The sequence below is a fragment of the Phasianus colchicus genome, chromosome 9, assembly GCF_987193195.1.
Source record: "Phasianus colchicus chromosome 9, bPhaCol1.hap1.1, whole genome shotgun sequence".
In the NCBI taxonomy this organism is placed as follows: domain Eukaryota; kingdom Metazoa; phylum Chordata; class Aves; order Galliformes; family Phasianidae; genus Phasianus; species Phasianus colchicus.
The window spans coordinates 24128864-24267855 of record NC_143444.1 but is presented as its reverse complement, the minus strand read 5'-3'; the positions used below and the strand labels follow the sequence as shown (position 1 = coordinate 24267855).

The following is a 138992-nucleotide window of genomic DNA, read 5'->3' as shown; positions in this document are numbered from 1 at the left end:
AGGTGTGAAAAAGGCCATTGTTCAGCTCTTCTCAAGGCCATCTCCTCAGGCCAGGATGATCTTAGCATCCTTACCATGTTTACAACTTCCATTTTCTAGAACAGGTTGAATTCATTGGCATAAAAAACTCTTTATAGTGCATCAATCTTAATCCAATTTCAAAAGGCAAGGCCAGCAACTGTGTTAAAAGGATTAACTCTTATTAAATATAGTGTATTTGTGTAAGCCCTAAGGGAAGGACTCCACTTGCTCCTGTTCGCATGCGTGGAGGCAGTTGTACCAAGTGACATCCTAAGGACATAGCAGTAAGCTCAAGCATTACACTGCATCATATCACAGGAAAATGATTTTTGAAGTATGAAGCCATCCTTCCCACATCTCGGTGACTCCTTCCAGCCCATCTGCCATCCACTGCAGGGACACAAACTGCATGGTGAGGAGATTCACTGAGCAGTGTAGGGACAACTCTGTTAATTACACTAAAAAAAAAACCTGACTTGTTTGAAAGCCCTTCTCACCTACACCTCGTGGTGGAGGAAGTACATGGGAACAATCCTTGGTACCTATAAAATGATGGGGAATTTGAGCCTAGATAACAAACCTTGGCTTATTCATTCAAAGTGGGAGCAAAAGACAATATACACATTTGTAAATATTTTAACCTAGCTAACAACTGCTGCCAGGGAGTTTCCAAAATCAGAGCCCTGGAGAATGACCTTAGTTCTGATTTTAAAAAAAGATTGCAGTTTAAAGAGGAACTTGTCACCAGCTATTCCCTGTAATTAGTTTAATATGATCATCTCTCCATGATAACGAAAGATAGCATCAGAGCTGTACAGAGAGAAACTTTCAGTGGAAAATAAATCCTGACAGATTTCAACCAGATGGCTTTACCAGGCTGCAACATTGCAAGTGATTTTTGAAGCTCAAACATGAGTGCTTATTACTTAGGATCAGGCAATAGTTGGGAGAGGGATGCAAACAGTTCCAGCTGGGGTTTAAAGACAAATAAAACATATGGATTAAGACTTTGATTAAGGGGTAAAAGATTCTGTTGGTTTTTTGTTTGTTTGTTTGTTTTTGTTTTGTTTTGTTTTGTTTGTTTTTCCCAAATGCCTTTCATTGAGCAAGCAAAGCCCTGGGAGCAGAACACAACCCTCTTTGGACTCTTTGCCTCTACTGGTGGACTAGTAGCCCTGTGAGTGTCCCCATGGAGGACACAAGGAAGAGATGGGCAAAGGAGGGGATTTCTCTGATATGCAGCTAGGGCAAAGAAGCAGAGGGATATGTGGTCTCTATAATGATATCACTTTACCTCTGTCCATTGAAAGCTGGAGACCCATGAGGACAATGCTGTAGGGTTGCTGCAAAAATAGGATTGCCATTAGAAGCAGACTGGAGGTTTGGTGTCAGCAGCAAAAAAAAGGAGTATACACCTCTAGCTCTGGGACAGATCCTGGGTCATTTTTCAGGTCATTCCCCAGATGTTTGCTGTACACAACCACTGAGGGCTTAACAAGGCAGGTGAAAGCATACCAGCCCATCTGGACCAGTGGAGTGCTGAATTCTCTAGGACTCCCATGGTTAAGAGGAAAGCAGATCCTTTTCCCCTAGTTCAACCTCCATTTGATACAGACCTCTGACATTTCAGCCCATAAGGTGTCACAGCCCACAAGACAGGCAGCTGTGGCACCAGGACTGATTGCTGTTGATGAGGCATCCAACTACTTCCATTCCATGGGGGACTGCAGAAGCACATCTTGCTGATGACCACATTCTGACAACACATCTCCAGACCAGGCAAAGAAGAACAAGCCCTCCTGATCTAGCACCAAACTGGCAGGGTGATTGCATCCTCCCATCCCAACCACCTTGCAGGGGACAGCCTCAAACAGTGCCTGCAGCATCTGCACATCCAGACGTGGGAAGGAGGGATGCCACAGCAAACTATTTTTTCCCCTGCTTGAGTTCAAAGATACATTTCAGCTGTCTACTTACTGCTCCAGTCAGGTGAAAGCTCCAAGTGTCTGAAGGGGCTTTCTTGCTTCTCTTGGCATTATGGCCAAAATATCATTAAGACTCCTGTAGCTGGAACTGAGCTGTCAGTAAGAGAGAGAACTTGACTGAAGGCATTTTTGCAACCAAGGGATTTTAATTTTTCCTCCTTCCACTGCCTTATCCAAGAGAAAGAAATATAACAAAAAAACAAGACAGGGATTTTTCAGCTCAATTTATTTCTTCCAGCATTTGCTGCAGCAGAGATGTGTTTGGGTTTGCTGCTGGCTTGCTTTTTGCAGGGTTTTTATGATACATTCACATCAAATATTAAGAAAGGCAATAGGAAGTAGAAAGCCCTGCAGAAGAGAGCTGGATGCTCTGGGATCTGAAACCTGGGGCTGAAACTCTGTGTCCTGTCATTTTGTTTGGGTAAAAAATAGAAGCTGTATCACAGCAGTGGTAATACAGCGAACCCTGTAGATTTCAGCTGCATATATAGACAACAAAGGAGTGGAGCTTATAATCTCAAGAAGCCTGGTTTTCAGGCTATTAAAATGCTACATAGGTCCCATCCTGAGGTTTGATTAAATGTCAAAAGAGAAAGTCCTGTACCATCACTAGGCTTCTAGACCTGGAGATCTGAGAGTGGAGGGCACATGGGACTACTGACAAGGCTTTAGGCTTTGACAACTTCTGTTTCAGAAAACAGTGCCAGCTAAGAGCTCACATTGTGTATTGCTGCATCCCACTCCTTTTGCCAAAATGGGGACATAATGTAGGGTCGAATATAAATCTAGGGGCAAAATTCCTTTACTCCCAGTCACTGCTCTGCTTTTGAGACTGAACGAGATGCCCTCAGCCAAACAGATGCTTTACCCAAAGAAACATCCCTTTTTTTTTTTTTTTTTTTTTAGTAAAGATCAAACCCGTAAGACCAAGCCCCACTGCAAGTTCCCTGATGCTTGTTTGACTTCCTTAGCACAAAAGCAAATGAAGGCGCTTTCCCTATTGTCCAGCTCCAGTGGAAGAGCACTGAAAAGGCAAAGCACCAATGACCTGTGGAAACATTCCCAGGCTGCTCCGTTAGAGGGACAGAAAACATCCCATTACCTCCACAGCTCTGAGCTGAGCTCTCCTGAGCCCCCTGTGACCACTAAATTCCTACAGTCCTTTTGGGAAAGCCAAAGCCCATAGCCATATGACAATCACAGCTTGCCCAAAGGCCAACAGGGAGGGAATATATGTTGCAAAAATAATCCAATTATTGCATTCCATAAGCTTAATTCCAACTGATTCTATCTTCTGGAAAATACTATTGGGTGTTAGCTGTGACCTGGTGGCTCATCTCTGCTCTGCACATGGGCAACATCGCAATGAGATGAGATGGGATGGAATGCAATGGATGCAATGGAGTGTGATGGGGTGCAATGGGATGCATTGTATATGTTTGCTCCAAGGGAGATAATCTGATGTCGGAAGTGTTGAACAGAGCATCCTTCTCCTCCACTGGGGTTTCTCTTTTCCAAATTATCAGCAGGTGACACGAGATGCTGCAAAATCAGCCCATCACTGGATGTTCACCCTCTGTGTCAGCCAAACCAATGTCTGCCTCCAAAAAAACTCAGCCCTGTGCCATGACACGTTGTTACCAGTGGAAAATCATTGCTGTCCAGCTCTGCATAGGGAAAAAGCAGGACAGTCAAAGTCTCTTTGCAAAAGCCAGGTTGGGGGCATCCACCATGGGCCATCTCCATCACCTTCCCTTCCCCTCCACAGCAGCATGGCTGCTCTGAAGATCATCATGAAAAGATACCACCTCTTTTTGGGAGAAAGAAAAGAAAACAGCTTAGCCGCAGAGGGAAAGACGGCTACTATTTACTATTCAAATGAGGAGTCATTTCTGGGCACAGGTCAATGAGAAAGGGAAACTTTCAGGCTGAAAGGATATGAACTTTGGAGATTTTCGTTGAGAAATGATGTTTACCAATTTCATTCGCCATCGGCACGCAAACACACCCCGCCACGCCGGGCAGACATCAAAAGGGCCCTTTCTGTGAGGCTCAGCAGAGAAAAGCTGGTTGTCCTGGGGGAGCTTAGCAAAGATTATACACGTCTCTTTGGTCAAGGACAAAGCTCCCATGCTCAGGCACTTTGGGTTCTTGCTCCTCCTCGCAGATATGCAGTGGGTCAGGGGCATCTGATGGGCACCAACATGGCACCATATAGCAGGTAGAGCATCTTGGAGATCATCAGCTGGTTTGCTCAAAGGTGACGATGATCCTGGGAGCTGAGTCCGTGGGGATGCTCTGAGCGCATGGAGGCAGGATCACTCCCCATCTGACAGTGATCAGCCAACACGTGGCGAGAACATGTTGTGCTCAACAACAGGAACATATCCAGAGAACAGGAAAATATCCAAAGAATCTGCTTTTCTAAGGGCGCTGGGCATCAAAAGTGACACATTTCAGCAAGTTGCCACGTGAGGGGGAGTTCCCTCGCTTTATTTAACTTCTGCTTTTATGTTATGTCAACATATTCCCACAGCCACAGTTCTGTCCCATTCCCTGTTCATGCCACATGCATTATTTACTCATGTCCTTTGACGTCACAACACCAAAATCATTGTGGATAATTCTGAATTCCCAGAGAGACTTTCACCAAACCACATTGCAAAAAGGAATTCCCCTGGGAGCATGAATATATTTTTGTGCCTGAGGGAAGGCTTTGTGATCAGAAAAGGTCCCATTGGTGATCTGAGGTGGAACCAGAGCATGGAGCAGATCTTTCCCTATGGCCAAGGTGTGCAGAAGGGCAAAGCCATGGCAACGTCTCCTTTCTTCTGACATCAGCAAGGTGTTCAGACTGTATTGGATGTGATGAAAAGCTGGGTGTTATTTGACCTGCTGCTCTGGTGTATAGCAGGTGTAAAGACAAAACAATGCTACCATAACACCCTTAGTATTCCTGGAGGTGTTCTTTCCTCTTCCTCCAGATTGCTGAATGCCAGACCAGACACTGAAAGAAGCCCAAAAAGCCCTAAACTGAGAATTATAGAGACATAAACCAGAGAAAGAAATCAATGGGTTTCCCGCAGCACCCTTGCAGCTGTTCCCTGTTGCTCCCTGAGCCCAGCATTTTCCCACGTATGAAACCAAACAGCTCTAAGCTACATGCAGACCCCAAAACCCCAAGCCAAGTTTTAACTCTTTTCCACTCTCCTGCAGGGGGAAAAAAAAAAAGTAGAAAATGTCAAGATTTGCTTCAGCTTTGGAGTCAAAACAGTCTGACTGCTTAAGAGCTCAGTTACTGCTAGCTACTACATTACTCACACGCACCCTTAAATTAATAAGGAACTGTCTTTATTGCAGTCAAAGGGGCTCCAGATGTGAGCCACTTCCACAGCCTATTATCAGCATCATGTTTGTTTTTCGATATTGACTGCGTGTGTAATATAATCCTTGTTTATGATAATTGATTTTCCTTGGACTGCCTTCCTGGGAATAATATGCACACTTTTTAACTCTCTTTTTAAAGATCAAATGGCATTTAGGCCTGGTGATTTGAATCTGAGTTGGTCAGAGCATTTAATACAATAAGAGTGAGCTTAAAGGAAAGCAGTTAAACCCTGGATATTTTTCGTATTGCATAGCCTGAAAACCCTTGAATTGAGAGGGAAGTTTGCATCTATTTTCTTGTCGTCTATTTTAAAAGCTGTCAGAGTTGGTTAGTCTCTCTTAAAATTAGTCCTTTGGATCATCTTCTTACTAAAAACAAAATCTGAGATTTTTTTTTTTTTTAAAGCGATAGCGGATTAGGGCAAGAAGCTTTGTTTAGCTAAAGCGAGGGATTAGAGGAGATTTGCCCCCATAAAGTTGTGGTTTGATGGTGCTTTTATCCCTGGATGTTGCTAAAGCTGTGTTGCTTCAGGATTAGGAGCATACAAAGAGTCTCCTTGTGCTGTTTCACAGCCAAGAGAAAGACGGGGGGAGCGGGAGAGACAGGGGAACACATGCAGCAGAATTGGGAATTCCTTGGTCACACAGATCTAAAGTTTAAACCCCCTGACACAAACGTTGCTGGACATGTCATGCATGCAAGATGGCCAGACCTGGTGGGAACAGTGAACTGCAGAGTGCGTGCTGTGAGACAGCCTGAATGCCACCTCCCAGCCTCCCCACGAGCTTTCCTCCCAAAACGAGGAAAATTCAGCAACAGTTGACAAGAGGATCATAGAATGGCTTAGGTTGGAAAGGTTCTTACATCTAGAAGGATGGGGGGAATGTGAGGCTTGGGCAACAAGGAGGAAACTGGACTTGGGACACCAGATGTGCTGAATGGTGACCTTCAGCCTTTCCACCTCTGGGAGATGCTTCCACCTGGGCACATGCCCATAAAATATCTGTACTGCACCGTCCAGCACCAGGTCCTGGATCAGCTCTGCCATTAGTCTTAAGTGATAGAGAAGGAGCAGAAAAACCCCCTTGTAACAACATCCTTCCATGTCCACACCAAGCTCGGTGCTGTGCATCTTCAGTGCTTCTGAACTGGGCTACCCGAGCAAAGGCACATTTGCAGGCAGTCCTCCAAAAACCCGAGGTTTTATACGTATTCACAACACTTTAATCTGCTTCACTCTTCACATGGCTGCCTTGCAATCTGATCTCTCAATATGATCTAGTGCAATTTTATTTTTCTTGACTCATAAATATAGATTTTGCGACACTTAAAAAAAAAAATTGCACTATTCAAATTCAGAGAGAACTCCCGAATGAGACCCACCTCTCCTGTTCTTTTTAGGAGAAACAGTCAGCATTTCCCCCTGTGACAGCAACTCATGAACTGGGAAGCACAGATCACTGTAGACGTAGGAAGCTCCATAAAGCTGGCATCTCATTCCCACTGCTGGAGCAAGGATGGGGACAGGACCCTACTGAGCTGGCTGACCTTACAGTGACCACACAGATATTCCATCTCCCTGAGATTAATTCACTGGTTGAGCCCTATGGGCTGCAGCCACTGTGCTCAGCAGGCAGCGGGGCAGCGTGATTTAGGGACAAACCTCCTTAAAAAACAAGCATTTCTTCTCAAAACCTCTTTGCATCAGATGACCTTCAAAACAAATCAGAAGGTAAAATAAACGCATAAAACCAGGCAGGGTATTTGGCCTGACTGAACTCCATCAGGGCTGCGTCGCTGTAGGAATGCATTATCAGTTCCCAGCAATTTTTGATTTTTCCCCAGTGTGGGACTGCAGAAGTGGCCTTATTGAAAGGCCAGAATCTGCTTCTATTTCAACCAGTGACAGGTACATTTATATTAAGTTGATTCCCCCTTGAAATTACCCAAGTTTAAAGAATTATCTGTCTGCAAGGGAAAAATAATAAATAAATAAATAAATAAGAGAAAGAAAAACCATATTCCAGCAGTGGCTATTTGGGATTGGGTTGTTCTGGGTTTGGAAATTACCTATTTAAGTCAATAAATGGGTTAGGAGGGAGAGAAGGGAAGGAAGGTAGAGTTTGCGGTTCTTAATCATAGCTTCGCAGGGTTTAGCTGCTCTCCCACTGTTGAAAAATGTTTCAAAAAGCAAAATAAATTATCTTCTAGTTACTAAAGTATTGATTTTGCCTACATCCAATAATAAAGAGCAAGTCACCTGTAGGTAAAACTTTTGTAAAATATATTTGATACTATAATAGTCTGGAGATAGAGTTATATGCAGCTGAGAGAGGCAGAGGGATGGCAAATCATTTCTAATAAGGTTTTTACCTAACATATTTCATGTCAGATGCCTCCCAAACCCACACAGGGCTCATTTTCCTTTCCCCTCCTCTGTCCTCCATTGGGGAAGTGGGGTGGCACAGGGGTTGGCATCGTGGTGGGCTGGCACTCATGGAGGCATCCCCATGGTGGGGTCTAGGCTACAGTGGTCTCCGATAGGAGAAATTGGTTGGGAATGCTTCTTCTAGATGCTCAAAATGCAACACACAGATTAGAACCACAATCCCAGTAGCACTCGTGGAGGCAGCCACTGGGACGAATGCTGCGCTCTAGGAGGGAGAGATCACTTTCCCCAGCTCTCTCATGTCCTTGAAATTTCTCCTGCAGAAAACATGGCCAGCCCAGCTTTTTGCCTGGGAGATGGATTTTATCCCCCAGGAAACATATCTATCATTTTGCTCAGAGGTAGGTAGGAAATAAATGCAGTCATGCATTTGAGCATCCGTTACTGAAGGACCGAACTTAGTGCTAAATGATGTAAATCTAGATAAATACCATCGCTTTTGAATAAATTACTTTGGATGCACACCAAGGAAACTGCATCCAGCTATGCTGCCAGAATAAGCAGAGATCTCATTGATGGCCAAGAGACCAGGAAGTGGACTTTTTCCTGATAAGATGGGTGGGCAGATCCAGTTCTGTGCTGTGCTAGATAAGGGATGGGTCTGTAGTGACGATGGCAGAACCTTCCTTTGGCTTCAGAGATGTGAGATTGGGTCAGAAACTTCTTTGCTTTCATTACTGGTGGGTGCATGGCATAATTCCCAAAGGGAGCAAATCTTCTGACAACAAATGGCAATTGCCTACATGGCTGGGTATTGCAGAGAGAGCTTGGGCTTTCTCAGTTGGGATCAGTCTAAGACAGCAAGAGCTGACACTGTCCACACTGGACACACAGTGTGATGCTTGTAAAGCCCTAGGAGGTATTTTCCCCCTAAGTTAATCAATGGGAGACAGGCCCACCAGAGAACACTGCCCATTGCCCACCCCTTGAGTAGGGACAGAGCAGATTCCCTGGTTCTTCCTCCAGCAAAAGAGGATGGGTTCACCCTTCAGCCTCTGCTCAAGCTCCTCAGCTGTGGCTGAATAGTGGTGCATTTTCAGATTCTCAGCAGCTTACAGAGGTGAAGGGTCTGGAATGTTTTGGTATTACTCAAGTCCAATATGTGAAAAACACCTTCCTCGGAAGATCTCAAAATCAAGCAGCTAGAAAAGGTCTTTTTGGCAATGTGTGGTTGAAGGTTCCAATCTCCCATTCCCATATCTTCCCCCATACCACCCGGGGGAAGACCCATCATCAGAGGAGAAGGGAGGCGTTTCATACCCTACATCACCATAGCAGTGGAAACAAATCAGAACAGCCTACACTTCTCTTCTAGACTATATAAATATCATTTTAAATCAAAGAGCAGCCTGGGAATGAGGTGTGCCCATAGGAAGGACAACCCCAGCATCAAGGTGTGCCTGAGCATCACCTCCACTCCAATGCTGCCATCAGGCCTGGTCCAGCTCCTTGCCTTTCCCATCACCTCTCTGCTCACACCCCCTGCCCTGGGAGCTCTCCATCCTGCTTCATCCCAGTCTCAAGCAGAGCCTGGTCCGGCAGCAACCTCTGAGCACAGCTGGGATTCACAGAATAAATAAGTAAGCAGATCTGCCCATCACGACTATACTTTAAATTCCCTGCACGGGAGAGACTTCCCCTTTACATTCTCCCAGCTAACACTTTTACCGGGAACCAGAGGCTGAAAAAATTGATCTCTTTGGCTGTTTTCACCTAATACTCTTGGTAGATTTGATTCCTTACAGGTATTTTTTTTAAAATGGGCTAAACTAAGAAATGGTTTATGGTGGTTACAAACTGCAGTTCATAGCAAAAAGAAATTCCCATTGGATGAAGCCAACGAGGGAAAACAAAGCATCCATACTCCATAGAACCGTAGGGCTATATGGGGATAGTTGCTATCATAGTTAAGGAAGAGCAGAAGACTGAGAAGGATTCCCCATATCTGTGATATGCAGCTCACCATCCCAAAATTATAAAATATTATAAAATCACATCTTCTGCCATCCAGATACAAACATCCCACGCAAGGTCTAAGAGGGTAGAGATCTCCAGCTCTCATCCAGGAGATGAAAGGGCAGATGGAGCAGTGGAGGAGGTGGGAGAAGGGAAGCGGGAGAGGAGGTGTTCGGTTCCCTTTAAAGCAGGTACCTAAATCTGAGGATTTTTTTTTTAAACCCTCTTTAAGATGAAGGCTCTGCTAATAACATGTCCAGAAGATGGCTCCTGGCAAATTGCTTTGTTATTCTTGTCAAAAAAAAAAAAAAAAAAAAGTCCCTTGGAAGCAGTCAATTTTAAACCATATATCAAAATGATTAATTGCCCTTAAATGAGCAGATGTTGAAGTACCCTTGAATGGGGCTAACGCCTTTTTGGATTGCAAACATAATGTATTCATGGTCTTGGAAAAATATCATTAGGGCTATTAATTAGCTATAAGCACCAAAAGCTTTGGTGACTCCAAGGTGTTCAATTGGTTTTTGTTTTGTTTTGTGTTGTTTTCTTTTTTTTTTTTTCCTTCGTCTTTTAAAGACTTAAGGGGGAACAACTGGTTTTGCTAGATACGATTAGCAGGTATTTTGTAAAGCTGTGCATTGAGTGCTGTGATGGGGGGAAACTGTATGAGATTCTGACCTTTAAATATGGGTAGGGACAGCCCCAGTGTGTGCTGAGGCAAAAGGACTCGTGAAGGAGAGAGCACAAATGGAGTGGGGCAAAGGGAGAGAAGGGAGGGGATACAAGAAATGGCATTGCAGGAGGTTTGGGGGAATGCAGTTCTGCTCTCAGCCAACAGAAAATGTGCAAGCAGTGAAGGTTGGAGCCGGTTTGGGGAAAAGGTGCTCCACGTCCTCCTCATGTGGGGGAAAGGGAACTTTTATTGCATAGTCGACCCTGGAGGAAAAAATAATATAAATTCCTCTTCTTCCTAATCTTGCTTTCCTCCAAACCTCCGAGTGCAAAGGGAGAAATGTGGCAAGCTGTGGCTTGAGACTTTTTAGTAACAGAAAATCCTTAAATGTGAGCCTGTTTTGGTCTCTTTTCAAATGCTGCATCAAATATGTTTTCAATGAATTCACGGGGGGAAGAAAAAAAAAAAAGGAGGCAGGGGAGAGGAAAAAAAAACTTTTTAAATCTGTTTAAGTTTATAAACAAGATTAAAGAAACAATGTCAAGGGTCTTATGGAAATGGTGATAGTGCCCCTTTAAATAAGAGCAAGTGGAGATTTTCTATATCACTGTGCAGTTTAAATCTTTCTTGATGGACCGGACACTAGTCCTCCTTAAATCCTTCAGAAAGCTGCTTTAAGGAAAAAGGCTGCGAGGAATTTCTTCTCGCTTTAATTGCTTAAGAAACGGTTCCCACAATGAGCTGTGGCCTAGATTTGCCTCTCATTTAAGTTCTGATTTTTAAAAGTTCACAAGTTAATCCCCTTTCGGTCTCACACGAATGCGGTTGGCGTCGGGGACAAAGTCCTGGACAATGTCTGGGACATTTCAAACCTCCCAAAAGATGCCCCATACCTAAAAAATAAAACAAAACAACATAAAACCCGGTGAAGTGCTCTTGATTTAGTTAAGTAACTATCTTAAGACCTCGTTGCCACAATAATTCGAGGCGAGTATAAATCATCCTGCACTGTATTGCCGTAAATACAGTTTTTCTCCCTTGTTCATCCTCAGAGAATGGAGTTTTATTTCTCTTCATTCAATCTGAAATTAAACATCCCATCCCCAGCACACTTCGTCCCTGACACCCTTCATCCCTGCGCACTTCGCTGTCCGAATAGGTGGGAGACAATTCTCAAAAACAAAGAGGGAGAGGAGGAGGGAGTTAATGCATTGGCTGTTTAAAACATAACCAGCTGGGTTGTGATTTCAGTTGTTCTGAAGCAAACAGCCACGATTTGGGGGCAGACGCACGGCGATGTTCTTGCGTATCCCTACATATTTAGGGTGTGCAAGGAGAGGGGGGAAAAACACCCAACAAACGGACATTTCACATTTTCCCCAATATGTATGAGGAAAACACAATTACGCTCTGATCGTTCCATGAATTTTAGGGTTTTTTTCTTCCTAAAAAAGCCGTTTTCTGCTGTCTGTCCTGTGCTGCAGGTGAAGGCGCTCAATGCCTACACCCAAACCTGAAGTTCACCTCTCACTTCGGAAAAATATAATCAATGGCATTTCGGGGAGATGTGGGGGGACGTGTCCGGTCTCCACCGCCGGCCAGAATTATATCGTTGATGTCACGGCGATGGAAAGCGTCCTTTCTGCTGCCGAGCAAACAGCCCCTCCACCCCCACCCACCGAGTCGGGGTGGCAGATGTGTGCATTTCTACATTGCCTCTTCTTCCTCTCAGCAAAACTTCGGCGGAATAAAAAAATCACCTTTTTTTTTTTTTTTTTTTTTTTTTCTCCCTTCCTCCCCTCGCTTTTTTTTAATTATTTTTAATGATGATGATTTTACCGGCGGGGGTGGGAGCAGCCCTTTCTCACCCCGAGAAGCCGAGCTTTGCCATCGGACCGCTGCCGGCCGCGAGTCCTCGGAGCCCCGTGGGGAGCCCGGTTTGGGGGGGGGCAAAGGAGGGGATCGGAGCTTTGCGGGGCTGCGCTCCCCCCTGTCTCCCCGCCTTCGGAGAGTAAAGTCTTCCCCTTCGCACACAACCGTGCCGATTTCCCGATGTTTTGCTCGTATCGATACATTGGGGCTGGGGGTGTGTTTCGGGGGGGCTATTTATTCAGTCGGTTGTGCGGACGAACTGAGGACACGTTGGCGAGCTGTGCGGAGCGCACCGCTTACTTTTTTTCCGCGAAGATGCGCTGAATTAAATGCCGTTATTTCTTTGTCGGGTCTGTTTAAAGCCCGACGGTAGAGAGCTCAGAAAGATTTTGTGAAAACGGAGAGGAACTCTTATTAATTCTTAGGGAGGGGGGAAAGGTGGGAGAATTAAAACTAAGGAGTTTTCATCGAAGCAATTTCAAAATCTCCCGTGTTTAAGGCGAGACAACGGTGACATCGCGGTCGGAGGGGTCGGGATTTCTCGTGCCCGGGCTGCCAGCAGCAATTCGGGAACGGCCGAGGAGACCTCGATCCCTCCCAACTCCCTCCCGGCACACGGGGCGACCCTTCCCCATTAAATTCAACGGAGGATGCTTCGAAGTTTGGCGGCCGCTCGTGCCGGTTTTTGCATCCAGGGGCCGCGACTCGTGCCAGCCACAGGTCGGGGAGGAGGATCTGCTGCCGGCCGGGCTTTTGGGAGCCGGGGGGAGCTTCCAGGCGAGCGGCCGAATTTGGGGCAGCATCGCCCGCCCGCCCCTCGCTCACCCCCGGCTCAACTCGTTGTGGTTTGCGGGGTAGCGATGGCGCTGCTTGAAGATTCGGTGTATGGGCTGGGGGCGGGGGGGATCCCTGCGTAGAATCACCCCGAAACAGGCACCCCGTGAGCTTTGCGGGGTGATGCCCACGCAACACCAGCGACCGAGACTCCCGAAAAAAAACCGCCCTCGAAAAGCGATGACCGCAATAAAAGAGCCGAGTTTCTCCCGATCGGTTTGTAGGACAAAAGCGGGTGGTTATCAATTATCGGGGCTGGGGGAAAGGCAACGCGAGGGCTCCCCTCCTTCGTGGGGAGAAAGGGCTGGGAGAGATGGAAGAGATTTAAATGGATTTTCCCCACGCAAACCCCTCACCCCTCTCTTTGCCGGGACAATCGCTTGGTTCCGCATAACCTCTGCAGAAAGTATATATACGATAAAAATAAATACAAGAAAGTGGCACTCGGAGCCTCGGGTGCCTTGAGACAGACCGGTTCCCTCTTTTTTTTTTTTTTTTCTTTTTTTCTTTTTATGGTCAGAATTTGTACAAAATATCAAGCTCAAATTAAAAGGTCCTCTCCCCCCTTCTTATTCTTTCTTGTTCCCTTAATTCCTGTCTAAACGGTTTTGCTCTGGGAGAAGAAATCTTTTCTATAGGAGGGAGAGAGGAAAAAAAACCTTCAAGAAGAGAAGGGTATTATTGTTTTAATCCTCTTACCCGCAGTCATTTTAAAACAGGGTGTTTTGGAGCCTGAAATGGCGTCTTGTCTCCCAATCCCATCCTAAATCCTTCTGGGCTGGGAGAGAATCTAAAGGCAAGGAGCTGGCATCTATTAGCAATCTCTCTAAAGGCTTTAAACTGCTCTTTCTGCTGCGAAGGCATGGCAAAGCTGAAAAGCAAATAGAGCCACGGCTGCAGCTAGTGGGCTCTGCCAGATCCCAGCCCGGCCGCTTGGACGGGGGTACCTGCGGAGATCCCGCAGAGAGGGAAAGAAAAGGGGAAGGAAAGAAAAAAAAGGAAGGGAAAAGAGAAAGGAAGGGGGAGGGTGGGAGAAGAAAATAATAATAATAAATAATAATAATAAAACAAACAAGGAAAGAAAAAGAGGGGGTTCCTATTTTTATGTCCCGAAAAAATATTTAGGGTGTCCGTATAGATATACATAAAAAAAACAAAAATAAATCAGGGTGGTTTAATGGTTATTTCTTCCCTATTAAAGTGTCCCCCTCTCGCCTCCTCTCTCTTCGCTTTCCCTCTCCTTGCCCTCGCAGAGCCGCCCCCAGCCCTAGGGCTCCTCTCATTGTCCCCAGTTTCACCCGTCCCGTCTCAAAAAAGGGGTACGGGAGGGGACCGGGAGCAGCTCCGTGATTAACGCCGGGAGATTATCGGGGAGAGGAAAACTTCAGGGCGTGCTGTTAAACAGGGAGAGGGGAGGGGTGCACAGGTTCCCTCCCCTATGCCTTACGGACCCCATCAGCCCCCCACCCCCGGCTTCAGCCTTCCTCCCTCCAGCAGCATCCCGTCCGCTCCCAGAGATTTAATTAGGCGTTTACACCTCGGCTTGGAGTAAATGACTGGTAAGAAGTGCTGAGGAGGGGGGGGGGCTTAGAGGGGGAAAGGCAAGGGGTGGTGATGGGGGGGGGGGGGGGGGGGGATCTATCAGCAGCCCCGTTTTGATTGACAGGGTGGAGGACCATTGAAAATCCTGCTGGGTAGCTCCCGGGTCGTTCTGAAGCTCCTTTTAAAAATCCTTCTTCAATGCTGCCTCCCGGTAGATGGCAGCTCCGCCGGGTGCGGAGGCAGCGCGGAGGAAACGCGAGCGGATGGAGTAGGGCGGGCCGGGGCGCCGCGCCGCGCCCGCTCCCCACGCGTGTCCCCGCTCCCACTGCGGGCGGAGAGGCTTCGCCGCCGCCCCAGGTAAGATCCCAACAGCTACCCGAATGGGTTCCGTGGGGGGGAAGTAAGGAGAGTTTGAGGGTGGCTGGGTGGGATGGAGGGAAGTTCCTCCGTGGGAGAGTTCGGGAAGACCGCGAGAAGAGGAAGAGCAGCGCAAGTCCCATTGCTCGCGGTGCGCATTTTCTTTCTCTTTTTGTTTTCCTCTATTTGGAGCATATCGTGCTTTCTTAAAGAAGAAAAAAAAGAAAAAGAAAAAGAAAACAAACAACTCTGGGCGCTGGGCCGCGCTGCGGTCGGCGGTGCGCGTTTTGGCAGCTGGGGAATAACGGGTGGGGGGTGCGCATCCTTCGTTTGCCACGATACGGGGAGAGCAACTTTCTCCCATTTACGTAACGATGTTTGAATAAACGGCGCAGCCGCGGGGCCGGGAAAGCATCGGTGAGTGAGAGCGGGCCGGGACGGAGCGGTGCATCCCGGCGTGGGGTGCGGGGGCCGTGGGATTTCTTCCCGGTGCCGCTGAAGTTAAGCAAAGAAGGGGCAGCGTCGAAGCTCCGTAGCGCTACGATATGTTTCTATGGGAAATCACCCCCCCCCCCCCCCCCCCAAACCTCGCAAGGTTGGGCAAAAGGTTGGGCATTGGCCCCAAAGATCTGGGGGGAAGGGGGTCCTTTCCCCATTCTCACTCTTAGAGATACATAAATCCCAGCCCCGCGCTGTCAAGCTGGGTTGATGAATGAAGGGCTCCGCAGTCGAAACCTATTTACACCTCCATTACGGGGCTGACCAAACGGGGAGCAGCATGCATATTTTTACCGCCTGAGATCTCATACATCTCCGCCAGAGCCGCCCCTCGGGCCACGGGATAACGGCTCGGGGAGGGGGGGGGGGGGGGGCGGAAAGTCCGCGTTCGGAAATGCTGCGGGGACACCGGGACCGCGGCCACCGTGACAGGGACACGTAGAGGGCGAGGGGACCTCACCGGGGTGGGGGACCCGCCCGAGGATGGGTTGACACGGGCTCCTTCCTGCAGGCAAAACGATGCGCTCCAGGAAAAGCGCTCTGAGAAGTCCGTTTTTCGAAGGAGATGAGCTTTAACACCGAGGTTTGCCGCGACAGTCCTTTTTATTAATAATGTTATTATTACTTGGATTTTCCTTTTTTTCCTTTCCATGGAATCGCCCCGCCTGGAGCCCTGTGCCCCCCATCCCCTGAGCGTTCCTCCGCTGCCGTTCCCGTTGATTTCCAGGCAGACGCGCAGTTCGGAGGCATCCCTTCCAGCTTTAGAGCGACCCGGCTCAGCGCATCCCGGCCCAAATCCCCGTTATCCTCCGGGATCGTCTCGGTCTGAACCCGCCCGACAGCCCAAAGGGGGAAAATCCGCTTTATCCCTATGGGATGCGGGCCTTGCTCGGTCCACTTTCGAAAGGAAAAGTGCAGCCAAAGCGTGGGAGCGGGGTGGGCTCAGCCCCGCAGCTCTCATCCCGCTGTGGGGGGGCTCCGGCGGGTCGGGCTCCGACTGTGTTCAATGCCGGAGGGAGGAAAAAAAAAAATTAAGAAAAAAATAATAATAAAAAAAAGAAATCTTCCCCTCTCGGCCCCATCCCGTCCCCTCCGGCGGCCCCCTCCAGTTCCACTTGGTTAGCTCAAGTTTTCCATGTAAATGACAGTAATAAATATCTAATCATGTCCCGCAGCCATCGGCGGCTCGCCGAGCAGCCGGCATTAATGAGACATCTCGGGGACGTGGGGCATGGGGGTGGGGGAAGAAGAAAGAGAAGAAAATTAGCGAGGAGCAAAGTTTTTTCCGCTCTCTTTTAAACGGGTGTCAAACGCGAAGCTGCTCCGTAGGAGGGGGGGTTGCTGTGCTCCCCTCTTCCTCCGGAACCATCGCACCTGTGGGTCCCATCGGGACCCAACCCCGTCCCCTCCAATTAACTCTTTGCAATTAACCCACCCAGCCCCGGCCCCAACCCCTCGAGGCTGCGTGCACCCCTCCCAGCGACCCCCGGACAATGAATGGGGCTGCGGTGAGCGCTTCGTGTTGCTGGGGGGGGGGGGAGGAGGAAGGGGGAGTATGAGGAGGGGTTAAGGCTGAAATTAAACCGTGTGAGTTGGATTTGTTCTCCTAACGCTAAACAAATGGAGTGATTACCTTCTTTCCAAACGCATCAGTCATACTACATTAAGTAGCAGAGAGCTAATTATCCCAATTAGGAGGCTGATTTATAATTAATGGCTTGGACCAAGTGATAATTGGATGTTAATGGATAACAGTTTTGTCTGCAGTCGCCTCCCGCTTCCCCCAAATGCAGAGCTGGAGGGGCTTTTCTCTCCTCACACCTCTGCCCGGCAGCACAAAGCAAATGAGGGGGGAAATCAGCTCCCGCAGAGGCCATCCTCCGGGTCTCATTGAGCAGTGTCTGTAGGATGACCACTAGCATCCCTTTCCCCACCTTTTCGAGCCATTCCTGCCTCTTTTCATCCCTTTTCATCCCCGGGCAACTCGCTCAGACCGAGTTGTCCCATGTCCCTGTGTGGGACAGCCCTTTGGCTTTTGGATGGTGTTTCTAAGCTCAGTTTTTCCATTTGGGTACTTAACAGAGAGCAGAAAATTCCTGAAGGACTGCGAGCAGCTTCAACTCTGCAACCCCACAACTGATGAGAGGTTGCACTAAATTTCACCAGTGTATTCAATGCAAACATGTATCCAAAGTTGTTGAATGGAAGCAGGTAGAACGGCTTTCCAGCTTTTCCTGATAATTTAAAGATAACTCAATAGGCAACTGGGATGTTCTCTGTGTTGCTGCTTCTTCTACCTGCACCAAAGGAGCAGAGCAGCTCCTGCAGGTCAGGGAGAAGCAATGTAGTCATGAGTTGAGTGAACGCAGAGAGTTTTGATCCTTGAGCCGTGAATTTTCTCCTTTAAAAAGGAGTTCTGCTGAGAAAGAGGGCATCCTAAAGAAAGGAAGTGAGAAGGAGCAGGGCATCACTCCACTGTGTCATTCCCATTGCCTGCTCTGCAAAGCAGAGATGCTGCAGGAAGGGTGTGGAATGCAGCTCTCCGTGATGTGGTTATTACTGTGATAGGGCAATGCTTCAGCTTGAAGCAGCGTGTTCTAAGCCTGCAGGTACATTCGGTTGGAGAATTCTCAGGGGCATCCCAAACCCAGCTCATTGATGGATGTCAGCTGAGATTCGGCGCTGAGTTCCAGTGCCTGCATCAGAACAGAAACGCTTACAGCTTCATCTGACAAAAGCATTAAGTGCAAAACATTAAGAGCACGGAAAGCCCCAGTTTTCTAATTCTACAAAGCTACTGATAATTACCTTACTTTGGGGTAACACATTGAAACACATTTGCTGCAACACGTGGAAAATTCTGAAATGCAGCTATATATGTATCGGTATTAATTCACAGTGCAACAGGATTGCTCAAAATCCTTAGCCTTTTGCCTCCAGCCTGCGCCAGCCCAAAAGCTGCTGGGATTGATTATTTCTTATTTCTGTTGACTCCGCTGGGTTTGGGATCGGGCCCTTCTTTTATGAGTTCCAAAGCACAGCTATGGCCCGTGGGAAGGGAAAGGTCCCCAAAGGAGGGAGTGAGAATGGGGCTGAGCAGCACTTGCAGCCAGGGCTGTGGGTGGGCCACGGCACAGACGTGGTTTCCTCCTGGTAGCTGCTGCACTGCTCCTTAGGGAGAGATCGCAGCCAGAGCAAACACTGCTTGGGGGAACGCTGCCTTAATCCGCCCCGATGACAACTTGCAAAGTGTTTTATGGGAAGAGGGTGCTTGGGTGTTCAGCTGCTCTGCCCGTCCTATGGGTTCAGATCACCTGCTGGTGGCCAAAGCGCATCGCTTACCTTGGCAGCTGTGCTCAGCTCCATGTGTGCAGCCAAGAGCTTATGGGAAGGGATGAGTCACATCGGTGCTTTTAGGGGGACACATCTCCCTCCAACCCGTGCAAAGTCCTGGTGTGGAAGCAGAGGGTTTTTTTAGTAGAAGGAGGAATATCAGTGTTGTTATCCTTGTAAAGGATGAAAACTCAAAACATTTGCCTTATTTTTTGAAGGTATTAAAAATGCCCCAGAATTGTGTGACTCGCTGGAGGTGCCTTTCAGGATTATTATTATGATAGGATCATTGAGGTTGGAAAAGACCACTAAGATCATCTAGTCCAACCGCCAAACCATCACCACCACGAGCACCAAACCATATCCCTCATCATTTGACTTGTCTGTTATTTTGCCTTATAGCCAACCTTGCAGCTGGAAAAGCATCTAGAAAGTCATTTTTGTGCCAAGTGGGGCAAACTACAATGAAGCACAAACTTGCTGCATGTCACAAAGATGCACTGCCCATCTGCTCTCAGTTTAACACCCAGAATCTGGGGGTCAGTGGATGAGCAGTGATGTAGGTGCTTGTCCCTGTTCTCTGCCTGGAGGGAGAGCAGAGGGGACACAGTGTGTGTCCCTCACCCCATGATGGGTAGGAACCTCCAGGACATCGCATCCCCTGGTGCTGCCAGGAGTCTTGAAGGCACTTTGGGATCTCCCTCATTGTCAGGTTTGGAAAATCAACTTTACCAATTTTAAAGCAAATGAAATGGTGGCTCTTGAGCAAAACCATTTTCACGACAGTGAGAGGAAGAGCTGAGCCAGACAACCCACTTACAAATACAACGGAGCCAAAAACATGCTTGTTTTGGAAGGGGCAAGGGGGAAAGGACTTTTTTTTCCCTCATACAAACAGCCAAGTCAAACACTTCAAGCTGTTGGGTGAATTCAGCATCCTCAGGGTTATCCCACAGCTGGGCTCAGGGCAGGTTGGAGGCAGGGATGGGCTGAGAGGTGCGAGCGGTGCGGTCTGTTGGAGCCCAGCTCTGTGCAATGCTGACATCCACGGGCACAGCACAGGGCTGTGTGTGCTCCCATCCTCAGCACCGGGTGGGCTGCAGAGTTCATTTCTCACCGCAGTGCTCATCAGAAGAAATCTGCCTAAAAATGTGATTTCAATTTTTTTTATTATTATTATTTTTTTTTTCTGTTGATTGAGCTGGAAGCATTTCAAAATCCTGAAAGTAGAGGTGTTATTTACTCAGGAAAATGCTTTTGCTTCAACACAAATTACAGGATCTCTTATTGAATCCCTCCAAGGGAGCTGATCTGCAAACACTGTGAGCACCATGGTGATGCTTAGCGATCCCAATCTTGTCTCTGCGCTGCACATCACTGGGGTCCAACCTTTAAAAGCCATGCCTGACTCAAAAATAGGGATAGCGAAGGTGTTTCTTTTTTTATTTCATTTTGTTATATTTTATTTTTGACCGGGAGAGGCTGCCTTTCAAAGCACATTTTCGCAAAGCACAGACCCTGAAAATTCCTTAGCCGAGATCTGTCTAATCAATCACTTGGTGCTGATATCTGGGGAGGGGAGAAAGCGATTTCCCAAAAGCCTTAAATAAAAATCACAGTGACCAATGAGCGTTGCTGCTGCAGCCAGGCTTGGCTCTCAGCTGCTCACATCTCAATGTCCTGTGAGCCCTAAAACTTCCCCATCCCAGCAAGATGTTCTCAGTCTTGGCTTTGAAAACCTACAAACCCAATAACTCCAGTTTTGCTTTCGTTGGGCTGTGACTTGTCCAGACAGACCAGATGTAATTAAGATCTCACTCTGCACTTAGAATTAACGGTGTTTCAATCCAAGAATTTGAACAGATGTAAAAATATCACCAGTCCTTTAGAAATGGGGAATCTTGATTTTTTTTTTTTTTCTATTTTTTGGGAGCTGTTCTCACTTCTTTGATTTCAGCCCTTTGGAAGGGTGGTTTTATGGTGCATGTTGGTCTCAGACTTGACGTTTGAATGGGAAAATATGATGTGTTGCAGTACTGGAAATTATTTATATTTCATCCCCTACAAAGGTGAGATTACTGAATGTCTGAGGGAACGACCTCATGTGAGGCACAAAACTGATTTATAGCACGCTGGTTATTATCTTACATGATTTTGGACCTTTATACAAAGATTTAGGGATATAAAAAAAAACAAGATTGAAGAAAACCTCTTGCAAGGACCATTTGTTCAGAACCTCGTAGGCATGTAACTCATTTAGCACCAAGTACATATAAAACATCTGTCCGCCTATGGATGGAGCCTCTTTCCCTGTGCTGTCAGATACGCAGGGGCAGAGATTTGTTATCCATCTTGCTGATTTGAAGTGTTTCTGAGTAAGGACTCAGAGCGTGAAATCATAAAGCAGAGCAGCCCTTGGGGGGGGGGGGGGAATATTTTGTCGTGACTTCGGTTTTGATGAGGCTTATTGCCAGCAGTAATAATGGGGACACTGTCAGCACAAACTGTTTTCTGTTCTCCCCTGTTAATAGTGACCAGATTCCCGTGCTTGGCAAAGAGAATGCAAGCAGGAATTCGTATCGACTGAGCAGATTTGCCGGGCTGCAGGACTGCAACTTTGCTTTTATATGGCAAGGTTGCTCCCATATTGCTGTCACCTACAGGACCCCAAATGCCAATAACAAGGCGTAGGTCCCCTGTAAGCACTATATCTTTTTTTTTTTCTTTTTTTTTTCTTGTTTTATTTTCCCCAGTGTTTTTCCCATTCCCAAGCAGCGTCTTGCTTCCTGGCACAGACCTGATGCAGCTCAGAGCTCTTCCAAACCTCACACACATCCCTGGCTCTTCTCTTTGAACAGTGGTGTTGAAACCCACTTCCACCAATGAGCTGTCAAAATCCAGATGTCACTTGTGTAGCACAGTTTATTACTTTCTATATAAAGAAGCCCTTGCACACTCCAGTGCTCCCCAATTTTTGGGAAGAGGTAATGAAATGAGAGCACCCCACAGTGCCCACCAGCTAAATGAGGGCTCCAGTGTCCTATTCCTGACCCCTCTAAGAAAAGTTTTGCCTTCCTTATCATAGAGTCATAGAATCATTGGAGTTGGAAGGAACCCTTTAAGGTCATCCTGTCCAACTCCCCTGCAATGATCAAGGACACCCACAGCTCCATCAGGTGCTCAGAGCCCTGACCTTGGGTGTCTCCAGGGATGGGGCATCCACCACCTCGCTGGGCAACCTGTGCCTCATAGGTTTTATTGCCCCATTCTTCATGAAGGCATCTGAGGATCCCATGCAGGTCTGTCAGCTTAGGAACCTAGAATTGCTTAGATTAAAAGGGACCCCAAAGATCATCCGGTTCCAACTCACCTGCTGTGGGGAGGTTTGAAGTTTAGTCCCAGTACTTTCTTGAGCTTGGGATGGATCAGTATCGGGAGGAGCCAATTGCAGAGAAAAGTGAAAATGGCCCGAAGCCCTGGCAAAGCATCTTACTCCCAACCTCAAATCTCTCCCACCCAATGTCATTTCCTTGAGAAGGGCAAATATCTCACCCCTGGCATTTTTCACTCTTGCCCAGGAAAACTGGCCAGAATGAACTGTAGAAGAAAATCCTTCCATGTAGACCCAGTTACGTTCATGTAGAGGAAGAAAGGAGTAGAAGTATTTATTCCAGGATAACACACAGAAGCAAAAGCACTGTACTGGCTCGGCATTACTCTCCTCTTACAGCCAAGCTGCCATGGATGTCCTCACTCAGCACAGCTCAGCATGGGGACGGCATTGACGCGAGCTCTGAGGCCAGCACCGTGACACTTGGGCTGCAGCAATCGATACGTTTCTGACCTAACAAGTTTTGTCAGTTGTGTATTTTTGTTGAATGCCTCACGTGCAGCTGGCGTGCAAAGCCAGAGACTGACTGGTGACATATTGATGGGGGAGTGAAGGGGTGAATGAGGAGAGCAGCAAGCAGAAAATATCCCTCAATCCAAATTCTTGAGTGAAATTAGTACAGCTCTAGGTCTTATTTATTATTATTATTATTATTATTTTTCCCCCTTTAAAGGGGGAAAATTTCTTTTCAACTCAATGCATACAGAAATACAGGCCAACAGGAATAGGAGTTTTCACCTGGAAAGCAAGTGGGTGGTTTTCTCCTCTTCATGTCTTGTTTCAGGACAGAATGATTTGCCTCTGTACAACCTTATGAATGGTTAAATAGGGGATCTGCAAGAATTTTATACAAATTGAGAAGCCAAAGTCAGATGACACCACTGTGTTTGACGATACTGACGTTCAGAGCCAAATTTCCCCCATATGCTACATTAAGTGCAAAAAATCACACCACTCATGCTATTATTTCATGGGAATTTGAGGCTTCTGGGGCTAATGTTGGGATGGGAATAGTGAGAGTGCTCAAGGATAGCAGAGTTCCCATCCCCAGTCATAAATTTGCACATTGCTTTGCATCAAATTAAGCAGCAGTAAAAGAGAAGTTTTTTTGGGACTGGTCTGGTGATGTTGGGCTTAAAAGGAGAGGAGCAGGGAGCTTCTCCTACAACATCAGGCAAAATGCAACATGCAGGTGGCTGCGCTCAGCCTCCTCCCAGGCCTTCCAACCACCCAGACACATAAAAGATGCATTTGCAGATTCTGGAAATTAAAACCATCTATACAGCCAGTGGGGAGGGATCAGCTTATTTGGTTGCTTAATGAAATATAAAGATTATTTTAACCAGTGTAAGCACTATTCGACAGCTTGTGAAACACAGCGGTGGCTTGATGAATGGCTTTCTCCATTAAAAAAAAATGCTGTATGATGTCTTTTAAATATTTAATTTATTGAGGTTGGAGTGTGCTTGGAGCTGACGGTTAAATGGGAGCTGTTTTCTATTTCAGTTAATGCTGCCTATGAGTTCAAATTGTATCACACACAAAGTGTATGATATAGAACCATAGAATCATTAAAGCCAGAAAAAAAAAATAATAATCTAAGATTATCTAGTTCAATTGTCCACATACCACCAGTGCTGCCCACTAAATCATGTTCCTTAGAACCGCATCTACATGTTCCTTGAACACCTCCAGGCACGGTGACTCAACCAACCTCCTTGGGCAGCCTGTGCCAGTGCATCACCACTCTTTCCTAAGTGTTCCCTAATATCCAACCTGAACGTCTCCTGGCACAACCCGAGGCCTTTCTTTCTTGTCCTATCACTCCTGCCTGGGGAGAAGAGGCTGACCCCCATCTCACCACAACCTCCTTTCTGTCAGTCTTCTATGGCTCAGATAACCTGCAATCTCCCTGGAGCAACGGTTCCAGTGGAAGCTGGAAGGCACACCACTGCAGTGCCCTCCAGCACTGATGATATGGGAAAATTCCCCTCCTGTTCTTTCTTCCCTTGAATGTACAATGGGATTAAGAATTAAAAAGGCATTTCTGTGAGCTGGGGAGTTAAAGCTACTTGGCTTCCCATGTATCTCCTGGCCAGACTGAGCCCCAGTGTGGATTCTGTAGAAGTATCTGTGTTGGGGATGTGCCACGAGCTCCAGTCTAACCTTCCTCCTCTCAGGTGATGGGATTTGTCTTCTGGTGGCCACAGGAAGGCCCTCAACTTAGAGAACAACCAAACGGTTCTGACATGGCTTAAGTCTTCCCTGAGCTCAATTAGCATAGGCCTGTTGCATCCTTGTGTTTAGGTCAGCATTTGTACCAAATATAGAATCACAGAGCCATTAAGATTGGAAAAGACCTCCAAAATCATCCAGTCCAACCATCAAAAAAACATCCATTGTTGCAATGACTCAGCTCAGAGCAGCTTTGGTTTTCTCTCCCATTGGAATGAATAAATCCTTGATAAGGTGAACCAATTGTTTTATTTTGGGGATTTTTTCTTTTTTTAAATGAGCTTGGGTTAAGCTTTTGAGTTGAATTATTTTGAAAATGAATTCAGAATTGCCTGGATTTGTTAATACAGGGCAGATCTGAATTTTTCCCCCTCTTTCCTCAGCTAGCTACAACATGCGTATCAGGATCCCTTAGATGCATTATTCAATAAATCATCTATTGATAATAAAATCGTCTGCCAGTACATTCAATAGGTTAAAGAGTCCTCAGTGCTGAAAAAGAGCACATAATTTTCCATCCTAACAGGATTGCTATTTACTGCATCACGCTCCTCCTAAAATGGCAGAAGTCAAGTTAGCTGCCACCAATGATCCAGTGATCAATGATCAGAACTGTTTTCTAAGAGGTTGCCTACACACCCTGCCTGCTTTCCTTCAGCTCACGCAGACGAGGCTTTTTCTCTCACTGCCCATTCATAACACTGACTTTCCAGATGATGACCTGTTGGTATAAATGGAATTTTTTGAAATTTTCTTTTGTGGCAAATGTTTCACAACTTCCTTTCTGACGGCTCATGAGCTACAGAAATGACATCCCAGAGGCCCTCCGTCATTCATAATGTGGGTGAACGTAGCATCACTCAGCTTTTGGGATCAATGTTAGCTCGGTTTTATAGATGGCACGTTAGGAAAAGCAGTTTGAAGTTTCATGCAGAGCCCACCATAGAAAAAAAAGCCATTTGTTTATTTTCAAATAATTCCTTTGCTGTTGAGCCATGAGTCTTCACTATTTATTGCAAACCTTAACTCCCTCTTTAGCAGTAACATTTTTGGCCCTATTAAGCTACAGCTTTATTTTCCTTTACACCACATGCTTTTTTTCTTTTTTCTTTTTCCTCCTATCACTTGGGTTTTGCTATGAAGAACCTTAAGGAAAATGGGTGGAAATAAATTACACGTGAGTAGGTACAGATAAAAAAACCTAGTTTGACATTTTAGCAAAGGGCCTGTGGAACAGCCCACTGTAGGCAACGAAAGAAAGAAACACTCAGCTGCTTCTGTGGTGGAGCTGGGTCGTTTCATTAAAGGCAATGATAATATCATTTCTTTTATTATGGTATGTATGTAACAATGGTTAAAAATCCCTTCTGCATATCATGTGTAGTATACATCAGATATTAATCTCTACGTTTGGTAGCCAGATTGGTGTCACTGCTGTTTTAGGAGCACCTGTCCCCAAACCTGCAGGCATTGCAAGGCTTGGGAATGAGTTTGAAATCAGCTCTTCCAAAGATCTGGCCGCTGTTTTGCAGGTTGATGTCGCCATGCAGCACTATGGGGTGAACGGATACTCCCTGCATGCCATGAACTCCCTGAGCGCCATGTACAACCTGCACCAGCAGGCAGCCCAGCAAGCACAGCACGCGCCCGACTACCGGCCCTCAGTGCATGCCCTCACCCTGGCGGAGAGACTGGCTGGTAAGAACAACCCACGGCTTTTGCCCTTCCTTGGGAAAAGCCCTCGATTCTTGCACCTTGCAGAACTCTTTCTCAGCAGGGAACGCAAACCCTTAGCTTGACCTGTTTTCCCATTTGATAGCGAGCCCCATTTAAAAGGGAGTGCAAAGTCCACACAGTATATTATGTTTCAGTAGAGGGGAACTGCTGAAAAATAATTGATAGAGACCTGAATATTTACTTGTACTATGATAAGGCAAACCCATCCGCTCTGCTTTTCAGCCTACCACAGGCACCCAAATCTGAGATCATCAAAGTCTTCTGCAGTTCAAATGGCCAACAGCAGCCAAATTAGCACTCTGGTCACGACTTGGATGTGGTGTGGCAGACCAGATCTGACAACAGGAGAGATGCAGAAGTATTGCAGTAGTATGCTGAAGCTAAAGTTGTCACTTTGCTGTGCAACTCTAGAGCCCTTTCCAGAATAGATCATCTTCCCTGACTGTGTGAAAATTGCTCATCTGCTTTAAGCAAGCTTTGTAGCTGTCTGATATATTGACAGAAAAAAAAAGGTGAATTTTCAGGACAGTCCACTCAAGTGAGTATGCCATGTAGGCAAGGTGGTGAAGGTCTTGGTCTGTATCAGTGAACCACTGGTTTTCTCAGCAGTTAATTTTCCTTACCCATCTGCTGAAGGAAATGCTAGTAGTGGCCGCCTTAAAATGATTCCTTGAGCCACTCACTGCAGCCTATGTGATCTCTGGGAGGCTATAGGGCAGAACTGGGAATCTCTGCCTAAAAAAAAGGGATTCAAAGTGGAGAGGAGGAGACTGATCCTGTCTCTATTAATCACCAGCTGCAAAGTGAGGACAAATGAGCACTTTGCTTGTCCTGGTCACCCGTTCTCTCCTGCCCCAACCATTCCAACACGTAGATGATAAGAGGGGAATGTGCCTTCCAGACCTTGGGTCTCAAGTTGCCCCTTTCAAGATGCAAGTATCTCATCAAAGATTTTTGTCATCACCTGTTATCTTTTACACTACAGCATGGAGGACTTAATGTTTTTACCTTAACTAGGGTAAAAGATGGAGATAAAAAGATGAAATAAAAAGCTCTTCTGGTGTTGTTGACTGGGAGATTCAATTGTCTTCCAACCTCTTATCTTTAAAATTAATATTCCACCTGGAAGCCTTTCTGAATTAAATCCCACAGCCTCCTTGTCTGCTTATCTTTGGTAGAAGAAACGCATTACATACCTATGAGCTGGCTCCTTTGCAGTTGCTTCACATTCTGTTACTTCTGAATATCTTTCAGTGCAGGGTTATAGATCTCATTTGCCTTCTAGGGACAGTCAGAATAAAGCAGCACAAAAGCAAACGACCTTAAGTCAGAAAACAGAGGTTTCTGATTGTAACTGCAAGGCCTCACCTGCCATTTATATTCTTCTTGCACGAAGCCTGAAAACATAGTTAAAACATTAAAATAATTGTTAGTTCTCATTGGAGTGGCCAAACTTAATGCATGAGCTGCTGCCTCTGGGGAGCTGGTTGGTCTAACTGCGCTCTAGAAATTCAGGAGCCTCCAGGTAGGGTGTTAAACCAGCGTCCTTTCTCCTGCTTTTTTCTTCTTGAAACACAATTGTTAGCTTTGTAAAACATTTAGGAGCAGCTTCAACTTCAGGTCATTGCCTCCAAAGTGGCAGCTTTTACCAGTTTTAATTACCCAAGAGCTTTGATACCTTGAACACAAAGGTCTCTTATACACACCCAGGGCCATATTGCATTTGGCCGAAGCCCTTTGCCCCAGTCAAGTCTTTTCCAGGTTGCCAAAACCACACTGCTTTGGCAATAACCCAGAAAGGCACTGCAAATGCTGACCTAGAATGAAACAGCTGGAAGCTGGGAAGAGGAATGCTCAAGCAGTGCAGGGCTGATTCGCTACGCTCGTTAGCTGACATATTTGGAACCCAGCTGTGTGGTTCTAGGGCTGGCCTGACAGCAGGTTTTCTTTTACTGTTTACATTCATGCCATGATACTCATGACAAAAGCACAAACAAACAACAGCGAGAGCCTTCATCTGGCTCCTCACATTGATAATGCTGATTTTTCTCCCTGGTAGGTTGTTTTCTAGTGTGTTTATCCCTCTCTTCTACTGGAAGTCACATTCTTAACTGAATTAAAAATGATACCAGACACCGCTAAAGCTCTTTCTGCATTTTCCTCTTTGAGAGCAAACCTCTTGCCAGACTATTTCATTCCAGCACTGCAGCACAACATGTCCCAACTTGAGAAATACAGGGATTTTTTTTTTTTTCGTTCTAAAATAACTTATTTTCGTTGATTTGAGATCTTTCTACTCCCACCAACTGTTGTGCAATAGTAACGCCTGTGGTAAAATAATAAGCCCTTAAACGTGGGCCTCAGATTTCCCCCAGCCTGAATTTCTTCTCTGCCCTCAATTCTGTGAGCACAGTTTGCAACTTCAAACCCTCTTAGCAGCTCCTCCACCAAGATGGGCTCAGCACATGAGCTCTGGGCTTGCAGTCAGCAGGGCTGGGTTGGGTTCCTGGCTGCCTTTTCTACCCCAGATGCTGGAGTATGTCCATGCTCAGTAAAGCACGTGCTTTCAAGCTAAACACAAAAGCACATGAGCTTAAGTGCTTTCCTGAACTGGAGCCCAGGACAGCTTTCTAGTGTCATGCCTTGAAGACTACAGTGAGCAACACACAAGACACTACAGAATAGCGAGCTCAGCCTGGTTTCTGGGAAGGTGGATATCTTCTAGAGCAGCTACAGCCAACAAAACAGGCTTTGGAAAGCTGTGTTTGAGCTGTATGGACTTTTCCCACTGATCAACACACCATGTCATGGCAGCATTGAAGCTGATCAAAGCTCTGCCCATGGCTTCAAGGAGAACATGACACACAATGTTGGATTCCTCTCCCAGTTGCCACAGGGAATCCACACACCTTATTTTCAATTGTGTTTCTTAATGAAAGAGCCTTAAGAGGTCTAGGCCACATTGAGGGTTGTGTATCTTCATGTTCCACCTCACTGACACTGGTTTATTTCAAACAAATTTAGATCAGGAGTCTCAATAGTTCCCACAGCTGTGATAGAAGTAGGTTTCTGCTCCAGAAGAAGCTTTCTAGTCCCAGGTTTCACCTCCTCAGACACCTCAACTAACCAGCAAAAAGCATGCATGGGTTTTAATAGATCTAGAGCCCATGAAAACACCACTGTGTTGGCTCATCTTCTGTTAGCAAGTGCTTCATTCAACTGTCAGCATACAAATTCCAATAATTAAATTGGCCACTTTTCTTGTCTTCCAACGGCTGTACATTTCAAGACATCATTTTGGAGGCACGTTATGGATCCCAGCACCGCAAACAAAGGCGAAGTCGCACGGCCTTCACTGCCCAACAGCTGGAGGCACTGGAGAAGACCTTCCAGAAGACACACTATCCAGATGTAGTGATGAGAGAACGGCTGGCTATGTGCACAAATCTGCCTGAAGCCAGAGTCCAGGTACTGCTGTTATGTGGGTTTGTGAGTGGGGATGATTAAATGAATGTAACTGGGGTTGCAGAATTATAGAATTGTTTGAGCTCGAAGGAACATTTAAAGGCCATCTGGTCCAACTCCCCTGCAGTGAACAGAGACACCTATAGCTCCATCAGGTGCTCACAGCCCGGTCCAGTCTGACCTTGAGTATCTCCAGGGATGGAGCATCCACCACCTCTCTGGGCTACTTGTGCCAGTGCCTCACCACCCTAATTGTAAAACACTTTTTCCTTATATCCAATCTAATTCTCTCCTCGTTTAGTTTAAAACCATTTCCCCTTGCCCAGTCACAATGGAGCCGGAGGGTTGACGAGCTCTCTCAATCTTTCAGGATATTCCCAGTGTAACAAAACATTCTGTGGCAAATACAATTCTCAGAGAAGAGAGAGAAAAAACAACCAAATGAAAAAAGAGCCCCAACTCCTAAACCATTCAACTGAGGTCACAACATATGCTAAAGAAATTCTAAATCCAAGGCGTATTTTTTTAATTTAGGGTTGTCTGAAGCACACACTGGTTTTCATCTGTTCTTTCACATTTCTTTGGGGAAAATTTTAGAAACATCAACAGAAGTCTACTTATTTATTTATTTGTAAGGCTTTTCTGGCTTTCTCAGAGGAGCAGAAACCCAAGTAATTCCATCTGCTCTTTTCCACCAGTGTCAATAATTGTAACATCTCAGGCCAAGGTTTTATTTATTTATTTATTTTTAAGTACTAACAACTTGTGCAACTCGCTTCATAACCTGCTGGTGGGGTGGTTCTTGCAGTGACAAGACAAAATAGCAAGCTTCTCAGTGGGGATAAACAGTGGAAAAAATAATTATTTTATATAAATGTCAAGCTATTTTGACCTTCATGATTTCTGTTTCTTCATCTAACTGACCAAGAAAACCCACTAACAATATTTACAAATATACTTCTTCCAATCCAGGTCTACTGATTCTAGTTAAAGACACATGGATTCTCCCTCTCCTTCCCTAGATTCATTTCCAAGATACCAGTCTATACCTGTAATGACTGATGATTATAATGACTTACTTTGACTGTCTCCTCTGTAGTTTTGATGCACTCAGAATGACTTTAGCAATCACCATTTAGAGCACTTTTCAATGCAGTGTAATCAAACAAAACACAAGACACTCTGATTGGATGCAACAACCTGATCAGTTTAGACAAAAAGAAACAAAACAGTGAGGTGACTTAAAAAAAACCATAAAGACTGATGTTTTTAGATATATTTATTGTGCTACTCATAGAAACGCTGACAAAAGTTTAAGATACAACAGAGTGGAATGAGATTTGGGCACAGTGGTATTGCAGTATCTCATATATGGGGGTCTCCTGAAGATGCCCTGAATGATGCTGAATTTGGCATTATGTGTGATTTTCAACATTTTTCCCCTTTACCATTTGTGACATTGAAGGTTTGGTTCAAGAACCGAAGGGCCAAATTCCGGAAGAAGCAGCGTAGCCTTCAGAAGGAGCAGCTGCAGAAGCAGAAGGACTGTGAAGGCAGCCACAGTGAGGGGAAGACGGAACCACCAGTGCTGGAGACCCAGTCCACAATACCTGACACTGAGAAGACCCAGAGCCTCCCAAGTGAAGTGAGTACGGACCTCAACCTAACCCTGTCAGAGCAGTCAGCCAGCGAGTCAGCGCCCGAGGACCAGACTGACAGAGAGGAGGAGTTTAAGAGCACCTTGGATGAGGCTAAAGTGGACAAGAGCCCTGGTGCGGACAGCAAGGCTTTGAACTGCAAGAGAGCGAGCCCAAAAGCAGGTGAGGGGGAGAATCGTGGTGGTTATTGGGTTGGTTGTTTCCAAAGGGGATGCTGGTGGTTGGGTATATACCCTTATTCCCTATGGTTTGGGTGCTTGCATGTAGGCTGTCCAGACTTGTCTTCTTGTCCCCAGCGCTAAATGTGTCCCATGGAGGGCATGATATCTATTGAAGCAGAATGGCAGAAAGAACAAAGACCTTCTGCTCAGATTACAACTTGGGGAGAACAGTGTCCATTAAGAGTGAGAAAGCCACAGCAAAGATGTCAACTCCATTTCTAGGAAATAAGATGCTTGGGCTGGACATGTGTTTTAGCCTTTCTGTGCTAACACAGCTCTTCTTGCTGCACAAGAGAAGACCTTGCTGCAGTCTGAACCCTACTGGGTGCAGACCAGCACCCACGTCCACCCTGCCAAAATAATCTCTGTTCCCTCTGTTTCCTGATGCAGAGTCTCCCATCAGCGCGACTGTGACTCCTTCATCCAGCAGTGGCCTGGCTCAAACTCACTCCTACTCCTCCTCACCCCTGAGCCTCTTCCGCCTGCAGGAGCAATTCCGCCAGCACATGGCAGCTACCAACAACTTGGTCCATTACTCCTCCTTCGAAATGGGGACACCGTCTGCCATGCCCTACTTGGGCATGAATGTCAACATGGCGCCTCTGAGCTCCCTGCACTGTCAGTCGTACTACCAATCGCTCTCCCACGCTCAGCAGGTCTGGTCCTCACCCATCCTGCAGGCCTCCAGCTCTCTTCCAAGCCTGAACAGTAAAACAACAAGTATTGAGAACCTAAGGCTCCGGGCAAAGCAGCATGCAGCATCCCTTGGGCTTGACACCCTACCCAATTGACTGCCAGATGGGCAACCATTGCCCATAAGAAGATGCACCAGAGGTTGGCATCAAACATGTCACTCCTGGAATCCCTTCCACCCTCATCTCTTCCTGGAGTAAGGTGCTCCCTACCAGGGAAAACTTTGCATTTACTAACGTCTTACTAGCAACACAATTGCATCAGACATTGCTACTGGCTTGGTCTTCTTTAAATATTTAAGGAGGAAGGGGGAGAAGATGTGTTTTTAGACAGATGAACTGTCCCTTTGGACTGCTGTGAGTTAAGCCTGTAACATTCAGAAAGAGCCCCCTCACCTCAACCCTGCGATAACGTGCCAACTGTGTTATATACACCCTCTTTTGTTGTCTTTGGGAAAACAAAGAGTCCTGCTTTGTCTTGTACATAGTTTACAATGTTGAAAGCATCCACCGCCCGTGTGTTACTGTCAGTGTTACAGAACTGTGGTCTCTTTTGCTTTTATTCCCCTTTCTCTCTCAGTTTTGGTAGCTAGTCCCAAAGTCACAAATCAGCCACGCTCCCAACCTCAGCTCGCAGCTAGTTGCTCTTCTTGGGTTCAGAGTCTTAATGGTGCTTAGAGCAAAGAAAAACCATTATGCAATTCACTGCTCCACTTCGCTCTTCTCTGCTAAAGCTGATATTGTAGCGGCCAGGAAATGATGCAACGGTGAATTTCCTGTTTAAGCACTTCCAAAAAGGCAAGCGTTTTTTCCTTTACTGTCTAATAGCACTTGTTCACAGACAGAGGACAAAATACTGGCCAAATGCTGCTGGCTGGGGAGAAAAAATGAAAGCCAAATTCACGTGATTACTTTTGACTTGATTGTTTCCTTTTTGGTCTTCAGTGAAGTGTAAACTCCCCTATTTACAAATTATGGGGTTTTCTTTTTGGAGAGCATTTTGGTCTAGCTTCAACAATAGAGAACAATAAAAACTTTGTATGAACTCCCACTGTGTTCATACACCATGAATTATATGGTTCCTTGACAAAACCACGATTAATGCAAGCTGTTCTTAGAAAAACGCTCCGATCACCAAATTCTACCCTCAAGCTGTGCAGCTTCAGACCCTGGTTAGCAAGTGAGAATGTAACAAGTGAAAAAAGCTGGAGGCCAAGCGAGGTGATAATCAGGGGCTTTCTATTCTCTGCAGCAAGGAGTAGATATACTCGCCAAAAGTACAACGTCCTCAAGTAACCAAAACTCACCAACTGCAAAGTGATTTCAGTCCACAGTTTTGGCCTTATTTCTCTGGAATGACCCTTCATTTTAGGAATCCACCCAGAGTGTTTTTCCTTCTTGAGAAGCAACCTCTCTGCCAACCCAAATGATTTTTTTTTTTTTTTCTCCAAACCAAATAAATCCTTTGAACTCACCACACCAAGCAGAAGGGAGGGAGGAAATCCAGATCTAATCTAATATTGCCTAGGACCAAAAATGCAGACTGGCTCTGTGGCAGGCGTTAGGTTGGAATCCAAAGGGTGTCAGCCAGGTCTGCCACTAACATGCAGCAGAGCTGGGCTAATTCACTGCAGGCCATCATCTGGTCCCTACTTGATTTAAAGAAGAAATGTAGTGGCAATGTGTGCATAGCCTACACACCCTCTTGCTCCTGCCTTACTTCATACTAATGCAGAAGCCGTGGGTTGAGTTACATCTTTAAACACGAGGGGGAAAGAGAAGGAGTGTTTTCAACTCCAATAATACATCTTAAAAAAGCAACTAAATCCTTAAACTGAGACATAAGAATAGCCAAATTTGGTGGGAAATGATGCTTTATCCCTCTTAAAATTGTTGCAAGAAAGGGAAGGGCAGCTCATGGACCATACAAACTTCCAAGGTAAATGGAACATCTTCCCTAAATAGTTCTGCTCTGCCAAATGCTTCATTCTGGGGCTTTGTTTCCTTCTTCAGCTTTCCTGACTTTGTCAGATCCCTGCAGAATTCTATGCTTTGCCAAAACCAAATGTATTTGTGGGACGTCAATTTTTGGCTGCCACTTTGAAAGAACTCCAATTAAATTAAAACCACCAAAGCACATTTACTGTCTCCAGAAAGATCCCTTGAACATCCCAGCTTTCACTTCGGTAGCACTGGGTGCCTGTCAACCAAACCAGGGACATCAGAGCAAAGCTTTCATTTTTGTCCTCCTCTTACTCCAAAAATCCATAAGCCCCCCTTTTTGTCACCGGGGCAGATGCAGCCTTTCCATGGGATCTCCCTGCTCATCTGCCTTCACCTGGTGTAGCCACATCACATTTCTTATGTTGAGATTATTCTGAATTGGGATTAAATTGCCTAATTAAAAATAACAGGAAAAAAAACAAAAACCAAAAACCACATACCATTGCCTCATATCTATATAAACCCACCAAAATATTTAATCCCAATTTTTTTTTTGCATTTTTATTTCCTTATGGCCAAAATTAACTAAAACTTCCAAAATGAGAGTAAGCTTACACATAATGCAAAAACTGATTTGGAAGCACAAAAAGCAAGAATCCAGGCTTCCAGTTTGTACAACTTCTGTAAAGAATTATCTGTCAAAACAGACCCTTTCCTGCAAATTGTTTTAATGCCTCTGGGAATTTGAAAAAAAAATATATATATATATATAAAGGAACTCCCCAACCAATTCAGGGCTATATATAGTATATAGTATGTACAGTGGAAAGACTGAGGGGAATGGTACTGTGTCATTCCTCTTCACATTTTAAAAGCCTGAAAATGTTACTGAGTGAAAAGGACAGATGCAAACCTCCCCAGACTGCTGATGGTGAAGGTGAGGTCTGCTTGTTCCCTGTCCTTTCCGAGCTATTCAGAAATCTGTTGATGGAGTCTCAGAAGCAGAACAGAAAGAGGATTCCCTCCCCTTGCTGTCCCTGCAGAGATCTGATCCACTTCCTTTCCTTGGTGAACCAGCCATGGCTTCAGCCCTTGCTTATTGAATTTGTAGGGGTTTTAGCTACGGTCCATTCAGTGTAGGGGCCCATGAGAAAACAAGTCATGATATTCAGGGTAAGAGTTTGCAGCAAAATTTCTCCTGCTCTGCAAGAGAAGTCTGATATGTGTTAATAAAATGAAAGAGGTATTTAAATGGCGCAGGAGAAATACTGGTAATGATGCTGGGAGGAAGAAAAGAACTGCTTTTTTTTCCCCTTTTTTACATTATTTTTCTTTTTACGTCAAACAAATGGAAATATCCTTTATGTTTTACCCTTTATCCTTTGTTCCTATATGGGAACAAAGAGCAACGCAAGTTTTTCCTCCACTTCCCCCATCAAAAATCATAATTCAATGTGCAGGTAATACAGAAATGCTCCCAAACGTAAAAATAACCCTCAACAAATGGACTGCTCCCTGCATCTCTTTTCACACTGAAGCATTTCGTAACAAGGAATTCTAGCAGCTCCAGGTCTCTGTTACCACTGCAGCCAGCCAAGGGCAGATGGACACAGAGGGAATTGTTTCTGTCCCGTGTGCCATGCATGGTATTTCCATTGGCACGACAACTTAGAGCAACTTCACGATACTTCTGAAGAGTTCACATGAAAAGGATTTTAAACAAACCTCTGTAGAGAGGAAATGTAAATTCAAATCTACCATATTCTATTAGTTTAATTACAGTAGCTATGAAACATAACTCAATTAGGCTTAAAAAAAATTCAATTACAGAAATTTCCTGCTGGTTTTTACAAGCTGTGTTGATTTTTCTATCCCTCCTTCCTTACTCCTCCATGTACCCCTTGCTGATTTTTTACAATCTGTCCCAGAGCAATGCAGTACACCTCCTGTGTTTACTATTGAGTGAAAAAGCTATTTCTCTAAGTAGATCTGCTTTTAATCCAAACTTACGATAGAAGTTAGGAAAAGATTGTTCAAAAAAAAAAAAAAAAAAAAAAAATCCAGCAAAGCATGAACAAACAAACAAAAAACTTGTGTGTGGATTCTCACCATGTCCCAAATCAGCCCAGTGATGATGAAACATCCTTTGCTTTCCAGACCTCTCAGATGCACTGTTTCATCCCCAGCTATGTAGACAGTGATGATCACGTTGTCCCTGGTTTCTAGAGCTGCTTCAGGAAGGGATATACAAGCCAAGCTGCCAATGTCACCTCTTTCATAAATGGATGCCTCTCTCTGATGAAGGTTCTGATTAATGCCAACACTGATTGTGCCACTGGGACCTGTAAGTTCAGATATGTCCCAAGTCATGAAATCTTTCTTGTTTCAGAAGAAGCTACCAAGAACTGCAGATGCCTTGTCACTGGAGGTGTTGAAGGTCAGGTTGGATGGGACTCTGGGCAGTCTCATCTGGTGCCTGCTTTAGTGGTTGGCAACCCTGGTCATGGCAGAGGGGTGGATTTAGATGATCTCTGAGGTTCCCTTCAACCCAACCCATTTTATGATTCTATGATTGTAAAGTAAGACACCAACACTGCTCTGAACTGCTCTGATGCTGCGGTGGAGCAATTGCACTGATCTCAAACAAAATTTAGCCCTGACATTAATTTGTAAAGAATAAAAGATCTGTCTTATATTAACAGAATCATATAATTTATTTTTATTTTTGGAGCAGTCTGGGCTCCAGGCTAAAAGCCTTCTGCAAAAGCTGAGAAAGACACAAACAAAACCCGTAGTGCATCTGCTGCCCTAAATGGCCAAAGCCTTTTAAAACTATTCTAGTTATTGAGCAGGTCTGTCTCACGCTGGAGAAATTTAGGTGTGTCTGTGCAAAAGAAAACTACTTTGTGGTTTCTGTTCTTTCTCATGCCAGGAGGCAATCAATCTTTTTCCAGCTTCTGACCCGAGGTATACAGTTAGCTCCAATGTGTAAACGTGTTTGTGTGTCAAACCTATCTTGCAAAGGAACAAAGGCTTCTAAAGGAAAACAAAGTGATATACTGTACAGATTGCTGTAAAATTGAGCTGTAGTGTAAGAACTTGTGCTTTAGAATTCACTATCGAGGAACTCAAACTTGTATCATATTTATTTATTCTGATAGGTAAAAGAAGAAGAAAAAGAGTTTATATTCATTTCAGAAAAGCTGCAGCATGATGCTATGTACCAATTGTGCCAGTCCTGCTTTCTGTAAAATTATTGCCTGTTTTCATACACCACTAATAAAAAGGGGAAAAAAATCAAGGAAAATTTATTTTGTGCATCCTTCATTGACAGCTACCCAAGAAGATTGGCATGGGTGCAAGCAGGTCAACCTGTCAGTGGTGGCTGCATGGGGTTTTTTAGGATGGGCCAGGCATTGGTGCCCATGTCAAGACCTGTGCTTCCCTGCCACATGTCCTTGCTGGTGGTGACGTGTGCCATCAGCCATCATTAGTGGAAGGCACTGAATGGCCAACCTCATTGGGATCAAGGAATCAGCATCTTGCTGTTAGAGTACACTGCCTCCAGCTGGGGTGGCAAATAAAAGTCCTCTTTGTCTGCAAGTCACAGATAGTACTGAAAGGTCAGGCACAAGGGGTCTGCTTGTCAGCCATCTTCCAGCACAAACCAGGAGACAAAATCATGTCTGATGGGGTGGTGGTTGGAGACACCTGACCAGAGACAGAGCTTGGTTTAAAGGTTAAATCTGACTGTTCTCAAATGGCTGGGGCTTTCCCTAACTTGGGCAATTTTCTATTATTTTAATGGAAGATTTGTTGCCTTTTCTAGGTCAAGAAAGCCAGGATGGGCTGTGCTTGACAAGATAGCATTCCTCCACATTGCTACTCTCTGATTTAGACAGAACATCATGGAGATGGAGAAGCTTCTGTTTGGGCAAGAACCTGGTGATGATGTTTTTCATCTTGGCTACAGATCTAATTTGATGCTTGATGGAGCTGATGGGGAAAAAAAGTTTTCTCCTGAAATTATTGAGATTTTACTGATCTGTTAATGAAGCTCTTGAAAAAGAAACCAATCAGAATGTCTTCTGCATAAACTTGACCAATATGAGTTCCTAGATTCTTTTCCCAACTGTAGAAACATGTTAGTGGAAAAAATGCAGTAGGGAAAAAATAATTGGGAAAGTAAAGCAAGTTCATTTGTAATAATGATTAATGACTTTTCTGATATTCTCAAGAAAAGTGATTTTCTCTTAGACCAGGCAGAGAGCCAGGAACAGTGGGAATATGAACACAGTCTGAGAACAACCTGCCTGCAATATTTTTAGTTGATTTCTTTGACCCATTTCTATCAGTGCCTTTGAGGACCATTTGATCACATGCACACAAAATGTCAGTCATCCACCATCGCCTTAGACTGCAACTATTTCTATTTGTGCCACAATGAGAGGATGGGTCACGTAGCTTTATTAATCACTAGATTTCCTTTTTCAGTGCTGCTGCAGGTTTGTTTTGAGTATTCAATACCCTTTGGGAAAGAGATTCCGGAAGCTTCAAGGCTGTCAAATATCACGCTCAGTATCTACAGGCATCCACCATGGTTCTATGCAATTACGAGTATGACTTAATTTTGCCTGTGGCACAAGGTCGACAAAGTTTATTCTGTCACCTGCTAAAAATGGAAGCCAAACTTCCAGGAAGTTCAAGGTGATATTTTGGCCCTAAGAGCCATGTCCGAAAGTTTGTTCCAGAAAAATACAATGTGAGGGGAAAAATAAGATTTGAAAGAGCTCCAGAGCTCAGTATTAACTGCACATGTGGCATTTTGATCCATTTCCATAAAGCATAACATAATATTTGCTAAAGAAGAAGGAGGAGGAAGGGGAAAAAAGACCACAGTTAATATTCTCCTTCGGATCCCCCATTTGCTGATTACTCTGCAAGCTGTGTAATTGGGTGTCTCTGGCAATATGATGAAATGTGCCACAAACATCAAAAAACGGTGCTGTATTAAATCTGCTTTTCATAATCTCTTCTCATTTCCCAGACCTGAGACATTTTATTCAATTTTTCCTGACTAAGTTGATATGTAAAGCCATATAAACATATCAATGCAAATAAATACATATATATTTTTCAAACACTCATCGAAATGCACTCATTACAAAGATTTGCATCAAGGGTCTCTCACGTTGTTATTACCCGAAGTAACTCATTTTTTTACTACTGCATTATTTTTAAGAACAGTTTATGGACCTACAGGCTACTTCTTTGTATTTCATTAATAACCTCAACTCTATCTATCATGTTTCAGCCTTATCTTACCTGATTAAAAAATCATTTCCCCATTTGCATTAAGGGCAAAAATCTATGCAAAGTCACCATAATGTTATTCAAGCCGTGGCAGAGCAGTGAAGATCCTATTACACACTGGGGCTGTCTCTGTTTTCAGAAGCTGCAAGTCCAGAAGGGACCATGCTGGTCTTTTATTCCAACCTCCTGCAAGGCACATGTCAGAGAAACCTATTTTGCCTTTGACAACGCAAATATTAAAAATGCCTAAGTGACTTAAATACCTGCAACTTTTGTCCGTCTATCACTTGAGGCTTTTGCATACATTTTACTTGGTGTCTTCAGGATTTGTAGGCTCTTTTCTGATGAAGGCTGGCTTTCTGTGCGACCTTGGGAAATTCTTCTGCTCCATTGCCCAGTTCTGTCCCACTGGCACTACAGAGAGCCCAGTGTCCCCAGGTGAACATGACCCTGTGAGGCTGAAGCCCAGCCTCCTGCCCATTGGACAACTCACTCTTTGCCTTGTGAAGTCAAAGGAGGAAAATACTTTAATTTCTCTACTGTCAGGATAGCATCCAAGTGAAATGCAGTAGGACTGTATCTTGGCTATCCTAGGCATGCCAGGTTGGATGCAGAGCATAGAAGGCATTTAGTTTTCTGGCTTCCACAGAGTTGAGACAAGACAAGCTCGTTTCCCAACTCCACTTCTCCTGGGAGCCACTTAAACTGATGGCTGTTCCTGCTGACCTTTGAGCCCCTTCCCACAGCAGCAGCTTCTCTACAGGGTTCCCTCTGTAATGCCTGCAAATCTTCCCAAGAAGCCCCAAACAGGGAATGCATGGACACAGGACAGCATTAATCCACCAACAGCCAAAGGCAGAGAGCATGCCCCATCCACCAGCAAGGTAGGGATTTCCTGCATTTTGGGCTTCTTTCAAACACATTCTCTTTGCATTAGAAAAGCAAAATATCAGTGTTGGATTGCACCATATCCACAAGAAAACACATGGGAGAACTGATAAACAGCGGTGTGAGGTTTTTTCAATAAAAACAGCAGAAGGTCCAATAAAAGATGACGTTGGTAAGATTTTTCATCTCCTTGGAGATCAAACTTCCTCCTTATGTTTTTCAGAGGGATCATAATGGAAAAACACATCATGGAATGACTGTTTTGCTCTAGGACATGACTGAGGAATCTGGGTATGTTTAAAACAGCCAGGATAAAACAATATAAATGAACACAAAGTATTCTGCAGTGGTGACACCATCTGTGCAAGGCTGATTTCCAGCCCACTACCCACCATGACTGCCCAGCTTGTCCACAGTCTGCAGACCTCAGAACCATTGGGTTGTGCCTTTGCACTGGAAACCACTGGGGTCAAACCTAAGGTCTCTGCAACACCTGCAAAACAAAGAATGAGCCATTTCATAAAGTGCGTTTTTACCTGAGGAACTCATTTCCACCAAACACCAGGAGGCTGCAAGTCCACAGAATATTGGGCATGGGGAAGTGCATGGGGAAGAGACAGGGCTGCAGCTATTTCTTATGAAAAGATGCTTCATCCAGCACACACGTGTTCAGTCAAACACAAAGAAGCCCAGATAAGGCACTGCTATTCCCCAGCTGATATTGGAGCCATGGTTTTTGCATAGTAAACCTAACTTTATGCCACAATTTCATCAGAACTACAACAGTAATGCTAATTTATCCAATCTTCCTGCCTTATGGAGTCAATTCATAGGTGACAAGAGCCACAAAGACTGAACGAATTGAGCCAATGGCCATCTCCATGACTTGAAGGCTCCAGCCTGGGTGGCTGCCAGGTACAGGAGACCATTTCTCCGAGGTCTCCATGAAAAGAAGCAGAGAGAAACAAAGCAATATAGGAGCCAGTTTAAAATCTCCATGCGGGTGTCCGCATCTATCCAGGGAAACATACAGGAAAAAGTGAAATCCACCGCATAAAACATTGCTGATGGATTTCCATGTGTACAGACTTCTTGTTCTTTAGTTAAAAAATGAACTTTCCTATCAGAAGATAAATCACTCTCCCGGTGGAAGTGGCTCAGCTCCCTTCAGCTTGTGATTGTTCAAGGTAAAAAACATCACTCAAAAGTTACATTCAGTTTTGCAAAAAAAAAAATAAAAGGTCTCAACTGACACCCACCCAACTTCCTCCATTCTCCAAGTAAAATTGGGAACTTTTATCCACCTAGTAAAACTCCTTGTAATTGCCCTGTGGAGACCACCAAAGATGAAACTCTTCTCCCTGGAGATTACCTGCTGCCGACGGACCCACCTGAGGAATTAAGGACACCTTTATTGAAAAGCAAAGCGTTCCGGCTCCCTGAACACTCACCCTGTTCCACCCCAGCCCTCTCTCCCAGATAAGCCACCTAGAATGTTTGCCCAAGCTCCCCGTAACAGATATTTTAAAGGAAGAAAAACCTCCTTCTGATCCACTCTGAAACATGAGATATCTCTCAGCCCTCAGTAACGCCTTAATTTCCTCTCCCTGCTCTTCATGCTGGAGACTATTGCTCAGGCAGGAATATTTCTGAAGTAAGACCCAAAAAAATGACATTTGTGGGGAACAGTGGAAGGGACAGCTGATGGAGCAGAGGGAGTAAATTAGTTTTTGGAGATACCCAGAGAGAAAAGAAAGGTGTCTGAGTTTTTGGTGTAGCTCCTCTTTGCACAGAGCTGCTCAAACTGGCTTAAACAGAGATGAGAGATATGCTTTTGATTTCAGCCACATTTCCCCAACTTTGTCTGTTTGCTTTGCCTCCACCTGTGCCTCTCAGACACCTTGAGATGTCTCACTGTCCCTTGAAAATGGCTAAGCCCACTGTTGACCTGAGAAGATGCCATCTTTGAAGCTTACCAGCACCTGCGTGGTCCATAGCATGCATGGTGGGATGGGCAACCACTGGTCAACGAGGGCTGAGCACTTCACTGAGCTGTGGATTCACACAGCTCCATCACACAGAAAGTTTTGCATAGGGAATATGGAAAGACTGATATCCCAAACGGTGAGCATGTTATCTAAATATTTCCTAGGTCCAAGCAGATTAGTACATTTTTCCCCATTTCAGCTCTTTTTTTTTTTTTAACTGAAAATATGTTTCAATCCAAATGTTTCATTTCAGCATTAAGCAGAACCTTGCCAGTAGACCAACTTTTTTCCCTTTTCCAACAGCATCTGAAAAAAAACCATCTCCATTCCTGCCAAAAAAAAAACACAAACAAAACCACAACAAACAAACCAACCCTCTATTTGCCTTCAATTAACAAAACATCGAAGCTAAGCCCTCAGAGCATGTTGCTGAATGAGGACCTCTGTTTGGCTACTTCGGTTGGCATTGCTTTTTGGCACATCTTGGAGGGGATGAGGGGTTATCTGGTGAACCTTCAGACAGTCAGAGACAACGAAAGTGGGCACAGCTCTCTTTTCTTAAGGATGAAGTGGAACACAGACCAGCCAGGATGCCTTGTACGTTGAAAAATTCCTGTGCTGTCACGCTTAACTAATAAATCGTTGAGCTATGTAAACAGGGCCAGGATGTTGGTTATTTATTTATTTGTGTGAAAAGAAAAGCGACTTGTCTGCAGGTTGCTTGCCAAATGCATGTCAAGCAGCAGGGAAAGAAAAATCAACAACAAAGCCAGTTTAAAGACAAAATATGAAGAACCCCAAATTGAGTGAAAATTGCTTTCTGACAGATATCACCTATTGCAAACGAGACAGAAATACAAGTAATCTTGTAAAATGAAAGCCAAGGACAGACTTGTACCTGCCTTAGATGAATAAGTATCCCATTATCTTGAAGAATGAGGGCCTCGGGCTGTGATTATGCCACTATTGTATTCTAAACAGCATGGTTTGTCAAATGGAATAAATCCTAGCAAAATCAAATAAAAAAGGGATCCAATTTGAAGCTCAGCACACAATTTATTATTTTGTTTAATGTCGCCCTCTCGATGTTACTGATTATTGGGCAAATAGCACCGTGTTTAAGCATGTGTTTAGTCTCCTGTACCCCTTACAAGCTCACAGCTGTCACCCTATCACCCTGTGCCAGCAAGAGTTCAGGCCAATATCATGGAAACAAACTCAATATTTGAGCTTCCTTCTGTTCAGATGACTCCTGAGGTTGCCTTTGAGTGATGCAGTGGCCAGCCTGTTGTAGCACACTGCCAGCACCAAACCAACTAGGAGGTAATAGCAGGCAGTTTTGTCATTAATTTATGAGGGGGAAGCAAATCTCCCACTGTTCTTATTCCATTTTATGGGTCCCAGTGATTGTTGAAATGGCTTCTCCTCTTTCAAATGTACCATCTCCTGTTTTATTATGTCTCAACCTGTGTTTAAAAGAGAAAGCAGGTGTAGAGTACCAAAGAGATTATACACATCATTGGGTGTTAGAAACACTTGATATTGCTTTAACTGCTTGAGTCACAGCATGGGACAGGACATGCTGGAATGTACTGGAATGAGTTGCCCAGAGAAGCTGTGGATGCCCCATCCCTGGAAGCATTCAAGCAGGGTTTGGACAACGTGGTCTAGCAGAAGGCAACACCACCCATAGTGGGACGTTGGGACCAGATGGTCTTGAATTGCCCTTCCAACCCAAACCATCCTATAATTTTGTGGTTCTGTAGAGCTGCCCTTGCACAAGATGGAATCACTGCTGTGACAGGGGGACTGTGAGTATGAAAGAGCCAAAACCATTTCTGCTTTGGATTTGGTTGGCTTCCAAAAGCTGTGTTGCTTTTTTTTTCATGGGCGGTTAAATCCCATGATGAGCTGCCCTAACATTCTCCTGTTACTCTGTAATTGCAGAGATGATGTGGTTCCCAATCTGACAGATTTGGATGAAGTTACTGCAACTTGTTGATATGGCTGTGAAGGTATTCTGAATTTCCCAGCTGTGAAACCAACCTAATGACTTTGCCTTCAACTTGCATAACCTGCTCGTCACACTTTCATATTAACTGTTGAGTTACATTACGAAATAACAACAGCAGAAATGGAGAAGGAATATGTGAGTGACATACAGGGATGCAGACAGAGAACCTTTTATCCAAATAGCTCTTGTGATTCTGCCCCTACTTCTCATGCATCTTCCCTTCTACTCCCATGTCCCTATCTCCTTGTGCTCACCTTGCATGAGGAGCAATCTTTCACATTCTAATGCTTTAAATGACTGAGGATTATTGAAAGCATAACTTTTAGATGTGAAAATACCACCGTTTGTCATCCCCTTGGAGTAGGAGCTCTAATGGCACATTGTGCTCACACAATGAGGGCTGATCAGCATAGGGAGCAATGTGACAAAGTCAAGGAACAGCAGCAAAGAATGATGGATTTAAAGAGTCAAAATAAAAGTGGGCACATTTTATTTAGGTAGAGTTCCAACTGAAATCAATAAGAACTACACAATGTAGCCTGGTAGTTTGACTTGAAAGCATTATTTGTTAGCAGCTATGAAAAATGGAAGAATTTTTAAAATCTAATTTATTTTACATCATTTTGTGTGGGCTGTTTAACTTCATTGAACCTCTTTGCTTTTGGACATGGCAACGTGGTTCATTCTCTGTTTCACATCACTGCCAGCTGGGAACATCAAAGAAGTTATTCTCAAATCCCTAAAATAACCAGAGAGATTTTGTCATTTAGATAAAGGACATTTTGACTTCAGTATTCAGCTGTCAAATATCTGTAAAACACAAGGGAGAAACTCATTTAAAAGCCAAGATGGCCCCACATTCACAGGACTTCAGGAGTGGAGTTTAAGCACCTTTGTTCTTCATCTCCCTCACTGCCCAAACGTTGGGAACTCAGGGGAAGAAAACCAGCAAGAGCAACTACTGATGCTTCTTCTGAGCACTTTGTAAATCACTTTGGCAAAAGTTTTACTGACACTTTCAAGCAAGGAAGAATGGTGGGAGAAGAAATGCAACAACATAACAACTCATTATAGAATAGTTACCTGTAGTCATGACATAAAAAAAAATGATTGGTTCTTTTCCTAAGCTGCTTTGATCAGCCCAGAAATGATATTACCTGCACAACTTCCTTTTCCAACATAACCCAGAAGCAATGGCAGGGTTTCCTGCTGCATTGTGCAGAACAGGTGAAAAACATTCCACACCCATGCAGTCTAAGTATATTACCCAAACAAAACCCTTGTTTGGAGTCCAAATATCTTATCATAACCTTTTCTTTTAATCGTGTTTCTTGTGGAACACGCATATTAGAGGGAACAACACGGGCCCAGCTGTTGTGTTTCAGTTTGGAAAAATTTTACCACCTTCAAAATTTTCTTTATTATCATAGAACCATTAAGGTTGGAAAAGGCTACAAGAATCACCCAGCCCAACCACGAGTCCATGCATCACTCAGTGCCACAAAAGTGCAATTAGGGCTTTAGCTTTTAAAAAGAGTGTGAGCAACTCACAGGTGGTAACTTCAAAAGCCCTCAGCTTTCTGTAATGAGCAGAGGAGAGTTTCCCAGGTGAATTTAATACCATTTGATCCTACAGCCCAGGCAAGCTCAGTCTGCTTGCAATTTTTTTTGTTTCGTGTGAAAATGCCTTCAAAATTTGCCCAAATTTCTTCTCTTTTAGAAGCATTTTTTGTTCTGTTGATTCTCAAACTATATATTTTTTTCTTCCTTATTTCCACAGTCTTTTGCTTTGTTGGAACTTCTCCTTCCTCACGTCTGGAAGATCAAGCATCTAGCCCTAAATATTTCTGATTAAATTCCCACCGGGATGACAATCCCACCTTAAAAAAAAAAAAAAAGAGAGAGAGAGAGGAAAAAAAACAATTGAATGCCCAACAAAAGCCATGAAATCACACGGCAAATACATAAATAAAGCAAAAGCTCTCATATATAGTTACCTTAAAATCTGCTGGGCACTTCACTGCTACCCGCCATGGCTTTATTCCATTTTTCCATCCCCTTACAGATGGGCTGCCTGCTCACAGCCATCCCCTGACCCCTCTCCCAGCTCTTGTGCTGTGGGGTGACGCTCCCAAGCGCCCATCTCCCCATTCAGGGCGACGATTGTGCTCTCACCACTGCACTGAAAGCCCCGTGCAGAGGGGAGGGAAAGAGGGGAGAAGAATCCAAAGGAGCTCTGGCACCCCGGCCCGATAAGAAACTTTAGCCCTATTCAGCGGCTGACAACCGCTTGTAGAATATGATCTTAATCCTGTTTCTAACATTCTTTTGCCGTTCGGCCTCCTTATTCCAGGCTGTATTCTTCTAACCGCCGCTTTAGCAAATCCCCCAAATAGAATTACTGGGGGAGATAAACATCAAAGGGAATTCAAGAAATCTACAGTAGGTTCACACAGTAGGGGAAAGAGGGGCAGGTGGGGGTCAGTGGAAAGGGCTGCCTTTCCCCTTGCCCTCCATCCCTTTCTGGTTGCATTCCTAAAGGCTGCCTCGCTATCTCCACAGAGCGGCCCCACAAACCTGCCTGTAGTACTTATTTTCATTCTTCTTGAGGTTTTCGTTGTTGTTGTTGTTGCTGTTTTTTGTGGTTGTTACTGTTGTTTTGTTTTTCCTTGGGAGGATGAGAGCCCCATTGTGCAAAGTGTTCTGCATAGCCAGAGAGGTAGCAGATGCCCCATCCTTGGAGATATTCAAGGTCAGGCTGGACAGTGCTCTAAGCAACGTTTTTGGGGCTGTAGGTGTCCCTGTTCATTGCAGGAAAGTTGGACTGGTTGGCCTTAAAGAGTTCCTTCCAACTCAAACAATTCTTTGATTCTATGATTACATGTAAAAAGGACTCCCCAACAGGAAGGAGACAGGGAAGGTGGAGGTGGGAGAAGGACAGAACAAGAAGAGCATTGTGAGACTGCCTAGTGGCTCCCAGGAGATAAAAATCAGATCATCTATAAAAGAACAGAGACCTAAACCCAGAGCTCCCATCACCCACATGAAAAGATGAATTTTCAACTAAGAAATGGGGCAACTTCAACCCCTTCTGTTGTATCCAGTGCCCTATTACATGTGGTTTGGAAAAAAAGCTTCTTTATTATGGCTTTCCTGTTTGTCAAAGGAGGCTGAAAATCTTTGTACATTCATTAATGCCTTAGATTCACAGCTCATCAACCCCAAGCCTCAGGAATCCAGCTGGATCACAACGTATTGTCACCCATGATCTGGTTATGCACCATGGTAGAGACTTTCCAGCTCTTCTTTCATCCAAGTGCATGTCAAAACTTGTTTTGGTCAATGCAGAAAACCTCTGAATGCAGGGCACTGATGAAGAGGGCCACCTTATAACAGTTGTTTTACTTCCTTTTAACACATGTTGTGGTTTTGGCATCTCACCTCTCCAGAGAAAGGCACGTGGAGAGAAAAGGCATTCCACGTATTCATCATGTCCTACAACAAGAGGGGGGGAATCACAAAAGAGTGTGCCATTTTCAGCCTACACAACTTCTGTCACACATTTTCAGCATAACTGCTTGATTTAAGCCATATGATAACCATGAGTCACTTTTACAACCCTGACAGCATCCCCTGACATAGGGATGCATCATCCCTCTATTCATCTCTGGTTAGATCTGAAATGGGAAAGCATCTCTGATTTTGAATGCTTTTTCAAGGAATATGTGTATTAAGTGGAGAGAATCCAGAGAAAAATAATGTGTATAATAAGGAAACATTATCCATAAAGAAAAATTACAAATATTGCTGTTGTGTTATCTGTAAAGAGAAAAGCATATGGAGCTTCAGACACATACCTCTTCCATCTATGTGAAGAGCATGCTGTTAAAGAGCAGGAACGAAAAACCAGAACACATCCCATGCTAAGGAATTTATTCTTCAAATTTTGCAATCAGAGTTTGTTTGTGGAGGTTTTTATGCCCTGTGAGAAGTTCCTAGGTCTCATATCTGTTTGGAATACGCCATGTTATTTGATACGTTGGGAATAGCTATTTACTTCTCGCACTTTGTGTGGCCTGAAGACTCAGATATTACTAGACTGTTCCCAAATCTCTGTTTCCAGCTTCATAATCTGGTCTGTCACCCAGCACATCACAAGCCAAAGGACTTCAGTGAATTAATTCCCCCTTGAAACAGGGAATCTATTCTCCCCTTTAAGCCTGCCAACAAGAATGAACTTTCCCCACCTCACCTTCAGCAAACTGTTACTGTGGTTAATTACTCTCCTAGTCCATGTTAATCTCTCTATGAGATCCTGTCTCATCCTAAGGCTCATACCTCCTTCTCGAGTTGCTTGAGATTTCATCCTTGATTGCTGATGGCATCCATTGTCCTTCCTGATTATAAAAAGCTCAGCTAGATCAGTTGCACAGGGAGGCTTAAGTGTTTCCAAGACCATAATGAAAATTCTTTTCTGTAGAAACTGTGACCCAGACATGAAACCTAGCCCTCAGTGGGAGACTTCTAATTTCATAGGAGACAAAAGCCAAGCACATTAAAAAAAACTTGTCACTGGTTTGGAGAATGGGGATTTATCATTCAGGTGCGAAGTACTCCATCACCCTTCACTCACTACTTCATTTAGGGCTGTGAATCTGTTGTTGTTCTTGGAATTTATTTCAAATTAGCAGAATGGGTTTGGGAACACTTTGTGTCTGCCCTGTCTGGATGATGGGACAACCAAAAAGGTGGTCAGCTTTCAAGATCCAAGGCTCTTTTCTCGTCTCATTCTGTCAGTGTTTATTTTGACTTGAGGCCCAATTTGGGGAAGATCTGGGAGATAGAAAGGCCACATGGTACAAGGTGCACTTGTCTCCAGGGATGAGGTCACAGCAGCCATTCAGATCATGGCTCACCCCACACACCTCTATTTCTGTCCAGGGAAAACTAAGCCTCAACGTGCCTTTCCTGGTTGCATCTATCTGAAATAACATTGTCTTTTTATCCAGAAATGTTACTCCTCAAGCTTCACTGCCAGGGACTCCACCAAACTGGGTGGTCACCACACATCACCCATTCGAGATGGGGCTTCTAGGCAGTGAGCTCCTGGGAAGGACACATTCTGTCAATAGACACGGCATGTTCAGACACCTCAGTCATTAACTCCATTTGCCATTTTTCAGTTGGAAGCTGCATCGACCAGAGACCTCATGTCCAAGGAGCACCTCCATGCTTGGCTTGGTTTCAGGATGTACGAGCCCAGCACCAAAACATATGTAACACAGGAAAGAGTAAAATATCCAGGTATAAATTGCTGTTTGATTTCATCCACAACAGCGTTATCTCTGACTTCTGTACAAAAATGTTTCCATGGGGTCTGAGCCTATGGATTACAGTGGTCTCTAGAAGTCCTTAACCTCATGGTCCTGGTGTGTACAAAGATTTATGTCTTTGTTGTATGCACTTATAGCTAGTCTACCGAGGTTGGTGTAACATCAGGAAGCCCCGAAAATACAAACAGAATAAAAAACACAATATTGTTGAGGAGGAGCTTAATAAAGACCAGAAGAACCCTGAGAAGCAGCATGACAGTACAGTCCCCACAGCAACCACACAGCTTTCTGTTTAAGAGTCACAACATACCTTTTTTTCCATGAATTTACAGAATGACCTTTCTGTTATTATCAAATAAGGCAAAAAAGACTGCACAGTGTTCAATGTGCTATAGAAACGGGTCACAAATTTGGGCATCCAATTGGTCCGACACGATGGATGCTTCTGTATGGCCAGGCTTAGGACTCATTCTACATGTTTGGGCTCTGGCTACACCACACTCATGTCTGGATGAGTCCCAGGATCCCACCACATGCCTGCTCCCCTTAATTCAGAGCCTGGATTTCCAAACAGGATGGTCAGAAGCAGGAGCTGAGGGCTGCAAAGCACCCGTGTGCTACACAATGTGATCAGAGCTGCAAGGATGTCCTTGCACTGGGAGGCTTCCAGCCTTTCTCCACATCACACCGTTGCAAAATCAGCTTCTGGGAGGACTCTGCTTCTCATTTATTTCTCCTGGTCCTGTCCATGCTTCCCTCATTAACCCTGCCAAATTTCAGACAGTTCTTAAAACAGTTCCAATTAACTGGCTTTTCAATCAGTTTGATCAAAAATGCTCTTGCTAGAAGTGAGGCACACCCGTGTAATCAGGAATTTCCTGCAGGACAGCCACTTTCTGAAAAAAAAGTTTAGATTTTCTTTTGGAAAACAATCAGCTCAAAAAACAGAACTATGTGTCCCCGTAGCCAACATTTTCCTTTTTATTTCTTCCAGAATTCAGAGCAGATTCTTCTCCTCCCCCAAAAATTTCATTCTCGTCGAAATATTTCATGGAGAAAAAGCAAACCAAAAGCACTCTGCCCTGGCTCGGAGTTCAAACACATGGGGATTTTCACACAGCCCAGACCTGGGGCATGGAAACACTCTGGCTTCTTGGCAAAGCTGGTTCACCCAAGTAGCTCAAAGGCACACCTCCAACCAGCTTAACACCAGGCAGGCTAACCCACTTCTAATGATTTCCTATATAGATCTGCTAAAGCTTCCCTTTCCAACAAATATTTATTTTTTATTAGCAGCAACTATCTGAGGGACAAACTTCCAGTGCAGGAGGTTTCTCCCTTTCCCCCCTTGGTGAACCTCTAGATGTCCAAGTTATGATTTTCTGCGCATCATGTTTTCCCCTTTCTCACCAAGAAGCAGCCCAGAGGATGGCTGTGATTTACTCGAGCAACAGCAGCACACACAGCATTTCTTCACCCGACCAGACTGCTGCAAGAGGTTCGAGCTTGGCTGCATCCCTCCCTGCTCCTAACGCTGGGAGATTAGATAGGGAAGCCAGATAGCCTGGCTTTGGAAGCAAGCAAACGAACAACTCTAAATACCTCCCCAGACCCAGTGACCGTAAGTCCTTGGTGGTGGCTGGTCCTTGTGGGATAATGCCAGGAATAGGCATATTAAGCACATGAATGTCAAGTCCTAATTCATCTCTTTAATGTTGTACAGTAGCAGGACTGTACCCCCCTGCTGTGGTGTAATTTCACGCTGAGGAGTCTGATGGGGCTTCCTGCAGACTGATCCTTTATGGATCAGAAAACTCACTTTTCCTTTGTGTTAGAGAGCCCGGAGATTATCTTATTAACCACCTCCATGCCAGCTCAGATTAAACACCAGCCTCTGTCTCTTCTGAGGACTCCTGTTTGTGTGTCTTTTCCACTCCTACTGGTTCACACTGCAGAGGTGAAGAGCACTAAAAAAACAACCTTCCATCAGCATGTTTCATACTTACATAGCAGATGGGCTACTCTGCATTTTCTTGGCTCAAATGCGACAGTGACCTTGCTTGAACACTATACCAAGTGTAAGCAGCTTGGGGCACTCACACTGGGGCTTCTGTATCCCATTTTCAGCCCTTAGGTGATCTGCAGAGCCATCAGGCAACTCAGTGGGAAGGCTGGCTCAGACGGTGTCATGGGACAGCAGGGACCAGTCAGGACATCCCTGTCCCTCCAATGGTATCAGGCAGTGCACGTGGGTCTGGAAGGTGGCAGAAACCCTAATGTGTTCTCAGGGACTTCTCAGATGGGGGATTTTCCAATTGGAGGAGACAAAAGCCCTCTGCTTTCACCTCCCTGAGTGATGCCAGAGGGCCACCCTGTAGACACGTCCCAGCGTATAACAGGGGATGATAGTCTATAATCTCATTTTCTGGGCTGGCTGCCCTTCTGGTGCCCCTCATGCTCCATGTAAATCATCTGAAGTCTGGTTTCTTTGGTTCGCAGAGCCATTCTTCCATCGTCTGCTTCTGACAGGTTCCTGGCCGAGCAGGGAACTTGTCAGCAGAGACAGTCCCTGTCCCAGAACAGTGCTACCAATCATATAACGGCTTAGGTAGAGGGGTCCTTGCAGATCATCTAGTTCCAACTCCCCTGCCATGGGCTGGGTTGCCAACCACTAGATTGGTCCTTTGATTCGATCCTTTATGGCCACAGTGCTGCAGAGATGGCAGGACTATCATCCACACACTGTTTTGGCAGAATGTGAGCTCCCTTCCAGCTGTGCTCAGTGGATTTCAATTATTTGGGGGTGAGGATATTGTTCATATCCGTTCACATCGTGTCGAGCCACAGACCCAGTGGCAAGTTTCAGCCTTCTTGCAGCTCATGAAAAATAACCTGCTTTTTATCTGCAGCAAATAGCATCGCCTGGGTCTTATCATGGCAAATTCTCTAATGGCTCTCCAAGCATTAAACAGCCCTCACCTGTCTATAGGGCTGTGCTAATCTCTTCCCAGCTGCTATCCTGCTGGAGCAGGGGCTGGTTTTAAGAATTCGGTCAATAATAAGGGCGGTTGGGTTTTCTTTTCTAATGCAGGGAAAATAGTGAGAGATTTCTTGGTTTAATTGTAGCATTATTCTCATTCTGATTTCATTTTACACAGGAGGAAACAAGCACCTCTATTCTACCCCAGGTTCACTTTAGGGGACAGCAGCCAGAAATCTTTTCTCAAATTCTCCAGGAAGAAGTGGACTATTTCTTTTTTTTCTGCAGACAACCTACTTAAGAAATCCTGTGGGGCAAACGTGCAACTCAAACCTTTTCTTTCTGCATTTACTGCCTGACATCGCTCTCCTCTGCCCGCATGAGCCGGTTCAGGTCAGGGTTGGAACTGGGGCTCTTCTGCCCTTTCCAGCCAAGGATCTGAAGGTGACAGGGGAGGCAAAGTCCCCTATTCTACCCAGCGCTGTGGGTTTCCCTGAGTCTCAGCTTGGAAGAAGGACCCTCTCCAATCCTCGAGCCGTCAGATCCCACAGCAGAAGGGAGGCTGTTTGTTTAGACCTATGTGGGTTAGGCAGCTCAGACTTTATTCTTGCACTTTGATAGGTTCCTAAATGAAAATCCAATAATATTTTAAGCAGAACGAGTTCCCATGAAAGTCATTTCTAAATCGCTCGGCTCATCCTACCTGTCGGCTGGATCCTCCATCCCCACTGCGCTAAGCTGGGTGTAACAGCACTGCTCCCAGCCCTACTCCCCTGTGCTGAATCCGGCCTCACCAGGGCAGCACCAGCTCCACTGCTTTAATGAACATGTAAATAGATGGGAGGCTTCTGGGCAGGGTGACCCTCCCGTCAGGAAGTTCTCCAAAGCAGCTCGGAGAAATAATACTTTATTCCTGGCCGTGCAAATAACTGATAGGGACTGGCTAAGAAGGGTTCATGCAAATACTCCCGAATTAAGCTCCGTCTGAAGTGAGAAAGGGAAGATGATAAACACACCCGGCTTTAAAACTGCAAAATATGCTTTGCAGGCATGAAACCGGAGCAGTAACAAAACTATCTGACATCATATTAAACAGCAAAGCATTTCTTATTCTCAGGGCTGCAGTTACCTAAAACCAGAGTCCCATTAAAGAGTCCTAACTATTATTTACATTTCTAAATCTTAAAACCATTAACAAAAGCCACTTAATTCAATTACTTTCCCTGGGCGCCGATGCTATTACATTATTGTCACGAAGCTGAGTTTCTCTCTTTTCTTAATTCATTCCTCTTTTCTCTGCAGTGAGTGCCTCCCCCTCCTCCCAGTCTCCCTCTCCCCAATGTCATTGTGTAGAACTAATGGGGTAAACTGAAATGGTATCTGTCCTCATTGACAGGTTTATGAGAATTTAATAAAGCGTGGCGCGGATAAAATGAGATATTACAAGGCCACACAAAGCTGATTGACTTCTCCACGTCAGCATTTTTATTTGGTTATTTATTTATTTCTTCTCAACGCAGGGGTGATCTCACCAGTCCAGAGGAGATGAAGGGAAAGGACAATGCGGAGGAACATGAAGGACCGATTGATCGATCAACTTCTTCATTGTGAAGGTGGGCCTTGCTGCTCTGCACCTTGCTGGTTGCTGGGAAGATGATCCCTCCAACACTCCCTGTGTCTGCATACCTGTGACTTCTTCCTCCTATTGGGGGTCCACAGTGCTTCACCATCAGCGGTGTGAACCAGGCCTCCGGTTGTGCTGGCATCAATGCTCAGCCTGGATGGGGCAGAGAGGTGCCGTGTGAGTTGTGTGTCTGTATAGGGGTGATATCTGGGGTGTTAAAATGTTCCCTCTGCACACACCTGGTGGGTCCACCCCACGCCCAGATCACCCAGAGCCAATTGGTGCAAGATAATCACAGCCCATAACTGGACTTGGAGGGTCCCCAAGAAGGAGGATGTCACCAACCCGTTCCAGCAAGGCACGGGGCTGCCCTGCACCTCAGCTTCCCCTCCTGCTCTATGACCATCCTATCTGTGTAATGTGAACTGCAGAACACTCGCACGTCTGCACAATCAAATCTCCCCTTCAGGATTCTGGGGAAATCAATGTGATTTTTTAAGTGTGTTTGCTCTCATCCCATGGCACGCAGGGAGAGCTGGAAATCCAGCCAGTGCAGTAACTGGCTGGTTGTCTCCCTCTTCTGGCCTGTTCAGAAAGCAGAGCTCAGAAGAAAAAAAGAAAAAAAAAAAGGAAGGAAAATTAAAAAAAAGAAAAATGTGGAGTTTGTGTTTTCCATGCAAGGAAAACCATGATACTGGTGACCAAGGGATCAGCGCAGCCACACTCAGAGATGCACCAGGACCACGCTCACCACTTAGGACCCCACTTAAATTTTGATCCCAAACTATGGAACAATTCATTTGGAAGAAGGCTGTCAGGATTAAATGCAAGGCTGCTCCTGCTAGACTCAAAACTAGGTTTCACAGGGGAACAATCTTATCCATTTCTTTCTTTCTGCATTACGCAGTCAGATGGGTGGCAGAGATACCTTAGCTGACACTGCACTGGATTCAAGGCATGGACCTGTGCACAACAGTAAATCCTCATAGCCACGGTGCTCAGGTCTCTGAGAGCACATCTGAGGGCAGAACCAAGCCCTGCGGAGATGCCGTGCCTAGCAAAAATTTCCAGGTTTGGATGGAGCAAGAGCAAATCTTCCATCATTTTATATGGGCACTTCAAATCGCCTGAAATCAAAGCGTTTCTCCCTCAAAGCTTGGGCTGCCCCATCAACACATAACTCAGAAAAGAGCCTTTTGCTTCATTCAGCGCTCCTTGCAAATCGAGGGCACAAAGCAAGTTTTTAGAAAGCAAAAGACTCGTGAGAGGCCGATTTCCACCGGGCCAGCAGCTCAATCCTGCTCTCTGGTGGCTCACATCCGAAAGGCCAACTGCATCCAGCAGAGCTATCTTCCTAAGCACCGCATTTCCCCATGGGCTGGAGGGGAGTTTGTGCTCTCTTTTCTTTATTAATTTACCTTAAAATATAGTTCATAAAGAGATGGAGACCATTAATGGTTTTGAGATTTGCCACTTGCCTTGCAACCCATCCAACAGCCTTTCCCGGGGTCTATGCATCCCCCAGTATTGTGTCTCCTTGCTCAATCATAGAATATCCCTTATCACCACCATCGGGATCCCAGAGCTGGACAACCACTGCTTGTGGTCCCAGGAATGGTTTCATTAATTCAACACACCGTGAGACAGTGGATTCAATAGGAGGAGAGGGAATGGCCTCAAGTTACACCAGGGGAGGTTCAGGTTGGATATTAGGAAAACTAGTGGTGATGCAGTGGCACAGCTGCCCAGGGAGGTGGTGGAGTCACTGTCCCTGGAGGTGTTCAATAAATGTGGAGACGTGGCATAGAGGGACACGGTTTAGCGGGCAGCATTGGTGGTAGGATGGTTGTACTGGATTATCTTAGAGGTCTTTTTCAACCTTAATGATTCTATGATTCTGTGATCTCATGAAGCCAAGTCTCATCCCGTGCTGCTCAAAGGAGCATTTGACCGTTTTCTCCATGTTGCCTTCAACCTGTCCAGTCTTCAACACAGTGGTGACCCCTTATGCTTTATTCTGTAACGTGCACTAAAGAAGGGGCCAAACTTTCCTGCTCTGGCTCTGCTCCCGTCCCTGAATCATGAGAAGTGCTCAGCACATAAATGTCTGTAAATCTGTGGCAGTATATCCGCAATAGCCCGGTATCTCCTGCTCTCCTCCTCCCTCCGAGCTGCTGGAGTAATTACAGTGTACCAGTGCCAGCACCAAGAATTTCTGCTGATGAATGCACTCAATCTAAACACAGTTTTATGTATCATTAATTCCTTTAGCATTCAAAAAAATAACTTTTTTGATGGCAGATAATACTGTAATCACTCACAATTGCCAACACAATTATCTTCATTCAGCTGTGTAAAGCAACTACTGGAGTAATTTTAGATGCTTAAATATTTTTCTCTCTCTCTCCTCTTTTTTTTTTTTCTCTCTTTAGTTTTTAATGTTCACATGCTCACATGCAAAGCTGTTTGGATTTGAGTTGTTGTAACATGGGCACTGCTAGAAATGAGTCCTCACTCCTTCATTTATGTAGGGAGGAGGTTTTCAGAGCCTGACCCCAGTGCTTTCAAGGTGCACTGTTTGCATAAGTGGTTTTAAACAAACCCAGAGATCTCCCAGAGAATTATTAAGGTTGGAAAGACCACTAAGATTATCTAGTACAACTGTCAAAGAACATCCCTGATCCTGGGGACCTCACCTCTGGGATCTGTTCAGCTTTTCCTTCCTTCCCACCAAGGGACCATGCGATAGCAGCACCATACCTGATACAGCACAGCTGACTGAACATGAGAACCACTTCCCAATATCCCATGTCCCTTTCTAGCCAAAAAGCACCATAATTTAGCATAGCAAATGAATGCATCTGCACCTATTTGTTGTGTTTCTCACCTGAAAGTCACCCAGGCTGGGAATAAGGAGACAAGGGAAAATATCTTGCACATTATGTCATCCATAATGCTGATGGGAATACTATGAACAATCCTTTTGTTCTCCCGAGTTGATGAGCTAACTAAGTAGTGAGCCAGCTAATGATCCCCATCCTGCCCCCTGTGTGTAAGAAGCAAGTGCCCAAGGAGCAAAAGATCATCTTCTACTGGTAGAGATGTCTTCTACAGGTAGAGCTATCTACAAAGTGAATGCTAAGGGTGTCACCAAGTGGGTCATTTGGTTGAAACATGCAATTTACTTACTGAGAGGAGAAATGAAGAAGACAGATCACTGTAAATGTAACTTGGATCTGACTGCAGAAGGCCAGGCCCTGGGAAGGGGGATTGGCAGTGGTGGCAGGTGGTTAACTGCTGGGAGCAACCTGAAAGCAATAGGATGAAACAGGAGAATGGTAGTGTGTGTGTTCCTGGTGACAGACAACTATTGCTCATTGCTTCTTCAGGCAAAAAGAGCAGTAAGTGCAATCAGCCAAGGACAGCAAACAGGAGATGTTGCTTCCTGTAGTGTGTGGATACGCTGTGAATGCCAGAGCTGGATTGCTTCACCCAAGAAACATCTATCTGCACATGCACACAGCTATTCGTCACTAAAACTTGAGAAGCCAGACATCTCCAGACGCCAGGAGATGGCGTTGGGAAACATTCCTGTGTGCTTACCATGCCCTTGCGGTCTGCTCTCAGCTGTCAGACCCAACCGGTCCTGCCAACAGTGTGTGCAGTGCATTTCTGTCCCTCCCACAGTAAACACAGCTTTATGGCACCACTGGGGCTTGGTGACCCCCAAGGCAATGTGGGAGATGCAGGGGCATATTAGGATCTATCCTAATATCTGTCATCCCAAAGTTTGAGCTTTGGTAATGTGTATGGACATAAAAGCAGGACCTTGCCACTCTGCTGCCTTCGGTCTGCATGGGAGTGCAGTGCCCTGGGGAGCTCACCCTGCTCTGTGATCATCTGAGCCCCACTGTCTGAAAGGACAGAGAGGAGAAAAGGAAAAGAATGAGAGAAAAAAACACAAGGTCTAGGAAACAAAGGCTATTCTCGCATGTAATATGCTTGACCCAGATAAACAAGGAGCTGCTTGTCCTCAGACAGAGAGCAAGAAGCTGTAAGCAATGAGTTAAAAGAGCGAAACATTCCCAAGGCTGAATATTACCGTCAGTAAAGCCAGTGCCAGGACTCTCTGTGCATGGAGCTGCATTTCAGCCCAGGGCAGTTGTGCCAGGGCAGCCCTGACAGCCGGAAGGCTGAGGGAAAGCAGGTGGCCTGAACCACAACAGCAGGAAGCCAGGGCTGGGGATGTGGAACACTCCATGGTGTTTTGTAGCTCAGTTCTGCATCTGTCAGGGCTGGCTTAGGCACAGTGGGTCCTGCTGGGAGGCAGAAGATAGTCCAAACCCTTCCCAGCAGGTTTTCCAAACTGAAATATTTGGGCACTTTTGCAAACATTGTGTGGTTGGTTTTTTTTTTTGTTTGTTTTTTTTTGTGTGTGTGTGTTTGTTTTTTTTTTAAGACAGACCGAAGGAAGGCCAGTGAGAAGGCAGAGGTGTTGGAGCTCCCCTCAAACCCAAGCACAGGGCCTCAGTAAGGCGCTGCTTTCCACTGGAGGATGCAGCAACGAGCAAAACGCAGCACCAAGCCGTGCTGTGCTTGCCCTGAAGCAGACGGCTGGCACGTTAACTGCTATTTTCCCCCCCTCTTTTCCTCTCACTGGGCCCCCCCTGCTCTCTCGGTGTGCTCAGTCAAGGTTACAGCCAGACAGCTGATAACTCGCAGCGAGGCGGTTACGCACACATCCTCCCCAGCACAAAGCAAGAGCAGCACACGTTATCAACAGAAGAACCGCGGGGCTCTATCCGGAGCGCTCACCGCTGCCCAACCCTACGCCCAAGCAGCGAAGAGGTTAACTCGCTCCGCAGGGCCCAGCCCGCCCTGCCAGGCGGTCCTCCCCGGGTTTTCCTCCCTCCTCCCCACCTCCGCGGGCAGCCGGAGGCCGGCGGGGCGGGGAGCGGCATGCGGGCTGCCGTGCCTTCGTTGCCCGCCGTGCTGTGCGGCTCGGCCGGGCTGCTGCTGCTGCTCCTGCGATGGCGACGTTGGAGGGGACTCTGGAGGAAGGTGAAGGAGGCTCGGGAGAGGCAGGAGAGAGGCTTGGAGCAGATGGACAAGGCTGTGCGCGCCTTTCGGCAGCAGGTGGGTGCAGGAAGCTGCGTTCTCCCCACCCCTAGCAAGGTTCGGATGAGTTCCCCTGACCCCACGTGTGCTGAGGACGGGGAGAGCACAGGGCTTCCTTCCCTCGGGCTGATGAGCAGCAATGCCTGCAGTTTCTGGGCAGGTGTTTGGGAGGGAGGATCGTGGGTCCTCATCTGCAGTGATTCTTTTCTTTTAAATGCTGTGTGCCCGCACCCCGCAGGGATGTGGCCGGAGCCCCGCTTGACGAGCGTGGTGTGGTGGGAGGGAAGGGCTGTCCGCATCGTGGGGGATGAGTGCGGGTGTCAGCAAAAAGCAGCTCGCAGCAGCAAGAGAAGGAAAATCCCAGCGCCACGTTTGAAAGCGCTATTTCTGCCTCCTGGCCTCATCCGCCATGGTTTTACGCTCAGCCCCCTGCTCGTTGAGGAGCCGTAGGAAATGGGAGAGGCCGTATTTTCTAGCAGAGGCCAAAGTACGGCGGCACGGCACGACCCAAGGACAGCTGGCAGGCTGTGGGGGCTGCTCGCCACAAACCCGGCTGCACGCCGTGCTCTGCGGTCACATCCTGCTGCCCAGCTTGTGGTTCAGAGCCCGGCGTGAGTCTGGTGCTCATCCCTGCTAGGGAGATTTCTGCTGGCCCCAGATGAACTCCCTGCAATCAGCCAATTTATGAGCTCCCTTGGTGATGCCAGCAGCTCTGGCACTGTGCTGTTTTCATTCTTTGCTAAGCAATATCTAAGAATGTGGCCAGTTTCCCCCACAGTTCAGCCAATCACGTGTTACAGAGCATCTCCCCCAGGGCCCAGCTGAGACCTGTCTGAACACAACAGAGCCGAGGAAGACCAAAGACTGAGCCAGTCTGGCTTGGAAGACAGGGCTGCAGAAAGTTTGGGTTTCTGCTGATCCTGTGGGTTTCATTCCATTACCAGGAGCAAATATTATGTCTGATAAGCACTGAGCAGCGTTTATTTCTAGGATGGATATACAGCGGGTGCCAGGGGAAGAGGAGGACCCTATCAGCTAACCCTAACCATGTCCAACCTTTCCCGTAGCATCCCTCGGTGAACTTGGTCTCCATCCTCTCTCTGTCTTTGCCCGAGCTCTCCAAGAAAATCCAGGATGGTTCCCTCCCTCCGGAACATGTCTTCTATGCCTACGTGGGAAAGGTGAGGGCTGGGTGCCTGGTGTCATGGCCTTGGGCTTGGTTTGGAGCAATGAGGAGTGGCAAGCACCACCTTGCACCTGCATAGCCCACAACTTTGCAAGGGCAAGTGTTGGGGTTTGGCACGAAAGCTTCTTGGCAAGGAATAAAAAGGGCTTCCTGATGCCAGCTGGGGAGGTGGGGAAGCAGGAAGAGGCAAGTGTGCTTTTAAGAATGTGGTTGTCCAACACTGCAGGCTGTGTCTCACGTGTGGGCTTTGTCTCCTTTCCCAAGGCCCTCCAGATTGCTAGAGAAACAAACTGCATCACGGAGTACATGCAGGAAAGCGAGACCCAGCTCCAGCACACAAAGCCTGGGGAGAAGAAGGGTTTGCTCTATGGGGTGCCTGTCAGCATCAAGGACTCCATCAACTGCCAGGTACCACCAACATGATGTGACCGAGGTTTGAAATTGAGTGGTGGGGGGAGGTTTAACCTCAGCCTTCTGTCATAACTGATGCAGAATACCCTTGCTGTGGTGGATTTGCTGCCCATCTCCCACACAGGCCAATGGAGAAGGCTGGTTGGTTACACCACACAATGTGTATTGGTGGATGGTGTGTGCACATGCTTTTAGATTCAGATAAAAATACAGGGCGTGGGGGAAAGTGCAATCCTGCATTTGGAAACCTGGTTGTACTCTGCTCCCAGGGCCATGACTCCATGTTGGGGTTTGTGAAAAACATCGATAAGCCCGTGGCAGAGGACAGCGTGCTGGTGCAGGTGCTCAAGAGACAAGGGGCAATTCCATTTGTGAAAACCAATGTTCCCCAGTCCCTCATCAGGTACATGAGCAGCCCTGGGGCTGGGTTTCTATCAAGTCTTTTTCTCATTTTGCACTTCTTTTTAAATAATGACCCCATCACAGAATGGCTTGGGTTGGGTTGGAAGTGACCTCAGAGATCATCTAGTTTCAACCCCACTGCTGTGGGCAGGGTTGCCAACCACCAGATCAAGCACTAGACCCTTGGTGTCTCTACACTGTAAAGACACTCAGAATGAAAATTCATTCTAGCTTTACATGAAACAAAGACACAGGAGAGCAGGAGAAGAGGAGAAAAAATGCTGCCCTTCTTTCCTGTGCTGGGTGTTTTGAAATCTTTTTTTTTTTTTCCTTTTCTTTTAATCTAATTAACCCCTCAGCAGCAGGCCTGGTAGGGCCAGTGCAAATGTATGTATGGAAGAGGAGGCTCATTAGTTAGTTAACCTTAAATTATCCTGTCCCCAAACCTGCTGTTGTGTCTGCCAAGACTGCTCACAATGTTATTGATGTGGGGTGAGGTCAGGTTTACTGTCCTGCTTATGTCCCTCTGCCCTGCCAAGTGACCTCTGGTAGTGCATTTCTGGGGACAGCTTGTCACATCCCACCCATAAGGGGAGGAAAGGAGTGACCAGGTTCTGTATCAGCAGTTGTCTGTGCTCCCCTCATGTACACACTCTCTGTCTCTCCAGTTATGATTGTGATAACTTAATCTTCGGTCAGACGTGCAACCCTCTCCTCTACACCAGAACTCCTGGAGGCTCCTCCGGTGGAGAAGGGGCACTCATAGGAGGAGGTGGGTCCATCCTGGGCTTTGGCACAGACTTAGGAGGGAGCCTGCGTTTCCCTGCTGCCTTCTGTGGGATCTGTGCGCTCAAACCCACCGGGAACAGACTCAGGTACTGCAAGAAATCATAGAGTCATAGAATGGCATGGGTTGGAAGGTACCTTAAACATTATCAAGTTCCAAACCCCATACTGCAGGCAACATTGCCAGTTACAAGCTGTAATCTCTCATGGTGACGCCCACCACCACCTGTTTTGTTGTGCTGGGATGCTCCTGCTTCTGTGGGCAAGAGGAAATGTGGGAGGTACCAGGAAGGGCTCACTTTTCCCTCCTGCCCAGAGGGAAGCACCAATTCCTCCACTATAGAGGCAGTGGAAGATTCTGCACCCGCATGCTAAGAGTATATAATTGCTGCTGATGGGTCAGATATCAACCATTCTGGCCTAGATTGGGTGTTACTTGGGCTTCCCCTTCAGCCAACCTCAGCATCTGCAAAGGGAGGGCAGTGTGTTCCTTCCTCTGAAAACTCAGTGGTTGTCTTTTGTTTCTCTTTGCAGCAAAAAAGGAGTCATTTCTGGTATCTTTGGGCAGAAGTCAGGTAGGAACTGGCAGTTGCCCTGCAGGGAGGGGAGAAAGGCAGGGTTGGGAAGGACTTTGAGCTAGGGTTAGCTTCTCCTATGTTTTCAAAGAGAAAAGCAGGTTCCTTTTCAGGGACTCTTTCAGAGAGCCACCTGCATGCCCAACTCTGGAGAAGCATGCTGGAATATGCATGAGTTACGTGTTACACAAACCCAGATACATCCTCTAACCCTCGAGCTTGCTGTGATGTCTGTCACAGTTTTGTGGGAGGTGGGGTTAGTGGTTGGAAGGATGTCTTTGGTTGTGATCCATCAAGATTTTGTTCTACTTTGTAAGCTGTACAATGGAGAGATATTGTTGGATAACAACTCTGGATCTGTAGCCATGGGGCTGTTGGTGGGAAGGGACCTATAGGCATTCCTAGTCCTGTTTATAAAAGGAACTGCTGCTAACGCAATACTAAGTCAGAATGATGCCAAGAGGGGGACGTGTCCCTTGAAAGACCCTCTGCCCTAAATGCTTTCTCCTGGTTTCCCTTAGTGACCGCAGCTGTGGGGCCGATGGCAAAAGACGTGGAGAGCTTGGCACTGTGCATGCGAGCACTGCTGTGTGAGGACATGTTCAACCTGGACAGCACTGTTCCTCCCCTTCCCTTCAATGAAGAGGTAAGGGACCTGGCAGGAGTGTGAGAGGAGCTGTTGTTTCTTAAGCAAAGTGCCAGTGGCGTGCCGACCTGCGATGTAATGTGGTTTGGTATGATGGTGAGATAAGTGCCCTGCTCTGCATCGTGTGTGTTCTGTTGGCTTCTGACAGTCTTTCAACTAGAGCTTTACCTTGTTCTGCAGGTGTATTCCAGTACACGGCCCCTCCGCATAGGCTATTATGAAACAGATTTCTTCACCATGCCAAGCCCTGCCATGAGACGTGCTGTTCGGGAGACAAAGCAGCTCTTGGAGGAGGCTGGCCACACGGTAGGGTGTTGCATGAACCCAGCAGTTGTGCTTCAGCTGTGCTTCCTTCTGGCTTCAGGACCCAGAAGTGACCATAAAGCACATTTGTCAGGGAAGGGGCCTTCAATCCGTTCAGCTTCCCACAACATTTCAGGTTGGATATTAGGAAGAATTTCACCTCAGAAAGAGTGGTGATGCATTGGAAAAAGCTGCCAGGGGAATTGGTGGAGTCACTGCCCCTGGAGGTGTTTAAGGAAAGAGTGGATATTGTACTTAGGGACATGGCTATTGTGCAGTATTGGTAGTAGGTGGACTGTTGGACTAGATGGAGGTCTATCCCAATCTTAATGATTCTGGGACTCTAAGAACATTCATAAATAAACCCATTTCACCTCTTCTGTGCCTTCGGCAGGCAGTTCCACAGGTGTTCTGCATGAAGCATGCTTGGAAAGCCACAGACTGGTTTTGTATCTGGAAACCAGGACCCATAGGGAAAATAAAGGGGTATATGCAGATGGCAGCTCATCTGTAGCCAAGCAGTCCTTGCGCTCTCTGTCCTTTGCTCCTGGTTTTGGAGGGTTCTTTGTGCTCTGAGGTGGTTGGATATCAAATGGCTGAGCCCTTCCTGGAAGGATGTCAGAAGGGCTTGGGCTTTTGTTAGCCTTAGATGGCTCCTCCTGTGCAGCTTGTTTGTGCTTGTACCACTGACACCTCATCCATTGTCCTTCCAGCTGGTGCCCTTTGAACTTACAAACGTGGACTATTCGGTTTATAACTTCTGCTTCAGGGGAATGTTTGCAGATGGAGGTGTCACCTTTCTCAAGAATTTGTGAGTATAACCCAGAGTGGCTTGTGTGGTTGGTGCCTGTCTATGGAAGTCCTCCCTGCGGGCCTGGCTAGCATCTGAACGTGGACAGCAGATCTACTGGATGTGGACAGAGGCTGATCTGCGGAGGGATTTACTGGGCAGCTTATATTCAAGAGATTAAGGTGAACTTTGGCTCTGTTTAAGATTGCTACCAGCCATGGCAGATCAAAGGAAACTGGGTGCAGAGCCTATAAAACCCATGGGAAACAGGGGAGCCCAGAGGAAATAAGAAAATGTTCTTGTCACTTAGATATGCTATTTAGAAGAGTTGGTCGTGTGCAAGTTGATCTGCTGTAATTGCTTTCTAATGCTGTTCAGCTAAACACTCTTTTTCTCTTTCAGTGAAGGGGAGCTGGAGAAAGGCAACTTGGGGGTATTCTTCTGGTTGGCGAAGTCACCAAACTGGATAAAAACTCTGCTGTCCTGGATTACCAAACCCTTTGTAAGGTGCACTACTTCCTAGCTTAGATGAAGTCAAGCAATAGGTGTCTCCTATTGCAGTAAGACTTTACCAAAGGGAAATCTCCAGGCTTTGCATCCTGGCTGTGCTTAGACACATCTCCTCCAAACTGGAGTGACTTATTTCTGTCCCCTCTCCCCATTTTGGGGAAAAGCCACGAGTCCTGCCTGAGCACTACATCAGTGGCTTGCATTTGTGATGGAGATGGATGAGAGGACAGAGCTGGGATTAATGTAAGCTATTTTCTTTACTACGTTCTCTTTGTCAGGTGCCTCGATTGTCAAATGTCATAAGAAGTTTGAGAGCAAAGTGAGTAAATGCCGAACATGAGGGTTTGGGTTTCTCTTCTGGAGAGCAGCAATGTTTGCTATGTTAGGGATACTTCCCCAGCTGCATGCATCTGAGAAAATATGAGGCAGAAAATACAAGGGAGGGAGCAAATTGAGAGCTGTTTATATCAATGTCATAACTAGAACTGCAGAGTTTTGCCAACTGTTTTAGTGCTGAGGATGGAAATAAGGGCGGGCACTTGCAGCCTCTTGCTTATGAACTGGATGAAGTTTGCAGGAGTGAAATGTGCTGACTGCTTTGGTACTGGTTAATGCATCTGTCATGCAATGAGGGGAAAGCTAAAGCTTTGCCAAAGTCCTTCCTTGGCTGCAGCTCCAGGAGCAGAGCTAACCAGTGCCCATCTGCTTTTTGATGCTTTTCTCTGTCCACAAAGCTGCTCTGTGCAGTACTTCTCGGTAACTTGCATTGGTTTTGCTTCCTTTTTCAGCACGGTGGAAGAGCTCTGGAGTCTTCATCATGAAATTGAGGTAAAGCATAAGTATCCCAACCTTTCAGCTTGCCTGGGCCACATTGAGTGAAAAGGATTTGTCTTGAGCCACATACAAAGTATATAATAGAGTTAAGCTATAGAACTAACAAACTTTAAAAATATTATTTGCAATTAAAATATAAAAAAGAGCAGCAAAAATGTAAAACTAGTGGGATATTTGACTTAAGTTTTGTGGAGCTAGTGCATCAGGCTGGTTCAGTGGAAGTGGCTGCAGTTCTTAGTGAGCTGTCAAGGTTTTTGTCAGAGATTTTTGATGAACTACAAGAAATTCAAATATTCAGTCAAATATGACGATTTTTTTGGAAGCCTTGAAACCTCAAATAGAAAAATATTCTCACATTTTTTGCTGTTCACAGGGTTGGGTTTAGCCACTGTAACAAAATGCATGCGATTATTTGCGGTAACTTGAGCTGGCCATAATTTAAGTTTCATATTGAACACTGTTATGGTTTGAAACGTAGCACAGATAAGTTGATTTTCACCAGGAAGACAGATGTGTAACTCATTTAAATGAGCAGTGACATCCCCCAAAAATGCTAACTCTGTGAGCCATTTTGATCTTCATATTCTGGCACAGATTTTTCTTTTGACTCCATGAAGGATTTGATTTCATTTCACAAATCATAAAATCTGTTTAGCACTTTACCCCAGCTTAGCCACCTTCCTTCAGAAAAGCGAATGATGTCTGCATAAAAAGCATCCATACCTCTAAGGAACAACTGGAGTAGCAATGAGCCAGTCCCTTGGACTTGATGAAGTTACAGCTTTGATGACATTATCCATCTTCAAAGTTTTTGCACATAGATTTTGTTGATGTGTGATGCAATGACATTTCATCACATGTGAGTTGCTGGCAGCAATTGCATGATCTCTTATTAATTTTAGAAGTCTCTTTTTTACCAACCATTGCTTATGAGTAGCTATGCCAGATCTGTTGACAAAGGTTAAAGAAAATCGCTTTAATGTATTTTTTTCTGCCTCATCCAAATCAAGAGATCTATTGTGTCTTCTACAGGCACCAAAGAAGCCATTTTCTCAGTGACATTATTCATTACCAGTAACTCCTATGAAAATGGCACATCAAGCCATACCTGTAGCATCAGTACTTTCATCTGTCACCAAAGCTTACAATTTGACATAAGCAGCTTTACTTCCCAAATTTCTTTCAACAGACTTTCCTATTTTTTTCCGGTTCTTTCATCCATAGTTTTTCTTTTTTTGGGTTCTGTTTTCTTTTGAGATGCCATGAGATAGGTTGAAATATTATTATTGGTAATCACTGTTACACTCTCCAAGTGGTACAAGGGCACATAACATGTAACACACACAGGTTTCAATGTGACTGAGTGTGTGTGATGGTGAGGTTAGCACTGCACTACACCCTTCCCTCGTCCTGGTTTCAGCTGAGGCAGCACGTTGCTGTTTGGTTGTTGCTGTGTGATGGGTATACTGGGCTTGGCTTCTCAGTAGAGAAGAGCTGCCATGGCTCCCAAAGAGCCACTTGATTTTAATATTGGGCCTGATGTAGTTCACCCCACAGTTGATGGAGCCCAACAGGGAGCCCAGCAGAGCCTCAACCATGGGACAGTGCATCCACCCCACTGACCACCAATGTGTTTGCCCCTCAGGAGTCTTGCCACCAGTTCATTGCCCAGTGGAAAAAGCTGAATCTGGATGTGATGCTTTGTCCCATGCTGGGCCCAGCTCTGCTTATCGGCTACCCAGCAAAGCTCTCAGGTAGGACTGCCTGGTTGACCTTAAGCCATAGCCTCCCTGCTGGTGTAAATGGGAAGCATTCTTCCTCCTCCCCACGCTTTCCATGGCACTGGGCAACAGTGGGAAGAGCTCAGCACTTGGGTAGCTGGGCTTCTGGACAACCACCCTGGTGTGTGCAGGAACCAAGGGGCAGGCTTCTGTCCTGCAGCCACTGAGTTCCCAGCACAGATGCCTGTTAGTTGGAAGTGTTGTTGGGCATTCACATGTGCTGTAGTCACACAGAGCGGGTGAAGGTTTTTCCTATTGCTGTGAGCTCCCTTTTTCCCACAGTGGCAGTCAGCTACACCATGCTCTTCAACTCCTTGGACTTCCCTGTTGGTGTCGTCCCCGTCACGCTGGTGACGGATGAGGATGAGAAGGAGCTAAAGAATTACCAAGGCTATTTCCAAGACTGGTGGGACCGGACCCTGGCAATGGTGAGTTGTGCCAAGTCTCCTGGGAGGTACAGTGTCCCCATCTCATCTCTGCCATATCCCCTACCTTCTCCCTTTTCTTTTTGCCATAGGCTTTTAGCAGTGCCGAGGGGATGCCGGTGGCTGTGCAGTGCGTAGCCTTGCCGTGGCAGGAGGAGCTGTGCCTCCGGTTCATGAAGGAAGTGGAGACGCTTGTCATGAAGAAAAACATGATTGTCTGAGTCCTCACCCAAAGCAGGATTTGAGCTAAGAGTGGCGCAAGCTGCCCTCACATCCCACCTGCCTGCAGGACTGGCATTCCCATCCGTGATTGGGTGGATTGTGGAAAAGTGAGATGAGGTCAAATGTTTACACCAATTGTCCCAATACAGTGATTTTTGTTAGTGGAAAGTCTGTTTCAGGTGTGTTTTTGTGGGGAGGTTTGGTAGGGTTTGGTTTGGTTTGGTTTGGTTTTTCTGGACATGTTATCTAAGACACTCAGATTCCTGCTTTCAGTGCCATAGGAAGAGTTTGTGCCTTCAGTTCTCGGCTCCACAGAAGTTGCATTGTGAGGGAGAAAGAATGTTTTCCATGTCACGCACCAGCAATCAAAGGTCAAAACTGAACCACTGATAAGCAGGGAGAGAGCTGGACCACTTCCCATATGGTAGAGCTGCTCACACCCCTCTGACACAGGTGAGCATAAAGGGGAAAAACTTTAGCAACCCCCCCATCCCTTAGGTCCGCCTGCTTTCCCCAGAGCAGAGGTATAAACAGCAACAGTTCACTGTCTTGCATAAACTCAGCAGCATGCCAGTGTCAGAGCACAGCTCTGCTGTACGTTCGTGCCTTCCATTTGCAGAGGGAGCCAGGCCAGGTTTTCAGCAAGGTCTCAGAGCTGCTGGCAGACACCCACACCACGATTGGCAGAGGCGGCTGCTCCCAAAAGGCATCTGTGGGTGTCTGAGAAAGGAAGTCCACAATGCATTTTCCTGATGCAGCTGCTCACAGATAGATCAAAACAAAGCTTTGACAGGAAAAGGTACGGGTGCTTTGGTTTTAAAGGCATTATTATTGTTTAAACCAGAGTTACAGAAATGATAGGTTTTCGTCAGGAGCTGGGCAGAGGGTTTAGCCCAGCCTGTCAGATAGCAGCCCCAGAGCTCTAATTCTTTATCAGCAGGCTTTAAAAAAGGAGTGAAAGAGGAAGGGAGGGGAACCTCAGGCATCCCAGGACTGAATGCTATGTAACAAGCAGCTCCAGAGAAGCTTGGACTGAGTTTTTCACCATTTGTAGGCAATCACTGCCTACATGGAAAATGTTGGTCCGGGATTTTCTGTTTGCACTTTCAAGTTCAAGCTGGGAGGAGGTGGTCCCAGGAGGAGGAATGCCCACGTGTTGGCCTGAGCTGGCAGGGTGTAGCTCACTGCCCAGCCAGCTGTGTTGCCTCGTTAGTTTAACCAGTTTCATTAACCAGTCTCTCATTAGCAAGGAGGTGGGTGGGGTGCAGGAGTCTTATGGGTGGAGATGCCAGTGGACCTGAACCAGTAAGGATTTCTTCCAGAAGCCCCAAGCAAAGGCATCCAACAAGGGGCAGTGGGGTTACTGCATGGTTTTGGGGACCTCAGCCCAGAGCAGCCAGAAAGCAGGCAGTTGGCCCTCAAACTTAAAGCTGGGATGTGTGAATGAGGATCACCTCCCCACAGTCAGTGAGGAGAGGCTGGTGATATCCACACTGACTTGGCTGGTTTTTGCTCTCTATCATAGATGGACAAGAAGGATGCTCTCTTCTTTCCAGTTAGCAATCAGTTTCTCGGTGAAGTCTTGCTTCCTGCTGCCACAGTAATAATCCCATGGGATGTATGTGTAACAAACAAGGTAACACAACAGAGGCACGAGCACTGGCTTTCAGCTCCCAAGGAAGACCTCTCCATCAGAGAGTGATGACTTCCCAGACCCAGTCTCCTTACAAGCTCTACTACTCTACTGGGAGTAGCTGGGATGCTGAACCCACCAGAGGAGATTTCCCTGATATGGATTGCCAAAACACTTTTTAAGGAGGCTTGGATTGAGAATGACAGAACAGTCATACTCCTTGGAGGCAGCTTCAGATAGGTCCTTCCAGTCTGCCTTTCCAGAATCATTTCCTGCTTGTGCTTAATCTTCACTGCGAGCCTTTTGTTCTCCTAAGCTCCCTCCTCTCCAATAACTGCAAATTCCCCAGAGCAAGGCTGGCCCATCCAGTGCTGAAGGCTGTGCATGCTGTTGCTAGGGGAAGAGAAATGACAGCTGGATGCTTCTAGTTAATGGGCTTAACTGCTAATTAATTATTAGATGTAGGGATAACCCAGGCAAGGGTTTTAAGATACTCTGCTCTGTTAATCAACTATTTCTAGCAGCAAGCAGTGGCCTGGAGAGCCACAACCTTGGGGGACATCCCCTCCAGACCTCGTGTGATCCAAGCATGCAGCTTGCAGTCCAATCCACAGTGTTCCTCAGGCAGGCAGACCCTTTCAAAGTCCACAGTCTTAAAAAGTCCATTCCTGGACTTTGTTAACGCAACTTTGCCTCAGAGCTGATCTTGCCCAGAAGGCAACTGAATATTCTTCATACATCAACTCTTCTTAGGAGAGAGTGGGAGACCCCAGTGTTTGTAACTGCACCAGACCAGGAGAAAAATCATGACCCAGGAGCGATTGTGGCAGGTCCTAGACCCCTTGTGGGCTGACCCTCGCGTTCTCTCAGCCTTGTTTTGTGGGTCAGCTGCAGCCATTGTGCTGCTGAAATGGCTGGATCATAGGCGGATCCAGCAGAAGATGGAAGAAGCAAGAAGAACACGGGACCTGGCTCTGGAGAGAATGGAAAAGGCAGCTCGCAGGTTTAAACAAGAGGTAATTTGGGGGAAAGCATGTGTGGACAGATGGGATTGTATTTTGGGTAACTGAAGAAACAGAATTCCTGATAGATTTTGGGGGCAAAGGCAGGAATATGCATACTTTGATCATCAGCAGCTTTTTTTAAGGGTCATAACCTCTATTGTTACCAAAAATCTCAAGCTGAAAAGGCAGCCTAATGGAGATATTTTGTAATACAGATCATGTTGTGGGAATCCTGAGCGTGAGTGATGGATTGGAGTCCGAACCATATCACTGCTCATCTGTTCATCCTGCCAAGACTTTCTGCTCCTATCCTCCTCACCTCTGCCATCCCAACATCTCACATAATCGTAGAGTCATTAAGATTGGAAAGATCAATATGAACATCTTGTCCAACCATCAACCCACATCTGTGTCCACTCTAGACCTTGTTACTCAGCAAACATCTTGAAAATCTCCAAGGGTGGTGACTCCACCATCTCCCTGGGCAGCCTGAGGCAGTAACTTCCAATATCCACCATATTGTCCTCAATGTACAGGTCCCTCTAACATCTGCACATCAGTGACCAAAAGCCATTTCTTCCCACATACCCCTAGATCAAGAAGCACACAGATTTCAGAAGGTTCAGTCTTTGGATTCAGGATTGGTTTTAAACCCAAAATGAACACCAGTTGCTATTCTGTTGGAAAGGAGCAGTGGGAGGCTGTAAATAGTTTATGCACTTTTTTTTTTCTCCAAGTTAATGATACATTTTTGTAAAACTTTAGCTGGTTCAAGTGCCATATAACAGATCCTTGTCATGGAAACCAGGCTGAACTGTGACATCTTCTCAGGGTCATTGCCAGGCAGATGTTAGAACAAGGGATTTGCAATCTCAACACCAGCCTTTCCTGTTGTCTTCTTCTTTCTGCACCAAATTTCTTCCCCTTTGCAGAACCCAGGCACCCAGACTGCACACATCCTCTCACTGACCATGGTGGAGCTGGCGGAGAAGCTGAAGGAGGGGTCCCTGTCCCCAGAAAGCGTTCTCTACTCCTATATAGGCAAAGTGAGTGATGTCTCCAACACGGAGAGATGCTGCAGGGCTCCTCTGGTGCCACTTGCAACGAGCCTATTTTGTGGGAGAATGGCAATGCATGAGATCACAATTTGTCAGTACTGTGATGGATGAAGGGTGGCTTCTGGCTGAATCCATAGATCCAGGGCAGAAAATTATCCCCAAAATAATTATGTAAAATTCATAGGTAAAGTCTGAATAATGAGTGCTGAAGAATGCTGGAGGTTTGAGGAGACTGAATTCTCAGCTTGAAAACCCAAAGTGCTGTTTCTTTCCTTCCATCTATTCATTCATCTTGCTACTCTATCCAACCTCTCTGGAAAGGCTCTGGAGGTGAATCAGGAGGTGAACTGTGTAATAGACTTCATCCATGGCTGTGAGGATCAGCTCCAGAAACTGAAGAAGCAGAAGGAGAAGGGGCTGCTCTATGGCATTCCTGTCAGCATCAAGGACCACATTGACTGCAAGGTACATCCCTAATATCCCCTCCCCTTGGCCTGGGGCTGGAAACAGACAAGGATGTCCAGGATGTCTCTACCCCTGTATATGGGATCCAGCTTTATCCTTTTTATCACAGCTAGCCAAGGGTGCCTCAGACAAGGATGCTTTGGACCATATGTGTTATTTCTGTAGTTGTCACAGCTCTGAACAGGATCTTTACTGGTACCTAGAGAGCTTTGCTTCCCATCCCCAAGGGTCATGTCTCCACTGGTGGGCTGGTGAAGTTTCTGGGCCAAGTGAAGGAAGAAGACAGCGTCATCGTCCAGGTTCTGAAGAGCCAGGGAGCAATCCCCTTCGTGAAAACCAACATCCCGCAGACAATGATAAAGTAATTTCGTGTGCACCTTCATGAAAACACTCTGTCATACAAGTCCTGCGAGCTGAGAGGGAGCGGGGCCACGGGCACAAGTTCCCATCCTCTTCCAAACAAATTATGCACGCTGAATTCATTGCCTCCCCATTTCAAACTACCATTCCTTGGTCTTTCTGTAGAATGCTACAGAGAAAGTATTTCTTTTTGATGCCTCTTTCTTCCTATACTAATCAATATATCTACTTCACAGTGATTCTACCCCTAGCATTGATTCCGCATTAATCCCTGCACCTTGCCTTTATGATTTGTGGAGATAGATGTACCTCACTCACCTGCTGTTCTTCTCCCCAGCTACGACTGCAGCAATCTCATTTTTGGCCAGACGCTGAACCCCCTCAACCACCAGAAGACCCCCGGGGGCTCCTCAGGAGGGGAGGGAGCTCTGATTGCAGGGGGAGGCTCCCTCCTGGGCATTGGCTCAGATGTAGCTGGCAGCATCCGCCTGCCATCCAGCTTCTGTGGGTTATGTGGGCTTAAACCCACAGGCTTCAGGATCAGGTACACCCTAACAACTGTCTCCTTCCAGCTAATGTAGAGGCTGAAAAGTTTTCCCTGCAGTGGACCAAACTGCACAATAAATTTCTGTTTATCAGAGATGGGTTATTCCCAGATGAGGAATTACATATGCACCAGGGAAAGGAAACGATAAAAAACATCTCTAGCACCTAGCAACTTAATGCTCCTGGGAGTCTTCCTAATCTAGAAGGGGTGAAGTCTCTGCAGGGCCTTTGGTCCTCCTAGATGGTCACTGGGGCAAATGGGAAGTCTGCAACCCAGCATGCTGACATATCTTAGAGCCTAATACCTTAGATATCTAATCTGCTTCTCCCATTCTGTTTCTAGCAAGTTGGGTGTGATTTCTCCTATCGCAGGAATGAGCTCAGGTAAGTTCATCCAGATAATATATTACTACTGCCAAACCTTCTCTGCTGTTTGCAGCATGGCTGCAGTCCTTGTTCCTTCCTCCTGGGTGGGACGTGTGCCTGCAGAAGGCTGGCCCAGAAGGTCCACCTCTGTAGATGGCATCCTGACTCTAAGACTTAGGGACTGTCCGTGGCAGGCTTCCTTTCTCACTTCTTGCATATTCATTCCCCACTCTTCTTTCCTGGCCTGAATAAAACTCCTGTCCTCTGGGCCACTACCAGCTACTATAAGGGAGCACCAGGGCCAGCTGCCTGAAATAATGGATCTTTGTTTTTGCAGTGATAGGGATGCTGGGGCCAATGGCAAGGGATGTGGACAGCCTGGCCCTCTGCATGAAGGCGCTGCTCTGTGAGGAAATGTTCCGGCTGGATCCCACTGTGCCTCCCATCCCCTTTGATGAGGAGGTGAGGCTCAGAGGCAGTCCCATGCCTCCATTTGTCTACCACTAAAGAGAGATCTTGAGAGACTCTCATCTGATTTCATATCTGAAGACAGTGAAGGGGAAGCAATGCTGCTGCTCAGATGGGTCCCAGCATGAGCAACCATGTGAAGAAGCCACAGAGCAGGGTTGGCAGACAAGACCTGCTGAATGCTGATCCCTACCATTGCCTTCCTAGCAATGCCCAGAAAAGACTTGTTGGCTTCCTAAAGGAATTCATTTTTCCTGATCAGAGAAATTCACCCCTCGCATCTTTAAAAAGAGCCTTATTTAAAAGCCATGAACCTAAGAAATCTTTGAGCTTTGCAATTATCTCTCTGGTTCTACCCATCTGCTGCTTTCTGGCTCAGGTTTTAGGATCTTTCAATTGTCCCTGCTGTACAGACGATTACTCCTGATATATGGCTCTTTCCACTAGCCCAAATGTCCTGTCTTTCTTCCAGCCTAGGACACTGCCTTCCTAAATCCTAGGAATGGTCTGATCTGGTACATGTGTCCAACCAGTGGCTCTTCTCACAGGTTTACACCAGTTCAAAGCCACTTCGGATTGGATATTATGAAGAAGATGGCTACTTCCAACCCTCACCCAGTATGAAACGGGCCGTCCAGCAGACCAGAAAGCTCCTCCAGGAAGCAGGGCATACAGTAAGTTTTCATGCCTGTGGTTACTAGGAGCTGTCATCCTGCTCCTTACGGAGTCTGGACAAGTCATTTCACATCTCTCTTTTATTAAGCATGGCATGGGGCAATGTTTTTTCCATCATGTTTTGCATCTCCATAAACATCAAACTTGCAGCAGCTTCCATGATCCTGCATCTGCTGAATCCAGTTTACAGACTTTTGGGTGGAGTACAGGTTTGGAGCAGTTGAGCTCCCAGGGATCACTTCTAGCCTAAACTACATTGTGGTTCTGCCAGTAGTATTTTCTATATGAGTTCTAATGACAAGTATAAATTAAGAATATTTGGTGTTTTGAATACTTGGCCTCTAAATATACTCCTCTAAGGAGCAAAGAAAAGCTATGTGAAGTCATGTCATTGTGTGCAAATGCCTTGGAAACGGGAAAGGACAGAGGGCAGATGGCACCAGCCCAGGTCTCTTTGTATATGGAGGGAGGTCTACACAGGGCTTTGTCATTCATTTGTCTTTCTTGCCTCTTGAACAAGAATGGTTTTCCTGCAGATTGTTCCCTTTGCACCACCTAAGATTGACTACATGGTAGATGAACTGTTTACCAGAGGGATTTTCTCAGATGGTGCTGCTCACCTGGTGGACTCTTTGTGAGTAAAACTTATTGCTTTCAGTGCAAACCCTGAGACTTGACATGGTGTGACTTTGGATGCATCCAAAGTGCCGGGAACTGTGGATGCATGCTTTTATGAACATGGTGGTAGGTGGGTTTTTGGACTGGATGATTTTAGAGGTCTTTTCCATCTTTAATGATTCTATGATTGTAAAGAGAGGGCAGCAGAGGAGTGATTTCTGGAAGGGTGAATTCATCATGGACAGCAACAAGCTCACTACAGTAGGTCACATGCATGGGTAACCCCGTAGGGTATCAGCATGGCCTGTGTCAGCAGTGCTGTGGCAAATGTTTTTATGCATGTGATTAGTCTATGGCACATGGGGAACACCACAAGTTGTGTAACTTCACACAGAGGTGCAGAAGATCAGCCCTGGTGAGCAGCCCAATGCCCACCTAACCAATTGCTCACCGCCCTTCCTTACAATAGGGAAAATAGGATGGGAAAATAGGGAGAAGGCTTATGGGTCAAGATAAAGACAGATTGCTTGCTGACTGCTATCATGGGTAAAGCAAACTCAGTTTGGGACCCTCAGGCTGAAACTAGTTCTGGACTTGACTTTGGAGGATGGTTGGCCACCTCCAAATAGGGTTGTGCCCTCTGGCACAAGTTCTGAGTACCCTTTGCTCTCTGTCCTTCTAGCAAAGGAGACATCGTGGATCCCAATCTGAAGTCCCAGTTCAATACTTACAGGCTTCCTGCTCTGGTGAAGAGGATCCTGGCTATCATTTTGAAGCCTATTGTAAGTATGGAGATATCTCATCTGTATTCTAGGAAGTCAGCAAGGTGGGGAACTTTCCACATGGTGGGCTGCACCACTCAATGCTTTGCTGCCTTGTGTCAAGAGGTTATCAAAGTGCCATACTCTTAAGTAAACTTGGTCTCTATGCAAGGATCTAAACAGCATCTCCACATCCAGGTGATGTTCTCCAGGGCTAGCAGTGTTGTCTACAGCCTTATTCCTAGGGGTTGTTGTAATTGAATTAAAGAAGGGCAACAAAGGGTCTGAAGGGTCTGGAATAAAAGTCTGATGGAAGTGGCTGAGGGAACTGGGATTGTTCAGTCTAAAAAAGAGGAGGCTCAGGCAAGAACTTACTGCTCTCTGCAATCCCCTGAAAGCAGGTTGTAGTGAGGTGGTCAGCCTCTTCTCCCAGGTAACAGAGATAGGATGAGAGGTGATGGTTTTCAAGTGGCTTTCAAGCAAAGGATGGATGTTGCACTGAGTGACATGGCTTAGTGAGTGTGGTGGTGATGGTTTGACAGCGGGACTAGGTGATGTTAGTGGTCTTTTCCAACTTTAATGATTCTATAGTTCTATGAATGTGTAAGTTATTATTGGGTTACAACCACTGGAAACTGTACCTGTTCTTCAGAGCCACTTCTACTAGGGCAAGAAGCATGCCCAAAATAAAGTCCCATCCATTTCATCTGCATTGTTGTTGACTAATCCCAAGTTTTTCTTCTTCCTCCCAAAGTACCCACGAATCGCTCGGGATCTCAGTGCTCTCTGTGGAGTGGGGTAAGTGGCACTGAAGTAGAGGAAGGGATTCACATGGATGTGTCCACTGGGTTCGTGCAAGTGGATGCCAGCTTGCTGTGCAAAGTCACCATGTCTCAGCATGGTGTTGTCTAGGCCTAGGCACCAGAAATTAAGGGTCCAAAGTTCCTCACTGTGGCAGGGTTAGGATATCTCAGCTCACTCAGATAAAGGCAGCTTTCCTCATTGTCAAGTAGATTCTGGTGCACAGAAGGCAATGTGCTAAGGCAGTACAGAGGTACCTGCATGTGGATGCAGTATGATGTGAAGTACAGACCCCTCTGAGAGACAAAAACAAGCAAACTGAGAGCAGCTGAATTTAAAAGACTGCCATGATTTTTGTCTAGGTGCCAGAATAAATGGCATCATGGCAGTAGGCTCTTTTGATGTACGAATAAGTACATGTGAAGCCTGTAGAATCATATAGATGATGCTATGACTTGTTCTTGGGGTGGTCATGTAGTTTCCATAACAATGGGGTATTTGTACTTTTATTATTGTTTTGTGTTGCCACAGTCCCAATTCTGATTAATCTTTTCACCATTCCAGGTCTGCCAAAAACCTCTGGGATCAGCATATAGCTGTGGCGGTAGGATGATTTATCTTCCTTACTAAACACAGTGAGGGATTCCTGTCATTGGTTTCACCTCTGTGATGGATCTGGTGTTGGGTCATCTCAGATAAAGCAGCTGGGCTTTTCAATTGATGTTAATGTAGAGGTCTGTACTTACTTACTCTCCCCAGCCCAAATTAGGACAGAGTAAAAATCTGTGGTTGTGAACTCTTTGGCTCAGATGTATTTTGTATGAACTCATTTTGGTTCAGCAATGTGGGACAGGAAGCATTGTCATGGACAACTGAGCCCATCGCTGCTCACAAACCCATCAGGTTCCTTTTCACAACAATCTGAGTTTTGCATTTGCACTTATTTTTATTGGCCATCTCTTCTCCTCTCTGATCAGATGATTGGAAGCCTTCTTATTTCTTTTGCTGTTTGTTCACTTGCAGTTTGTACTCATTCCATTCCTGAGTTTAAATAACACCTCTCCTCTCTGGTATTTTCCACTCGATCCTAGTCTATTTACAGACAGTACTTGTATCCCCTTTTAGCTGGTGTTTTGCAGGGCTGAAGGAGTTGAGCTATTTTAGCATCTCCTCACAAGGATCTGTGTTCCTTGGGACACCCTTACAACCATCCCTGAGAACAAACATGCCTCCAGCCTCCACCATGCAGCCTCCATCAGTGTCAGTCTTAAGATGGAAATGCATGCTCACAGCAGCAGGTCTGATTGATTGAAAACAGATCATTCTTCCCCTACTCCCACCCCACTCCCTGCCAAAAAAAAAAAAAAAAAAGAAAAAAGAAAAGAAAAAAAGAAAATCCTCTCAAAAGATTTGGTAACCTCAAAGGTATTTTGGATTTTTTTTTTTTTTTCAGCAAAGCATTATTCATGGTTTTCATTTATTACAAACAAGAGTTGATTCAAATTTTTGGCTAGCTTTCCTCTCAGGAAAACATGAGACTACTTGCACTGTATTTCCTGGAAACTCTCTCTTTCGTCAAACTTTCAGCAGAATGATCTCAGTCTGCATATGGAATTTGAGAACAGACAAAAAATAGAATCATAGAATCACTGAGGTTGGAAAAGACCTCTAAGGTCATCCAGTCCAATCCCAACCTATCTCCACCTTCCCATGCCCCTCAGTACCACTGAGGCTGCTCAAGAAGCTGTACGATCCATTTATATTAATTTACTAAGAGACAGTGGGACAGCATTTTGAGAATGGATTCATTCATTGCCTGATGTTCAGTAGACTGCATTCTTCTACCAAGCTAACAAAGCTTTTAGGAAATGGACTTTTGTTTGAACTACTGTTGATCTCCACTCAATCAAATGCAAAGTCAAAACTGTGCGTAAGGACTGGGTAAACATGCAAAGAAAGCTGTCAACTCTGAAATGCCCACCTGACATCAATGCCCATGTCTGGGCCGGATAGACCTGGGAGAGGAAATACAAAGCCTGCTGGCTCTTTCAAAGTACAGCTTAGATTTTATTTCACTTTTCACTTTTATCTAGGCATGCTTTTTTTCCCCTTTTCCATGCTATAGACATTGATCTGCCACTGCTGTCCAACAGGCGTTGGTTGTCATCCACTCTGTCTTTCCCTCTAGGCTTACCGCACTGAATTCATTGCTAAATGGAGGAAGCAAAAACTGGATGTGGTTCTTTGTCCTGCACTTGGTCCAGCCTTTAACCATGGCTATGCTGGGAAGCTGTTTGGTAATCTCCATTGAGACATCTCATGGATGCATCCATGTTATTGTTTGTGGGCAGAGCAGCAGCGAGATGTTTAGGTCTCTTGTGCATTCCTCAGACTGGGTGTAGTGTCTGCTCTTCTCTCTGAGGAAGTTAGCACAGGGAATGCCTCCACTCAGTGTGTCTCCTCACGTTCCCACTTCATCTGAGCTGCACATGTTTGGATTATTATGGGCAGCATTTAGTGACACGTCAGTCCCAGTAGTTACTGGGTGAGTTCTGCTGTGTCATCTGACTTCCTGAAAGTGCACGCGAGGATAGCTGCTAGGGTGGTGGCAGTTCTTATCTCAAGACAAGTTCTTTTGAATGTGGCCATCTTTTGTTCCCCAAGACTTCGCAAGGAGCAGACATGAAAAGTTGCCTTTCACTTGCAGAAAGAGGCAATTTGATAGCTTCCAGGGAACATCCAAAGTCCTCCATTCCTTTAAAAGCAGCTCTCTGCAATCTAAAATGCCCTAGATGGTGTTACAGACCTGGATATCAGGATTTTACCCTGAGGTGTGAAAGACAAGTTCAGACTTTGTCTGCCTCAGATCAAATACTCATCTCTACCTCTCTCAGAGCAGAGCTAATATCCACCATGCGGCCCTCAAACTTCCCCACCAGAAGTCCCATGGTCTCTTTAGGTTCAGCAACTCCAGTCCAAAATTGCTTCGAACTGAATTATCATCTGAAAGTCTTCACTGGCCCAGCACACTTAAATTTTGCCAATTTGCATGCTCTGTGTGATCTTTTCCAGCTGCAACCTCCTATACCAACTTATACAATGTCTTAAACTTCCCTGCTGGAGTGGTGCCGGTCAGCACAGTCACAAGAGCTGATGAAGAAGAACTGAAGCATTACCAAGGGCACTACAAGGACCCTTGGGATAAGAGACTGAAAGAGGTGAGCAGAGAAAGTCTTAGCAGAAGGCCATGACTGGCACAGTTGCACCCCTGGCATATTGTCTTTTCTCCATCTTATGATGACATTTGTCTCCTTGTATATCTGTCTTTCACTTTCTGTACTGTCAAAAGATGGTATTACCCACAATGTGCTCTGACTCAACACCACACTTAATTTTTGCAGGCTGTGGAAGGAGCCGTGGGGCTGCCTGTTGCTGTGCAATGTGTGGCTTTGCCATGGCAGGAGGAGCTGTGCCTTCGGTTCATGAAAGAGGTGGAGAACCTTTCCCGTGGCATGAGGAGAAATGTGTGATTTCTCAAGATCTGCTTTGCTTATGTTGACCTTTAATATCCTGCTCATTACTCCAGTCACCTTCTACCCAGTGTGCAACACAGATAGCAATCTGCAGACTCCAAATTCCATTTCAGTAAAATGGCAATAAATGCTGCTTGAAAGCAGTCGGTAAAATCTATTCTCTGTCCAAACTTCCTCCTTCATTAAAGTGAGATAAAACCTGGTCTAGTGCTTGATCTAGTGCCTGGCAACCCTGCCAATAGTAGGGAGTTGGAACTGGATGATCTTTGAGGTCCTTCCAACCCAAGCCACTCTTTGATTCTATAAGAAAACTAAAAGAAAGGCAAGAGAGTTCATGTTGGACCAAAGGAGTCTGAAAACCATAGTGAAACTATATTTGGTGTATAATATAAGGCTGAAGAGCTGATTACCTCTATATTTTATTTCCAACAGTGGCAGTAGCAGATGTTTAAGGGAGAGTATAACCTGGCAGGATTCTCTCTTTGGCTGTGCCAATAGTGGACAAAAGGTTGCAGTTAGCCCATCAGTAACTGGCCATCAATAATTTAATAACTAGTTCAGGCTCTTCTTGATCTCTTATGTTCTTTTGGTCTCCACACCATACAATGGCAGCGAGCTCTACAGTTTAATTGAGCAGCAAGTAGTGGAAAGCTTTGCTATCACTGTTTGAGCACTGTCTGAAATAGTAAATAATCTGCCTTCAGTCCTGTTCCCCGTTGTTTCTTCCAGTTAAGCAATAGGAAAAGAAGGTGCTATTTTGTTTGTCTTTTCATTGCCTATAATCATTTAAGGGAAATCTGAGTTCAAACATTTCTATGGCTCAGTTTTGGTACTTCCAACTTCACTGTAAAAATTGCATGCTGTCCTTGACCTAGCCATTGCACTCCAGGTTTCCTGTTTCTCTTATGTCCAGCACAACATCCTGGCTGTAGGCTTTGCTTTGATTATACAGGAGAATTTTAATAAGGATTTATATCTGCTTATTTTTCTTCACTTTTCAGGGTAAACTTTGTCTTGTTGCAATATTGGGAGCACATAAAGCTCCTCAGAAAAACTGGTACCAGCAGGACACACATACATTGTTAGGACAGATCACTGTTCTCTTACAATGTCTGACATAGATAGGACTGCCTGGTGTAACAGAATGTGACAGAAGATATTAGAGACCTGATGGCCAATGCTCAAGTGAGGAAGTAACTAAAAGCAAGTGTCCAGAAATGGGTGAAATTAGCAACAATTAGGACTAATCCACCTTTCACTCAGAAACAGCTGTTTCAACTCTCCAAGTATGGTTCCAATCTGCTCTTCCCCCACCCCCATTACTGTTCTTCTCCTCTGCATTCAGCTCATCTGACTTCCTCCTTTTGTCTGCATGCCTCAGGATGAGACACTGAAAAGCAAACTTCTTGCAATAAACGTTGTGCCCAGCCATGGAGCAGCTGGGAACAACCTCATCATTCTCCATCACGCTGCTGAAGTGTCTGAGATCATTTGTTCAGTAGGACCAGACCTGTGCATGATGGCATGATGGAGGATATAGGAATGCTGTGGACTGCATTATAATAACAAATCTTTGCATTGCCTTGGCTGACAGCAGCTGTATAGCTGGAGGAGTTGTGAGTAGGATCCATACGACCCATTTACAGTAATGGGAGGTTTCTGACAGGATGTTTCGTGTTGGTTAGTGCTGTTCTGCAACTGCTGATGGATTTTGACTGGAATTAAAGCATGTGTTTCGATGAAAATCTTATGATTCCAATAGATATTCCAGGCTGAAATGAGTCACTAACTGGAGAGTTCCCAGAAAATATTTATTCAGCCCTCTTGAGTCAAACGGAACAATTCTAGAGGAGACCAGCCCATTTCACTATGACTTCAACAGCTTCTGAAATGTCTTTAAAGTTGCTTCAGGGCAACATAGTCAACATATTTTGTTTTGGAAAAGCACAGCAGAATGTATGGATACAAAAATCTTGAATATGGGATACAGTTCTCAGGGTTAATTCTTTGTCTTTTGATCAAAATGGATTCTAAGCTGATCTGGCTTAAAAAAAAGAGGAAAAAAAAAATTACCAAATTGGAGGGAGGATTGTTTATGTAAAGATTCTAATGAAAACCAGCCTGCTTGAGAGCTGCAGGTGTTGGGTGGAGGTTAATGACAGTAAGCTAGTGTTGTCTCACTTCTTCAAGCAGAGATGATACAGCCTTGCTGGGAACAGGAGCAGACTGCCTGGGTTGGTCTGCTGCCTTTTTCTGTGTGAGGCACTGTGAAGGAGGTCTGCAGAAATAGGAGGGACGATAACAGTGCATTCTGTCTCAGGGGTCAGATGAGTACCAAAGGAATAGGGATTCTTCCATTTCTTTTTTGGCTCTGTCCCATGACCCACTTAAGTGTACTTCCTCTTATTCTCCCTGCATTGCTCAACATCTGAAAGCCCCACATGCAACCAGGTAAGCATTTTTATTTCTATCCCCAGCACCAGGATAACAGCAAAAAGAGGAAACCACTGACTGGACAGCAAAGAAAGTCAATTGGGTGGTTATTTCAAAACTTGTCTCTTCTATGTCACCAACACCAAGCATGATAGGCAGTGTGTCATTTATAAAATAATTATAGATCTATCTGGAGTCTTTGTGCTGGGACTGGATCAGCTTTGCCTCTTATAAGCTGATGAACCTGGAACTGTACTTCGAATTAGGAGAATGTCCAAAAATGAGGCAGGTAGATGCCCTTGAAGGGTCAGTACCTATGACTGGACATTATAATGGTGTCTCAGCAGTGGTCCTGAAGCTCCTGTTAAAATGTAGGGGAGATGCTTAGCAATAAGTGAAGCACAAACCTGTAGTATTACCTGGCAACCCATGGAAGCACAGTCACAACTACTTTGACGTTGTGACCTTAGACCTGGATTGAGTGGAGTGATAACATCATTGCAAAAGTACTGCACTTGGCCTCGATTGTTTATCTTCATGAATAAACTCTGAACTGTGAGTTAGGCAGGCTGACTCCTCTCGTAGGGACTTGAGATTTGATCTGGAACGTTCCCTGCCTCATTTTTCCCACAGAGCCAGAGGTCTCTTTCTCATCAGGTTTCCAAGCACCCCTTGATCCCCTTTGCCTTTGAATTCACATACAGCTCAGCCTATCTGCCTCTATGTAGCTGCTCCTCTCCTTGTTAGGGACTCTAATTTCATATGGTTTTTGGAGTGCCTCAGCAGCCCAAAGGTCTACTCAGAAGGTGCAAAACAAGTTTGGATTTTGAAACCATCCCATCCCTCTGTATGGATTCAATCCTCATTCCCCTCCACTTGCTTTCTGCTGCCTGTGTTCCCATTGCAGGCTGTGGTGGAAGAGCTATGCCTCCAGTTTACAAGGGAGGTGAAAACGTTTGTCCATTGATAGGAAAAGGGCTTCCTCAGCAGCATCCGGCCATCTGGAAGTGCAGCTGTTCTCACTAATAAAACTGCCCTTTGAAACACCGAGTTGGTTTGGACACAGCTGGCTTTGTCTCTGTTAAACATTTGCAGTGTCTAAAGGGCAGGATCAGAGCACGGGACCCAGAGCCTGAGCGGATGTGAGAACCCAATGCCCTGATGCCTCTCAGCAAGGGGAATAAACTCCCACATCCGCACAGCCCAGTGCAGGGGTTGTGTCACTGCCACGTGCAAAGAGCACACCTCTTCCTTAGGAAGCCTTTGCACAAATCCCAGGAGGTTGGGAGAGGATTTGGGTATTCACAGAATCATGGAATCATTAAGGTTGGAAAAGACTGCTAAGATCATCCAGTCCAACCATCAACCCATCACCACCATGCCCACTAAGCAAGGCGGCCACCGAAAAGGAGCACAGTAGATAACTAGCTTAGTTTGTTACAGCTTGGTTAATTGTGGAATTGTCCATTCCACACTATTTTTAGAGGATTGTTGATGTTTTCCATAGGGGCTGATGTCTGCTGAGTTCTTGCCTTCATCTCAGTGCATGGAGATGCTCTTGTGGCCTTGTGGCAAGAGGTGCTACTCTCAGCCACTGGCTGTCTCATGTCTGTTGGGAATCTTTTGCTTCTGGGCTGCAACCATGTGGAACTCACCTCAGCATCTGTGTACTCATTCACAGCATGGACCCACCTGTTCTGGTGCACACAGGCATTGTGGCAGTGCTGAGCCCTGTCTCCGAGATGAGAGCACCAGGGGAAGCTCAGGTTGGATATTAGGAAAAACTTCTTTTCTGAAAGTGTGATGCTCTGGCACAGCTGCCCAGGGAGGTGGTGGGATCTCCATCCCTGGAAGTGTTCAAGAACTGTGGAGATGTGGGCAGTGGGCATGGTGGGGTGGGGTTGGACTGGGTGATCTTACTGTTTTTTTTTTTACAACCTCATTGATTCTGTGATTCTTTGATAGGGCTCCTGAAGCAGCTTTAGACAGCTATGGGAGTAGGATGGGTTTAAGGAACTTGGCGGATGAGTAAGTACCCCACAAACATGCATCCTCTCATCACACCATCCTCATCTCTGTGCAGGGAAATCTTGTGCTTTCAAACTGTGTTTTTTTTCCCCCTCCTTCCATTGTCTTCCTAGGCTATGCAGGAAACAGGAGCCAAGATATTTCCTTGCTTCTTTTGTTCAGCAGATCCCACAGCTCTTCCTCCCCAGCAGAGAACTTCCTGCAGTGCAGACAGCCTGCATAAACCCGATACAGCCAGGGTTCACTAGCTTTGCATGCTTAACCTGTTGCACTTTTCAGTCAATCATTCTCCACTTCATGCCCCAGTGAAGGCACCTCTGCATAGGTCAGCTTTGGGTTTATAAGCTATTTGCTGAGCCACAGCAGTGGTGCTGGGAGGAGGAACTGATCTGGGGAGACAGACTGGGATCTGGGAACAGATCTGGGAGACTCCCACCTGTCTTGCTTCTCATTCTCAACCCATCCTCAAAGACCAGAGAGTCTCACAAAGTGATGAGACGGCTCATGGCAGAGACAGAGCTGGCTCCAGCTGCTGCTCTTGCCCTTCTCTGTGGTTCGACAGCAGCTGTAGTGGTCTGGAAATGGCTGGGCAAAAGGCACATCCAGAAGAAGATGGAAGAGGCTCGAAGGATGCGGGATGAAGGTGTGAAGAAAATGGCAAAAGCTGTCCAAGAGTTCAGGGAGCAGGTAACCCATCCTCGTGAGGAGCTAAGACCCACTGGGGTGTCTGCTCATGTTCTTCAGCTCCTCCTCCTAGCTCACCTCTCCATGGCTTTTATAACAAGGATCCCAGGGGAGATGTGCTGGCAGCCTTCAGCAAGAGCTGCCCTTGAAGGAAAGGAGATCACATCTTCTGAAGCTGGATGAGATTTGGTGAAAGCCTACAGCCAGGGAGATGTGAATTACACTTGGAAGAGATTTGGGACAAAGGTGACAAAGCCTTTGAAGATCTGGTGGATTTGAACCAATGAAGGTCATTACCAATGAGGGTAATCACTTGGTCCAAATCCTGTAGATCCTTAGGGATGAAAATGTCTCTTGCCTATATGGTAGAAGCAATAACTCTTCTTGAGTCTAAGGTAATACATCTGTCCACACGCCTGTATCCTGGGCTGTAAAACCTGGGTTCTGATTAGCTCTTGAAGAGTCTTCAAAAGAAATTCTACCAGGGTTGCCAGCAAATGAGGCCTCTCAGACTGCCCACAAAATTTGACCCAACTTAACTAATGTAAAAAAAGGGCTCTCAATGTCACCTGTGAGCAACCAGGAGGTGACAAGTGTGTGAATGAGACAGGCACCCACCCAGCCAGCATGGATGCAGCCCTGAATTCTGCAGTACTCATTTCTAACACTCTTCATTCCTGCCCTATTTCCTTCTCCACGTGTTCCAGCTCAATCAACTCAGTTTTTACAGCAGTAATATAATAATAATAATAATACCTGGAGATAAAGCATACCAGCTACAAGTATTTTTAAAACTTTCTTCTTCATCTTTCTGTTGCAGGTCCCCAGTGACAAGACAGATGCCATCCTGTCCCTGCCCCTGCTGGAACTCTCTGGAAGGTTGCAGGAAGGGTCTCTGTCCCCCAGGACAGTCCTTTACACTTACATACAGAAGGTGAGTTCCTATTTACATCCTGAAGAGCAAATTGCTTATGTTATCTGTGCTGTGATGTGTGGGATTGCTAGAACTTGCTGATTATGGCATGTCTTTAATATAGCAGATACCAGAAGAAAGATACAGAAGGACAGGGATATCTCTGTCTAATGGGTCATACCCATCACCAAATAACCCCTTCAGATGGTTTGAGCCCTTTCAGATGTTCTGGGGAGGGGGTTACCATTCAAACCAAGCTTCTCACTTTGAAGATCCAGCTAGCTACTGGATGCAGCCATGTCATTTCATTGCTCTTAACTAACACCTCTTCCTCCATCTGTCTGGAAAAGGCCCTGGAAGTGACCCAGCAGACAAACTGCGTGCAGTGTTTTATCCCAGAGTGTGAAGAGCAGCTCCAGGAAATAGAAAAGCAGAGGGAGAAAGGACTTCTCTATGGCATTCCTGTCAGCATCAAGGATCACATTGGCCACGAGGTGCTTCCCTTAGTGCCCATAAAACATCCCATCATGAGCTGGGCTGGGTGGTGAAGTGGATGAACATGGGAACCTGGCTAGGCTTGGGGTTGTGACTCCACATCTCATTGCTTCTGCAACCCAGGCAGTTAGGAGCTGCTGCTGAGTCCTGATGATTTCTTAGGTGATCAGCTCCATGCTGATTTGCCAACACAGTTAAGAGGACTCTCAGCCCAAAACAAGACCCAGAAAACAAGGCTAACAGAAAAAGGACCATGCTGTCATTGCCTAGGGCTTGTATTCCCTCTCTGAACATTCAGCAGATGCTTCACCTGGACAGCAGGATTCTGGGTTTGATCCTGAGCAAGTGAACAAAGAATGCCTGCAATGTTGCATCTATGTCAGTGGAGAGAAATAGCATGAAAAAGAGCAAGGATAGGTTCAGGAGAAGCCTTAACCCTGTGTTTGGCAGCACTGTGCTTATGATAGGAGTGGGAATCCTTGGCCCTTCATGCAAGGGAGTGGATTAGTACACCCCAAAGGGAACACCAGATCTTACTCAGAGGGCAGTGAGGCCCTGGTACGGCTGCCCAAAGAAGCTGTGGGTCATCTCTGCAGGTGCTCAAGGCCAGGCTGGATGGGGCCCTGGGCAGCCTGATTTGTTGGGGGCAACCAGTCCATGGCAGGAGGAGGGAACTGGATAGGCTTTAAGGTCCCTTCCAACCCAACCATGTTATTGTTCCATGATTATGATATTCCTTCCAAAACAGCAGGGAAACTGTGCTGCCACTGTCCACTGTCACCTCTCCTTTCTGCAGGGGCATCTATCAACCTGTGGGCTCGTGAAGTTCCTTGGCATTCCAGAGAAGGAGGATAGTGTCCTAGTCAAGGTTCTGAAGAGACAAGGGGCCATCCCATTCGCTAAGACCAATGTGCCACAATCCCTCTTCAAGTAACATACATCATTAGAAATGTCTCTTTTCCTGTACCTAAAGCCCAGCCTGTAGCTCGTGGGTTTTAGGGACAGACTTCTTCCTGTCTCCTGAGATGTTCCCAGACAAATCTGTCTTCCATTTGTTGCCAACAATCTCAGCTCACCTGAAAATGGCTTTTCAATAAGATTAAGGGGGAAAAATTCCCACCATGGCATAACAGAAATCAAGTGCACTTGTGAGTGGGAGGTGGCTTAATGGGAACGAGCCATGTCTGAAGGATTTACAGGGTGGAAGGAGGGGTTGGCTATGCCATGTAAGCCCACTGCAAGGAACAGACAACTAACTCAAGGGGCTTGGCTGCTCCTTACATCCTACTTGCTGGTTTGCCCCACAGCTATGACTGCAGCAATCTCATTTTTGGCCAGACTCTGAACCCCCTCAACCACCAGAAGACCCCTGGGGGCTCCTCAGGAGGGGAGGGAGCTCTGATTGCAGGGGGAGGCTCCCTCCTAGGCATTGGCTCGGACGTCGGTGGTAGCATCCGTCTTCCATGCAGCTTCTGTGGGCTGTGTGGGCTCAAACCCACAGCCAAAAGGCTCAGGTAGGTGCTGGGGTCTGTTCTTCCCACTCTGCTAGGGGACTCTTAGCTCACACCCACCTTGTGCACCTACCTGCTATGTTCAGGGAAGAGTCAGTAAGCAGATGCATCTGCTGCCTGTTCATGTAGGGTGTCTTTGGTGAGAGAAACTCAGACCTGTTTGAGTTTCAGTCCTTAAATCTCTGAAAGCTCCAAAATTGAACAATTTTTGCTTAAACAAAGATTTGTTACGGTTTGTGATTTTTTTTTTTGTTACCATTTTGATCAAGATTTTCTGTTTTACTCAGTTCAAATTTATTCTATTTCAGGACCTGAACTGGAGACTAACAATGCATTCAGACATGTTGGGAATATATTGCTTTTACTTGAAATAACAATATACTTTTTTTCTTTTCCTGCAGTCTGTCTGGAATAAGTGGCCCAGTCGATGGGATTGTGTCAGGTATGTGAATTTCAGATTTTTTCTCTCCAGGTGCTGTGAAGAGCAGGGAGAGTGGAATGTGGTAGAGGCTGATGTTTGCTTCTGTCTGCCTTGTCAGACACTGATCTAGGTTCAAGAAGCCCAGATGCAAATTGCTATGTCTCCCTGGGGTCACCTCAGTGAAGTTATGTCATCCCTGAGATCTTCTGTCATTCTCCAGGCCTGAGGAGGGCTGAGACAGCCAAGATTTGCATGGGGGGCCCATCCAGAACATCCCCCCTCATTGCCCAGTGGTTCCTTGCATGATGGCACACCCCTTTGTTTACCACAGACATTTTCTCTCATCCCATGCCAGTTCTGTGTGCACTGGGGCCGATGGCAAGGGATGTGGACAGCCTGGCCCTCTGCATGAAGGCACTGCTCTGCGAGGAGATGTTCCGGCTGGATCCCACCGTGCCCCCCATCCCTTTCAATGAGGAGGTGAGCCTTGTCCTCAAGGGTCCTGCATGCCTCAAGGACCCAGTTATCTTGACAGTACTGCTGTGGTTTGTGGTTTATCAGACTGAGACACCCCAACGTGCAAGGAAGGCAGCACCAGACTGGTGTCTCCTTTGCTCCAGGTGTACTCAAGCTCTGCTCCCCTGCGGATCGGATACTACGACACAGATGGTTACTTCCCATTGCCTCCTTGCATGCAGAGGGCAGTGCATGAAACCAGGGAGGCTCTTCAGGCAGCTGGGCACAAGGTGAGCACCACTATGGGAGCAGAGATGGCTGGGATGGCAAAGGGCTGCAATGGGCTGCCCAGCAGTGTGAGGAGCCCAGGGAGGCTTCTACTGCAGAGGCCTACAAGTATATCCATGGTCAGGCCATGGAAATTATTCACATCCTCAGGCTGCCACATGATCTTATGTTTTGATGCAGCTGGTGCTCTTTTCTCCACTTCACATCCACCATGTCATGACTGAACTGTTTTTGAAAACATTTTTTGCTGATGGAGGCCGTGCTTGGTTGGATGTGTTGTAAGTAGAAGCATTCCCCATGCCCATGAACACAACTCACAGCAAAACTAGCTCTTTTCACACTCCAAACAGGAGATAACTCAGCTTTCTGAGAAAGGGCCAACAGCTTCTCTGACATGATCCCCTCCTCTGTATCTCTCAGTACAGGAAATATTGTAGATCCAAGCTTAAAACCCCAGGTGAATTTCTGCAGGATCCCAAGGCTTGGGAAGAAGATGCTGGCTCTGATTCTTAAACCTCTGGTGAGTTCCTGGCTTCATTCACAAAGCTGAGTGGTGTCAGCAAGCCTTGAGATCCTTGCAAATGGGATGGTACTGGCATACACCTCCAACTAGGAACACTGGGACTTCAGGCCAAGGCACATGCTGTGATTTGGGAAGCTTTAGGATCCTGCTGGGGTTTATCCAGTGCAAAGAAAAACAAGAACAAGACCAGCTAAGAGCTGTGAAAGAATAGTGCAGAGCCCACAGCAAGTGGTTCTCCAAATGCTAGTGGTGCCAGGTTTCCTTACAGATTCATGCATTGGGATACTGTGGCAGGGGGAGTCAGATTTGAAGCTCTATCCCTAGGTTGGAAGCAAAGAAAACAAGAGCCACGTGGAGCCTTTTTAAGCAGTGTCGCACCCCCCCTCAAGGGCTGAGCAGAACAGCAGTGGATGTTGGCTGGGAGGTGCTGCACCCCACCTCACATCCCTAACAGCAACTCTTTTCCTTCCCAGTTTCCCCGCATGGCTGACTATCTGAACGCCTTGTGTGGCGTGAGGTAAGACAGCATCCTCTGCAGGAATGTCTGTGGAAATGAACTTCACCTTCTCCTCTGTCTGCAGTGGGGTGGATGGTGCTGGGTTCACAACAGGTTCTGACCCACTTTCTGCAGGATCTGTCCTGCCCTGGATGCTTCAGATTTCAAGAGCTTGTTGCCCCACTCCTCTGGAGTTACACTGTCCCTGGTGTTACCAAAAGGATTAAGGGACTTGGGTAGGAAGAGAAATCTTCCAAACATTTGTTGTTTAACTGTATGGCCAAATGCCAAAGGAAACTTTGGAGAAATTGGGCAAGATACATTACTTTATGTAATTGCTAGAATCACTGAGGGTTATCAACCTGGAGAATTGTTTGAGCACTTTCTCTTCCTCACCAAAATGCTTTAAAATGGCTATAAAAAGTTGCTGTGATTTCCACTCACAGGTCAGTGAAGGAGATGTGGGATCATCAGCATCAAATAGAGGTACGTTTTGAGGGTTTTTCTCTCCAGCATCATGTTATGAGTTGAGGCTTAAGGGCAAATTCCAGGTTTGTGGAGGTGTCAGTATTTAAGAAAGTGGGGTGCTGGGAAGAAGACAGAAAGAAAGGCACAAAAGAGAGCTGAGAATGGCACAGCTGAGACTTTTGGGTCAAGCCAATCAAGGCTTCACTGGCTGCACAGTGGTCAATGCCCAAATGCCAATGCTCAGTTGTCCCAGTGCAACAGGGCTGGCTAAGGAGCGACCTTTCCAATTCCTGTCCATATTTTGTCCATGTGCTGTGGAGACAGATGCCTATAAACTGGATTTTAGTATCCGTCTCCCTATGGGGATATCAGCACTAAGAGACTGCAAGAAGTGGTTCTACGCAGTGGGACCTCAGGACTGGGTCAGTAGTGACCTCTATCTGCCGTGGCAGCACTGTGACCCAGCAAGGGTTCCTCCACCGTACATACTCCAAAGAAACTGAAATGGTCCTGGCATGTCTCTCCTTTCCTCCCACAGGTGTACCGCTCTGAGTTCATCGCCCAATGGAAGGAACTGCAGCTGGATGTCATGCTGTGCCCTGTGCTGGGGCCAGCCTTCACCATAGGGTTCCCTGGGAAACTCCTCTGTAAGTGAGCTTTGCCCTCTCTGGAGGGGGAGACGACTGGCCTTGTAACAGGACTGGGACTCATGGATGATCGGCCCTAATCAATCTAATCTTCAAGCAGCAGCTGCTTCTCAAGGCCTTCAAAGAACACAGATGTAATTGAAGGAACATGAGCCTGTGACCACATGTATTGTCTGTTTTTCTTCTTTCAGCTGCCATCTCCTCTACGATGCTGTACAACGTCCTCAACTTCCCCGCCGGGGTCGTACCTGTCAGCACGGTGACAGAGGCTGATGAGGAAGAGCTGAAGCTTTACCGAGGATGCTGTGATGACCTCTGGGACAGGATGCTGAAGCAGGTATGTGACACAGGAAGTGGTGGATGTTCAGGTGTCACTGAAAACAGCAGCTCCTAAACGTCCCCTCACCACCTGTGTCCCCACTGCAGGCTGTGGAAGGAGCCGTGGGGCTGCCCGTGGCCGTGCAGTGTGTGGCATTGCCATGGCAGGAAGAGTTGTGCCTCCGGTTCATGAAGGAGGTGGAGACCCTCAGCCGAGCAAAGAGAGCAGTGTAGCCACTCCAGTCCCACCTCAGCAGGGTGGGAAGGGGTCAGCTCTGTGTCACTTCTCTCTTTTTTAATCAGAAGGGCATAGAATTACAGTAAGGAGGGAAGGAAGAAAGAAAAGCTATTTCCTGCCCCTCTTCTTGGTGACAAGCACAGATCCTGTTAAAGGACACAGCCCATTTCCTCAGTAGCCATTACAAGGGCTGTAAGTCTGCCTTCTTGTCCTGTCTTGGCTGAGACATCGCTGGACTCACCTCTAAATAGCCAAGCAGCTGAGGCAGTGACCAAAACATCAGCATAAAGCCTGCAGCACTTCATCACTTCATCACACTGATGAAGACTTCACAGCACCAAACTTCTTTGTTAAAGGGAATTTTGCCTGCATCACAGTCTTCCTTTGAAGAAAAACAGTAATATTCAAAGACTCCACAGGACACTGCAGCTTCACAACACACCTGACCTCCCTTCCTCTGCTTCTTGTTCACCTTTTCCCCGTTTGCACCAGTGGCTGAAAACAACCACAACTATCCAGCATTCCCCACCAGCACACTGTGCAGTCACACCAACACTTGTCTTGTCAGAGATGTGACGTAGCGGGCAGGACTGGCTTATGCTGAGCTCAAATGATCAACAATCCATGAACTGCACCTTCCTGAAAGGATGGATATGGATGGGTGGTCACCTCCGTTTCCATCTACGCAGCCTCTTGCAAGAAGCAGGGCAAGGATAAGGGAAAAGGATTCCAAAACTCAGTAGTGTTTTCTTGCTTGGCAGAGGATGCAACTATGTGGCTAACAGCCCTGCATGGAACACATCCATGTCTATCTACTGCACCACTATTCTGCCCACAAAAATAAAAATGTTATAATAAACTTGAGTAACCCTCCACTGATGGATACAATCATATGAGTGCAGTTACTACCCAAAATCATACACTTTCCCACTGGCCATTACACAGCATCCAGCACGCATTGCAGTGCTCACACCCCTCTCTGCCTGTCAGTGGGAGATGGCAACACATCTCTCTCGACAGCACTGAGCTCTTTCCACCAGCAGACCTCAAGCATCACCATCAAGAGTGTATTTCCAACCCCAGCAGAGGAACATTCTTCAGATCCTCTTCTTTCAGGATCTTAATCTGCTTTTTCTCAAAGCAGACAGGAGAGTAGAGACCTGGAGAAAGCCAGAGATCCATCCACAGCAGTATTTATTATCCTGATATAAGATGAAAACAATTTAGCTCATCTGGGACATTTTAAAAAGAAAAATAAATATCCTTTAAATATGCTTTCCCTGGACATTCAGGGTATTTCATGATAGCCAGCAAAGGGGAAAAAACATCAGTTCCAAATGTGATGGCCCAGAGATGTACAGTGAGGAAAGCTGAGCTTCCCCAAGCCCAGATCTGCCATCCCTTATGCTCGGCGTAACTTGCAGAAATACATAGGCCCAAAGTTGGCTGTGAGGTGAGGAAGAACGAGCTCCCCCAGTCGGCAACCTGAGAAGAAACAAAATGTGTCCTGGAAGAGAATCCTGAAGTGGCTCAGGTCCTCAACGTGAACAGTGATGTTGAACTGGGTTTCTGCAATGTCTATGGCTCTCTCGACCACGTGTTCATTCTGCAGCTGAGAGAGGGAGCACGTGGAGTACACCACCTCTCCTTCTGGCTTGGCAGCAAGGATCCCAGCCCTACGGACAGAATGGAACAAACATACCATCAGGGGAGGAAGAGGAAAGTATGGGATTACAGCACTGTAATAAGGAAGCCAGCAAATAACCCATATGGGGTGGGGAGAGCTCTTGATTAGGCATGTGTAAGTAAGAAGAGGTTTCAGTGCTAATACATACAGCAACAAAACAGTTTCAAGCTCACTCACATCAGCAGCTGTAACTGCATCATTGGCAACATCTGACGCTCCTTGGTTCTCATTTTGTGGAAGATGTTGTTCTCCTCCTCCATGACGGAGTGCCTGTCTGTTGTGCAGGGCACATCCACAAGGACCTGCAGCAGCACAGATTCTACATCAGCTCTGGGCATTGGTCTGTCTCAGAAATCCTCCAGATTCACCTCACACAATACTTCCATCACACCAGGCAGACAAATGCAGCCCTCTGCACCTTGCCTAGCTTATGCCACCAGATAAAAGTACAACTCAGGATACCCAGATCCTGGAGGAAGGGTACAGCCAAAGGAAATATTACTGTATATCTGGCTTAGTCTTAGCTCTTGTTCAGCATATCAGGCTATGCAAAACTATACAATTACACTGTTGGGTAAGCTGCTGTCTTCCTCTGAAACAGGAAGAAACTAAACTAGATGTGAGGTGCTGGCATAGGCTATCCAGAGAGCTGTGTGTGCCCCATCCCTGGAGGTGCCCCAGGTCAGATGGGGCCCTGGGCAGCCTGAGCTGGTGGGGGCAACCAGCCCACAGCAGGGACTGGAACTGGGTGGACTTTAAGGTCCCTTTCAAAACAACAATTCTATGATTTCTTTCACTGGTTTCCAATCACTCACCTTATGAAAAGTTCCACCTTGCAGCTCTCCCCAGTCTCTTCCATCGTGTGATGTAATGCTCACAGTCTCCCTGATTTCTTTGGGAACATAGCTTTTGAGAATGTGGTACAACCTCTTTGTTCGGGAAATGGAGACATCATTGGCTGCCAGATGCCCTGAGGTGAGAGATGGGAAACAGCATGCTGAGAAATTCACTCTGGAAAAAAAAAAAACAACACACCAACTCCTATAAGCAGAAAAGATGAACAGAGAGGCATCATCATGTACCCTGCACTCTCTCCATCTCAGCTTTGCTAACAGAATGGCTGAAAAACAAGTCCTCCACTTACCACAAGCCCCAGTCTGCAGCAGAGCCAATGTCTTGCCACCTGGAGCTGCACAGAGGTCCAGGACGAGGTCATCTGGCTGCACATTGAGGGCCAAAACGGGCAGGAGAGATGCTGCATCCATGAGATAGTAGCTGAGGATCCCAAGAGAGTCTGGCCTGGAAACCACCATTTTGCATATAGAAAGCAAGGGAAAAAAATACAATTGGAAACTAAGATGAGCATGGCCAAAAGGAGCTGGTGCTAACAGCCTGACACTGGTGCAGCAGAAACGCTAAGTCACAGCTTGAAGCAGTGATGGAGCACCTGGTGGGAAGGCAGGGCCAACCCAGGGGAGTGACCAGAAGGGGTGGAGCCAGGATCCAGCCCTTCCCAGACCTCATTTAAGGGCTGGCAGTGGAGGTGAGAGTATCTCTCTGGAGAACATCTAAAGGTAAGAAGTTTTTCTTCCTTTGTTTCTGTATCCATAGCTGCTGCATTTGGGCCTGTTCTCATTTGCTGTAGCCTAGGACTGTACCACCCCACTACTATTGCTGTGCTTTCTATCACATTATAGATTACAGCATTACAACTGGCAATGTTGGTTTGTAGCAGGAACAGTTATAGAAACACAGACTCATGGAATCGTAGCATGGGTAAGTTGGAAGGGACCTTATGGGTGGATCAGTCAGCTCCAACCTCTGCCATAGGCTGGGTGCCCCCCCACCAGCTCTCATTGCCTAGGGCCCCATCCACCCCAGCCTTGAGCACCTCCAGATATGGGGCAGTCAGTAAAGCATTACCCTGACTGGGGTAATACCAGCACCATTAATGTCAACTAGAATGGTGGGGTTTTTTTGTTTGTTTGTTTTGCCAAACGTGCCTGCACTAGGGATGAAGGAAGCAGGAGAACCATCTCACCATGCAGGATGGAAGCGTGAGATGTCGCCCCTGGGGAAGGTGTAGCACTTGATGTTGGAGCTGACAGAGGCATGAAGCAGCGGTGACGTCTGTGCTGGCACCATCATCCCATCTCCACCAGACCCCTCCAGGGAAGTTTTCCTCCTCTCCACTTCTACACTCTCATTCTCCTGCCAACACCGCGCCCTTCTGGCAGCTTCAGAAACAAAATCGGTGGCGCTGAGCAGCTCCAACCGCTGGGCAATCAGGTCGGCAGAGGCGAAGTTGTTGAGCAGGGCTCCGTATTTCTGCTCGCACAGCATTGCGGAGCGCACGGCCGGCCAGCGCTCCTGCAGCTGCAGGCTGTAAGTGGTGTCAAAGTGGTGCAGTGCCAGGCGTGTGGCTGGGATGCGCGGGGAGGTGGTGGCCTTTGGAAAGAGACATCCAAGGGGTGAAGGGGCTGGGAGCCCAAAACCCGGAGCATTTAGGAGAGGAAAGGCAGGAGGGCTCAGGGAGAAGCGTATGGGGTGTAACCTGGGATAAAAGGGGTGAGGGGTGCAGGAGGGTGCAATGAGAGCTGCCATGGGTGTAATGGGGAGAGGGAAAAGGGTGCAGAAGTAACAGAGCTGGGGGGGGTAAAGAGGATGAGATGGAGACAGAAGTAACAGAGCTGGGGGGGTAAAGAGGGACAGAAAAAGGAGGTGTGATGGGAGAGGCACAGCGAGAACGGATCGGAGGGAAGAAAACAAGCGCGGAGCTCCCCCCCGTTCTCACCCACTTCTTCTTGTAGAGGTACCGCCGAGGCACCGGGCTCAGCCCCAGCACAGGACCCCTCCGCAACAGCATCGCCGCACCGCCGCTCCGTGCCGCCATGGCTGCGCTCAGCAGCGCCTTCCGGGGCGGGACCGGAGCTCCCAGCCCTCCCTCGGGTCCGAGGCTGCCGAGGGAACGTGGTAACCGGAGCCGGCCTGATGTGGACCTTACAGCTATACGAATAGAGCTGTTTCGAGCCGTTAATGATTGAGCTTGAAGACCCCCAGCAAAAGGATTGCATTGCTGCTACTGCTGCACTAATAGCAGCCGCATTTAAATGTGCCGTTTTGCTTGGTGAAAGAGCTGAGGAAGTATTTGATGCCCAAGGAAACAGCCCTGTAGTGTTCCTGGTGTTAAACCTCCTGCCCTGAAGCAGAATGGCAGAGCCTGAACTGATAGGTTGCTCTTTATGATCCCTAGGGCTCCTCCTGTCTCTGGATGTTCTGTGATTTGAGAATTCAACCTCACTGCACCACAGCCCCAGGTCAGCAGAAAGGGCTGGTGCTTACAGTGTTACTACAGCAGCAGTGCCCCAGAGCACCACTCAGACACCATTCAGACTCATGTGGCGCCACCACTGTGCCCACCTGCAGCCCCATGGACAGTTGCTCTGGGCCACAACAACAACAGTCTCCTCCAACTTCTGCTAGCAATAGGGGCAGCTGAATGCTTTCCCCTGAAACCACATTAAACAGGAATGGCATCACCTCATGGCTCACAGGGCTGAAGTGTGTTATAGGAATCATATTGCCTCCTAGAAAATGGTCGCCCCTTCCTCTGGGGTAGCACTGTGTCTGGAAAGACCAATTTATTCACAACTCACTGAATGAACAGCATTAGTCGTAAGTTCAGTGGTGTCTGCTGCTCTAACAGATGAGTTCTTATCAGTGGGATGGCACCAGCCTCTGCTCATCAAGGGTGCACAGGAAGGACATTACTACAAGGGAGAAAAAGTCTCTTCTAGATACAAGCAGGTGGGGTGAGGTCTGAGCCTCACTACTTTCATCATAACTCCATACGAGTACAAATGAGCGCTACAGGAACTATGAAAGAAACTGAGGGCATTTCCACAGGAACTTTAAATGTTTAATATGGAAAATTACAGAACATTCACATGTTTTTTGTGTAGCTGCACATCTTCAATGAAAACAGACACAGTGACATTCTGGTGCTCGGTCACTGCCAAGAAGCCACTTTGTACTTCACATTGGCAATAAACAGGCAGAAGCAGTACTGTGCAACCGACAAGGCTCTTCTGATGGACCGTGGAAGCAGATGAACAGTCATTCCTGCATTCACTTCAGCTTACTGAAGAGTTTGTGGGCAACCTGGAAAGGAGACAAAGTGCTCAGTAACTGACAGTTCTCCAAGTACAAAAGGGCTGGGAACCATCACAGCTTTACCACCAGGCTCTTGGCTCTCCAGGTCACCAATGCACATGGCCCTATCTGCACTCCTCATTTTTTTGCAACAAGTTAATTCAAGCAGACTAACTAGATTTCTTACAAAGCTTTCAAGCTTGAAAAGGTAAGTCATAGAATCATTAAGGTTGGAAAAGACCTCTAAGATCACCCAGTCCAACCTCAACCCACCCCACCATGCCCACTGACCACATCCCTCAGTGCCACATCTGCAGAGTCCTGGAACACCTCCAGGGACAGTGACTTCACCATATCCCTGGGCAGCTGTGCCAGTGCATCACAGCTCCTTCTGTGAATAAGTTTTTCCAGATACCCAACCTGCACTCCCCTGGCACAACTTAAGGCTGTTATCTCTTATCCTATCACAGTTATCTGGGAGAAGACGCTGACCCCCACCTCCCTTCAGGGAGAAAAGCATTAAGCCCACAGCTCTTAAGTGCTCCTTCTGCCACGACTCAGCAGCAACCCATTCTCACACCCGGACTGCCTTTATGCTCAGGAGCTCAGCCGAAGGTCTTTCAGCTCCCAGAACTGTTGAGATGTGCCACGCAGCAGCGCTGCACTTACGCAGTGGTCCCGAGCATGCAGAAAGTCGAAGAGCTCCTCCGTGCACTGCTCCTCCGTGTGGGACCGAGAGGACACCCTCGCATCGCACAGCTCCAGGCGCTCCCGGGCCTTCACGCACTTCTCCGTCTGCTCGCAGTGCTCCCTGATCGTGGTGAGGGGGTCCTGCGGGCACGCCATAAGCGCAGAGAGCCCGAAGGGCGGCGATTTACCTCAGATTTCATCGTCTTGAGCCCGGATGGCAGCCAGGGCCCGCAGCCCGAGCCCGCCGCGTGCTCCCCGGCCCTCGCACCCCGCTCCCCGACTCACCACCAGCTCCTCCTCCTCTTCCTCCTGCGGACAAAGCGAAGCACAGCCGTTACCGCCCGCCCTGACACCAGACCTCGTTCCGGCCCACAGCGGCTCCCCGCGCTCTGCCCCGCCCGGCTCCGCTCACCTCGGGCTCCCCGGCGTGAACAACGGTGTCTCGCAGCCCCATGGCGGCACGAGAGGACTAACCAGGGTCACCCGCCGGAAGTGCCACTCTCCGCTCCGGAAGCGGAAGTGAGCCAAAAACGCTCCCTGACCTTTTCCCGCCTTTAGCGCTTCCCCTCCCAACATGGCCTCACCCCTGACCTCCTCAACATGGCTGCCGGTTCTCTGTTTTTTTCCCACCCCCTCAGAAATCACAACGCTGTAGCTGGGCGTATTTCGCCCTCACTGCAGCGCTCTGTCTGCTGGCCCACCGTCGGTACGCCGGCCTGCCCGGCCCTAGCGTGAGAAAGGGGAATCCCTTCGCTACCTTCTCAAGATGGCCGCCCGCTCTTCCTCCCCGACCGTCCCCACAATGGCGGTGGAAGCAGGGAGGCGTGGCTCGCCCCTCCCAAGATGGCGGCGCCGAGAGATGCGATGTCGGCGGAGGGGCCGCGCAGCCTGCAGGCGCTGAGCGCGGCGGCCGTGAGCCGCAGCATGGCGGCCCTGGAGCCCGACGTCTGGGGTAAGGCGCGGGGCGGCGGCGGCGCGGGGCGCTGGGAGCGGGACCTGGACCTGCCCGCACGCTGCCGCCGTCTCCTTCTCGCTCTCCGCAGCGCTGCCCGGACACCTCCTGCGGGGGCTCCTGCCGCTGCTCTCCGTGTTCCGTCTGGAGCGAGCCGAGGCTGCCGCGCGGAGAGCAGGTAAGAGGGGAGGGGGACGGGGCGGCGGGCCTGGGGGGTTCTCTTAACCCTGGAGGGATGCAGCCCCAAACCTGGAGGGAGGTAACTCCAAATCTAGAGGGGTCACAGTCCCCCAAACCCGGAGGGGAGGGATGCACCCCAAACTGAAGGGACCCCAACTCAATTGGAGAGAAGCCCAACCAGAGGGATGCTCCAGGCAGGAGCACGAGGCGTTCATTTGATTCACCTCAAGCCTTTACCTCATCGCACTCTGAGGGATGAATTTAGAAGATATTCCTCGTCCCAGTCTGACCCTGCATGCCCCCTACTTCTATTGCCTGCCTGTGTCTGTGGGAGCGCTGAGTAGGGCTTCCAGCTGGGGAAGAAGGGCTGAGAGCACCTGGTTTCATTTTTCAGGGCTGTCCACGCAGCCCATCTGGCGCAAGCTGTGGGACGACGTGATGAAAACCAGGCCCCCCAACTCAGAGGTGAGAAAACTGCGTTGACACCCAGGTTCTGGTTTTACTCAAGCATGCCACATCTGCTGAGCACTGCTGGCACTTGTAAGTGTTTGTAGAGCTTGGGACCAAGGCACGGCTCTTGTGTAAGAATAATTATGGGAAATAAGCGTCTGTTGTGAGAAATGAACTGTACACAGCCTTGCTATCACTTGCAGTAAGTGTGCTGAAAGAATAAACTCTGTCTTTACAGAGGCAGTTTTTAGGGGAACAGAAGGTAGAAACAGTATCTTGTATCATGGTTAAAAACACACGTGCAGAAACTGTGCCGATGTGTTAGAAAACACAGAAGAGAGGGAATTTTGAAAGAATTATTTTACATGTGAAAACAAAAGAAGCTTCACCAATTCAGTATCACAGAAGAATGGTCACTAAATTACCCATGGCCTCTTGGGAAGAAAATTCCTGATGGTGTGTTCTTTACTTGGCAGAAATGTGATTTAGCTTTGGTTTCCAACTACTGATTATGTATAAATTAGGCCAGAGCGGGATGAAAAGATAACAGTGGGAGCAGCACTGTATTTTGAATAAATACTCAGAGGAAGGATGTTGAGAATTAGGAAGCTAGCTATGCTAGCTGTAGCTTCATTGGATACTGTGTATACCTTTGTAATAATTTGATTCAAAGAGAGTGAGAAAGATGGTGGCTGACTTTTGGCCCTGTTGAGTAGTTTTTATCCTGGTTGACTCTAAGGTGATTTAATTGCAGAATATACCCTGCTGGAGGAAGAAGTTCTTTGAAACATTCTTCTCAAATGTTCTTCACGGTGTCTTGGATGTTTCTTCTGACTGGCGTCTCAATGACCATCATTTCTCACCGCTGCTCCACAGCTCACCTCATGTTAGCCAGCTCACTCTGTGCAACATGCTGCAGGGCGCGGTGGAGCTCGCTGCAGAGCACAACCAAAAAGTTCTTGAGAACCTGGCTGGCTCATTGCGGATCCTGAAGTTCCAGCACCTCCTCTCCTCTGACCACTCCATCAGGCGTTCACTGGTTTTACTCCTTCACTGGCTGATTCACCATGGCTCTGTTAGCCACGTGTCCATGTGTGCCTGGCCCGTGCCTGACACAGTTCTTCTTGTTCTCATTTTGAGCATGAGTGCTGGGTTTTGGCGGTCAGGAAATGCTCTTACATATCACAGCAGCCCGTGTGGCCTTTGCAGAGAGGAGGGCGATGCTCAAAGCCAGAAGTCAACACCAGAGCAACCTGAGAAGGGCTGCTGCAGTGAGAGGGAGTGGAGTGATGGTGAGCACCAGAAGGAATCCCCTAGAGCTCTAGAGAAGGCTGATATGCAAGCAGAGGTGAATGGACCAGTGGCTGGCACTGGCCAGAACACTGCCCTCTCTGGACTGAATTGTTGTTCTTTGGAGAACCAAGCATGTGAGGAGGCAAACATCAAGGTGTGCTGTGACCACACGAGCAGACAAGGAGGGTCTTCTTGCTTCTCAGAACAGCTGTCCCATCGCTCTGTTCTTCGAAAGTCACGCAGACGGATCAAATCTGCAGTAGGGAAGAAACGCCGCTGCCTCAGACGAAGCAGGGGACTTTGTGCTGACCTGGATGACCTGTATGATTTTGTTTTTACTGTTGCTAGAGAGGACAGCTCAGTGTCAATTGACCAAAACACCATAACAGAGGGAGAAAACGCTGATAACTGGACTAGTTCCTCCACAGGATCTCCGTGCTGCAGCCACGCTGGCTGTAAAAGAAGAGGAGGATCTACTGGGATCTTTTCTCTAAAAGCTGCTCATCGCTTCCGAAGTGTGTCCACGCTGGAACTGTTCTCCATTCCTTTGACTGGTGACACGTGTCGGACTCTGAGTAACCTGCTAAGTTCCTGGGTGTCTTTAGAAAATCTGGTTCTGTCTTACAATGGTTAGTGGTGTGAAGACGATGTTTTCTTTCAGCTGTGATATGGTCTTACTGATTTATTTTTTTACTGAAACAAGCGTTGTAAGAGTATTGATTCCTGATCTTGAGAATGGCATTGGCAGAGATGTTCAAAGAGAGTGAGGACTTGCTCGAGTGCTAGAAGACAGTCAGGAATATGAGAGGAATCTTTATGTCTTGAAATGGTACTGAGATGAAAACATGCAGCTGCAAAAGCACAGCACATCATGGGTGGAGAAAGGAGATGTAATGGAAGCTCAGTAGGATCACAAGGACAGATGGGGTGGCCCAGAGACAGAATGGGTGGCAAACCAAACTCTGGTCAGATACTGGCTCCTCCTTCTTTGTGGGGAGCTGTGGCAGAGCCTGAGCCTGCAGGTTTTTCCAGGAATGTTCAAAGGAATCTGCTGAGCATTTTTCCACATGGATGCACAAACCCATTTGGGTGAGTGACAGGATGAATGACTGATAATGGACAGTGGTGATATGCAGAGAATGAAGCATAGGAAGCTCTGTGGGTACTGAACTGGGGAAAATAGGCCTGTGATAATTTTGTATGTCTGTTGGTCTGGACACAAATGTGTCACTTACTGGTTTTGTATCTTTTAGTGCTGATCTTTGCAAAAGACCAAAGCAAAACACTTAAAAGTCAAACGCTAACTGCATAATTCTGTATCCTCAAAGATATTATGGTCCATTTTTGCAATATGGATTTCTCCCTTTATTCGTGACTCAATGAAAGGCTCCTGCATTAATTTTTACTAGCAGAAGGAAAAAGAATTACAGAATGGCCTGGGTTGAAAAGGACTATGATGATCAGCTAGTTTCAACCCCCCTGAATATGCTCAGTTTTGGTCTTGCACCCTTTCTGCCTGGGAGAGACAATACAGTGAGAAACAGGGATGTGCTATAGCCATGTGGGACATACACAGACTGACAAAAGTCCAGGTAAAACATAATTCTTTTTATTCTGACCAGTCTGATTTCTGAGTAACTCTGGAATAGGGCATTATACAGTTGCAAAGAATTTCTTTGGCAGTGCCAGGTCCCAGGAGAACTGGATGTTTGCATGCTGCTCTGCGTTTCAGCAAATGTTTGTACAAAGACAAATGCTAGCAAGAGAGAATGGGCCTCACCTATCTGAAAACAGCCTACAGCCTTGTGCTGAAAGACTGTCCAGAGAGGGAGAAGGAAAGAACTAGATCTCCATCTCGTGTGTATAGCTGATCCTGTAACTTAAGCATGTATGGATAGAGTACCTAGGAGGAACTTGTGAATTCAGTCTTTGACTCCATTGCTTGGCACTGGGCTGAAAGTTCCACTGTTGGTATAGCTCCAGCTACGTGTGCACTGGTGTCTGTACAGACACGTCTAACTCCATTTTCTACAAATGCTGTTCCAGGCCTGGGTGCTAACATCTTCTGCATCCTCTCTGGGCTCCGGGCCCTCTCCCAACACTCGGACTGCTGCCTCCGTGTGCTGCGTGTGAGTGATGTCTTTTCCCACATGCCCTGCATGGAGCTTGTTCGCTGCATCCTGAGTGTCTTTCCCCGGCTCCACACACTCTCAGTCAGCTTTGACCTTAAAAACCAACTGGAGGGAAACAGGCCAGAGGGGAATCCAAGCTGCAGTGATACAGAAATCCCAGGTAGGAAACTGGTTCTGAGCAATGAATGGGATGTGGCACGTAAATGAGCTGAACTCTGCATTGTCACAGTGACATGTAATTAAGTGATTACAGCCTCCCCTTTCTGACTGAGATGGTGACACACTGTCATTCCCAGTCTATGATGTGCTCTTGTGGAGCCTGAGTCTTTGATAAAGCATCTTGCTGCTGCATGCCAACCTGTTACAGCACAGCTTTGTACAAGGCTGGGACTAAACTGCTAGCCATGACTGTCCATGCAGCCCACAGGGAATGTACCCACCAGGTCTTTAAATTCTTTAGGAGTGTCTGCTCTTCCTACCAACCTAGATGATAGAAGGGCACACAGATTTTTGGTTGCTCCGGGACCTAACTATGCTGAAGACAGGTACTCCAGACCAATATCTTTCATTGTTTGTTTTTTCTTTCCTTGTCTTAGAGTGCTGCCTGGAGCAGCTGGAGATCCGATTCCCCAGGGAGCCTCTGCACACTGCATTCCTGCTGCCAGTGCTTAAGGCATCAAAGTCCCTTCAGCAGTTGTCCCTTGACAGTGCCACACTGCCTTCGTCTCTGGAGCTTGGGTTCCTTTTGCAGGCACTCAAAGGTATTCTGCTAATGTGTAGGTAGTGTCACTGTGATACATGGAATAACTACCTTGCTGCAATCTCCCATCCCTGGAGCATCACTGCTTGTTTGTCAATTAGCTTGGACTCTGCCAGGGCCTGATTTAGTTAGCCCTCGCTGGCAGTTCTGCTGTGCCCAGCTGTAGTTTGGCAGTGTTTCCACTGCACAAGCTGCTGGGGCACATCTGCCAGCAGTCTTTAGTTGCTCAGGTACCTGAGCCTCCTACAACGAAACTCTAAGCTCTTTCACATCCATGTTCTTTTAGTTTGGAACAAGCTTGGGTGAGTGTTCTTTCAGTGCAGAAATCCTTGGAATTACCTGAGAAAAGAAAATGGGTGCCAGCCATCCCAGTTTTTCTGTTGAACATGTGGATGATCCTGCACAACAGGATGGGTTTCTTTTTAATTATCCACAATCCAGCAGTTTATCCACAGTACAGTTTCTGGGTGTTAGCTGTTAGTTACATCAGTTTTTGTTGTTGTTGTTGTTGTTTTTTATTTATCCTAAGACCAGACAGTACTTTATCTGAGAACTTGTTTTGCTTTTAGAGTGTAATCCAAACTTGAAGAAGCTGAGCTTTCACGATGTGAACCTGGCTGATCACCAGAAAGAAGTTCTGCTTTTGCTTCAGGATCCCATGCTACAAGGTACAGCAAACTCCCGGGCACCGGTGCCTGGAAAGGTGCTGCAGCTGACTGTGTTTGACTGACACTTAGGAGGTGGTATTTGGATGTGCAATGTTAACTAAAAAGTCAGGTGTCTCAGGGATAGATCTGTAGATGCTGGAAGAGTGGGAAAGTCTGACTCTCTGTGCTAGCAGGGCAAAGAAGATCAGATGCAAAGTTGGCACATGTTTTAGGGGAGAGTCCATCAACTTGGCTATAAAACAAAGATTTTTAACCTGCAGAGCAGATCAGCTTTTAACTGGGTCAGCTGGCAAAGTCACCTCCCTGGTGTGAGGATTGCCATCTTTATACTGATGGAACAGCAGTGCTTTCATACATGGTCTGCTGCCAGGGAAGCTTTGTTCTTGCAAATAGATTAAAGTCTGGAGCTGTCCGTAGGATGTAATTGTGGAATAATTAAGCACAAAGGGAGTACTAACATGTACTGACAATCCATTTCTTCCATAGAAATAACGTTCTCTTTCTGCCGGCTATTTGAAAGCTGCACTGCTGAGTTTTTGTCAGAAATAATCAATACAGTAAAGAGAAATTCATCTTTGAAGAGCCTCAAACTGCCTGGGAATCGCCTTGGTGCGTACCATAGATGTCAGCCTTGACTTTAGACCAGCTTTGCAGGGGGTAGCTTCAAAGTTGTAGTTAGTACCATTGCTAGCCCATGATCTTAGTGTTTAACTTAACATATTGCATGAACAGCATCAATTTTGTCACTTAGTTCACCAAGCGAGGGGGGGCTGAGGTAACTTTTTTGCAGGAAGAATTTCAGTTGCATTCAACAATGTACAAAGCACCCAGGTGCTGCACGAGCGTTACAGTTGCTTATCTCTGTGGCAAAAGCAGGTATCAGCATGACTCCAGATGCAACTGAACAGTGAGTGATCTGCTTCAGATGCTTTAACAGGAACAGACCCAGCAGCAGATGCATCACCAGATGCACTGCTTCTCATCCAGAGGCACAGATTTTTGCTTCAGTTGGGGTATTTTGTGCTTCAGAAGCTTTAAAAATTCTTAGTGGCCACTGAAAGGACAGGACCTACTAAAGGAAGAGTTTGTGTCAAAGCTGTGGAACTGAATTTACAGAAGTAATTGGTTTTTTTTTTGGATTATAGGCCAAGTAGAAGTGTCTGAGAAAAGCATTTCAAGTGTTTTCTGATCTTTTAATGAAACAAAAGGGATCACCTGAAATGCATTTTTATTATTGAGATTTGTGTTTAAACCTTGGCATCTGTCCATTTTTAAAACAAAGCTGCATTTTGACTCTTAAAACAAACAAAATCAGGGTTTTTTTTAGTGAAATGTTAGCAAATATTTCCACCACCTCAGTGTTAAGAGGGCTAAATCTCTTTAAGGATAAACTGAAGATGAGTCCTTTATGCTGGGCATGCATGCTTTCAGCCTCCCTTCTCCATTAATATCTCAGCCCCTTGACCATTCAAATATTTAAGATAGATGCAAGCTAGGAACTAACAGCTGTATTTCTCTCCTCTTAGGGAATCACAGGCTGGTTGCCCTGGCAGATATTTTCTCTGAAGATTCCTCCTCTTCTCTTTGCCAACTGGATGTCAGGTATTCTTTTGCTCTAAACACACTGAATTTGTTTCAGGATGTCCAGAGCTCAGCTAGGCTCAGAACAGCAATAAAAGCCTGAACAGATTTTTTCTTTGCTTAAGAGAACCCATGCACAAGAAAAGCTTAGAGGATGCTGCAGTGAGCACTTAAAAACCTCAGGGAACTCCAGTGACTAAGGCCAAGCCATGCTCCCTGAGGTGTTGCACTGTCACATTTATAAATGAATCAAAGTTCCATCTTAAAAGCAGCTTTCATTTTCTGCTCCCCTGGGAGGGGCTACTGCACACCCTCCTTGCTCTTAAGGTTAGAATTAATGTATCTACCTACACTTATTCATAGCCATCAGCATGAACAGCTCTGTTCCCACTGCTCCAGCACAGAGAGAGCACTGTCAGATCCTGTGAATGCTTCTGTATTCCTTTCATCTTCTTTGACAGCAGGACAAGGGGAAATGGTTTTAAGCTGAGGGAAGGGAGATATAGGTTGGATGTCAGGGGGAAATTCTTTACGGAGAGAGTGGTGAGGTACTGGAACAGGCTGCCCAGGGAGGTTGTGGATGCCCCGTCCCTGGAGGTGTTCAAAGCCAGATTGGATGGGGCCCTGGGCAGTCTGGTCTAGCATTAGGTGGAATGGTGGTGGCCCTGCATGTGGCAGGGGGGTTGGAGATTCATGATCCTTGAGGTCCCTTCCAACCCTGGCAATTCTGTGATTCTGTGATTCTGTGGTTTTCAACCTGAACTACTGCTGGTTTTTTTTTTTGTTTTTTTGTTTTTTTGAGCCTGAATGGCCATAAACACAGGCAGTAACTTTCACAAAGCAGGTGGAGGGTGGCATGTCTGCAATACTAACTGTTTTACTTGATTTTAATGCCATTTACATTACATTTACATCCTAAAGGTTCAGCTTATTGGGAGTACACAGGCATGAGAATCTAACCATAGCCATCCTTTCAGCAGTCTGGCATCTTGAAATTGTCATCTCCACTTGGCTATTATGTGCTCTTCACAGGATGAAATCTTGTGAAACTTTCTATTTATGCATCTATGCAAGAGAAATGATCTTTTAATCTAGAAACATGGGGATCTGACATCTCCTCTCCACACTTTGTAAGAGAGAAATGATCCCTTACTGCTGAGGGCTGCAGTGGGAACTGTGGACTGGGTTAAGCCCCTTTGGTCTAGTCAGCTGCTATGAGACTGACGGGGAATGACAGAAGCTTGAGTCCAACAGGATTTTAAGGTCATAATGAGGACTACTCCAGTCATGCATTAGGAGGCCAGGAGAGTAAGTTTCATGGTTTCCTCCCACAGTTAAAAAGTTTTTAAAAACTTCCAGCCCTTAATATTGTTGTGTTTCAGGAGGTTTTTTTTTCCCCCAGTTTAAATTAATGGTTCGTTCACGCTTTGTATTGCTGAGGGAAGTTGGCATTGAAACATCCTCACATAGACAACTATTAGATGGAACAGTAACTGCTCAAATTATAGCCTAGACTCTTAGTGACTTTTTTTGTTCTCCTTTTTCTGGGCAGCTCAAATTGCATCAAACCTGATGGGCTCCTGGAATTCACAAAGAAGCTGGAAGGCTACATCCAGCAGAGAGGGGGAAAGATTCAATTCACCCACTTACGGCTCTTTCAAAATTGGCTGGATCAGGATGCTGAAACAGCTCAAGAAGCACTTCGGCGTCTCAGAGCAGTGTGCAGTGTGGTCAATGACTCATGGGACTCTTCTCAGGCCTTTGCTGACTACATCAGTGTCATGTAAAGGACACAGGGCAAGAGAATGCTGATCAGCTTGAACTGAAACACTTCAGTCCACAGCCACTAAAACTTATCTCAGCACATATGGCGGTTTTCTTCTCCTGGTTCAAGCAGGGAACAGTTCTTGTCACTTTTCTGTTCCTCTGAAGAGGTACACAGTAAAGTGATATAGGTGACCATTTGGGTATTTCCAGTTAAGCTCTTATCTTCTCCATTTAACTGGGACAGATACACTAAATAAGCTTCTGTGATATCCTGCAGACCTCTGGACTGGGGTTTTTGTACGGATTTCGTGTTGTACCCAATATCATATCCATAAATATCTCCACCTCTAGAGACACTTAAAAGCTGTCTGAATATGGACCCTGACCAGCACACCTAGGTGATGCAGCTACTGAGCACTGGGGTTGAAGAGGATGACATCCAGAGGTCCCTTTCAACCTCAGCCATTCTGTTAGTCTGTGATCCTTTAAATAAGAACTTCTCCCTCCACTTACAATGAGTAGGGAAAAAAAAACTTAAAGCTCCCCACTTCAACCTTTTGTTTACCATATAAAAAAAGTTGCATACAAATACTCTGCTGTTTCTTAGCAATCATTTATCAAGGTATCTGGAAAAATGACTGGTCTTGCCCCTATCCACTGTCTGCATCTTTTTTTCAGAGGCTTTGAATAGTTGTTTTTTTTTTGTAACATTTTTATAATAAAAACAGAATTAAGACTCATAACGTAATGAAGTTTGAATTTTATTACTGGGTTTTAATGTGATTTAATTAAAACACTTTGCCAGATGGGGGGATCCTATCCATAATACAGCAAGTAGTTTTAAAAATGTAGTGACCAAAATGGAGCCCATTTTTCCACTGTCTACGTGTTCTTAAAGGTGAGATGCTTAACATAAAAGCTGAGGATGTTTTTGGCACAGATTCTCTTGAGCCTGAATAATGAACTAAGGTTCATATTTTGTGACAGAAATGGAACCTGCACATTTTCCAACGAAACTGTAAGTCACAGCTACCAATAAAAAAAAAATAGGAGTGCATATCAAGTGCTCTAAAACTGCAGGCTTATCATAAACCTGAAGGCAGAATTTTGCTGAGTAGAAGGCACAGCACAAGAACCAGCACTGAATCTGATCAACCACACAAGCTCCAGTTATTCCCAATATGCTGTTTCTCAGGTATAAGACACGCCAGCAGAGACAAAGTGATGAACTCACTGCTGTTGCAGCAGAAACAGACCAATGCTAAGAGCCTTCCAGCCCCTCAGGAACCATGCTGTTCTGCTGCCCCACAGCCACACAACAAATCCAGCAATGTTCTGCTACCCACTGCCCCTTTCCTTGAAAGGGATTAAAGACTGCTACAGCAGCCTGCCCTTGTCCCCACAGGGGACAGTAACCTGTTAGGGAATCCCTCGCTGCTCCTCATGGGAGTGGTGATGAAAAGTGAAGGTGACAGCAGCATCCCATGCAGCCTTCAGCACAGAGTCCTGCAGGCCCCGCTTATCAGCAGAGTGGTTCCACTGGGAGAGGTCAGAGGTGCAGTCAGACCCTTCAGGAGGTGGCCGTACTTGGTGGCCATTCACACAGCGACGACACTTGATCCTGGAACAAAATCAGTGCAAGGTTTCTTCTCTGCTTAAGTGTTAAAAATACAGCCCAATAAACATGTGGATTGACATCACTGCTACCTGGATTTTCAGACAGGATGAATTGCTACCATGCTTTATTTAAATGCACAACCACTCTCTGGCACGTCTGACAGAGAGGGGGAAAAAAAAAAAAACATTTTGAAAACTTATTTTGTTTCTAATTGTGTTCCCCACAACTTCTAGCAAAGTAGGAAAAGGACAGCAAGGCCCAAAGTAAGTTCAGGATGACTTCTCTTGAAAGTGAGGAACATTTAGAGAAGATCTTGAGTGATTACCCCCACTGCTAACACATACATCCTCAGCACTGCTTGCTGAGCTCAAAGGAGAGTGCCATGCTCCAAACTGCTCCATCCCAATTCCTGCCACAGCCACTGAGTTGTGCTCAGACTGTCTAGCAGATGCCCTGCTGAGCAGCTGTACAAGGAGAGAAGAAACACCAGCAAGGCTTGTTGCCACACAGACCTGTACAGACCTAAACTTTGAGTCAGCTTAAAACTAATCTTTGTCACTTCTTGAATTAAAAGTCTTAGTAACCTTCTCAGTGAAGCGTTTTCCTGCACTCCCCCTCCTCTTTCTGGTCTTGGGGGTTGGGGAGCACAGAAGGGCAAACAACAGAGCCTAGGACTTGAGCCCCTAGATAAGTACCTGAGTTGGCTTCATCAGTTCTTAGCAGGTGGAATAGCCCTGGCCATAGAAGTAGCTCAGCATCTTGGCATTTGGAAGTCAGTCACACTACCAGGAGCAGTACTGGCAAAGCTGTTCATTAACTGCAGTATTTCACAGCCTTCAAGCACAAACAGCCAACGAGATAACTTGCTCACTTATTCAGCCAGGGCAGCTTTTCTAACACAACAAAAAGGAAGACAGCAAGGAAGTGCTAATCTTCAGTGATTAACAGCTTCTTGAACTTCCTCCTGCTAACTAAGGAACCTCTGAATCAGTAAACCAAGCTTGGAGTTCTTTGCTGACTCCAGCCAATACTGTATCATATACTCACTTGTCATGGGTGTCACTGGTGGTGGTCTCATTCAATGCAAACAGCTCCTTAAGCTCCCCAAGCGAGAAGTGTCTCTCTACATCCTGCTCTTCATCCACCACACAGCTGCTGAGTGCCTTCTTGTGGGTCTGGCGTTGAAATATTTTCTCCTCTATGGTCCCTGTCTACAGAAAAGAAGGTCAGAGATGAAGCATAGTTGGGATGCCAGTGCAGAACACTGTGCTGGGAAAGCATCACAGATCAAGCAGCAGTCAGGACCACGGAGCGTCTTATCAGACCAGTACAGATGAGAGGCAAGTGCTACTAGCTGCACTCTGACCACTTCCCTTTTTGTTACTGATGACTGCTTCTCTTGTCTTTCACTGTGGCCACAGGAGTGGATCCAACTAAGATATAGATATTTTGTCAAAGTGAAATAATAATTTATCAAGGATCACAAGTTTAAAGTAAAAAAGTCATCCTTAACTAGATGAAGTTAAAGGGAACTGAAAGGGGAAGATAAACAAAGGCACACACAAGACATTTTTGAGCAGTAATCACTACTGACACTCCCTGACAAATTGTTACAGCAGTAGCCTGAAATCACAGAATGGCCAAGGTTGGAAGGGACCTCAAGGATCATGAATCTCCAACCCTCAAGTCTGAAAAGTACTAGTACTTTTCTAAAAGTACTAGTCATCTTCATTGTTTTCCTTACAAAGCAGCTCCCTATTAACTGGTAGCCCCATTCCAAAAAGCTTCTGTAGTTCTGGAAATGTAATCACTTTTTATTAAGTAGATATATGCCCAGCCACAACAGACCACAGCCAGACTGGTATGCAGCAACTTCAGCATCAGACAACCCACGAAATTAAAGAAGTCAGATGCCTTAATGATTTCAAAGAAGTATGTAATCTGGAAAGCCTCAATCATTTCTATTTCTCAGAAGCCGAACATCATTAGAAATCAAGTCCTGAAATAATGACCTTCCAGCTTAAATCTCATTGTTTTTCATGGCAATATATCAAAGGTAGGAAGCAATCAAGTTCCACTCAGTCTTGGTTGCTGACACAAGAGTTGTCTCCCTTCTGGTCCCAATCACGTCTGCTGCAGCCTGGGCTAGCACCAAGAACCCCACGCAGAGGAGAAGAGGATAAAGACTCACTGAAAGCAGTCGATAGATGTAGCAAGTCTTCTTTTGGCCATCCCGCCACACACGAGCCATGGCCTGTTCATCGTTAGCTGGATTCCAGTCTGGGTCAAACATAACCAGTCTGTTAGCCCCAATCAAGTTCAAACCACAGCCACCTGCTTTGCTGCTTAACATGAAGATAAAGTCAGGGCTCTGTGAAGAAAGGCAGGCTTGGATTAAACAACAGAGGCATCCAACACTTTTACTCACACTCCAAGAAGAGGCAGGAAAACTGCCCATATCTGTTAGGTTCTACTTACTGAGGGGCTGTTAAATCGCTCCACAACCTTTGCTCTCTTCTTAATGGACATGGTGCCATCCAGCCGGACATATAAGTACCTAGAATATACAACACTTACTACAATTTGACTGCTCTGACCTTTAAAGCATCCTACTCATAAGAGAAAAAACCTTCTACAAACTGCCTTGCAACAAAGCTTTAAGAGCTTCTGCATAGGGACCAAAACTTTTCTGCTAAGTAATCTCAGTAGCCAGAATACAAGCCATGTTAGTTCCAATTCAGGAACATCTGAGGTACATTACAGGTCAGAAGTTCCTGCTGACAAAAACTTTAAAAATAGCCAGTTTCTTTTGCAGTGTAGGCAGCAAGTACAGTCTTGCAAAATTAGACAAATAAAGCCCAAAGACAAACCTTCTGTTCCTGCAGAGCTTTTCAAATAGGTCCAGTGTCTGAGTGTAGTTAGACACTAAAACCACCTTGTCATTACTGGTGCTTTTTGTAACAGCAAGGATGTAGTCCAAAACCAGCATCTTTCCTAGATAAAAAGGAAAAAAGAAAGCAAGCTAGAACAGAAGTTCCCAAATTCCTGACCTTGGAAGGGTCACTTAACAGTACAGTAAACATACTCTCATGATTGCCTATTGGGCAGAACATCTCTACTATTGAGCTCCACGCTACCTGAAAGCTGGGGCTCCACAGATTTGGTACTGTAGCCAGCAGGGAACAAATCCAGAGCTCCCATAAAACCTTCTTCTTCTTCCACACACTTATCATAAATAAGAGCAGGGTCTGGAGAACAAACAACTCAAAGTCTGTGGAGTGCACATTGAAGACCCAAAAATCCACCAACAGCATGAAAACTGAACCCTTTACACATGAATGGAACAACTCACGATTGCAGAGCTTCTTCAGGGAAGTGATGGAAGAGAGAGATGACACATTGATCTTGCCCTCCTTCAGCTCCTCCACTGGCTTGGCTTGCTTCAGGAAGTTCTTATACAGCTCAGCCTGCAAAGGCGTCAGTCTGAAAAAGAGTAAAAGCCCTGCAGTCACTCTACCATCACACCTACACCATCTCTCTTCCTCCATACCGTGGCTTCATTTTTAACTTGAGCACACAATTTTTTTTAGCTACATCCCGAACAACCTAAAAACTGCCTCCATGACTGATGGTGCAATGTTGTTATTTCAGTCCAGAGCTGGAAGAAAAGTTCACAGATACTCTGCACAGCTCAGGGATCTGCTGCCCCACAGCTGCACAAAGCATGCCAGTCACTTGGCAAAACCATCAGCTCTGAGTTGGCCACCCCTGCTTCAGATGGAAAAACAACATAATGCTAATGGTTACAATCTCATTCCTAGAAGGAAACTGTCACCACAAGCATAGAATTCAGGGCTTTTTGCAGCTATTTAGTTATTCCTCCCCTCTCTCAGGGAAGGGCACATGCTTTCCAGTACCTGCAGCAGACCACCTGCTCTATCTTCACCGGAAGGTATTTGGAGAGAATGTCTGAAGTTCTTCGGATTAAACACCTGCAAGGAGGGAAATGAAAATCAGATGCTTAAATGACATCAAAAACTCCATTTAATCAATGTTATTCATGCTTAACACAAAGCTTTGACATCTAATCTCCAAAAGCCTGTGACAATCAAACACATGGCAAAGGCTGGACACCCACCATCCACACTAAGCATCTACATTAGCTCATTATACAGAAACCGGAATAGCCTGCCATCTTTGTGAGGCTCCCAACTGCTATTCATGTGATTTGGAGGGGTAAAGAATGATCACAGTTATCAAAGTCCAGTTCCTTAGCAGAGATATTCAGCCCTTCCTCAACTACCAAGAGCATTCTCAGCTGCTGAGCAATACCAGACCAGTGGCATGGACAGCAAACAGGGAAAGGATTCAGCCACCACACATTGCACTCAGCACACAGTACAAGCAGTCAGATTTCCAAGTAACTTATCAAGATAGGCCCAAGATTTGAGCTCAGGGCACATCCTTTAGGGTTCTAAAGGTGCCCTGCAGAATAGTTCTACCATACTTCAGAAAATATGAAAAGAACTGGGGGGGAGAGGGAGGGAAGAGCAACTGAAATAAGAAAAAGATGCAAAGACCCAGTTCTGCCAAGAGACATCAAAAACATGAGGTTACAAAATCCACAGAAGACACCAGGGATATATGACAGCCCCAAAATCTGTCAAAGGTTGTTAAAGAACGGAATAATCTGGTCTTCAAACCCATAAGCAGTGGGATGAAAAGACACAGGCTTATACTGCCGTAAGGAAGATTTAGGTTACATATTAAGAGCATTTTCTAAGCACAAAGACAGTGATGCCTTGAAAAAGGTGTCCTGAGCATTTGTGAGGTCTCCAGTGCTCTGCTGGGATTACGCAAACAGATGCTTTAGGTCTAACATCCTCTACTTCAATACATCAAGACGGATTATGTGCCTTATCCAGAGCATTTCAGCCCCACACCTATGACACCACATATCTTTGGATCACTGTCTCACTTGAAAGCCCTACTTAGCTTCTGCCAATTCTCTTGATATTGCCAGTGTGATTCATCTTCTCTATTTGTCTGCTAATATTGTAGGAGAGTAAAGAAAAGGACACAGACCTCAACAGTCAGGTACAGGCATTCCTGAACACACTTTTACATCCTTTAGTGATGAACTAAAGAAATAACGTGCCTCAAAGAAGAATAACCTCTTCTCCAAAACTATTTTTTGTCTTAAGAGTTTCACAAGCCAATCTGAGCCAAGGTCATGGCTATCTCTACAGACAGGCTCTACTCAATGTGAAATTCCATTTATCAAGACTATGAACTGCTGTATTGTATTCATGATGGTTGCAACAGCTCAGATTAAAAAAAGAAAGAAAGAAAGAAAAAGAAATAACACCTGCAATGCTAAGAATTCAAAGGAGTTTCTAGTAAGAGTTCTTTGGGGTCAGTGATTGTCAGCAGATGTGGATGCACTGGTTCTATTAATCAACAGAAAACAAACTATATTTAAGGAAATATCAAACATCACAGAAAACAGATGACATTTTACTTCACAGAGTTGCTCCTTAGGGATCAGAAGTCATATTTTTGATGCTAGTACTCTAATCCCATTAGCCCTACAAAGCCAACACAACTGTGAAAGTATGAGCTGAACTTCTTTGTGACCTGGATATCATCAATGAACTGAGCAATACTCCTCATCCTTTGCTGCTCACACCTGGACTGCAGTCTGCAGTCCAACCCAGTCTACACACTGCAGTTAAATTAACACAAATAAAAGAATGCTACCTGACTATTAGATACCAAAAGAAAACAAACATAAGAGTAAAGCTGTGATTCATATCTGAGCATGTTTGTTTGGGAGTGACTGCAACTAACTGTGCCATTTTGATATGCTACTTTTCAGACTAAAGCTACATACTGTGTAGATTTCTTAAGGCAATACACACTTGCATAATCACTTGCTGAACAGACTTAACTAGCAAGATATTTGTTACAGCTACAACTTGCATTCTGGAAGATATTCATGCATCAAGGGTTTATGCAAAAGCTCTGCAAAGAGAAGACGGATGAAGCTCACCTGTTCACAATGCTGATCAGCTCTTTAAGCCTCTCTTCTCCTTTTTGCCGTTCAGCTTCACTTGCGTCTGCATCTCTGCCTTTCAAGATAGGCAATTCAAAATGTCTTTTAAATTCCTGTGCAGTCCCTGCACAAACAGAAATGAAAAATGAGAAAGTGACAGCTACTACCAAATAACCTTTGATCAATATCCCCACAGCCCCAGCTACCAAACTATAAACAAGAGGCCCAGCAGATAATACAAACTCTTGCCCCATCAGTAGGACTGGTTTTCTTTCTAGCCAGGAAAGATTTAAACAGGGCTGGCAAATCTGTACAACAGGAGATTATGCTGCACCGCCAAAGGTCATACAAAATTTAGTTAAACCTGAGTCCTATCAGGCATGTACTGTTTTTGCTTTCATTCCAGTTACAGTTTTACTCTCAGAATTTGTATCCTTGTCAGCAACAGCGTGGAAATTATGTGCCTGTTCCAAAACAGTCTCTAATCAGTTGCTTATTACTGGTCACAGGCTGAGTGAAAGAAAAGTGACCATTGCATGCATACGGCTCTGGTAGAAGTATTCATAGTATTAATCTCATCTCAGAGAGAAAGAACTGCAAGTACAGGGAAGGTAATCTGTGTCCAAAGCACAGGTCAAGAGAAAAAAAGTCACATCAAATATAAAAGGGAAAAAAAAGAAGCTGAAAACAAGGAAAAAGCAGATGCAGAGCATGTACCACATCTCACCCTTTCCTTGAGAAACACAGCCCAAATGTTGTTTTTAAGGCTGAGAATCTGATGACTAGGTGTTTAACGAGAGTTGTACACACACACTAGAATTAATGAGAAGCCTTTTTGACAGGATTCCCAAGACTGACACAAAGATGGGTGACAAGATGCAGCAAATAAATGATTTACAGATCAGTTTATTTTCAGTCCTTGACAGAAAAATTACTTCTTGACAAAGACAAGCTGCTTCACACCAGAAAGCAGTAGACCAGCTCCTAACCCAAAGATGTAGGAGAGAATGCAAAAGCTACTCTGCTTTCCAAAAACAAACAGAGCTTAGGAGCTAGAGACAGAATATTCTAGTCAGTTACCAGCAACTGTAGAAGGTGTTTGATCCTGAATCATAGAATGGCTTGGGTTGGAAGGGATCTTAAAGATCATCTAGCTCTAACTCCCCTGAACACCCACACTAATCAGTGTCCCTCTTCCAGGTTCTTTTTAACCCCAGACTCACAGGCCGCCCTTATCAAAGAAAAATAAAACTACCAAACTGCCACATTATACAAACACAAAACACAGAAGCCATGGTATAATCTTAACTCTAAGTTCTAGACATCATCCTCAAATTTCTCTCAATATATTTGAGAGCAGGATGGTAGACTGACGAAGATTTGGGCTTTGTTTGCTCTGTCTTAAGGTACACTGTTCTACCTTGCACCAGTCACTTCAAACTCCTAATCTACATGGACACAACAGAGAGAAAAGGAAAAAGCACATTTTCCAGGCTACCACTGTAGAGAGTGCAAGGACTATGTCACATAAAACCCTTTTCCCTGGAGCCTTTCCCACAAAGGAATTGTACCCGACTTAAATTTCTAAATTTACTATAGGCTATAAGTATTGTGGGAAGTACTATTTTGAGCTAGATCTTCCTGCTCAGCAACTCCTGCAGTACCTCAAAGTGCACATTATCAGTAACACTTCTAGCCCCAGACATTCGGGTTGATCAGTACAGCTACATAAGGAGATCAACCGTACTGTACTCAGGACCACATGTTCATCTTATCTTAATAATTAATACTCTTAAAACATGTTTGACATGCATACTTTAAATTGAAACAGAGCTCCAATTCTGTACAGCCTCTGGAACAGAAGACCACGACCTAGACTTTCTGGACTCTCTGAAGGAGACTAAGTCTCCAATCTGTACACACGTTTTCCTTTCTTTAACTTTTTGATTGCTCCTTTCACTAGCACTGGTAACCAGAGGAAGCCTTGCCATTAATTTCCCCCTTTCTCATGCCTTACGCATTCATTTTTCTCACCTAGGATGCCAGAATTAACGAAATGCACCAGGCTGAAATATTCAAGCAAATCATTCTGAATGGGAGTACCCGAGATAAGGACTCTTCGAGGTGTATTTAAACTGTTGAGAGCTTGATACGTTTGGTTTTCAGAGTTCTTCAGTCTATGTCCCTTTGAAAAAGAAAAAAAGAAGGTAGTTGAAAAATCCAGTGGCCTTGATGGGAAGCAGCTTCAAGACCATCATCAACACATGTTGCATTTGTGACAAAGCACCTCACAGCTTTCCATTTCATCATAGTAGAAGAAGTGTTTTTCCTGCATTCAGGTGTTGTGACTTCCTTTAAAGGTAAGAAACTGGTAGGAAACCCAGAGCAATTACGTGAGGAGAAATACCACTTTCATTACAAGCTTCCCAGGCTAGGAACATTATGAGTCACACCCAAAGAAAAGAACCTGCCATGAAAACATTGACAATCACAAGTTCTAATTATAAGAATTGTTTCCCAATCAAAGACAACAAACAAAATACCAGCCCCACAAACAGGAATGAAACAAAAGAGAAGAACATTTAAAATTTGCTTTATTTTCCAAAGACAAACTGTTATATCGATGCTCCATATATAAATACTTGGGACTACTGACACCTCTGATTCCTAAAGGATGACAAACAAAACTCCATTAAGTGCTGCAAAACACAACCTGGGAAAAAGTAGCTCTTATGCTGCAGGACAAAGTATAAGTGGAGAGATGCTTATTAGAAGCTGAAACATAGGGAAGATGCAGAGCCAAGGACCTGTGCTCTCAGCATCCCGAGCTGCTGGTCCTGTTCCAGGGGCACTGAGAAGTATAGGCAGTCACAGACTTGGAGCATAAACCGTGAATGCCACGGGAGCCATCACACTCCTGATGACCAAGTCCCTCTCAGTGCTATACCAGCACATAAAGTACCAAACCGCTGGGTGGCACCACTTTCTAACAAATCTAAAAAGCCACAGAGGAGACACAGTTGGCTGAGGCCTCCAGCTACATTATTTCAAGGAGGCATAGGTCATTTGCTTTCCTCCTCAAGAATATCTCTGTCTCTCACTATCTATAATCACAAATATAGAATGATAAAGCAAAAAGAAAAACTCAAGTTCAGATACGTGAAAGCTTAACTTGGAAACCAGGCAAGGCAAAGCTAGATCCCAGCAATCAGTGAACAGGGAGTCAAGCCAGGTCAGTCCTTGAACAAGTAGCAGAAAGGGCCTCCTTATTCACATCTCCTACCTCCACTCCAAGCAGTATGCTACACTCTGGGAAGAGGGTCCTGCTATGGGTGAACCCTTCAAACTCCCCTACAAGCACAGACAAAGTCTCCTGAATGTGTGACTCCAAAGAGCAGGCCACTTTCACCCACTATATGCTAAGGGAACAGATGCCTTGGGACTGCTGGACAAACAAGAAAGATCAGCAAGGATCCAACAGAGCAAGGGCTTTTTCAGAGTCACAGATAGGTGGTGAATCTTCTTTCTCTACATACTATACTGCAAGGTAGGTGCAGGTGTCCCCAGTCTTCCAGGGATCTAAGAAGTGACCATACTTACCACCACTTCTTTTTTTTATTGATTATTTCTTTTCCTATTTCAGCTTCTGAGAACAGTTTCTCATTCAGGCTCACAAAGTAAGAATAAGCTGGGTACCCATAGCCTCTCAAACTGGAATGGGTGCTCTCCACAGGCAAACCTTGCTTGACACCTCCATCCTCACACCCCCTGCCTTTTAAGAAAGTTGGGCCACTTCTGCCTGAAATTCAAGAAAACATCAGGAATATATTCTCCTTAGAGATTTAACCATACCTCATCACATATGACCAGGCCAACACTGCCTTTCTGTAGTGCCTCAGCATGAAGTCGGAAGGTCTCATAGGAGATGATCAGGATAGGTGAAGGCACTCGCAGGCCACGTTGGTTCATAAAGCCAACTGTGGGTGGAAAGTAGGAAAAGGATGATGAAAACAGTAACAGAAAAGGGTCCAAACTCTGCAGTAAAAATCAACTTTTAAACATTCAGGAAAACCTTTCCATTTGTTTCAGTGCTGTTGGTTGCTGACAAAGAGCTGATTCCACATATATCCATGCTCAATTCCCCACAGCTGCTCCCATTTCCATCTCTCTCCCACCTCTGCCCACTCCTACTCTAGCTTCTGTCTGGAAGAAAGATGACACACAGGAACTGCCCTAACTTAAGGGCACAAATGGACTTGGATTATTCCAAAAGAGCAACTTTTACCAAAAATGCAATGATCTAATCTAAACATGTTAGAAGAGAGAATTTCAGTCTTGTCAGCCTCCAGAGCTCTAACAACCACTCGGAAATATTCACTTCAGCTGCTGTAAACTTCTTCCAATGTGAGGTTTCACTCTAAACCAGCCAAACACACCATTTGCAAACATTTCTGTACCTAGTTTTCGGTCAATCTCTTCTTTGGAGCCTCCATCAATGGCCAGTGGCTGAATCCTTCCCCCCAGCCATTTCTCTACTTCGTTGTACCAGTTTCTCACCAGGCTGGAGGGAGACACCACCATGGCTTTCTCGATTTCAGGCTTGCAGTCTGGACTCTGCCGGAGAAGTGTCCACATCAGAGTGATGCACTGCAGGGTTTTGCCCAGCCCCATCTCATCTGCCATGATACAGCCGTGACTCCCAGGAATACGCCGGCTCGTCACGCAGTCCCAGAGGAATTTCACTCCCTGCCAAGAAATTGTTCTCTTATAGCAGGATGGGGACATTCACAGAATGACAACTTCATTAGAGCTTTATTACTGCAATGCACAGGACTGATATTACAACAAACAGCAAATTTGTATAGCACATCCCAAGAGACATGCAGCATTCTAATGAGACAGAGGGAAATCAGCCAAGACACAGCTAAAACATGGCCACATCTGGTCTGGAAAAACATTGCTGGTGATGACATACACTTCAAAATACATACAAAACTATACTATGTATTAACTGCGCTGTTGTAACTAGTGTCCTGACTTAAAATTCCCAGGAATTTCTACCCTAACTAAACTAGTTAAGGCTGAAGCCATTAGCTAACCTGCGTCAATCAGTGCAAACATGTTAAGCATCTTAAAAACACCCAATGGAATGTCCAGACTTGTTTCTACTCCTTGATTAAACCCCAGAACACCCTCAGCAGCTCTCATTGTTTCCACCTAGAAGCAAAGAACCACTGTGACTCACCTGGGACTCAAAGACCAAACCAGATTTAACTTCAGAGAAGAAACAGTGCTGAGGTTATTGCTCAGCCTGGTTGCTAAGCTCTAACAATATCACCAAGACCGATGAAAGTAGAAAAAAGTCTGCAAGGTGTTCTATCATGTGATGATAGAGTCAAAGAAAACCTGGGGCACTATCCTGGCAATGGACAAGATCCACATACTGTCAACAAAACCAGGAGTGACAGATACAGCCTGAACACACCCTTTATTTGCTACTATACAAGACTAGAAGATAAACCACTTAAATTTCCAAGACATTTCTTTTCTTTCTTAGGCTCATTCATTTAAGCCAGCTGAACAATTATCAAATACATTACTAACTAAAAAAAAAAGAATTTGGCTGGGAATCTAGTTCAGTAACCTCCCAGTGACAAAGAACAAGGCTGTACAACAGCCTGAGAGCATCAACCAGAAAAAAAAAAAAACAGCACAGGAATCTCAGCAAGCAAAGACTGATCAGTCAGACTAGAACAGAGACTGCTATTTCAGATATCTAGCTGTCAAAAAATAACATGCCTAGAACACCACCATAACTATCACTACTTGACAAAAGTGCCAGCAGGCAGTATCTTACACAAAACAGAGCCCCTCCAGCTATGTAGCCAGAGGCCAGCATTATAAATGGCTCACGGGTTAAGTATCAATTCTGAGATAAAAGCACAAACCAGGAGAGTGCTGTAGGCTGCTAAAGTGCCACCTGAAGATCTCCCATACAGCAGTACATACAGCTTGACCTGTTTAGCTCAAAGATCAGCAACAACAGCTTTTACCTGTGCTGCCTCTAGGCTTACATACTGCATTTGTGACAAACTTAAAATTCTGCAGATACCTAGACATTTGTGGATTAATTCCAACTGCTTCTGTACTGTGATGTTCCACGTTATGACAAAACATTTTTAAGCAAACTCCACTGGTAAACTCCAAGTCTACGTAGGTCACTTACAGTTTTCAAGTACAAAAGGTAATCTCTGAATAAAACACATTGAAGTAGAACACCACCTCATACCATGTTGGGAACTACGGTAACAAAGAGAACTTTGCTGTGTACCAAGGTAGACATTGCAGGTCCAACTGATTCTGGTGATCAACAAAACAGTGCTGGACAATCTGCCCTGCCCAACACAAGAAGAAAAGTTACTGCAACTACATTCTATCATCTTTCACAGCGTTCCAGTCAGAAGAGCTACATCTACAGATTTCAAGTAAAGTATAAACTTTTAACCCTTATTTAGTAAAATCCTATCTCTCTGCAGAATCTAGTAATTTCCTAGGGCATCACTGGTGACATAAATTCAAGCCAATATGCTTTAAAAGACCTATGCAACCAGTGCACATATGCCCACAAATTCCCAGAATTCCACTATAAGCTGATCTGACCTACAAGCCTGCACAGAACAAACTTCTGCATTAGGCAATACTGTGTGTAGGCTGGGAATGCTCTGACTCTGCTAGATCAGAGGCAAGAGGAAAAAAGTTCTTGCCCACTAGAAAACAATAAATTCCCCCATTTTTAAGGACAAACAGGGCTGTTGTAACACTCCCAGCACACCCCCTTGCTTAGGACAGGACACAGTATTTCAGCATTCAGGCCTCTAAGATGGTGTTTAGAACAAATGTTTCACCTTACATTTGCAACTTGCCAGTCTGTTAGACAGTCTATGCAGACCTCAGAGTTACTGGGTTACAATTCCAGCAGAGGATTGCACCTTTCTGAAATGCACCAAGTTCTCCAACCATAGCTTTGTGCTCCAGCAGAAAACTTACTTCCCTCTGATGAGGCCGTAAAACACGACTGAGGACAGGATCCACCACAACATGGACAGGCACTTTATCCCTGCAGGAGGTAGTAAAGACAAAAGGTATGATTAATGTACTCAGCCCAGCATATGCTTAGTTAAGGGTTTTTGTTTTTTTAATCTCACTGCTATTCTGAGGGCTTCTCTGTGGAGTAAGAGAATCAACTACTATCAATGAAAGTGAAAAAAGGATTAATTCAATTCTGGAATGGAGTTACACAGGCCTGATTTACAATCTGAAATGTCAGTGAAACAAGTAGCCGAGCTGTGGTTAAAACAAGGGCAGAACATCTTACAGAAAGATATTTAAAAAGCCAATATTTTCTTAGTCTCAATAACGTTAGTGTAATTGCATTAACGAAGAGAGTAAATCAAGGAACACCTCCTTCATCTAAGATCCAGCTAATAGCCCTTTTCAGTTAAAAAGAAAAAAAAAAAGACAGCACAGAAGAAACTATTTAACAATAAAAACCATTAGGCAGATTAGGATTTGACTGTCAGTTATCTCCCTCTGGGTGTCTCTAGATGCTGATGTATCCTGACTTAAAACTGATCCATAAGATTTCCTAAACAGCTTATCCATGCACGCATCCTTATTCTGTGCATCATGTTTATATTTTTGATGAGTGGAAGATCAAACAGCCTGTGGAAGAAAGCAAACAATCTGGCATGGGTACATGCTTTCCTTTGATTGTTACCATACCTGAAACAATTCAGTGGCAGAATACTTGGAACCAAGCTTTCCTTGATGTTCAGAGCCCAGCTCAGACACGTGTGAGAAGAAAGCACACAAACTTACACATACAAGGAGGTCAGAGCTGAAGCATTTGCGCCAGGTAATGACTCACTTGTCTATTTTCAGCTGCTCGTGGGCACTCAGCAGCGGGGGCTCGTACAGAACCAGAGCTCCTTCCTCAAATGGATCGTGGAGAGGACTCCTCAGCCCTGCCCGTTTAATACCCAGAGCCCGCAAGCCCGTTGGCCCTGAAAGCAAACAAAGGCACAACTCAGTAACATCCTCCTGGAAGAAAGCAGAGACTTGTAGAAGCATCTGATTAAGTTTAGAAATGCTGAATTAATTGCACACAGTGCTGAAGTGGAGAAGGCAACCATTGCAGACTGCATTGCCAGCACACAGTGGATAGCTCTACTGCAGCAAAGAAAGAGCAGAGACAAAGATGGAGCAATGGCGCTCCCCCCATGCTGGATGCAGTAAAATGGGAATAACTCAGTGTAGCAGATGCCAGAAATGCTGGCATATGGGAGTATACACTAACTTGCAGGATGATGGATCAGACTCTGGGCAACTTGATCTAGATGTAAGTGTCCCTGTTTACTGCAGGGGAGCTGGACTAGATAACCTATAATGGTCCCTTCCAACTCTAAGGATTCTATGCCATACTAGATCCAAGGCACAATGTTCCCCTCACGCACCACAGCTGCTCCGACTACTTGTTCTACTCCCAGTGGCTGTTTTACTTTTTTGAAAGCAAGGTTCAAGGATATACGGTTTGGCAGCTCAATAAATACATTTCCATGTATAACATACATACTGGGTCAAAATCTCTTTTTGGACCATCTAACCAAGGCTTTGCAACAATTCTATCTTTTGTATAATATCAGAAAGAAGCCTGTAAAAGTAATAGAGTTCTACAGTATCATACTCAGACTCATACTGCCTTTACCTAGTCTAGAGAATTATTTGCTCTCTGCTGAGCAATAGCAGATTTGGTATAAGAGCCAATTTCTCTGAAAAGAAGAAAGTGAGGACGAGTCTCTCTTCCTCTCTTCCTGATGTTATATTTTGATGTCACAGTTTTGGAATGGAGATGAACATAGAAAGAACATGTATAAAAACTGCTTGTATCAAAACCCAGCTCAAAGACTCACCTCAGTCCTGGGAAACAACTATGCTCCCAGGAGTGATTTTGCTTGGCAAAAAAATCGAGCAGAATTAATCCCCTGCCACCTGCTGAAATTCCTTGCAAAACAACAGTGTACCACAGGTTGGGACAATGCCTCTCCATGAAGAAAGTAAATGAAACAATCTCATCTCCCAGTTAAGAGAGAAAAGTAACAGCCATAAAAAGAAGCCTCTGAAGTTAGTTCTGTTTCAGTCTCCTGACAAGTCTACTTCTCCATCAAATAAGAACTACACCAAACAAACTCTTCTGTGACTAGCTGTTTTGTATTCAGCACCTGCTGAATGTGTCTAAGACATATTTTATGACTAATGTTAAAGTAAAATAGACCCGTCCTTCAGTTTTTCAGCTGGAGGGTGAAGGGGAAGAGGGAGACAAGAAAAGTCCCATTTGTTTCTGGGATCATGTGCTGCCTGATTCAAAACCAGCTGAGGCTTTGAAGTTCAAAATTACCCTGGTTTTGAAGATCACCTTGAGACTCAACAAACCAAGAAAAGTAGAAAGAGAACTGGCACATACTTTTTCACCCTGGCCTTCTGTCTGTTAGCACAATTTGGGTATTTTTTAGATGATATTCTTCCGTGGCTTAGAATTCATCTTGCTTCTATATTTGTAATGTGGCATACAACCTTCTGGTGCTACATCAAACGCATAGTTGCAATACAAAATCCAGTTCTGAAATGTAGGATTATCCAAACAAAATACTAGAAAAAAAAAAATGAAGATTTTGCTAATATGCTAGTATTTTTCTATTGGAATCTGGAACATATGTCATCACTCCAAAAAATAACAATAATCCCCACAGGCACATTTGACAGGCCAAAGCATGATGTTTTCCCAGAGTCAGACAACACAAATAATTCTTAAACCTTATCATCTTACCTTTATAATTTGGAATGGGAACTTTGAAGGGTTTGGACAAAATGCTGCGGATAAAAGCCTCCTAAGAATTCAGAGAGAAAGCACGTTTTACAAGTTTGAAGCCAGAAATCGCTCAAGACAGCAAGCCTAAAATACATTTTAAGAACTCATTTTTGCCTAGTGCCAAGAGTTCCTCTATTCAAATTGCTCAAGCTCCAGCCAACCCCGACTATTTTCTATGTGCAAAAGGAAGAAAGTAACAAAAGAGAACCGCTCCTGGCCCCTACTCCACTTTCCAAAACTGTTTTTGCTTAAGTTTTCTAATGCATTAAATTTATTTTCGTAACTCCATCTACTTAAATCCACTGACAGTATTCACTTCTTTAAATGCAGTTACTTTCTCCTTAGCCTTAGGTAATTCAATCAGGCAATTCTCTCCTGTAAAAGAGCTAGGTTAGCTCTAAAGTATGCTACATTCCATCTCAGACAACTTCATTTCCATCTTCTCCAGGCTTCTATGGAAGCTCAGCTAACAAGTAGACAGCACTTGAGCCATCTATGTGGAGAGCTTCCCACATCTGTCAACGCCCAAGGACTCCCACCACACACCCTTCAAAAGTGAAGTTCCTTCCAAAGAACCACGTGTGACCCTTCCATAACACCTGGGATAAACGGGCCCACAGAAGCATACGGACCGTGCTGGTCAACAAGCTCCGTGTGCAGCTCACCCACCACCACGTGCCGGCAGCGATGCCCACTCACATGCTGGCTGCTGTCCAGGCAGAGAGGCCTGTTGGTCAGTTGTGTCAAGGGCTTCCGGAACGGCGATCTGTAGCAGTCCCCGCTCTCCGCCTCACTGCCAGCCTTCTGCCTCTTCTGAGTCTGAAAAACAGCACCAAGGCAAAGCCTGTGAGCGGCTGGCGACGTCGCCGTCACGGTCAGCGAGCACCCAACCGCAGCTCAGAGCCAGCTGAGCATCCCTGAGCACCACACGCCTCAACTGCCCGAGGGCAGAACCAACAACACCCAGCAGCTACGGCGAGCCCGTTCCGCTACCGCCCAGCACCCCTTCGCTCACCGCCGGCGGCCGCCACTCGCCGTCCTCCTCCTCGCCGCCCGCCTTCCTCTTGGCCAGCTGACTGGGGGCCAGGCTCCTGCGCTGTAAGAAGGGCACAGCACACCGCGTGAAGGAGCGCGCAGAGCGGAGGGCTCAGCCGCCCCCACCGCCGCCCGCCCCGCACTCACCATCGCCTCACGGAGGGGTGCGGGCAACGGCCGGCACAGGGCCAAGAGGGCGGGAAGGTGAGCGACGGGACGCGCGCGCCGCTCCAAAGGCGCGAAAAGCGCGGGAGGTTCCGCCCCGCCCCACTCGCCCCGCCCCTCAAGCAGAGCACCAGGCGTGGCTGAGTGAGTACCGAGCGCATCGAACCGCATCGACTCGCTCTGGGTGCCGCGGCGGATCAGGATTTGTTATCCCTGAGAGAGACCTGGATCGTGGCTGATGCTCGCTGAGGTTTACAGGACAAGTGTTTACAAGCTGCAAAACCACAGCGTGCGAAGATATCCAGCTAAATTATCCCGTTGGCCGCACCCAAGAAACCCCAGACTTCCTGAAATAAAACTTTTTTTTTTTTTAAACAGACATTTCTTCTTCTTTTCTTTTTTTTTTTTTTTAACAGAACTGCAAAAAGCAAAATACACTCTTCAGCCCAGTTCTTCAGACTCCACTCAGTGGTGGGTAGTGCAGGAAACTCCCCCACGCCTCACATTAATGAGAAACACACAAAAAAACCCCTCTGGCTGTACCCCCACTTCACTTTGCTCACCATATTCAGCATATTAACCTTTATGTTCACATATTGATGCCCTTTTAAGGTACAGCCATAAAGCAGAGTGGACGTAAGGCAAAGCCACATTCTCACACGAGGAAAAGGAGGTGTAAGGGGCACAGGCTGCCTGCTGCCACCTGGGAGCTGAACATCTCATCCCTCAACTTTATTTCCCCACCTTTTTCTCCACATCCCAAATCCATTTGCCAGAATTTTACTCCTGAAGTGCTCTGAGAGCTCAGTGACAAATGTCAGATGCTGCAGTTATCGGCTCACTGGGCAGAGCGAAGCTCCATAGGAAGGTAATTGGCCATTTTTCCTGGCATGAGTAATACTCACATTAATTGCCTTCCTCATTCTGGCTTAGAGAGCAGTCCTGCTCTCTGCTTTTTGCCTGCTATAGGAGCTGACACATTTTCTGGCCTAGGCAGGCTGAACTGATAACAAGAAGGGAAGGCAGAATGTTCTTCCTTGCTGTGTGTAGACATTGCTGCAGCAAGATCTCAGTTCTCTCACCCAACACAGAACTGAGGAATGCAGACCCATGACTAGTTTAGCTTTTCTCTGCTAATCATTCATGGAGAGGGGAACTTGGGACAACGTCAGCAAACAGCCATGCTGTGAGCCTGAAGCACCATGGGCAGCTGCAAGGGTATCCCCTTGTGCTGGGCACAAGCACATGCTGTGAAATGTTCCCAGATATAAAAATGCTATGAGATACAGCAGAAAGGTTTTGTCTGTCTGTTTTTTGGTGCTTTTTTGTTTTCCTGAGGGAAGGCTGAAGGACTTGCCCATGACAAGGTCAGAACAGCAATTCCCAGCACAGCAGACCCCAACACTCTGCACTCACCTCCACCCTTCTCTCTAAACTATCACCTTCAGGCAGAGGTTAAATCATCCTCCCCTCTCCCTGTCTAATTACACAATTTACTCCTCCTCTGGCTGTAATCAACTCCCATTTATACAACCCAGAGAGATCACAAGATAATCATAATCACCACAGGGAATAACCCTGTCATTTCCCTTGCTGTCTCTGCAGGGTGCCAAGTCCCTTCAGTACAAGCAAGAAGAGATGGCAAACATCTTCCCTGAGAACTCCGCAGGATCAGCCTGTCATCCTCCTCCTCCCTCCTGGTCCTATCCCATTCTCTAGTGGATGCAGTGATTTCCCAACTTGCAGGATCCTCTTTTATTCTTCAGCCCTCCTTCCCCTCTTTCTTTTTCTCCTCTTTTTGAGGCTTCTTCCTTTCATTCTGCAGGAGCCAGGGCTTCACATCCAGCACTTTGCAGGCACCAGGTAATGAGGACAGGCCTTTCCTAGCCTTCTGTCCTCTCCATGGAGCTTGTGACCTCAGCAGCAGGCAGAAAACAGCATGAGGGAGAGGTAATGTGACAAAATGTCTCCTGATGGATGCAAACCTCGGGCCTGATTGAGCAGCTTCAGCAGTGCCACATGGATCTTCCTAGCTAAGCTAGGAAGGGACCAGGGCTGCAGGATCAGGACCTCAGCACCACCAGTTTAACTGGGACAAATTCAGCTGGGAAGGTAATTAGTTAAATATCTTTCCACTTAATTCCTGCAGAAACCACAAGAGGGAAACTGAGTATGGCCACACCAAATTGCTGTCAGCTGGAGTTGTAATCCCCTTTCATCACTGTCAGAGGCAGCTCAAATGCCCTTCCACCAAAGCCACTTACTGTGAGAGAGGAAATGCTAAGTGCTTTAAAAAAAAAAAAAATTAAATTCAAGGGGAAAAAAAAAAAATCCTTTTTCCTTCCCTGAGGTCGGATGCACTCACATACAGGCAGGCTGCACACCGGATGTAGGCAGAGGTTCAGCAGCAAGGACTCAGTGTTGCAGCTGTTTTTGGCACATTTACATAAGTACCACCCAAAGGAAAATTGAATCATGAGCTGAGTTCAAGTTGTGCAGCTGACAACAGTTCACATCCCAGCAGTGAGCACTGGACTGGGGTTACAGCTGCTGCACAGCACCCATTGTGCAGGTGGGCACAGCCAAGGCACAGCCCTGGTGTCATCCAGCCTGGGGACACAGCTGCTGCTTGCTTTGGTCTCAGAGCTCTTTGCAACCGTGCATGAAATTTCATGGTGTCTTTTGATTCATTTATGACTGCTGTCCTTTTGACCCAAGTGGTACCTAATCCCTATTTCTGCTGCTGGAGAAGAAATAAATCTCTGCTAATCTCGTTTATTTGCCAAAAAAAAACCAAAAACCACAAACAACCAAACCCACAAAATCCTATTTCTTAAAGCAGCAAAAGCAGAAGGAGCAGGGGGATCTGAGACTGATAAACCTCCAAGATGCTTCTCCAGCAAGATTTGAGCCCCAGGAATGCTGCAATCTCCACTACTATGGGTCTGGTACTTCCTTCTCCAAACCCTTTGTTTCTGTGCTAGATATTACACCAGCCACCCCTGGGTCACAGCTGGGGAGCAATGAAATGGAAAAGGAACCAAGGGTACAAGAGGAGGATATGGACCTTGGGATGCAGGGGACAGCTTACCTCCAGGTAAAGCAGCAGCCTCCTCAGGGGACAAGGACCTGGGTCAAAGCCTTGGGGTTTCTCCTTCTGTATTGTTGCTGCATCAAGCACTGATCACAGCCCTGTCACTGATATGACACAAAGCAGCCTATTTTTTCCAGGCTCACGGTACTGGCTGGAGTGATTTTGGTTTTTTTATTTTTTCAAAAAAAATATTTTTTTTTAATGTGCATGAGTCTGTCTCAGGGTCTGAATCAACCTATAGAATTTCTATGTTCTATTTTATTTACAAGCTAATTAGCCATTCTTATCTGTTTCACCTTTACAAGCATACACAAGTCAACAATGCAAGCTACAAACATTACAAAGGCTGGATTTAAGAAATGTTAGACTCAAACTATATTAGCACTTCCAAAAAACACATCCTTCAGTTTTCAAGAGGAAGTGGTCAGACTGAAATGACTTCCCAAATTCAGCTTTTGATTTTGCAAATTGGTTTAGCCCTTCTGAATGTCCTTTTCTGCAAGAAATTCACAATCAAATGCTATTTTGCCAAGCTTGGACTTTTACAGAGCACTCGACCACAGGAAAAAAAAAAAATCCAGGTGCAAAACTCAGCCTCATGGACCAGGAACAGTCCCTGATCACGCTGGGTTCTCTCCAACCAACCAGCATTGCCACTAGAGTGCTTTGGGGGCTGTGTTCAGGGCTTGGGTACAGGCTCATGAGTACAAATGCACCTCTGTGCCTGTCCTGTTGCAGGATCAGGACTGAAGTACAATAAGGTTCCAAGTATCTTTGCATAACAGCAGCCTGCATCACATCACTTTTACGATCCAGAAAGAGTCTCATCACAGTCAGCTTGAACATGAAAGCTGAAAAACAGAATATATATGAATGTATCTATATATACACACACACTTGCTAAGCAGTTAATCTACCAAGCACCTTCCACCATGTTTAAAAACATTTGCTCATCAGCTGGCGCAACCAAAAAAGATTTCCCTCTGGATATTTTCACTCCTCCCCCCCAATCCATAAAAGGAGGAATTTCTTACCTCCCTGCTGTTTGAGCCATACAGAGAACAAGCCCTTTCCCCCTTGGCAAAAGAGTTTGGTCTCTCTGTATCATTTCTGTGATGCATACAACTCCAAGGGCTAGAAGCAAGGCTGGCCAGCAGCAGAGATACTCTTTACACCCAGCACCATATTTGTTACCTGGAGCAAATCATCTTGATGCCTGGTGGAGTTGCACCTCTTGGAAGATATCTTTTGAAGTTTGTACAGTTCCCTCAGTGAGTTCTGAGGCCAGCTGAATAATCACAACATAGATCATGCAGCCTGAAACTCAGTGAGCTTTACATGACAAACAGAGCATCACACTGCTCTGCCAGGGACTGCTTAGCTGGGAAGGGATGTGTCACCCCAACTGCTGTGCAATGGCTTGGAAGAGTCCTTCCCCTAGCAAGAGACAAAAATGTTATTCTCTCTGCCCCTTGATTAAATCTCAGCAGAAATAAAATCTGGCTTCTGTAAGTAATGGCTCAGGACAGAGGAAACAGCATTTCATTGGGGCAATTAGCGCACTCTAATTAAACCCTAGTCTTCTGATCAGGCTCTCCTGATTAAGTGGGTTGCAGACACTCTGGATTACATTAACAAAATGAATCAGTTAATTACATGACAATCAATAAGAAGCAAAAAGTAGGACAAGCAATTTGCCTTTAAATGACCATCTAAATTCATCAACATGATGCATGTTTGTAAGCGTAAAGGGAAGGGGCTGATATGACAGATCTGTCAGGCACTGCGATAACCGTATCTGATGGCTGCAATTCATGAAAAGCAGAGAACTTACAGCATCTTCCTGGGGGAAAAAAAAAAAAAAAGCATTATTTTCTATACTAGTTTACAAAACAACCATGGCACAAATAAACCTACTGGAAAAAAAAAAAAGAAAAAATCTGCAAAAACTCGACTCTTTAATAAACTGAAAGTCTTAGTTTGGAGTTATGACTTAAAAAGATCAGCTTGGCTTTAAACCAGAGACGTTGTGGTCTTGAACGATTATCTGACTTAGAGCTCCCATCCAAATTGAAAACCATGGTGAAGTGGAAGCTGTAAAATGACATTGTTAGAGAAGCAATTTTGCCCTGAAAAGCTTAGAGTCTGAATGGAAGGACTTAAAAATAAAGGGGGGGAAACTATTTTGGTGACAAATGCATAAATATCTGTTGTCATTTTGCAGGGTTCAAAACAAACAGACCATGAGGGATTCTGAACTCTGCTAATGAGGGCTTTTAATCATATATATATGTATATATTAAAAACAAACAGACCACAGCAACAAATAGAAAGCATTATCACGATGGCTATTGATAATTTCTCCTCTCTGAAAGCAGCTTTTCAGTCAAGCTGAAAAGCAATAACATTTTCTTTAAAAAAAAAAAAAATCAGCAAAAATGTCATGAAAAATGAAACATCTGACAAGCACGACAATCTCCCCAACCTTGAAAAAAAGGGATTGGTTGGTGGGGTTTTTTGTTTTTTTTTTTGCTTTTTTTTTTAAAAAAAAAACTTATTTTTTTACTCCTTGCTTTATGATTTTGGCTGCCTGGATAATGCAGAATTAGGAAGATGAGTTTCCCTCCTTCCAGAGGTGAAGACCTCAGGACCAGAAAATTGCAGGTATCTGCATGGACTCATGTGGGACAAGAGTGAGGAGGGACCTCTGGAGCTCACTGGCCCAACCCCATGCTCAAAACAGGGCCAATGTCAGAAATTAAATTTGCTCTGGGCTTTGCCTGGTTGAGCTTTGAGGATCTCTAGGGACAGACACAGGGCAGCCCCTAAACTGTACTCCAGAACTGTCACACCTGGTTTCTCATCCTTATTTGGTTTTCCTCCTTTCAGTCTGTTAGCAATTGCATTTCTGAAGGCACAGGGATTGCTTATTGATAGTAAGCAGTAAAACAAAAAGGCAGAACTGCACAGCTATAGCCTGCCAAGCAAGAAATCTGCCTGACATTTGTGGGCAATCATTTGCCACGTGCCATCTGGTCTATCTTGCACAGGGAGCGGATGAAGCTACCAGGGGATCTTCAGCTCCAAAAACTGCTAGAAGGAGACTGAAGCTGCCAGGAAGAAGAGCACATTACAGTGAGATGGCTCTGCTGTCCCAGTGGCAGCTCTTACTGACGCTAAGAGCTCCAGGCTTTTCCCAAAGCCTCTCCAGCCAGCTGCTGAGGTGGAGCCTGCAGAGAGTTGAGGCAAATACCTTTCATCTTTTTTAAGCTTCATTTCTGAAGGAAGCAGAATTATGCCACTTTTCTCTTTTCCTTCCTAATAACTTTTAAATCCTTTGGCTGCTCCCACTGATTTTTCACGGAGGTACTGAGTTAAACAGGCAGTCAGGAAGAGAAGAGAAACTGCTGGCATGAAGTACTTCCCATTGACAGTCACATTAAACATCGCATCTTCCAAGCATAACCTGGCCTCTAGAATTACTCTCTGGGATGCAGAAGTTCAACCTGGCTGAGTCCCAAGCAAGTTGTTCTGCTTCATGGCAGGGTTTTGCAGCTTGCTCTGAGCAATGCTGAAATAAGCTTATGTGCAAGCAGGAGTAAAGAGTTGATTTGTAGCATGGAAGGAATTCGCACTCAGGGCTTTTTCAGCAATGAACAGCTTGAGACACCCTGCATGCAACTGCTGAAGAGCTCTGCTATGTCCTGGGGTACACCATGAGACCTCAGATGCACTCAGACATCACCCTTCTCCACACAGCTGCAATACTGTGTCTGCTTCAGAGTATTCAGTATTAGAAGGCAAGAAGTGTGACCACCACTCGAGAAGCACAGAAGGGAACTGCAAAATTATGTGATTGTTTAGCCTTAGAAAAGGGGAAATATGAGAGCAATCACCAAATTTGCAAAAAGTCCTTATGAAGAAGGACTTCTCTGTGATCATTACATCTAGGAAAGGGAGCATTAGATTTCAGTTTTAACTAGGAGATACAAGTTGGAATTGAAGGAAAACCTTGCCAAGAGGAAAAATAATCCCATCCAGGCAGGGAGGACATTCAATTTTTGCAGTTATTAAGGCAATACATCCTTCATCTAGGGCTAAACTTCAGATAGAGGTGACCCCTGGACTTCTCTCATAGCCTAATTTCTAATCACCAACCTAACTCCCACATTTCCATAAGACAGCAGCTGTCACCGAGGAGACCACTGGCAGGCTTATGCATAGTCTTAAATAAATGAGCAGGTGTAAAGGCAGCAGAGCCAGCCCCAGATACACATAATGGGAAGATGCAACAACAGCAACAAAAAAATACTCATACCTGAAGATGCAGACTTACAGAACTCCACACAAGAAGGATCTATAACAGGAAACCATTCTTCAGTAGCAGTCAGCCCTTAAAAAGAGGTCTAAGAGGGGTGGAGCCTGGCTCCTGGTTGCACAGGTGAACTGCTTTCACCTGTGCTTCCAGGGCTGACCGGGCCTTTTCTCCAAGTGCTCAATCAGTGGTTCAGGCCGTGACTCAGCAGTTCCCACAGAGGAGGATTTGGGGCTTAGAAGAGAAGAAGCAAGTGTGTCAGATTCCACTGTGTGCATGGTGCTGTGCAAAGCTCACGGCAATCCCTTCCCCACTGCTCTAAGCTATAAAGATGATGCAAATTCTATGCTTAAATTCACGCCTAAATACATGCATGTTGTGGATAGTTCTGATGCCCCTCTGAACACTGAGAAGGATTTTCCTTTTCAAAGTCATCCTTGTTTGTCTTGGAGAGTGTGCTTTGAAGGCACAAGGACCGTAAGTCAGCTGATGCTGCCACACAAAGTCTAATCAGCAACCCTTGCACGTTCCTGTAGAAAAGAGATTAAAAACAAAACAAAACAAAACTCAATCACTATTTGCTTTTTGCTTTTACCAAGCCTGCCTTGATCTCACAAAACCCAGGGTGCTCGCAGTACAAAGGCACAAGTTCAAAGAGACAGCAAGAAGTTAATCTGAAAGCAAAAAGTGCTCTTTCGGGCAGGTGGGAAGAAGTAATTAGAAAGCATAGCTAGTCCAAAGCTTCAAAATAAATCAGGTCAGCCATTATACACTCACTAAAGCCAGAGCACCCTCTACTTTTGTCAGTCAAGAGAAAAAGGCAGACTGTGGACCTATGGACCAGGCTGCAAAGGCAGGAGCTGGCAGGGCTTCTTGTGACGCTGCTCAAATGGGCAAAGGCACAGACACTGCGGGTGAGCAAGGGAACCAATGGCTTTGGGAGGCTACGTCTGTCAAGGCTTTTTTCATTTAACTGTGCTCCTCATTCTCCTTCACCGTCAACATCCACTATTCCCCACAAGCTCCATGAGCTTCTGCATTAAGTAACTGATGTCCTATTTTGATACTGTCCTCCAAAATGAGCTGACGATGGCTTGGATTGGAAGGGACCTTAAAGATCCAATTCCAACCCCCAACCCTGGGATATCCACATAAGTGTGAGGTGCCAGGCCCTGCTGTCAGCTCCCCATGAGCCCCCAGCGCAGAGCCAGGGCAGCCAGCAACAGTAGGAGCTCTTTCCCCCGCTGTAAGCACTGATCCCTCCTAAAACCTGAAGCAATTGCATTAATCAGTTTGCTTCGAAGTAGGCCATGCTGAATGTGTTTGAGCCTGACTGATAAAATGGGGAGAGGAAGAAGTGCAAGGAGATTAGAAAATAATCGTGCTTAATTTGGGAACGTCTCTGAAGATTTATTCCAAAGCATGAAAGCGACGGAGAACGCTCCCGCCCAGAGATTAAAGATGCTCTGACTCACGTCTCAGAGGCCTGACAATAGCTTATTCAGGAGAGCTGCCTGCAGCCACGAGACAGAGGATGAAGTTTTCCCAAAGCATTTCAATTTGTGTGAGAAGAAAAAAAGGCTAGATTTCATTAGTTTCACCGCACAGCATGAGACGCAGTGGTCCCCATCAATCCTACAGCTGGCAGTGGATGTCTGTCCTTTCGTGGGCTGAGGAAAGCCACAGACAGCAGTTGGTCACAGCTTCTGGATCGCCACTTTTTGATGTTTCCAAGTCTCTGTGGCTTCCAAAGGAAAGCAGAGCTGGAGAACAAGCAGAAGGCCCTATGCAGCCTGGGGGAACTCAGCAATCACCACCTCCCACAGAAACTAAGTGCAGGGGCTGGAGGTGTACAGAGGTTTTATCCAGGTCTCCTACAGGCTATGGGGTTCTCCCAGCTCTGTGGGCATCACACAAGTGTGGGTGTGCATCCTCATTCTGCCATCCCATGAGTGGCCTCCTGAGCAAGGGGTATGTGAGTGGTGCCAGGACCTTAGCATCTCTACCCAGTGAGAACTTGGTGGCCCCACTGTCTGTGCCAGTTCTAAGAGAAACAAAACATCACCAGCAAGGCATGTGAAGGAACTGGTCTCATGTTTTCTCCTTTGCTTTGAATCTGGGAGTGATGGGATGGTAGCCATAGTGATCTGTGGGATTGTTAGTTGCCTGTGCTACAAGTCTCTCTGGGGTGTTGGTGTACCCAAACCTTGGGGATGAGCAGGGCATCTCCGCAGCATTGGACTGAAAGAACTGGAGTCAACACTTGGCTGATGTAGGGACAACTGAACATCACCTTTTGCAACCACTGTAAGCACAGCCCCGTGTTGTTGATTTTTTGGTAGATAACCAGTGGAGAGCTTGTAGCTGATGCTATTAGCACCAACACCACTGGGACAAAGGCTAGGGTACAGCAGCTTCAGCTGCATCTAGGAGGTGGCAGCTCATTTTTAGGGAGGCTGTGTGGCAGCTGCAGTGAGCGCTGCCCATATATGGGGCTACAGCTTGGGGCACGGCACTTCACCAGACTGCAGAGAGAGCATGGCACTGAGCTGCCTGTGCCTGAAAGGTTCCCCTGCATGCTGTGTGGCAGAGCATCCTCAGTACAACAGCACAGACAGTCCTTTCTGAGCAGCTGTGATTGCTGCTTCTTGTTCTGTTCTCCAAGACAGCTGGAGTAGAGACAAGTCCGGCACCGTCAGAGTCTCTGCAGAGTTTGTTTTGATCTTCATGCTGATGGGGAAGGACAGCCAGAGCCTGCTGAACAAAAAAGTCTGTGTCCTAGCTCTCAGCTTCCAGGTAATTGTACTCATCTTCCATCCATCATCCCAGGGATAGCAGGCTCTGTTGCAAGACCTAATGCCCTTTATGCCATTTCTTTCATGGAATGGGCTTGAAATTGATTCTGAAACAGAAGAAAGCATCTGTATCAATTTTCCCCTTGAAGGTGTGACAGTGTCTGCTTTCAGCCAGGTTAGTTTATTTTTGTTCTCTGCTGTGCTTGTGTTCCCCTCTCTTTATTCACTGAGACAGATAGAGAGAGCCCATCTTTCCTCAGTCACACTGCTGGTGAGAGGAGGTGACTGATAACATGTGACAGCAGAATGACAGCCACCCCCACACTTCACACAGTGTCCATCACCTCCATCCTCACAGGCTCTGTTTCCCAGGGGAAAAGTTCAAGGAGGAGATCTGAGGCAGATCTGTTCTCTGCAGCTCGGTCAGGTCTGGCTGACAAATTGTGGAAGGAAACTGAGTTTAAAGGCTCGTGCATGAGGTTTCCTAACGTATGGCAAAGCGACCCCATTAACAGGTACCCACAGGTTTTTAAGCAGTGCAAGGTCATAGGACTGCTTTTTTATGTCATTCTTGAGCCGCTGAGGCTCATGCTTTAAATTTGTCTCTCTAACTAGGATCTGCAAAGCTAAGAAAGTGCAGAGAGGTGACAGCCATGCCCACAGGATTTCCGTGTGCAGCCATGGAGTGAGACTATGGTCTTCTTGCTGGAGACAGAGCTCTGAGTCCCCAAGAAGAGGGATGTACAGCCTATAGATGCTGAGGAAATTCAAAATCAGGAGGGCAAGGGTTTTTTCCAGATTTCTATTGGATTAAATACTAGGAAAGCAATCAAAATTTCACCCATTCTTCAGCAAAAATCTTATAGCACCATCTGATCCTGAAGATTCCTGTTAACACTGTGTTGTTCAGCAAACACAGCTGCCAGATCTGAACTGAGCATCATCACACTTGCTGACAGTATAAAATGCCATTTCTAAAGATGTTGAATATGACTGTGGCCAGTTTTGACCCTGGGGCACACTGCTAGATACTGTCCTCCAAGCAGACCTCATACCTCTGACCACCAGCCAGCAGGCATGGCCATTCAGTC

General features: G+C 45.9%; 8 protein-coding genes and 2 long non-coding RNA genes across 13 annotated transcripts; 6 read left to right on the top strand and 4 right to left on the bottom strand.

Moving 5' to 3' along the window:
- Positions 1 to 14918: 14918 nt before the first annotated feature.
- Positions 14919 to 32406, top strand: DMBX1 (diencephalon/mesencephalon homeobox 1). Of its 2 annotated transcripts, XM_090145740.1 has the most exons (5): positions 14919 to 15077; positions 26067 to 26232; positions 29561 to 29739; positions 31202 to 31556; positions 32006 to 32406. In XM_090145740.1, exons 1-5 carry the CDS (start codon positions 14919 to 14921, stop codon positions 32404 to 32406), a joined length of 1260 nt encoding a protein of 419 aa, XP_090001866.1. The 2 variants fall into 2 exon arrangements, with proteins under 2 accessions (XP_090001866.1, XP_031460490.1); XM_031604630.2 differs by lacking the exon at positions 14919 to 15077 and having other exon boundaries at positions 26079 to 26230; positions 29544 to 29739.
- Positions 32407 to 59121: 26715 nt separating this feature from the next.
- LOC116234335 (fatty-acid amide hydrolase 1-like) lies at positions 59122 to 68548 on the top strand. Its single transcript, XM_031601864.2, has 15 exons — positions 59122 to 59527; positions 60577 to 60690; positions 60960 to 61103; positions 61376 to 61509; positions 62177 to 62383; positions 62829 to 62869; positions 63391 to 63515; positions 63696 to 63821; positions 64532 to 64629; positions 65011 to 65110; positions 65397 to 65437; positions 65907 to 65946; positions 67598 to 67706; positions 68016 to 68161; positions 68251 to 68548. Exons 1-15 carry the CDS (start codon positions 59351 to 59353, stop codon positions 68377 to 68379), a joined length of 1731 nt encoding a protein of 576 aa, XP_031457724.2. The 5' UTR covers positions 59122 to 59350; the 3' UTR covers positions 68380 to 68548.
- A 699-nt stretch (positions 68549 to 69247) lies between these two features.
- LOC116234327 (vitamin D3 hydroxylase-associated protein) lies at positions 69248 to 80861 on the top strand. The gene is made up of 15 exons (XM_031601852.2): positions 69248 to 71029; positions 71950 to 72063; positions 72397 to 72540; positions 72768 to 72901; positions 73238 to 73444; positions 73790 to 73830; positions 74150 to 74274; positions 74829 to 74954; positions 75492 to 75589; positions 76256 to 76355; positions 77089 to 77132; positions 77700 to 77739; positions 79324 to 79432; positions 80208 to 80353; positions 80537 to 80861. Exons 1-15 carry the CDS (start codon positions 70820 to 70822, stop codon positions 80663 to 80665), a joined length of 1767 nt encoding a protein of 588 aa, XP_031457712.2. The 5' UTR covers positions 69248 to 70819; the 3' UTR covers positions 80666 to 80861.
- A 4760-nt stretch (positions 80862 to 85621) lies between these two features.
- LOC116234295 (vitamin D3 hydroxylase-associated protein-like) lies at positions 85622 to 93652 on the top strand. Its single transcript, XM_031601809.2, has 15 exons — positions 85622 to 85816; positions 86634 to 86747; positions 87077 to 87220; positions 88018 to 88151; positions 88529 to 88735; positions 89134 to 89174; positions 89509 to 89633; positions 89774 to 89899; positions 90078 to 90175; positions 90318 to 90417; positions 90894 to 90937; positions 91363 to 91402; positions 91923 to 92031; positions 92223 to 92368; positions 92458 to 93652. The coding sequence occupies exons 1-15, from the start codon at positions 85622 to 85624 to the stop codon at positions 92581 to 92583; spliced, it is 1749 nt and encodes a 582-aa protein (XP_031457669.2). The 3' UTR covers positions 92584 to 93652.
- Positions 93653 to 93796: 144 nt separating this feature from the next.
- On the bottom strand, positions 93797 to 97704 carry NSUN4 (NOP2/Sun RNA methyltransferase 4). Of its 3 annotated transcripts, none has more exons than XM_090146623.1 (6): positions 97069 to 97704; positions 96316 to 96511; positions 95419 to 95573; positions 95090 to 95244; positions 94452 to 94576; positions 93797 to 94263 (listed from the first exon to the last, which is right to left on the bottom strand). In XM_090146623.1, exons 1-6 carry the CDS (start codon positions 97346 to 97348, stop codon positions 93990 to 93992), a joined length of 1185 nt encoding a protein of 394 aa, XP_090002749.1. In that variant the 5' UTR covers positions 97349 to 97704; the 3' UTR covers positions 93797 to 93989. The 3 variants fall into 3 exon arrangements, with proteins under 3 accessions (XP_090002749.1, XP_090002748.1, XP_031457688.2); XM_090146622.1 differs by having other exon boundaries at positions 96316 to 96722; positions 97073 to 97704; XM_031601828.2 differs by having other exon boundaries at positions 93801 to 94263; positions 96316 to 96722; positions 97069 to 97346.
- On the top strand, positions 95822 to 96376 carry LOC149916878 (uncharacterized). Its single transcript, XR_016469299.1, has 3 exons — positions 95822 to 95848; positions 95972 to 96050; positions 96287 to 96376. It is a non-coding gene; the product is annotated as an uncharacterized LOC149916878 (long non-coding RNA).
- Positions 97705 to 98168: 464 nt separating the features above from the next.
- Positions 98169 to 99661, bottom strand: UQCRH (ubiquinol-cytochrome c reductase hinge protein). The gene is made up of 4 exons (XM_031601839.2): positions 99529 to 99661; positions 99402 to 99425; positions 99096 to 99257; positions 98169 to 98435 (listed from the first exon to the last, which is right to left on the bottom strand). Exons 1-4 carry the CDS (start codon positions 99568 to 99570, stop codon positions 98403 to 98405), a joined length of 261 nt encoding a protein of 86 aa, XP_031457699.1. The 5' UTR covers positions 99571 to 99661; the 3' UTR covers positions 98169 to 98402.
- LRRC41 (leucine rich repeat containing 41) lies at positions 99662 to 109642 on the top strand. The gene is made up of 10 exons (XM_031601795.2): positions 99662 to 100068; positions 100160 to 100246; positions 100643 to 100713; positions 101453 to 102620; positions 104038 to 104283; positions 104720 to 104884; positions 105453 to 105551; positions 106038 to 106160; positions 107078 to 107153; positions 108685 to 109642. Exons 1-10 carry the CDS (start codon positions 99960 to 99962, stop codon positions 108917 to 108919), a joined length of 2379 nt encoding a protein of 792 aa, XP_031457655.2. The 5' UTR covers positions 99662 to 99959; the 3' UTR covers positions 108920 to 109642.
- Positions 109643 to 109659: 17 nt separating this feature from the next.
- RAD54L (RAD54 like) lies at positions 109660 to 127987 on the bottom strand. Its single transcript, XM_031601785.2, has 18 exons — positions 127680 to 127987; positions 127513 to 127593; positions 127197 to 127316; positions 126456 to 126516; positions 124500 to 124635; positions 123620 to 123689; positions 121030 to 121318; positions 120425 to 120549; positions 118607 to 118757; positions 116570 to 116696; positions 114435 to 114509; positions 113870 to 114000; positions 113655 to 113765; positions 113388 to 113511; positions 112996 to 113074; positions 112709 to 112888; positions 111565 to 111728; positions 109660 to 110520 (listed from the first exon to the last, which is right to left on the bottom strand). The coding sequence occupies exons 1-18, from the start codon at positions 127866 to 127868 to the stop codon at positions 110319 to 110321; spliced, it is 2415 nt and encodes an 804-aa protein (XP_031457645.1). The 5' UTR covers positions 127869 to 127987; the 3' UTR covers positions 109660 to 110318.
- Positions 127988 to 130805: 2818 nt separating this feature from the next.
- Positions 130806 to 135168, bottom strand: LOC116234276 (uncharacterized). The gene is made up of 3 exons (XR_016469298.1): positions 135110 to 135168; positions 131986 to 132228; positions 130806 to 131642 (listed from the first exon to the last, which is right to left on the bottom strand). It is a non-coding gene; the product is annotated as an uncharacterized LOC116234276 (long non-coding RNA).
- Between the last annotated feature and the right edge of the window lie 3824 nt (positions 135169 to 138992).

Excerpts from the sequence above, each read along its gene's own strand:
- DMBX1 (XM_090145740.1), top strand. The coding sequence starts at position 14,919 with ATGCTGCCTCCCGGTAGATGGCAGCTCCGCCGGGTGCGGAGGCAGCGC. Across the intron at positions 26,233-29,560 it reads CCTGGCGGAGAGACTGGCTG|ACATCATTTTGGAGGCACGT; the intron begins GTAAGAACAACC and ends GTACATTTCAAG. Across the intron at positions 31,557-32,005 it reads GAGAGCGAGCCCAAAAGCAG|AGTCTCCCATCAGCGCGACT; the intron begins GTGAGGGGGAGA and ends TTCCTGATGCAG.
- LOC116234335 (XM_031601864.2), top strand. The coding sequence starts at position 59,351 with ATGCGGGCTGCCGTGCCTTCGTTGCCCGCCGTGCTGTGCGGCTCGGCC. Across the intron at positions 60,691-60,959 it reads TCTATGCCTACGTGGGAAAG|GCCCTCCAGATTGCTAGAGA; the intron begins GTGAGGGCTGGG and ends TCCTTTCCCAAG. Across the intron at positions 65,947-67,597 it reads GTCTTCATCATGAAATTGAG|GAGTCTTGCCACCAGTTCAT; the intron begins GTAAAGCATAAG and ends TTTGCCCCTCAG.
- LOC116234327 (XM_031601852.2), top strand. The coding sequence starts at position 70,820 with ATGACCCAGGAGCGATTGTGGCAGGTCCTAGACCCCTTGTGGGCTGAC. Across the intron at positions 73,831-74,149 it reads TATCGCAGGAATGAGCTCAG|TGATAGGGATGCTGGGGCCA; the intron begins GTAAGTTCATCC and ends TTGTTTTTGCAG. Across the intron at positions 79,433-80,207 it reads CTATGCTGGGAAGCTGTTTG|CTGCAACCTCCTATACCAAC; the intron begins GTAATCTCCATT and ends GATCTTTTCCAG.
- LOC116234295 (XM_031601809.2), top strand. The coding sequence starts at position 85,622 with ATGAGACGGCTCATGGCAGAGACAGAGCTGGCTCCAGCTGCTGCTCTT. Across the intron at positions 88,736-89,133 it reads CCCACAGCCAAAAGGCTCAG|TCTGTCTGGAATAAGTGGCC; the intron begins GTAGGTGCTGGG and ends CTTTTCCTGCAG. Across the intron at positions 89,634-89,773 it reads CCATCCCTTTCAATGAGGAG|GTGTACTCAAGCTCTGCTCC; the intron begins GTGAGCCTTGTC and ends CCTTTGCTCCAG.
- NSUN4 (XM_090146622.1), bottom strand. The coding sequence starts at position 97,348 with ATGCAATCCTTTTGCTGGGGGTCTTCAAGCTCAATCATTAACGGCTCG. Across the intron at positions 95,245-95,418 it reads GCTGCAGACTGGGGCTTGTG|GGCATCTGGCAGCCAATGAT; the intron begins GTAAGTGGAGGA and ends CTCTCACCTCAG. Across the intron at positions 94,577-95,089 it reads AAGGTGGAACTTTTCATAAG|GTCCTTGTGGATGTGCCCTG; the intron begins GTGAGTGATTGG and ends GTGCTGCTGCAG.
- UQCRH (XM_031601839.2), bottom strand. The coding sequence starts at position 99,570 with ATGGGGCTGCGAGACACCGTTGTTCACGCCGGGGAGCCCGAG. Across the intron at positions 99,426-99,528 it reads TTCACGCCGGGGAGCCCGAG|GAGGAAGAGGAGGAGGAGCT; the intron begins GTGAGCGGAGCC and ends CTTTGTCCGCAG. Across the intron at positions 99,258-99,401 it reads AAGAGGAGGAGGAGCTGGTG|GACCCCCTCACCACGATCAG; the intron begins GTGAGTCGGGGA and ends GCGTGCCCGCAG.
- LRRC41 (XM_031601795.2), top strand. The coding sequence starts at position 99,960 with ATGGCGGCGCCGAGAGATGCGATGTCGGCGGAGGGGCCGCGCAGCCTG. Across the intron at positions 105,552-106,037 it reads TCAGGATCCCATGCTACAAG|AAATAACGTTCTCTTTCTGC; the intron begins GTACAGCAAACT and ends TTTCTTCCATAG. Across the intron at positions 107,154-108,684 it reads CTTTGCCAACTGGATGTCAG|CTCAAATTGCATCAAACCTG; the intron begins GTATTCTTTTGC and ends TTTTCTGGGCAG.
- RAD54L (XM_031601785.2), bottom strand. The coding sequence starts at position 127,868 with ATGCGGTTCGATGCGCTCGGTACTCACTCAGCCACGCCTGGTGCTCTG. Across the intron at positions 123,690-124,499 it reads GAGCAGCTGAAAATAGACAA|GGATAAAGTGCCTGTCCATG; the intron begins GTGAGTCATTAC and ends TACCTCCTGCAG. Across the intron at positions 112,889-112,995 it reads AGCGATTTAACAGCCCCTCA|AGCCCTGACTTTATCTTCAT; the intron begins GTAAGTAGAACC and ends CTTTCTTCACAG.